This window comes from Tyto alba, unplaced genomic scaffold (genome assembly GCF_018691265.1).
Source record: "Tyto alba isolate M040663 unplaced genomic scaffold, T.alba_DEE_v4.0 Super-Scaffold_39, whole genome shotgun sequence".
Taxonomy (NCBI): domain Eukaryota; kingdom Metazoa; phylum Chordata; class Aves; order Strigiformes; family Tytonidae; genus Tyto; species Tyto alba.
In genome coordinates this window covers 6,716,702-6,860,880 of record NW_024881314.1, presented here as the reverse complement: position 1 = coordinate 6,860,880, position 144,179 = coordinate 6,716,702, and the positions used below count along the sequence as shown (strand labels likewise).

Below are 144,179 nucleotides of genomic sequence, written 5' to 3'. Positions count from 1 at the left end.
TAAAAGCAAAGACTTTCTTTTAAATGGCTTTAACACTACATGAGAAGCATTAGGAACTGAATTAAATATACAGAGCTAATACATGTATAGTCAAGGCAGCTGTGGGATCCTTTAAAGCTGTGAAAATGGTGATGTACTTTTCTGTGGCTTATGTAAAGGAAGCTTCTAATGCAGTCAAAGCTAAAATTGCATGTTATTGAACAAATCCAATGTTAAATGTTAAAGACAGGTGATTGCCCTAAGAATAACCACTTCAGGTCTGCAAGAACCAAGCCTGCTTGTAGTTGTCCAATGAAAGTTTCAATTTATCCTTGTTTGTCTGAAAAAAAATTCTGACTTTTAAGCTGCAATGATCATTATGTCATCCACATGCAACACATCAGAAGTAGGTGGCCAAACCGTAGTAACGTTACATTATTAGCACTTAAAAACAGAGTCTAATCCAGGATCACTTGTATTCTTAAAACCTCAGCTGGCTTTTTGATCCACAAAGAGGTCAGAATAGGGCCTGCAGTATTTTTCAGTTCTTTTGATTAATACACAGCAATAACAAAATGTCTACCTCTCCCTGCAAGAAAAATCTTTAAAAATGCAATCAATACAAAAATAACAACCCCACAGCAAAATTTTACTCATGTTGCCAATTCTATTCAACTGATAGATTAATCTTAAAAGAAACAAAAAGAAAAATATATATTCTTATCGTTCCTGACAAACCTTGACAATTTTTCTCCCCAGCAGAACAAATCAACAGAAGTATTTCAGAGCACGGAAAGGAGGCAGGAGTGAGATTAGAAGTAAGAAGACTTTCTTAATCTATGTTAAAGGAGAAAGGTTTTGATCTCATCCCCTGTTCACAGCCATATCCTGCGATGCTGGCCAGCAAGACAGCCATCACCAGCAACTGAGCTACGATTTCTACAGTCTGGGTCTCTGCAGTCTAATCTCTAGAGTCAAGGTGTCTGCATTGTCAAAGACCTACATTTCTACAAAACCTTGTAGAGACTACATGATCTCTACAAAGAGATCTTATTTTCTCTACTAATGCACTCTAAATTTGGTTCCTAAAATAATTACTAGCCGTCTTTAAAAAATCTAAATCAGTATTATTTATTGATCAATACAATATCTAAAACCAAAATACAGTTTATTAATCTTAAAAGTCGTTCATAGGAATTAAAAATATCTAAGAAAATTTTTACTAATCTATGCCAACATGGCCAAGAATTTAAGAGCAGTAGAAAGCAAGGCTCGGAATTTCCACCACCAATCTTTGTCCTTTTCATCATCTCTGCTAAATGAATATTGCTGTTCCTTACAGACTATATAAGATTTATCCTGGCAGTGGACATAAAGCTTTGTAACATACATTCCCAAATATAGTGCAGTCTCTTTTTTAACATTTTTCTATTTGAGAACACAAGTCTCCATTTAACGTGGGAGCCTGGGCTTTGATTTTGAAGAAATGGAAAGCTTTTCCCATTGTATTCATCCCTCTCTAGCCCAAATTTATCCATTCGCTGATTTTAATGTGTGTTCCTTTTCCCCATCATCTATCACTGTGAGCAACCAAGCCAGGCTTCTCTCCAGCATATACCTTAACAATGATTTTGAAACGTAGTGCAGATTCTCTTACATTTCGCTTTACCAGCTTAAGCAGTGATTTTTCCCATAAATGCAGATTATAGAGGGTGTATATACCTAGCAGATGTTGCCCAGCTTCAGGAGCTCACTGACTACAAAGATTTTTTTAGATGGGAACCACAAAATTAGCTTGTATGTAACGTTGTTTTGATGGACTGAAGAATAACCAAGACCAGAATTCAGCCAAAACGGAGAAGTTCATGGGGCACTGTCCCAGCCAAGTCATCTTCTAGGGGAGCCCCCAGCTCATCTCTAATTATGTGAAGGGGGCAAATGGTTCGTTACCTCCAGTGAAGAGCAGCTGACTGGCAGGGGCTGCTGCGTGCAGCTTCATGTGCCAAGTTAAATGCACACATGGCAGGATGTGTGTGTGCTAACTCCTGTTTGCAGACTCTTACCCCCTGGGCAAACAGCCACAGTCAGCGACTTGCTGCAAACTGCTGTGGCTCCACAGCAACCCAGGCTGTGCCTGGGCTTGTTCTTCGGTAACGCGGGGGGCTGAGGAATTCAGAGGAATGGGATTAGTGTCCTGGGGATGTGGGAGCACGCAGGGAAGGGATGGGGGGGAGGAGGACCTGGCAGTTAGATAAATGGCTATCGGTCTTGGCGGAGGTACAGTTAATCTTGCTACAGAACGGGGAGAAACAGCCTTTGAAGTGGAAGGAGGCTTTATTATTTATTGTGGTAAAAGGAGGAGAATGGAGGACTGAGGGTACAGTAGTGAGGGGCTGTGGTTGTGAGAACAGCATCGTGCATCCTATCCTGGAAGCCCTGAAAGCCCGGGTACCGATTCTCATGAGATGTGCTGGGGCTGGCCTGCCCCCCACAGCTCAGTTAGGTGGGCAAAGCCACGCTCCAGCAACAGAAGGTCCTCTGCTATTATAGCATATGATGTTAGTGTCTCCGGTGATGCCAAGATTTTAGAAACTTGGCTATCAAGAGCTGGAGCTTGTATGCCAAGAATTGAGAAGCAGTTTCCAGATCTGGGTATCTACAGCTTTGTGCAGCCAGTACACTCTGAAAAAAAACCCTTCTAAGGTGGTACTTCCTTAGCTATTAGTGACCCTTCTTTAAAAAAGAAAAAAGAAAAGGGCCAATATCAGTAAAGAGGACTGATCTGCAGGAGCTTAGAGCTTACAAGGACATCATTCTCTCCTAAGTGGCATGCTACTAATGTTATAGCTTACGTGGCAAAAGTTACTGACTCCTGAGGAAGACACAGAAGGCAGCTGCTGGGTAAGACAGAAAAATAAAAACAAGAGAAACCTGACACACTTTAATAAAGACATTTTGCCAAAGCTTTGCTCTTCCCAAAGTTTCATCCACCTTCAAGGATGAAGTAAAAAGGATTTTTTATCCTGAAGCCGGTGTGAGGCAGGATCTATTCTTGCAGAGGATCCTGATAAGTGACATTTTGAGAGTGGGGTACAGATCCCAAGAAGTCCAGGTAAAAAGACTGAAGTGAGGATTAAGGAATCTAAGTAAAAATACTGAGAAAAATAATGGTCATAGTTAGATAGTTGCTGTAATAAGAGGAGGGGGGAAGAAAATGGAAAATATATAATGAGTGTCAGCATTTTTTATACCTATGAATAAGTGGTCTGAAGAAGCAGCAAGGAAGAAGGATTGATTTTTTACCTTAGAGAGGTTGACCTTTGAGGAAAGTTCTATTAAAATCCAATACATTTTTTTCCTCGAGTTCACCTTTGTGCTGCCAGTTTAATGTCAGTTAGTTCTGCAGTATCTGCTAATAGATAAAATTATGAGGTTAAGACTGTCCTAGCTGGTAGCCATGTAACTTCTTATTTAATCAGCTTCAAATGCTTTACTACGCTCATTCCAAACAATGATTCATAAACAATTTTAAAGAGACAGCTGCTTTTTAAACTGTAAGGACTGCTCACCTTAAGTATTTTAAGGGGATCAAAAATGAACACTGAAGATAACGGTCTGATCTTTTGCCCTTTCAATTTATGATAAATGAAGGTCGCTTAAAAATTTAATTAAGAACTTATTTAAGAATTTTGTGTATTTAGCATTTTCCAGGAAGACAGAGGGGACAGACATCTTCCTCCTGAGAGGGGAAATACAGGAAAACTGTTCAATCTTTTTCCTGAGAGATACTGAATGTGAAAAAAGAGCTACTATATGGGAAAAAACTGAGTATGAGGAAATAACTTTCATTCAGTCTGCTTAAATGGAAAGAAGGAGCAATGGAGGGGCATGTGTTTACCTAAAATGCCTGATAAACACAGAATTTCTGCTAATTTTTTGGCATTCTGATTATCTTCAGTTAGGGTGAAAAACATCTAAGAATTACCAGAGGGTTACCTTTGAAATAAATTGAAACTCAACTTGATATAGGCAAAGATCCAACCAATACTACTTTTTCTTGCTAGCCCTGATGTCCTCTAAAGCACTGCTCTGAATCTGCACCCTTTGGCTCTCCTAGCAATATTTTTTTTTGACTTAGTAAAGATCAGATGAACCCCCTACTGTTCTCTAGTCTTTCAAGAAAACAAGATGGAGATGTCTTGAATGAGAAGAGGAGGAAGAATGTTTCCCACACTGTCAATTTATCATAAAGATGCAGTTGAAAGATGCCTCAATTCTTGCAATAAAATCCAGGAAAAAAAATAATTTTAACATCCCTAGAAGATCTCACCTGGTTCTTGACTAAGAATTTAGAGCAACCAAAAACAATACAGATCAGTAAGAAACCATCCATATTTTAATCTTTCAAGTGATAAGCAATCTTTTTTTCTAGAGCGTGTGGCCATTGACTGGGTTTCTTATTCCTTTCTGCAATACTATTCCTACCAGTAACAGTGTTTTAAGCAGAGCCAACTACTTGCTCAGGACTTTGAGAGTTTATTTAATGACTACTAGATGACATGCAGAATAGCACATTTAGGAAAGCCAAAGGTTACGGGTATTGATACTGGGTCTGAGAGCATTAATTTGAGAAGCATCAAGTTAACCTGCTGTGCTGTCAAGCTGTGACAATTTGAATGATGGTGACTTCAAAGTAAACTGAGTTCAGATGTCAGTGTCTTGATGAAAACAGTCTGAAAATAATTCTCATAAGATCATGGAAAGCTATCTTCATATTAATAAAAAAAAAAAATTAGGGTGTTTCTTTTCAGATGAAGAGAAGCCTAGTGACTCTGTATTTGTGCAGACATGAAGAGCTAGTTGAGTGGAAGGATGCCAGCTTATGACAGCTGAAGGTTTGACCCTGAATCTTTAAGGGTATTATCCACGGGAAAAAAAAGCCAATGGAAATTTCTCTTCGAGTTCGCTGTGCTCCAGATCTGGCCCTTATTCAACTCTTATTAATGTCCTTCGAGTCATGGCTACAGGAATGATGGAGAGGAATGAAGATTCAAGCTGTGTGTTTGATCTGGAGACGTACAAAGTGGATTTTAATACAGTTTGTGCATCCTGTTTTTAACACAATTCATGTACCCTGTTCATGTAACAAGTAGTTCACGGAAGACTGAATCTACCACTGGCATTGAAATGATCATTCAGCTTAAATTGTTGATTCAAAGCATGGTAAATCACTCATTTCCTCTTTAACTTCTGTTTCCTAAAAGTGTAATTGCTCCAAAATAATATAATACGTGCCTTAAAAGATTGAGCAAAAGGTCAGATTAGCATAACATCTTTCCTGAACTAGTGGCAAATGCTGTGTAAACCTGGAGTCACACCTTGAAATCTCCCAGGACAGTACTCTTGGGACTTGCCAATAAAGCAGCAGCAGAGAGAGAACACAGATTCTTCTACTTCACAGGTCACAGGTCTTTACCATGTGGTGGACAGGCTGAGAAATTCTCACGTACCTACATATATATAACCCACGTCGTTACAATAGGAGGTTTTCTCTTGAATACACAAACTAGTAAGAGCTATTACCTCATATGCTATTATTAATGTGCGAGACTTCAGACAGTATCTGCACACAGCGGTGGATGTGTCTAGTCTCAAGGGTAGCCGTAACTAACAACTTCAGAAGAGGGGATAAAACAGCCATGTTGCACAATTACATCGGGTTTGACAATGGGAAGAAGAGATTTCTTCTTGATCCCACATGATGATTATCTTATATGATGGAAAAGGAGCACTCAAAGTGACATACTTTTTATTGTAGCTAATGTAACTCAGATTTGTAAAGAAGGTGATTCTGCTATATGACCATATTATCTAAATTGCTTTGTTGCCAACGCATAGAAAACTGAATATAAAATTGCCTGAACATAAGTAAGTGCTGACTCACCCTCCGATTAGGGTAAATGGTGCAGCGTTCCAGGGCGTCTTGGAGCTTTATATCGTCTCACAATCCTATGTGAAATCTTCTGATTGATTTTTCTCCCCTCCAAGCAAACTTGTGTTTCATGCTTCTATTTGAGGCTAGATGCTACAAATCCAGCTGCTGTCACAAGACATCTTCCCCCTGCTTCGTTATCTTGATCAATTTTCTGCTGAAACTCTCATCTTTCATCCTGGCTGGTGCAGTTGCCTCCCTTGTGATTATTCCAACTCCTGGCTCTCCATATTCATAGCCAGTCTCCGAGCTCCAACTCTAACTTTCTAGTTTCTAAGGCTACGTAGCTGCTAATGTTTTATCACAAAATGCTTTTCCATAAATTTGCACAATTTTAGTCAAGTCTGAGGCTGCACACATACATGACACTACTCATAGACTTTTAATAAAAGCACCTGCAGACACAAGCAAGAAAACACAGACCCATGTATTTTAAATGGAAATCTTTTTTCTTGAAAATGGCCTCATATCACAGAACTCCATTTGGAGGTGTAACAGTGTGACTAGCCTTAAAACCAGAACCATTTTCAGGTTTTGAAGTGTAAGTGGAAGAAGGGCAATTTTAAGAAGCAGTGCCAGAGACCTGAGATGAACTGAGCCATGGATACCAGGCAGAGAGCTCAAATTTAGCTGACAGTGGCAATAAAACAAACCAGCACTTGTGCCTTTGGGTAATCTCTGTTCTGACTCTGTCACTCAGGTAGTGAAAAGAAGGACTGGAAGAAGAGCCATGACCTAAATAATTGGGAGAACAGCAATTACTAACCAGCAATCCCACCCACAGGGATTTGCAGAAGACGCCAGCCCTGAGCTGGAGGATCTGGGAGTGAAACCAGTCATGGAAGTGGCAGAACTTGGTTTAGTTTCCAGCTAGCTATGAACATCTCCGTTCTTGCTGACTGAAGTATTGCATTGGTGTCTGCTGAAAATCTGGTAGGGAAGAGGCTGAAATTTGTTTCTTTTATATGTGGGACTGATTTCATAACAGGTAATAACTCAGATATTAAGAGTAGCGTCAGCACACGTCAGGCTTAGGTTCTCCAGAAACACTTGTCGCTGCCCAACCCAACCTTGTTCCTTCACAGGAATTTAAACTTTTATTGTCTGATAATAAATCACACCTGCCTTGCCCCAAAGAGGATAAATCTCATTTATCTTCAACTACAGAGAGATAATAATGCAATTGTTCCTTCATGCCAGCAGATTGGGCATCTGTTACCTAGTTGTCGTCTTCCAAGTTGGATCAGCTTTTCTCCAAGTAATTCCTTCCACAGAGTAAAGAGGAACTCAGTTGGAATGTATTTCCAGAGACAAATGAACGCCTAAGAGAAAAGAATGAAATTGATTATAAAAAAATACCATAAATATGGTGTGGAGGGGTGAATGTGAAATTCAGAGCTGATCTATTGCTGGGTCAGAATCCAGCCAGAATGAAGGATCTGATCTCCTCTGGTTGATCCGTACCTTTGCAAAATGCTGGCACATTTAAAAGATGTAATGAAAAAAAAAAAAAAAATAGAAGAAGAATCTCCAATGGTGAAGAAAGCAACACATTCTGAGAGAAAAAAAAGTCTGTCTGACTTCAAAGTTAGCAGCAAAATACATAAAAATATCCATGGCTTTCCCAGAGGGGTTAGGGTTGGTTGTTACTCCCAGCCTGGGCTGCATTTGACAGATCTCTCTCGCTTATATTACAAGAAGTGTGTTTTCAAAGGGGGAAAACCCCAGACGTTCAAACTCAGTGTTGCTATCCACATTGCTCTTGCTAAATGTTTGACACCAGCCTGTCCAAGTGACATCCAACTGGGGACAGCGGAAGTATTAATGTCCTCGATTCAGCTGAATCAGGGAAGTGCCTAGATGACAGGGAAGAACATCACCGGGAAGACGCGAAAGAGGCACCGGGGGATTTGCAGCACGGAGCGCTGAATGCTGACATCTGCATCGCAGCAGTCGTGCTAGCAACTCGGGTGTTTAAACTTTTCATCTACAGCAACTGGGGGGGTCTCTCGGCTGCAATTTACTGTTCGGCTGCCGGGAGGAGCGTGGGCAGAGCAGGGAGTCAAGGGACCCTTGACTGAAAGCCTGAGCTAATTCTGCAGTGAAGATAAGTCCTCAGATAGAAATTCTTCAAAGGGATGTGACCAGGCAGACTGTCACCACAGGGGTCTTGAAGCAGGCAATCAGTCTTCCCTTTAATAAATAGAAGAAGATACAAGGTGGTCAGGGAAGAGTGTACTTCTTAAACATGCTGGAGAAACAAGGCTGAGACTTCTCTCATTACTGATCCACAAGGTGATGGGGAGGTTTTTGAAGAAGCAGTAGTGCCTGTGTAATCAAACAGGAGCAACTGTGCTGGTCCTGCCCTGAGGCTTGTGCTTTATAACTAATGAGTGTAATGTCACTGACAAAAAAAAAGGTTCCACAGAATCCCTTTTCTAAGGCCTTTGATTTTACTGGAACATGCACAGCAGTAAAATTCACATAGCGAACGGGAAAGCCATGTCCTGGCCTGGCCCTGCCACAGAAAACAGCAAAACAAAGGGGCAGGGATTTGGGGGTCACGTTTGGGGAGGATCCATGATTCAGCATGTCAGTTTACTAATTCTCCTCTAATATATCATGTAATGAGGGAATGGGGCAAACACCTGCAGGTCCAGGCTGCTGCTTCATTGCAAAAAGGTATGGCCCAGACAGTGACGAGCGTCTAAAGAATAAATTACTCTCAATTAGGACAGTAGGTCAGAAAGAGCAAGATGATTCATATCCAGGACATACTCCAACCATCCACAATAACACTCAGCAATTCTATACAGCTTTACGTCTTCAAAGTGACCGCAAACATCCTGTCCCTTCAGTGATGCTGGCAGGTAACAGGCGGTGGGCCTTGAAATGTACACTTGAGTCCTGCTAATTCTTGGAGTAATTGAGCTAAGCTGGGAAGAAACGGCTTCCATTGTCCCTCCAGCAATAGGAAGGAATGAGACAGCTCTGTCCTGATCACAGCATGCCAGCGTTGGTCTAGAAACCAGGGGACATGAAGATTCACATCCCAAAATTAATAAATAAGGTACTCAGAATTAGTAGCCTCTTTCAGAGAACTGGCTGTATGCAGTTTTCCCAGGAGTAAGCAACAGGTTGTGACAGATGGGGTTTAGGAGTGCTTGGCTCCTAGGTTAGCACCCTGACAATGCCTCCACTCAGCTGTGCAAATCGTATTTTACTTGCTTGACTGTGAGTTGCTGGGCGGTGGGATGTAATTTTCCATGCTTGCAGTTGGCACTGGGTTTTACCTTGACTTGCATGTGACAGTGCAAGCTCTGTCAGCATTGTTTCATCTCTTAGAAAATAATAATTAAGGAGCTTGGACAATAGGTATGTATTAGTACCCAAGAATTCAATGGCCAGCTCTAGCCTAGTCACCACAATTTACTACTCTGCAACAAAATGTCTTTTCCAGATTTACCTGAAGACTAGGATATCAGAAAAACTCAGGGATGCTAGACACACACTTGGTTGACTTTGATCTCTCTGAAGACAAATCTTTTAAAGTTTAGATCAAGGAATCTTTTAATGAAACAAAGAAATCGTGCCACTTGTATCAGTTCCAGATATAAATAAATCAGCTAGAAATAAACAGGAGCAAGGCAAACATAAAGGAGACAGCCACGCTCTGCAATGTCAGTCCAAAGTGACTGCCTGATGGATGATAATATGGCTGGCTCGGAAAAAAGTCGGAGTTTAAAAGTCTTGCTGCCAGCCATCTGGCAAATCTTCCAAAATATATTGCAGTAAAACTTCACTGAATTGCTACCTTTTTTGCATCTCCTGCTATCAAGACAGTCTATTTACTTTTTAAGTGTAGTGAGGATTTTGAAATCTCTACTAGGACTCTCTCCTTAGGGACTCATTATAGCCTTCCCCATAACCAATTCATTGTTCCTTCCCTCCACCAGTCTGCCATATATGCATAATCTTTCCAAAGTAAAGATGCTCTTATACATTTAGGGGGTCACTAAAATACTGAGCACATCTAACTGTTCAGGCTGCTGCAGACGTACTGTCTGTTCACAATTCACAGGTGCCGTTCCCTTGTGCTGCAAGGGAGGCAGAAGTTCACAGCAGCAGGATTTATAGTGCATCCATCCTCTTGCTCCAGAAGCATCATTACTTCACACTTGGAACTGAAAGGCAACATTTCATACTTCTAAACAGTATAAGGTTTATTTTCATAACTGAGTAATTTGGACTCTGCACCCCAGAAGGCAACAGTAAATATTACCACTAGCCATTTCCTAATAATCAGTAGCAACGCAGAGCAATAAGAATTTATGTTCACTTTAAAAAAAAAAAATCCTTTTCCATTCCATGAAAATTAAAAATCTCTTTACAGAACAGGCTGACCTGCTGAATATTAATGAATTTTTCCCCCCTGTTTCATCAGCTCCTCCTGCCTGTTCCATAATCAGCTGTAATCAAGTCCACAAATCTCCTGTATTGTGATGAAGCAAAATGGCTTGTGGCCATAGTAGTGAGAGTACTGGAACGCAGATAACCCACCGACACAAGAGGCAGCTGGAGATCCTGTCTAGTGACCAGACACTCCTGGGTTGTAACATGGACTCAGTAAAAGCTATTTGCAGTTTAGATGATCTTTGATACTGAAACTAGGATTAACCTGGGTGGTGAGTGGAGGACATCATCTGCTCTGAGAAATAAACAAAGGGAAAAGGGGGAGGGAGAAAAGTAGGAAGATAACAAAGGAGAGGGACTCTTTAGGGAGTTGAATTAAATTGGAAAACGTGCACCGATGGAAAAAGGAACACAGGAAAAAATATGCTGTTGCATCTCTTCATCACTACTGATCAGGTCTCTGTACCCTCTCAGCTGCCAGCCATGCTCATCATTTGTAATTCTCAACCTTCTTAGATAGATGGGGCTAAGCAACAAAAGCTGTCTCTTAGCAGCCCTCAAGCTTGGCTCACCTTTGTTACAGCTAGTTTTAGTAATTTTTAGTAAAATTGGTTTGGTTGTTAATATGGGCTTGATTTTAATTTCACCATGTACAGCAGTAACTTGTTAACAAGCTGCTCCAGGAGATCTTTATAGGACAGTGGAAGGCAGGGAAAGGAAATAATTACAACATTTCCACCTACAGTAGTCTGCTTCAGGGCAGGTATAAATAGATCCGTAAGTGTTTGTTCACTTAAAAGAGAGTTCAGCCTAACTGCTTTTTCAATTGCCAGCAGCAGAATTGATGGTTTAGGTTTTTTTCTTAAAAATGAGGGCAAAGATCATCTACTAAATATCACCCTCCTTTTCTCCAGACCACAAGTAGCATTTACAAAGTTTCAGAATTTTTACCAAATCCAGATGTTGGGTGTATAAAAGTGCGGGCAGTTCTTCAAAGCCACTGTATTTGTTTGGGAAAGGAGGGCTAATTAGATCAGAAAACTCAATTCAGCTTCAGAACCGAGGAAATTAATGAAAAAAATAATAATTCACATTTTGTTCACTTGGTTCATCCAGAAAGCTCTGGACAGATTCATGCAAACAGTAACTCCTTTTGGGATCCCACCACAAGTTTTGAGAAAGCACTGGCTGAAGTGTCTGAAAACGCCCCGTTTCTTGTCCGCAGGGAGCTGAGGAGCAGAGCGGGCACAGCACAAGGCCCGGCTGGGATGGGACTGGGGTCCCGGCAGGTCAGGGGGGCATCGATCTGCGAGCAGGGCAGCAGGGTCCTTGCTTCCAACTTGAGCATCCCAGAAATAACTCATCTGACTCAAAAAAGATTAGGAAACCTCTCCTCGGGGCCCGGCGTGTCTTGGTGTGGGAGGAAGACGAGCCCAGCACGGGTGGCCCACCCGGGGTGCCCTGGACCTCTCTCGTGGAGCAGCACTCCCACAGCTCCATTTACACGGCTCCAGAGCCCAAAGCCCTGCCAGCATCCACCTTTCCCTGCACGAAATTGTTTAAATAAACCTCCCCACTGTGGGCTCGCAGAAATGCAATAAACATCATTTGCGTAGTCTCCTCGGTAGCTCTGCTAATGGGCCAGTTACAATGGCACTACAAGGGCTTTCTAGGCAAATTTGCTGTACTCTGCCTCTGGCCTCGTGTGTTAAAGCCTCATCTCAGTGCTCAGTAACAGCCCGTAAGCGCACAAAGCACGTACTCTGCCACTGCCTATTGTTCAAGCTACAGGTACTATATTTAACTGAACAATAGCTAATAAACAAAAGACATTTTAAGTGGTTTGTGGTGTCTGCTGAGCACCAGCTGCCCTTTTTGTGTTGCACTGTACCTTCAGTCTGATGCTCAGGTCTCCTGGGTCCCATTCAGCTGCAAAAGCCCAAAGCTACAGTGAGAGGAACAAACTAATCTGATAGGGAAATGAAACAATTGATGGCTCATAAAAGCAAAAGGGACAGATTATTTGAAAAGGAAAAAAGCAGAACAGATTCAAATCTAATTGTGAGTCCTACCACAGAAGTACCGTAGAAGCAGCGAGTTCCTCCATGTTTTTCCACTCATGCCCCAAGCCAGCCAACTTCACAGGTGCCAAGGCTCAAACCTGTGATTCCAGGTAGCATTAATAAGGTTTAGATCTGAATTAAACCACTGTTCTACACGCCTAGGGATGTGATTCAGACCTCTGGTCTTGTGGCACGCGGCAGCCGTGGCTGCTTCAGGCTGTGCTGAAGCATCTGGAGGTTCACGTTTGTGGGTCACAGCCCAAAGCAGTGGGACAGGAGCTGCGTGCCACCAAAGGAGGTGAGGTCTGCTGGAGCCTACAGACAGCCGGAGGGAGGGAAGGAGCTGCTCCCTGGTTTCCCATGGGGAGCTGACTCCAAAGTCAACTGTTTTGAAGGTAACAACAGCAGAAGCCCTGGGACAGCGTAGGGATCTGTACCTGGCTCTAGGAGAGGAGGACAGGAGGCTGAACCTGCTCACCCAAACCCTGATCTTCCCTGGGGAGGGCAGTGGGAAGTCAGCTGCTTCTCTTCAGGGGAAAGAAGACCCCAGGACTGGCCGAGACACCCCTGGGGTGGGGGGGTGGCAGGGACCCCCTCTGTGCCCCATCCGGCTCAGCTGTGGGGCTGGGGGCTGTCACCTCCCGAGTCCCTCCCTTCTCCCCAAGGCAGCAGAACGAGGCCAGCGGAAATCTGAAAAAGAGAGATTTACTTTACTCAAGATTTCCTATTCAAAGCTACAGCTATTGACAGATTTTTTCTATTCCTACACTTGGTGGGAGGAAGCTGATAGTATTTATTAAGCTGATCTCAGGCACCGAAGCTCGATCCTAACTCCAGATACACAGGCATTCATCAGAGCCTGTTGTGTCTGCATGAATATACTAATCCTGACTCTGCTTTCTGAATACATAAAGCGATGTATAGGACCATTCATCTATGATAGAGTCTTCTAGATGGCTGCAGAGGGCAAGATGGTATTTTTAATATGGAGAACTCTATGGCAAGCTATTTTAGTACCTTAGGATCATTAACATTTTTGAATGTCTGAGAAGCTGCTAACATTTATAAGATTTTACAACCAAGATCCATTCTCCCAAATTGAGAACTCGTATTTTTCACATACATTTTAGATATTGATAATTTTCTCATTTTCTGATATGACAGGGCTTGGGGATTTTTTTCCCCGCTGAGACAAGATGACTGACAGAAGGAGATGAGAATTTCTCATAAAGAGAAGCAATGCATTTTTACACAGCCGAGACTGGAAGAAAGCAATAATTGTCCTAGTACACAGGCAGGGTTCTCCAGAACGGCTGATGATTTATTTCAGGAGACACCGCTGACAAAAATGCCAGGCATGTCATCCCAAGCCAAGATGCGAGCCGAGATCGGTTTGAGCAAACCCTTGCCCCCCTGCCTGCCTGCCAGGCGGCTGTCTGGGGGCGAAGGTGCGGGGGCTGGTTTGGGGTGGGGGCGGTGCCAGCCTAGGAGACCCCGTCCCCGACAGATGTGGATCGACAGAGCTTCACCGACACCTCTGCCGCGGCGAGGCCGACCCGCTGTCACAGCGGTGGCACTCGGCACACGCTTAGTTCAGTTTTAGGGTCATTCTCAGCAGATGCGGGGGTGCTCGGAGGCCCCAGTAGAAGTTAGAGCTGCCATGATGAATCCATCTGGGCTCTGCTTAAAAAAAAACCCAAACCACCCCCCCAAAAAACCAAAACAAATACCAAACAAAACCAACAAAGCAAAACAAAAAAAAACCCAACCAAGCAAAAAACAAACAAACAAACAAACAAACAAAACATAAAAACCCCAAAACCCAGAAAAGCTGCCTCCAACACTTGGGCCAGCACAGAGCCTGGGAGCAGCAGGGATGCCCATCCTCAAGGGTCACCACCACTTCTGTTCCCCTTTTTTCCTTTTTCCCCTTTGCTTTCTGCATGTCTCCTCTGTAACTGTCAGAGTTTTCCCAGTGCTTGTCCAGGCCTTGCAGCAGCTGTAGCTGTTTCACTAGTGTACACAAGCCAAAATTTATCCCCCTCTACCTGCTTTCCTCCCAGCCTTGTCTTCCAGCTGTTCTCTGTGTTCTCTCACTATCTGCATCTCATGTTCTAATCTGCTGTTCCTAATAACTTTTATCTATGCCAAGTCCCATCATACTCATCGCTCATTAAATCCCAGACCTTTCACAGAGCTTTTCTGCATTGATCTCCTAGCCAGCTTTTCTCTCTTTGACATCTAGGTTCTCTTGGTTTGTACTTTTCTCTCTGGATCTGGGAATAATTCTGCTTCTATTGATGTTACCCTATTCAGGCCCTTATATTTTATTCAACTCCTTGGGCAAGGACCATGCCTTTCAAGGGATAGATGCGTATCTTCTGCTTTGCAGATACGATGGTGGGTATGACCGCTCCCTGCACCACCAACGGCCGGGGTGTCGCGAAAGCCTCAAGAGGCTGATGTCTATCACAAATAGTAGGAATCTTATCCTGTGCTAGATACTGGCCCAAGAGAGACGTTATCCTTGGCAGATACCAGCTCCAGAGAGACATTTTCCATGGCAGCCCTACCCAGGAATAGATCCTGACTTCATCTAAAAGAGGAGCAGGAGCTGGCGGTGCCACTTGCTGGAGGACGGCACAGCCAGAGAAAATGGGACAGAGATGGCCTCTGCCATACCTGTGGCATATCTACCTTCTCCTGCTCATTTTCTGATGGCATGTGTTGCTCTCCTGCAGCCTCAGATCAGCATCTCGATAGAAAGCTGCAGATATGAGCAGCCCCTGCCGGCAACAAGTGCTGCCCAGAGCACGAGGGGTCCAGCAACATGCGCTCTAAGCAGAGCTCTTATTTGGAAAACTAGATTATTGACTATTTATAAACCTAAGCTTGGAGCAAGGCAAGGCCAGCTGGAAAATATGCCACCATGGGTGAGTGATGGTGCTTAGTTAGGAACAGAGCTTTGGAGGTTTTCAGCCCCGAATTACAGGGCAGCAGTGAGCAAGTGGCTTTGCTTTTTCTTTTTCCCCTCCTACTGATTTAGTTTGGAAGCGTTTCAGAGGGCACTTTCTTCTGTTATATGGTGATAAAACCCTGGGCTCAATAACTGAGATCTGCTATCTGGCATCAGAGCAGTACAAATAACAATAAAAGAATCAAAACAGTAGTGAGTCAGGCTGGTTTTGACTTGGAAAAACATCAGTTATCCTTATTACTCACCAGCTCTGTCATCTCCTCTGGGGGACTCTGCCGGCCACCAGCGAGTCTGCAGTCTAAGAGAGGCTGTATTTAGCTCAGGCCCTCCTAGAAATGGTTTTCCCTGGGGTTTCAGTGGGCCAGTGGTTGCATACCCACATCATCGGGACCATGAGTGCAAGCAGGCTTTATGCAGAGCAAGAAGTATTTTGCAGCTGAGCCCAGTGAGACCATGGGGCCATAGACCCGGCGTGGCATGGAGGGCCACAGCCCAAGGTGGGGTGGACAATCCTTGAGGCCTGTATCTTCATCTGGGTGGAAAAAACAGGGGAGGGAGCCTGGAGAGGAGCCACTTCTGTCCCCAGCGCTGGCTGTGGGTGCCCAGGGGCTCCTGAGCGACATGCAAGCCACGGCTCTGCCGTGTCCCGCAGGGCATCATCACAACGTCCCAACACGTCTGAAACATGCACAAGGCGCCAGGTCCAGCTGGAAGTTGATTTTTTCTATTGAGATTTTTATTTATTAATTTCTAGCCCATTTGCTTGCTTTTGGCACCATTTTTCTCTGCAAGTGAAAAATTTACCCTGAATCACAGCGTGTTATTTCCACTTGTCAAGATAAAGGTTAATGAAATACCAGTAACTGCATCACAAATCTAGCTCTGTATCTACCAGAGATTTTATATGGCATGTTATATTGCACAGTCTATGCTTAGACAAGGCTGTGATTAAAAAAAAACCAATATTGTCAGGGGTCGAGAAATTCACAGTTAGAGCAGCTGAACCTCTGCCCTTCACTCCTCACCTCTTGCCTGAACGAGGAAAAAGCTCTCTCACAATTGTCACCAGTGAGGATGGGCCGAGATTTAATCCAACACATAAGATTCTGCAGGACTGCTGTATTTAAACAGCATTTTCCTTTGCAAACATTGCCTGCCTCTGGGTAATGGTTACTTGGATATTTATACACTATGTAAATAATATATAGATTACATATATCATAGAATATCTTGAGTTGGAAGGGACCCATAAAGATCATTGAGTCCTATAAATATATGTAGGATTTAGAAGCAACGTAATGCTATATTTGACATATAGCTATCTTTAAAGAGATTTGCACCAGAGGTGCAAAGAGAATTTTACATACTTGCTACAAAGAGTTTCTCATGCCCTGGATGTGAAATTGGGGCTGGCACAAGGACACACCACGAGCTGCTCTATGCCCTGAGACTTGGGAGTGAAGAGGAATTATACAGTGACAAGCTCCCCTTCAAAAGCTGCAGGAACAAGATCAGACCCCGAATTAAATAATTAGAAATACAGAAGATTCACACATTCAGCAGGAGTTTGAGCACATGAGCTTTCAGGAAGGAAGGGAGGAGCTGCTTTGTTTTCTTCCTAGGGAAGGCCAGCAACGGATGGGATGAGTGTCAGAAGCTGCCGTTTGGGATGAGTCAGGAGATTGGCATGGGGTGGTTTGCATTAATACTGGCTTGAACACATGCCAAAGAGGATTTCCAAAATTCACAGCCAGTTATTTCTTGTCATAGGGTTAAAAAATTCTATAGCCTGTTCTTCCACTCCAAGGCATGCAATCAAAAGCCTGCGGAGATTATTCTGAGAAGGTTGGTTTGTTCTGTAAATATGTTTTTAAAATCTTGAATACAGATGACTATTTTTTTTTAAAAAAAAAAAAAACAACCCAAATACTTTTAACAGAGCAAACCCTCTGAGAGAGAATCTTTTCCCACCTCCAAGGTGGATTAAAAAGCACTGTTATGAAATCTCAGTGCAGAGTGCAGATTTTATTATGGGCTAAATCAAAATGCTTTGGAGTTTTTGGAATTCAGATCTGAAGTTCATTGTTTCAGCCCATATGCTCCATATAAAAGTAAGATGAAGAAAGGGATGTACTTTTTCTTTCTTTTGATATGCAAAGATTTAGATGAAATACTTTCCAATTTGCCTTTTCAGTAGAAATTCACTAGAGATCCTATTGAACATGAAATACCCTGTGAAGCCTGAGGAGCTCCTGAAATGATGGATGACATCAAGAGCCAAAAGAATATGTACAAAACATCTGAAGAAAGAGATCCTTAGTCGCTCTGTGAAGCCTGTTGATTTGTTGCCATTGACTTAACTTAAAGCTTGTGTTGTCATATATCTAACTTTAAAATTTAATGAACCATTTTGAGAAAGGATATTGCCTGTTAAAAAAATCGGTTCTGTCCCTTCAGCTAAAGTGTGAGCAATAACACACTTTATCGGATATTCTCAGCAAGTTCCTCGTTAAAACAGTAGCATCAGGCGAGATCTGTTTTTCCTCACATTTGCAGACTACAATGCAAGTAGGAAAATATTTAAGATTTTATGTATTCCTGAAAAACAGTAAAAAAAAAGGTGCAAGCTCCTCCCCCAGGTTATTTGCTAGACTTCTTTCACTTACAAGGTTTTTACTGTTGAATATCAATACTATTTTTATCTAAAAAACAAAACAAAACTTTTGCCCACTAGATGGCTGTAATTGTTATGGCCATGCTTAATTTTTGGTATTCCCATCTTTAATGATGGATTCCCACCCTTAACAAAGTCTGTTCATTCTTTTTGTTATTCTGTAGTATATGCTCTCGATCTCCAGCACAGTGTTTGAAGCGATGGACTCCCCACTTTGCAAATTTCAGCTGTTTATAGAAAATATAAGTGTTCAAAATGGCTACCACACTAGGTTTGTATCACATCTTAGGCACAGAAACCTACCACCATTTTGAAGGATAAAGTGTGAATTCATTTTTCATTATTGAAATAAATACTTTTTTTTTCTGCTGATACAAGGAGTGATCAAAGACTAAGAGCCCTTTGGAAAGGCTTTTCTGGTAGCATGCCATTTAATGCAAGCAGCTTATGATTACTGTTGTATCACAAAAAAATATTGCAAATGTGGTGGACGAGAGCCCAGAAGGCAGGATTGAGCATCTCCTGCGTCCTAGATTCAGTAGAGGAGCTGATGTGAAAAAGAAGCAGGATCTGCTGGAAGGAAAGCTCAAACGATATATCACAGAGAATACAATTTCCCTGCTGTTTGCATAGGCTCTAGTCCAGGAGAAGGAGTGGGTCTGTGTAGTGGATTTGCAGTGTTTGCTGGCTGTGGTTCCCTGTGGCTGCAGTTTTCCAGAAGCTCCACCTAAAGGGAACAACCACGTAGGCTCAGGTGCAGAAAAAGACTTTCCTGATTCAGCTCGCGAGCAGGGTACTAATGCTTCATCTAAACAGAGCTGCCTGAATATAAACATCTAGAATGTGTTTGACAGCTCTTGACTACAAAATACATGGAAAGGGAATCGGCTCTCTTCTCACTTTCTAAGTCAAAAGCAATATTTAAGCAGTATGCAGAAACATTTGTAGCATCTCTCCACTAAGCATGAGCCTGTATGGATTCGCTGAGGCATTGCCGTATCTCCTCACCACGCTGCAGGGTTCTGCTAGCAGCTTTGCAGCCCCTGCTCCCTTCAGCTTGCAGATAAATATGCCCTTAATGGGGATTCTTTGTTATTCGATGATTAATTCGCCTCCTGGTTCAGTACTGCACCAAAGGGGGTGATCAGGGTCCGTCAGGTTTCATAAGACTTAAGTTCAACTTCCCAATTAAGTGTCTGTACAGAGGGTTTGCTCAGCCAGGACCTCGTAAGCAGCTGGAACGGAGCAGGGCCTGTACCTTGGTGAAAAGCACCACAACAATAAAGAGTACACACCCAGCACCGCAGTTCTGCAGATAATCTGGAAGAGAAAGCACTTCTGGCAAAGGAGATGCTGTAATAAGATTTGGTTTAGAAGAAATTCAGGACCGCTGTAGTGCCCCAGTTTAATATCGGTCAAGTAGATAATTTCATTTATTGCTCGCTCTTGCAGAAATACCACATCAAAGTGCTTGGAGGGTAAAACTGCAGTCAAACCAGCGTGTCCCCCTGCTTTAAGTCTATTTCTTCCTAATTCGATGTAATTAAGCAGTCTCTTTTTGTGTGTGTACAAACAGGTCCATGCCAGAACGAGAGTCTCGTGTGCGGTGGGTGGGTGAGCCAGCCGCCGGGCACACCGGGGTCCCCGCTTCCCTGGAGCCCGGCACCAGGCGTCCTCAGCTGCCTTATCGTGGTGGGCGTGTGGGTCAGGTTTGTCTTCTGCCCTTCCTGGTGCATGCAAATCCAGCCTACCTGGGTATTTAAACCCAGTTCATCGCGTGCTAACTGAACACCTCATGAAGTGATGTCAATCAAGAAAGAATAATGAGCCTTCAAATTCACCTGAGTTGTAAGGACAAAGTGCTCAAGTAAAATAGCTCTCATTCTAAACTGGTCCTTACTTCTAAGGGTTCTGCATCTACAAAACAGGATAAAGTATTTTTTATTCTTTAGCAAAACACTTTGAGACTAATGAATTAAAAGAGCTAGGTACTGCTCAGGAAGGTGGAGATCTTTTTTACACTTTCTCCCTATTCCTTTGAAAGTAATTCCTGCCATCATCCTTTGAAACAATCTGAATAAGCCCCTAAACCCCGAGACACTTCTTTGAGATCCTCTGACTTGCTGACTTTTCTGTCTTTCTGCATCCATAGCAAATCTTGCTGAACAGGTTTCACCAAAATAATCTCCATGCAAACATTCTGCAAATAGATCAATTCCATATCCTGTATCAAATGTCCTACCTGGAGCACACTGAATAAACGGACGCCTCTGCTATAAAATTATAAACCAGAACTTCATGTAGCATCATAATCATATAGATTTGAAAGAATTTAACTTTCAGCATGGAGTTTTCAGTATTTGAAGTAACAGCAGTATAAATAGCCGCATTTAAAATTTCACATTGCAAAGAACAAGAGGTTAAGGTCAGCATCCACACAAGAGTAATTTGCCTTTGGTGGCTAATTGAAAACTATCTGGAGCAGACTACGAAAGGTGCCAGAATACCTGAGGCTCCCGTTAAACTGTGATGGAGTTGTGGATGCTTTGTATTTTCTGGTAACCCCTCTGGAGAGATTTTAAGTTGTGCACACAAAAACCAGGAGTATGCAAAATTGCAAGATACTTCCGACTAGCAGAAGCTCGCTTGCAGAGAAGATAAGGCTGATTCAGGACCACAGCACCCACTCCTGCAGGTAGCAACGCTCCCTCCGAGCTCCGCGTTGTCCTGGTGGAGCTCACCCTCCCGCCAGCTCGCATTCACAAAGCAAATCACATACCACAGGGATTTGCTGGGCAAACGACGAGTCACCCCTGCGATATCAGCGCTGGAGAGAAATAGAGGCAGAGCTGTAACAGGCGCTCCTCACCTCGTGTAACTCGCGACGGGAAGATGCTCGAGTATTTGGGAGGGTGACGCGCATAAGACCCTAACTGAGATGTATTAGACCGCACCGGAGTTGTCAGATGTGTGACAGAGATATCCAGCTCGGAGTCAGAGCCGGAGGAAGCCGTGAAGGCTGAGAGCAACCAGGTTGGGTCAGATGGCTGCTCCCTCTTTCAGGCTGAGGCACGTTAGCTCCCGGGTCCGGAGCCAAAGCCCCCGCAGCCGGTGGAAAGGCTCCAGCCGATGTCCCCAGGCATCGGACGGGGCCTCGGGGTGGGTCACACACTTTCCGAGAAGGGACGTCTGTCACCTTCATTAATCTTATCTGGGGATTGCTCCGAAACAAAGCGTTTTGTGAGCCTGGACAAAAACACTGGGGAGCGCTCGGCAGTGAATTCTTTTGCACGCTCCCTTTTTGTTTTGTATGATTTCCAACATTTCTGGCAAAAACATTTCCTCTGACTGTTTTCCTTCTAGAAACAGCCTCTTCCAGACAGGGCTGCTCTGCCACTATTTAGCTGGGTAGACGCGAGGCTATTTAAAACACAGAGCTGGAACATTAGCAAAACACTTGTCTCATTCCAAGACAAGCAGGGAAGGGGAGGGTGCGCATCGCCGGGGTGCAACCTTGCTCGTCCACAGGAGGTTTATGCCTGCGTCATGCTGAATTGTGCCGAATTTGAGGCTTCTGGGGATGGGGTCTGTGACAAAATCTGACAAGATTATTTAGAAGCCGCTAGTTCACAGCCTTGAGTATTTATGATTTTTGGCTGTTGGCTCTCGCACACGCTGTGGTCAGCAGTTTAATTATTTACCAGGCTATATACAGCGCCGTTCAAGCGGCAACCATCAAATCCGACATTTTGATAATGTGAGGGTAATTGGGTTATTTTATTTTCTCTCTCACCAGCTCAAACCCCCTATTCTGCTGGGAGATGCAGAGTCATAGCTCTGCTGGATTGGCTTCCCGCCACCTCGCTGCTCCTTTAAAACCCCATACCTCCCATTGAAGGAACTCGGTGTCCTGTTCGCCAGGAGGACGTCAATGTTTCTATGGAAACTCTTCCCAAAGATTCTCGCTCCACGCTGCCGCCGCTGCGTATTGTATGACCGGCTTTGTACACTGCAATTCATTATCGAGGCTGTGACGAAAAGGGAGCAGCTTTCTGCCCAAAGGGAAAAAGCATTAAAAAAACCCAAAAACTTAAAAAACCCCCCAACACCTTAATATTAATAAAATAAGCCACTAAAACCAAAGGTGCTAAAGCTGTTTGGTATTTGAGTTATGAATGGAATCTTCTTGCCTATGTTTCTTGCAATGAAAAATACCCTTTCCTGAATAATTAGCTCAGCTGAAGAAGCTTATAAATTCTGCGTAAGGTCCTTTTTCTTCCAAGTAGCTCAGGGAAAATTTTCCACCTCTCACCATTACAATCATGATGATGGATGAGTGTCACGTAGGTAACAAATGGGCCTGAACAGGAACCCTCTGCATGAACTGCTTTAAGCACAGGGGAGGCCAAACCCAGGCTCAGATTTCTCATTTGAATTAACGTCTGCAAAGGGGGTGCAGAATTAATAGACTGAGGAAGATTTACATTAATTTCCCATTTTTCTCAATAACAGGAAATCGCTGGAACCAGCAGAGAATGTGTTGATGGTGTCTACGTACATCTCACTAATTATGTCCAAAGGTGGCCGGACCTCTAACCCTTCTGCAAACAAGCACCAGGTATTACATACTAGGAAGGCAAAAGGTCTGGATTTTGTTCCTACTTCTATCTAGATCTGCTGTTATTTTATATTCAGAGGTAAATGTTTACTTTGAAAATCTGAAAGTTCTAGGTGGTGGTATGAAGGAGCCTGGGACCTGATTTTCAGTGGGGCTGGGAAACCTTGACTCCGGCTGGAAGCAGAGTGGGCTCTCGGCATCTCAGGAAATTAGATTGCAGGTGTCCCAGAGGAGATGCCTCAAAACCAAGGTACTCAACTACTGACACCTGCAGAAGGGCAACCCCTTAACCCAGCAGAAGTTTGATATCTCCTGAAGAAAAAACATTACATTCATCTACACTGCTGGGAAACAGCACTGAGTAAAAACCTGAGTAAAGACAAGGATGAGAGGAGACAGGTATTTTATTTGTAAGCCTTACGAATTTCTGAGTAGTTCTGCTTTGTTGCTTTCCTAGGGAGGAAGGCAGGGTTGGGAAAATAGGAATTTCAAACTCTGCTAGCTCCCTGATACTGTGCTAAAGACTTGTATTACCTTTAATTGATGTTTCTGAGTGCATCCTCATTGATTTACTCCAGCCGTGCTCTTTATGCAGAGAACGTTCTATTCTCGGAGCGTAATCTAGACCCATGCAAACAATATAGATGTTTCCTGATAACATAATTTAGAAAGAGGAGATGTAATTACTGCCTATGCTGAATACACAGCATCTCTATGCTTGCCAGTGCACTGCGAACCCATGACCCCTTTCAGAATCCGTACAAGGAGAAACTCCCAAATCCTTCAATGTGGTTCTCATTTTGCTGAAAGCCTTTTCCATCTTATTAAATATGCTGGTCCTTGTGCCTTTGATTTTTAGCTTCCTAACGATAGCTCATGCTGAAATTATTTAGAAGGCTCTCAAAGGCCCTTACAGATGAAATTTAGGGATCATTCCTGAGAAAATGTCTATTCATGGAAGAGAGGACAGCAACAACGTGGGCATCTGCTGAGGAGGAGCAGGAAAGGGACCAGGCAAGTTCTCCCCGGGGCAGCTTCTTTCAAGAAGTGTAGTGAAACAGGTTCTTGCTTTTAAGGACTTCTCTTAAATACTTGAAGAGGGGATTGGAACTCATCTGACCAGCTCCAGAAAAAGTCTGCTTGCCTATACATAGTCCAATTGTTGTGATTTAAGATGAGCAGTTGGAGTGCTTTGGTCTTATAAATCATCCCGTAAGCACTGCATTTCATTGTCTTCTCACTGATGGAAGGATATACAGGGTGAGACATTACAATCCAAATTTTCATCTCTAGGGTCAAATCTGTCTCGGTTCAGTAGTGGGTAGAAAGCATTGCCCTGTAGCAGGGTTTTATGTGAAATAAACGCACATCCCTCCACTGCATGGTCAATTGAGATCCATATCACAGAAAAATCACCACTGTAATTGCTCCCTGTATCAGCTGCCTCAGGAAAAAATAAAATAATAAATAAAAAAATAAAAAAAATCAATGACTGAATTGGCCCTGGAGACTCAATAACTCTCCTCTCATTTACCGAGTGGTCCCTCCTGAACACTTTTCCACATGGCAGAGCCACCACATAATGGAACAATTCAGCTCCACTGACAGCCTCGGCTAAAACAGCCCGAGCTGCACGGGGAGAAAGGAGAGGTGGTGTAGGTTAGCACCGAGGTGCTTGGCAGGATTGTCAGCAGGAACCATGCCCACACTGAAAGGGTTTTTAAAATGACTTCAGCAAGACCAGAATTAGCTCGTAAGACTGATGCAACGATTCAGTGCAAAGCCCTTTTGCGTTTTGGGTTCCTCTCCTCGTCAGATATCGGCTTCTCCCATAATCTGCAGCAGTGGTGGCAGCTTTCCTGCTGGCACCGATGGTTAATGAACAGGTACACGTTGGGAATGGGACCTCCTGTCAGAGGAGAAGACCCAGCTCTGCAGTCTGTTTCCTTGCTGGGATCTGATGGAGCCTACATTTAATATGCCCTATGACCCTAGGTAAAGTCCAGCTATAGATAAAATTCATTTATTGCTTAAAACTCTTTAAACATGGTCCTAAATAGGTCTTAAGAATCAAACATTAATATTGTAATTGCATCTAATTATGTGAATTGCACACAAAGGGATCAAGAGTTGAATTCAGCGACCATTGGGATTCTGAGAAAGCAAGGAGACCATGTTCAAGGACAATAGCAGCAACCAAATATGTTGTAAGCCAGCAGAAAACACAATAAAAGAGGAACCAGTTTACACAAATGAAGGTAAATACCACTGGCAGCGTTAATCTTTTTGTCTTTATACTGCTACACATCCTCTCAAATCCCAAGTCTGGTGGGACTGGACAACCCAGAGGGTTTGATTTTTAAAAAGTTCAGGTTAATTCTGCAGAATTATCATGGGTAAGACTAAACCGTATAGCTCAGGACATAACAATTTTACCTGGTTCATGATAAAAAAACAAACTGAAGTTTAATCTGTTTAAAAAAAAAAAAGGTATTTTCTAATAAGGCAGAAGATCTGATAAATCAATGACAGGAACTAGAGGTGAAAATTGAGAAAAATATGTATAAATACATTTATTTTAAAATGTTTTAATTCAAAGTCACAGGAAAACCATTCAATGTGTAGAGATCTGGGGTTTCTTTAAACAGGGATAGAAGATTAAAGCACTAATATCCACCAATTTCCCTGTGCAGCAGCAAAAACGAGCATAGCTAGGAAGACTGACCTATGAGAAAAGATTAAGAGCAGCTAAATTTGTATAGCTTGGCTAAGCAACAACAGCGATCAAGGGGCATGCTGGCAGGGTGCAAGAACAGAGAAAATGGAGTATTATTTGGAAAGACAACAGAGTTAGGGGTTGAAAATTAAAGAAAGGTCAGGCAGAATGCTATAAAAATGTCCTTTAAGACTCTGGCATGTATTTTAGGTAATGACAGCCATGGTACTCCGAGCATATAAACACGGGGCTGATCTAAACGCTGGTGTGAGGATTGTTGGATGCGACCAGTGAATTTAAGCATTCCTATTCTTGAGTTGCCAAGCAAATCACCTTTAGAAAAGTGACAGCTCAGCTCATACTATAAATCATTTCTTCTCAAGCTAGGCATCCAGCAGCCACTGATCAGTTCTTAAAATCCTGAGCAAAAAATAAACCACAAGGAACAATCCTGCACTCTGAGGGAATGGACAAGCTAATCTAATACATCTTTGTCATCTCTGGTTTCCATGACAGTTGCATAATCAGATATTTATGTAAGTAGAGGTTTCCTCCTTAAATAGCAACCTATGATCTCATGTGCACCTACGGTATAACCCATTTGAATGGAAATGACTTGCCAGTCATGTGTAAAACTAATTTTTGAATGTTTCTGTCTTATTTTTATTTATTTATTGTGGCTAATCAGCTTGGAGAGTACCACTCACACATGACTAACTCTTCTTGTTGTGGTCTTCTTGTGGTCCAAAAATAACCACGGTGCCCAGGTCGAACGAACAGCCGGGCTTCACGCTCACTCAACAATTCAGTATGAAAAGTGACCACATGTTCCCAAATCCTGAGCCCAGTGCAGCGCCTAAACCAGCAGCCTTCAAGCAGTTCTAATCTGCAAAGGTTACCGCTTGCCCTCAGATGCTGTTCCAGGTCTGCCAGGTCGGGATTTCCTCGCCATATCCCTCCCACAAAGGGCCGGAGCGAGGGCTGTGCTGGGAGAGCTCCAAGGGTTTGTCTTGGCCAATTTGGGATTTCTCCGGGAGGGAGGAAAACACCTAAGACAACCCTGCTCCCACTGCAGAGACTTCCTCAAGGCTCCTCTGAACTCGTGCCTATATGGAGTATCAGAAAGCAATGCCAAAAATACAGATGTCTTCCCATATGTGATATTAATTGAACTGAGGAAAAGCAGAACCGGTCTGTGAAATCTCAGTCGTACTCCCATCTAAATTCACGTAATAAGAGTGAAATGCAAACAAAAGTAACTGCAATTAAATCTGCTTGAAAAGCAAAACAAAACAAAATAACACAACAAAAGCAACCAAAAAAGAAACCCACAAAAAAAAAGCTACCTGGAAGATGTGGCTTTTATCTAAAGGCTGCATACATCAGCAGTCTAGGAAGTTGATCCCAGTAGGCAAATAGTTTTTTAATATGGATGTTGTGGGGTATCAGAAACTCTTCAAAACTTGTTCAGAAGCCATTTCCAGTTAGTTGATCCTGAAATGTAAGTGGTCCTATTTAGACCATCCTCTTAGTACTTTTTTGCATCACTCAGCATCAGCCGCTGTATGCAAAAATATCCCTCGAGAAGAGGAAAACAGGCAAGAACAGAAATCTAGTCCATTCTGCCAGCCTTTGCAGCCTCAGATTTGTGGGGCTCTTGCCAGCCTCTAAATGTTGCAGTGCCGTCTCTCGGAGATCCTACTATTAGAATAACAAAAAGTATATTATGGACTATTGCTCCCAGTGTCAAATAATCAGCAAAAATATCTCCGCTTGCTCCTCAGACTAATCTCCCTTCTCCCACTGAAGCTGATTTAGTAACAAAGATAGAGAAAATAGGGTGGATTGGGCTTTGCAAGTGATTGTCAATTGGATTTTGTAAACCCAGCAGTATCTCAGAGCAGGCTTCAATTTTCCCTGAACCCCCTGCAGCTCCTATTAGCCTCGATAACTGGTTCTAATTTTGGCCAGGACATTTGCCCAGATTTTTGAAGGGGGGGGGGTTCATTTGCTTGTGCAAAGCAACTCCTAGCTCCATGCAGCAAACATAGGCTGTGTAATGGCTTAATTACACCGAGCATTCCTGCTCCGTATAGCTGGGCTCTGACGCACATTACGTAACTGGATTGTTAATGCTTTTTGTTGGCGGAACTGAAATTAAAAGAGGAAATTATTCTCCTGATGCTCAACTCTAATCCCCATCTGTCTGTGTTTTTACTTTTCTGCACTTGCAAAGCTCCCTGATCAAAAGGTCTTGAATAGATTCCAGATTTCCAATTTAGTTTGCTTATGCAACCCAAAATATTATGGCAGTCTTTCCTGGGGGCGATTAAGCATATATTTTCAGTTCCTCCAATTCTCTCTGTTCCAAGAGTGCTAAAAATGGCATAAAGCTTTAGCTCATTCCATACCGTTAGCACCACAAACAACTTTTTTTTTTTTTTTAAAGGCTTTTTAAAAAGATAGGAATAGCCAAGAGCTTTGCAGAGAAAGAATATATTCTGAAAAAAATGTGATTTTTTAAATGTCCCCCATGCCTTGGCAAAAAAAAAGCAGGGTGTCTGTACTGATAGAGCTGCGCAGCCAAGACAAACAATGGGTCACTAGACAGGCGAGGAGGGAGCTGCATCTTCAACAACAAAGTTGGATTTCTGAATCCAAAAAACTTGAGAGCTCTAAACTTTTGCTTTGTCCCAAACTAAGGATGAGCTTTGGCTGGACAGCTGGGAATAGATCTGATCTTTCTTGTGGTACGTGGATCATCCCCATCTGAAAAATGGCACTAATATTTTTTATCCATTTACTCTTCTTTCCCAGACCCCAGCCCTTCTCCTGGTGCTAGAACTACATGATCAGCAGCTGGTTTTATTTGAGGGAGTGAAGAGACTCCTTACACTGAAAAATATAGCTTTTTACCTAAAGTTCCAGCAAATGACCCCAAAGCACCACGGCAAAAGCTATGTTTCATTTTCCCTTCAGTTTCTAAGCGCAGGACAGGAGCCAGCACCCACGATGTTCATCTGTGGCCTCGCACAGCCTCGACGCTGCGGCACAGGAGCAGAGGGCAGGGAGGATGATGGTGTCATCTGTGTTGGGTGCACTGTTATTAAAGGGATTTTTTTATTTTAAATGTAGAAGGAAAGTCTGTATTTACCCATGGCTGATGATTGCCTGCTCGCATGGGTGGCGGTGCCTGATGCACCAGATAACAACACACGGGATGGTGTCACCCCTTCTGGCCACTGGTACTGTGTTTGTGGTGGCTATTAAATGACTGCATCGTAGTGCAACTCTGGATCAAAAATTTGAAGGGCACTTTTTTCCAAATTTGGATTACGGAAGCTGTGATTTAAGGCTGCTGCTGAATCCCAGAAAATACCAGTTTCTGGCTCAGCCAGGGCTTTGAGCCCTTCTGCTTTCCAGGATAATTTGATTTGAGAGTCCCAGTGCTGCCAATCTCACGGGTTTCAGAGAAACTCAGCACAGGAGATGCCCAGGAATTGAATAGGTGCTCTCAGGGGAAGCCCCGCCGATCCCTACCTGCCTGGTTTTGCTGGACTCAGCTGCAGACCATCTCTGCTGACTATTTTGACAAATCGCCAAACTCTACCCAGAACGTATCCAGTCTGAGCTTTGCCTCCAGCGAGGTCTAGTCTTAAACACACTGACATGCTTGAAGCCTTAAAACAGAAAGGGTATTGTAGAAATGACCACTACAACAGACACATCCAGTAAAGGGAACAGGGCTCAGACATACTCAGCAAAGCAGCTCCGGTCGAATCACACGAGCCATTTATTATCTGTATTTCAGCAACACCCACAGGCTTCAGGCAGAGACCTGCACTCTGCATGTTCAACAACATCCAAATATAGAGCAAGACGACAGTCAGCGCAACCACAAAGCTTCACTCACTCGAAAAGCATCCCTCCCTTCCCTGCCCTGGCAACAGTCCCTCCTGCCCCAAACCGGGGGGGACAGTGTGGGACAGCCTGTGCCACTGGGGAGTAGCTGCTCTTGCTTTTACCAGAAATAGGATATTTTAAGGAATTTTTAAAACCTCTTTAGCAGTGTGGCAGATCCACCCATTCTAGAAAGGCAAGAGGGTAATCATCTGCTAGAGCTGCTCAGGTTCCAGGTTTGGGCAGTATTAAGCATGTGCTAAAAATGCCTTGTCTTTGCTTAAACCAAAGCACGTGTTTAAATGCTTTGCTGAGCAGAGGTGGACTTAAGGACATACCTAGCTTTAGGCATGTGCTTAACTACTTTGTAAAATTAAACTGAAGATAATCAAGTGCTTTTGCTGAAACAGGCCTAAGTACTCTTCAAACCCCCATCCTCTTAAGCAAGGCATCTTTCATCAACATTTAATTTGAAAACATGCTCAGAAAATACCATTTAAAAATACGTTAAAGAGCCAGGAGCCTTTAGAGAATGGAACTAAATAACTAAAAAAATATCTGAGGAAATCATTAAACTGCACAAACCAGCAGCGGGCTTTAAAAAAAAAAAGAAACCTTGGCTTGTGCTAGTTCAGCATTTGCACATAGATGGATTTCCCCCCCCCCAGCTCACGCCACAAATGCTGCCACCGGGTTGGGTAGGTTCAGCCTCACGCATTTGCCCTTCAGTCCGGCCCAGAAGCAGGTTATTTTGCAAACCAGAGTGGGAGGAAACCCGCCGGTAGCAGCTGTGCCCCAGGGCGGGCTGCGTGTGAGCCCCTGGGCGTGCAGGGCTTCCCCCCGGGAGAGGTCCCCGATTGAATGTTGCTGCTCTCAGCGGCGGGCGCCCCGCGTATAAATAACCCCAGATCCCCTTACTTCCTGACCTTCATGCCTGAGCCCTGCCAAACCAGCTCCGTGCAAATCCACACTCATCATATTCACACCTCCAGCCCAGACAAGCATCCCTGGGGTTTTTGGGCTCCCGTCCCAGCATGGGGTGATACTGGTGCCCCCCCCCCCCAATAGGGAACCAGCCCCCGCAAAGTGGCCGCCTGGCAGCATCGTCCCCAGATGAGCACAGCTCGTTTGGATTCAGCTTCACTACCGTTGGGTGGTTTGCCAGGAGATGGGGTGGTCGGGAGGGCTTTAACCAGTGTGGAAAGGGTTTGATAATTGAAAAGGTTTGATAAAAGGCGTTTGCACGTTCTCAGATGTCTTAATACAAAATAGTAAAATATATATAGAGTTGACATGAAATGGAGCTGTGCTTTGCAAACTTTTACTTTTTTTTTTTTTTTTTTTGTATGAGTCTTTTGAATGCTAAACTCGTGGCCGATAAAGTCACTGAAGTGCACATAACACACCGATTGCACCCTCTCCCCCTCCCCAGACTTTCATCAAGAGGAGATTTCCTGGTTAGACTCAGACTTTCAAATCTTAGGCCAGGCTGGCAGCGTTTCAAGTCAACTTGGGCTGATTTGGAGCTTGAATGCATAAACTCAGTGACCCAAACCAGAAGGAAACGTGGCCGTTCCTGCATTGGTCTGAACCTCAGACACGCTGGTGACCCGGGTGCTGAGCTGGCTGGGAGCGGGCCGGGTGCCCAGGGGGAAAGGGCATCCCAAAAAACAAGCCCCTGGCCAAATACCCACCCGAGCATGCACACAGCCTTATTAACATTTACGGTCCACGCAGCATTCCTCAACAGCTCAAAAAGAAAATACTATTTCTTTAGGAGACTTGCATTTCCTGTTAACTATAATTGCGCTAATAAATCTCAAGTGCTAGCACAGCTGATCTGAGGTTTTTTTGCTTGACATAAAGTGTCTACAACCAGGTGTTTTCCTCAAAATCTGATTATGAAATTTTATCAGAACAACGATGAAAATGAATAACGTATAATTCCTTCCTGAGCAATTTGCTGTAAATATTTAAAGGCTTTACCAAAAAAAAAAAAAAAAAAATCAGAGTTACCATATGAGGAGCAGAACATTTGAATGCATCTTTGCATTTACCACTGCAGGAAAATCCTGTTTTGAAGTTTTATTGGTGTCTCATAAAAAAGCTTTTGAGAAATGTACTGGCTGAGGAGAGCCCTGCTTATTTTGGGATCCAAGACCCATCCTTCAGTGACCCTTTCCACACAGGACATGGGCTTAAACATCAGGTCTCTGGTAAAGCCACCAGCCCTCATCCCTTCAGCATCAAAACCCCATAAAAAGTGCTAGATAACAAACTTCTGAGTACATGAAAAAGTGAAATATCCAAAAAAACAGCCCTGAAAAGCTCTTGGACTTCTGGGTCTGTGTGTTTAGACCCAGGCTGAGGCGCAGACGGGGGTAACGTGCGCTGCGCGGCGCGGATCCGAGGGCAGGGAATGGCTGCGGGGGGCACACACGTGCCCTGTGGCAGGGCTGGAGTTACAATTCTCCCCTGAAGACAGGAGTAAGAGCAGATGGCAGCATTTTCTCCCTGCCAGCAGTTCTTGAAGGCTTAAAAGCTTTGCTTTGGTTTTAAAAATGCTTCTTTCAGCACTGTCAATGCCGAGGAAATTCTTTAAATTAAAAAAAAAAAAAAATCTTTTAAAAGTTGAAAGAAAAAAGGCAGAAATTCTCTTCCTTCATTTGAATTACTCATTCAAGCAACAATTCCTCACTGAAGGACTAATAGACACAATTTTAAATTATTAATATTTTTTAAATTAACTGCTCTAAGCACACTGTACTTTTCACACTATGTTTGTTCACAGCCAGGGCTTTAGGGCTGTGCCTATTTAAGAAACCAGAGCATTCAGGTGAAGCCTGGGTTACTCAGTATTTATTTGGACAAGTAGGTTTCAAAAACGTGTATTTTGCAACACTCTCACCATCAGTTTGAGACTGAAGCTGTGCTGTGTTTTGGCCGTGCTTGCTTCTGGCAAAAAGCATCAGCTGGATCTGGGCGAATTCCAGTTGTGTTTTAAGCACAAACTCTTCTTCAAGGGGCTCTGAATTTCTCAATAATTGACAACCTTCAATCTTGGGAACACAGAGCTGCTGTTGGATAACGAACAGCCATCGGGGTCTGAATGGGCCAGTGTTGTGCTCTGCAACTTCAAAGTCATTTTAAATAGTGAGATGGCTTGTGCTATTTGGGATCTCAGAGGGAATCCCAGCTCATCCCAAAAATATTTCCATCACTTGCTTGTCCTGACCACCCTGTGAACCCGGGAGGTCTGGCAGGTCCAGCAGGGTTTTTGTGCTAGTGCCAAAGTGGAGGTCAGCAGAGCGATACCTGCCCAGAGATTTGGTATCATGCAGGGTTATTTAGGAAAATATTTTCACAGTCCCCCTCCCCAGATAAATAATGAAGGATCTACTAAATTGGAGGCTGTGACCACACTCACTGGCTCAACTGTGACATTTTTAAAACAGCACCATAACATGAAAAAAAAAAACCAAAACCAAACCCCAAACCAAAAACTGAAGCCCCAACACTATTCAGTGTAAGCTTCTCTTTGAAGATTTTTAATTCTTATTAAAAACTACAAAATATTGATATCCCAGATCAGACTGTGACTGCTGGAAATACTGTGCAACTATTTCAGGTAATTTAAAAATGCCTCTGAAAAGCAATATATAAGATACTGAAGCAAGCTATGAAACTTCCTATCAAAGAACTTCCTTTATTTTCCCTTTTGCCCTCAGTACCACCACTTTTAACCTACCCTAAACCAGCAGTGAGGAGAAGCCCAGCAGCCAGTGCAGCGCGGGCAGCCCTGCATTTCCCGGGAGGGGTAACCACACTGCACCCCCCAGGGACCTGCCTTGGAAATGCTAAATTTGAAATAGAGCCCTGAAGTAGTGCAATCCCTTGGATAAATATAGTTGTGTAAAGACAGTTTATTCCGCAAGAGCAAGTGAAGTTGCAGCTGCCCCAGGGACTTTTCACAGGTTTCAGCTCGAGATAAGTCCTTCGTAACCAGGTCTGATGGGAGCAGCATTTTAGTGCTTGGGTAGAATCAGTTATTTCCCATAGGAAAAGCACTGATCCCTCCAAAGGACCATGATCTGCTTCATACACACCTTTTATATCAGTACAAACCATCGCAGCTGGACATGCAGTATTTGTCACTGCCAGTTATAATGTAGATCCTCTCATCTAGAGGCAGTTTTAAAAAAAATAAAAATCCATGCTCTCCTTTCCTGCTGCAAAATAAATATGTTGCTACAAGCATCTCTCTTTTTCCTATCCCCACTGCCATTTGCACACAAATGTTAGCAAGAATAGCTAAAGTGGAAGAACAACAATCTTTTCCTTTCCTTTTTTTTTCTGGAATTAATTTCCAATGCATTGGGGTTTTAAATTGCTTGATAGCAAAGTCTAAAAGAAGTATGTTTTCAGGATGGTCTGGGTGTAATCTAACAGTATTGTAAATCAATCAAAACCAACATAAACTGTCATTTGTATTTTTCTGTGTTCACAGGAAACAAAAAATTATATACTAAGATAAAGTGAACCATTCTCTTTGAACTTTCTCTTTGTTTGAGTTAAATACTCTGGAAGTCTGCAAGTTAATCATACTGCAAAATGCATCAGGTTTGCAAGCTTAGATTTTTTTTTTTTTAATGAGCAAATGTTGCTTGTGATAACTTGGGGAATTATACTCTTTGAATGGTGGGAAAATACACAATTATGTCACATCCCCCCAAACTAAACACACTATTCAGGAAATACAATTAAAAAAAATTTTTTTTTCTTTGCTTTTATACTGGAGAACTTCAGTTGGGGATTACAATTCATTTTAAAATAAATGTTCTTTCTTAATGATGTTTCTCCTATTCATGTTTCTTTTAAAGCATTTTCTGAATTGTTTTAGGTATTTGTATCTGATTTCTTAACTTTAAAAATGTAGTTTTCCCCTTACGGAGTAACACTGTATCCTAAAACCCTTTCTGTTTTGATGTTATGAAGTAGGTACTCCTCACATGACTATTAATGCCTGGTGGTGCAATTATTCATCTTGCTGCATTTCCAAGGATAATTGCTATTTCTCATATAATAAATCACTCGTTTCCATTGATCAGTGAGTCTTGGGCGGGCTGGAGGTCGGCTGCTCTCCGTTCCTGTCTGCACAATCCGAGCCCCAGCGCTGCAAAACTTCCCTCCGAGCCTTGCAAGAGGAGACCAGAACAGCGAGTCCAACCTCTTCCAGTGCCTTCAGACCTCTGCCTTTATTTTGTGCCCCTCAGGCAACCCCCTACTCTTCTCTTGCCACGCTGACAGCATAACTTTTTCCCCACAAGAGCCTCAGCTAGGATGGAACGTACACACAAACCGATAGCTGGCAACTGGGCTTGATTAGAGCTGTGGGAAAAAGCTGAACATCTTTCTGCAGAGCTTTCCACGCAGCAGCCAGCATTGTTTAGCTTTGAACCTCTCGGATTAAACTTTTCTGCAAAATTTATTTTGATGGGGATTTTTCTTGTTGCAACAAAAAGCCATGCCAGCTTCAGGAAAAGCCAACCCATTCCAATCAGAGGAGAAAAATGTGCAAATTGCAAAACATGGTAAGTTTTTCTGGATGGAACGAGCCCAGATGGATTCTCCTGTTTCCTTTGCCAGAAGGAGGAGTGACTCAGAGCTCGTGCATTTTATGGTGAAGGCTCGGCACTGTGCCACGGCCATGGGGCCCAGGGACAGGACTGGGACAAGAGAGTGATGGCAGGGTTTGACATCAGACCCTTTTCAATTGCAGGAGACCAAAGAACAGACCCCATCACATCAAAGTTGAAGGACAAGTGTAGCTTTTGTATAGCCCATTAGAAACGTCTGCTTTTTTCCAGAAATTGGCTCCTCGTTTCCTTAGTAACCCCTCTTGGTAGAGTAAATGCACCTGAGCATAGCTCAGCAATGGGAAATTTCTACATACGTTGCTGCATCCATTTCCACCCACTCGCCGTGTCTCCATAAGCTTCCATGTCAGCCCTGCCATTACACGGTGTACGGGCTGATCACTAGAGGAGTAGGTACAGTTAGAGACTGAGAAGCCTGTTAACCAAAGTCTTAGCAAAGAACAAAAATAAACCCTCACCAGTCACCGTTGCAAATGTTGCTCCCAAGGGATGGGAGAAATTGTACGCTGAGATGTATGCGCATACGCCTGCCTACGCCTCTGTGTGGGAAGGGGTTTAATAGAGAGCCGAGAAAGAGCCTGCATGTAGGAGGAGAAAAGAGCAGATGTTAGCAGTGCCTTTTTGTTTTCCTGGATGGCATGGCAGGGAGGGAAGATGGAAAGGAAAGCTCCCCTTCTGCAGAAATAGAAGCTGAAGACACTAGTTGCAGGAGATGGATAAGGCTTTTTCCACTTGTCCAGGTTGGACTCAGGGGCGTTTACAACAGCAGTATCCATGAGATGAGGACTTGGGGCTCACTGGCAGGACCACGCATTGATCGTCCTGGAGCACCAAACATGGCACAAGCCTTGCTCTGAGGTGTCAGGCTTGGAAATTACTTCCCACTGTGTTTATGGAGACTGGAGCACATCCCCTTCACCCTCCCCCAGGGACTCTGGAGCTGGAGACAGTCACAGACTACCGGACTCAGTGTTTCAAACCCGTGGTTAGGGGGCATCTCCCATCAGGAACCCATTATCAGGTTTATGAATATACCGATAGTTCCAGTTCCACTACAAAAACTTTGGTGACATTCCAAAGAATCATCTCTCCCCCCAAAAATTGCCATGTGGGATGCAAGTACATGTAATTCAACATATAACGCTTGAAGCAGGAGAGGGCTGCATAATTCACTGCATCAGATGTGCACATTATGCTGCAGGGACGTATTATTGCATGTAATACGTTGAATTTTATGCCAGGCTGTTTGTCAATCTACAATGCAAATTCCAGGTGGATGGCAGTGCCTGGTGAGCCGCCGGGCACAAAGCCCACTTCTCCTAACAAAGAGGTTCCTTCTCGGGAGAAAGGACTTGCAGGTCACATACAATGTGAAAAATTAAGTCAGAAAAGGAGCAAGATGTGTTGGTGTGGAGCACAGGACTGGAAGTTAGGAGGGCCAAATGATGTCTGGACTTGCCACAAATATCCTGTTAGTTTGCACTGTAGTAGCTTTTAGAAGCCCTGAAGCTAACCCCCAGCGCTGTACTGCACAGAAAATCCCTACTCGGAAGATTTTTGACTCTAAATATTTCACAGAGTTTGTTTCTCTGTGCCTCAAACTCTGAGAAGGGCTGGGACTGCATAAATACTGCAGGAGTGCCTAGACTCTACACGCAGAGGCCATTTGGGTGTCAAACTAATTACCCTAGCCATGTTTTTATATATACTTTTGTCAACTGGTAAAGGCTGAGCAGGCTGCTCGCCCCATCATTCAGCCCAGTGGCTTTGCAAGGCAGAGGTACAGGGGCCCTTTAAAACTTGCATGAATGAGGCTCTCATAAATTCCATATTTGAGAAACTCTGGCTGTATCCTTTGGTCATAAAACGAAATTAAAACTGCATATAACATTCAGTACCCTGTAATCCTGCTGCACAGCCTTGTGCCTGCATAAATCAGAGCCTCTCATGAATATTGCACTGTACCTGCAGCTGCCTGACCCACATGTTTAAAAAAGATAAATAAAAAGAAAACAAAGTGGCAGTCACGTAAAGGCTTCGCAAACAGCACCTGCTTTCTGAAAGCCTGAAAGGTCACCAAAAGCAACCTGAGAAGTACACAGATTTCAGGGACCTGATCAAAGCCTTAAAAGGAGGAGAAAGCTGTGGGTTTTTTCTTCCTCTCTTGCAACAGTGAGGAAAACCCCATAATACACAGCAAATCCTCTGGCCGAAGTTTTGTGGTCATGAAGAGGGACAAGCTGTAGAACACCCTGAGGGTGGTGAGGAGCAAGGAAGAAAAGCTATTTTATAAGCCTAGGAGGGGGAATAAGACCTGATCTTCAACAGTAAAGTGCTTTGCCACCAGAAATAGCTCACAAAAGTTTAGGATTTAAAATTTTGTCTTGTTTAAAGATAAGAATCTGCTCTGTTTTTTTTTATTTTATTTTGTTTTGGTTTTGTTGTGTTGTTTTGTTTTTTTTTTTAATCCCTAAATTTTAAAGAATAAAAATCTAGCTTCTTGTCCAGCTCCAAAACAGACACCAGGGATGGCTGCTATTAGCAATTTCACTAGAGACCTAGAAAACATATCACTGTGCTTAGGTGGAGTTTTTGTTGCGGAATCTTTAGTAACAGGCAACAAAAAATTCAGCCAAGACATGCCCCCCTCTATCCCCTTCTCAGTCTTGTTTGCTGCCCAGCAGGTCTCACTCCCAGAATTTGTGCATGACAAAGGCAGGAAAGAGACAGTGAAAAGCACAGTGTAAATCCACCTTCTCCAGGTGGATCACAGACCACAGGCCAAGATTCTCTGGCCATTTACTTGCTTTGCAACCTTTGCCACGTTAGTTTCCTTCTGCCTCAGTTTCCCAACTTGTGAATAGTAAAGTTTTAGCTACTTCAAACTCCTTGGTGTCCACCAAGCACCCTAGAAGATACCTGAGCTTTGACTTGTACTATTTTTACCTGGTGTTTTGTACAGACTTACTGCATGCTGCCTTCCCACCAAATAGTGGATTTTTATTCTTTAATAACAACAGGCCCCTTTCAGCTCCTCATATTGCAGATTCTCCTACATCACCTAGAAACACAACACAGCATTGTGCCCTCCAACACTGTATTGCAAAACCCTGCATCTTAAAACATTAAGCAAAGGTTGGTATAGCCAGCGAATACTGTTAAAAGGTATCGAATGCTTTTTCCTTTGCCATTAATTGAGTGAAGAGAAAACAGACTCCACTGCTGTCATATCACATCAAAATAATTAGCTCAACTATAAATAACTCAGATTACTTACTTTTTTTTTTTCTTTTTTATTTTTTAAGGTCAAGACCACAGCCAAAATGAGTAGCAGCATATCCCAGGAGAACATCACTCTCTTCTGCTTGGATTCAGACAAAACAGTGAGACAAGGAAGTGCATCTGTAATCAATGATCCCCAGGCCACAAAATTACATCATAATTAGGGAAATAATTAGTCCCATTTAGGTAAGAAGAGGGGGAAAATAGTATTAGCAAGCCCACATCTATGCAAATTCACATTAGCTTAATTAATGAGCATTTTCAAACCAATTTTAGCTAAATTGCCTTTGTTTTTGTTGGATGATGCTTCTGTATCAAGTTAGCTTATTCTTTAATCACTTCAACATTAAATAGAGCTGCTACATGAATAAAATGAGTAGAACAAGCTGTGGCACCAAGGACTTTTCTTCACCTTAATTAAGGGTTTCAAACCCCAAACTGGTGGGAGCCCTGCCCTTGCATTTGCTGCAGCTGACCCTTGTCCCCTCTGTCACTAGTTAGCTCTTGTATCCTGAATATCCAGGTACCTCTGGATGATACCATCTCAAGATACTATAAAGAGCAATAAGAATAAACAGCTGTAGCAACACTGAGCACAGTGCAGGCTCTTTTACTCTGCTCCTGGATGTATAAAATAGACACTGCGGTAGGAAAGCTATTTATTGCTTAACCCCACCAGCAGCCACACCGTGTTCCCACACCTTTCCTGCTGTATTAGCTTTGCCTTCGTTTCAGAAATGTCACCCTGTTACAGCAATTAATATAATCAGTAGCCAACAGATTGTAATTCATGCTAGGTGCATATAATTTATAGTTACATTAATTACAAGAGGCCCCTGAAGTCTGTGTAAGGGTGCTCTCTAACAGACTTGTTTGTATGAGGTTATTGTTATCCCCTGGGAAGCCCTGATGCTTATGGCTGCACTTAGGTATTAAACTCCTTTTGAGTGATGTTTATCTTGTGCAATACGCAGTCTCAGTTCCAGTCCAAAGGTTGCACAATGGTGTATTTAGATCCATCTCTAGCCATTGTATGAAACCTGAAATACTCCTTTTCTTCCTTCGAAACTTCCCAACTCCTTGTAACATCATAAATCACACAAGCCTCACCATGCTCGCTCAGGGCCTTACCACAGCAGTGTGCAAGGGGGAACTGAAGTTTCTCTCTGCTGTTCAAAGCAAAGAAGATTTTCTGCAATCACTGAGTTTTCACAGGAGCCAGTGGGAGTTAAATATCCAGCTTGAAAAATATATTTGCGGTCAGGCAGGTCTGGCAGGTCTTCAAGTGGATCCTGACCTAGTCGCAGCTATTTTTTCCTGCCTAGTCTCACACACAACCATATTTTCCAGATACACTTATCTACCTGCCATATGTAATGATGTATAACCCTGAAGAAATCAAAGTAGGTGATTACCTTTCCCCAGTCAAGTGCAGTAGAAAGGTCAGATTTAATATGAAGCTGAGGGGGGATGAAACGACACAGAAAATGTACAAAAATAGAGCATAGCCATGCTGAAAAGCAAGCGTGTCTGCTCGTCCGGGTGAAACACCCCGCAGCACAAACGCACCATTCATCTCCACAGAGACTCTTTATTGCTCCCTGGTCGTAGAGTTAGGACACGGCTCCACTTCCACGGGAGATACATTTGTGGGAGGATCCTGTGAATTCAGCAGGTGAATTGTTTTCATCTGCATGGCCTTCAGCCCCCCCGAGAGTCCCCCCCAGCCCTGCCAGGCTGTGCCGGGCTCCGCGCACAGCCAGTGACATCCAGCGGCCGCCCGGCTCCCTTGCCTTTCCCTGAAGGACCTGGATTCCACTTGGATTGTCCCAGGCTTTTACAATGGAAAAGATATTTTTCCTCAGTCCCACCCTTCCAATGGCTGGGGAGCTGCCACACACCATGTACACAGTCCTACGGTTATTTATTTTAATCTTGGTAGTGTCTTTGTCTGAGCATTGCTGGCTTCTTACAAAATAGGCAGATTGTTCACGTAAATGGAAATAAATGCACAATGCAGCAGCTCCCTGCATTCGAAGGAATACAGTGGCAGTCCCTGTCCATGCCCTAAATGCAATCGGATGTTTCACAACCTCTATATCTAAATTAGATTTTGCTATGCAAATTTTTTTCTCCAAGTCCCCCCTAAAGCCTGCAGCAAATTTCAAGGGGAAATTCTGACCACTCACTAGGGTTTGAGCCCCAGATCCAAAGCGCTTATGTTAAAGATTCAAGATTAGCCACAGAACATCAGAGCACCTTTTCAAATAATTTCACAGTTGAAAAGTAGCTCCTGCTTTTACTCTCCTGCCTCATTTTTGAGCCTAGGATTCAAAGTGCCTTTCCAAACTCAGCTGCAGGCAGGCCTACTTGCATGGAGAGATGCCCTGAAGGTTATGGGTAAGACATCAAACTTGGAAGTGGTTATTGTTAAAGTTAAGAAAGGAAAGTTTCTGAAGCTATCTATGGCAGGTCGATAAGAAATAATGGAGAATTGTTTCTTTTAAATACAAAGAACAATTCAGTCATACTATGACTCGTGATAGAGACATTATGAAAGTTATCAGATGAAAGTCTGCATGCTAAATCTTTTTAATATTGAAGAGAAATGTAACAATTTACTGTCTGTACTAAAGCCTGGGCTTCCTGGAAGCATACCCTGCCTTGCTTCTGCTCCTCTACATTCCCTGTATCTGCCTCTGTCTTTTAAATAAGTGTCATGAATCACAGTCTAATAATAAATTTGTAAAGAATTGCTTCTTTCCTAGGAAGTCAGATCAATCCCAGCTAAAAGTGAACTCTGTGAATGTGCCAAATATTTACAGTAGTGATCTGCTTCCTTTATCTATAGATACAGGGTGTGATCCAGGTACTAGCACTCCCATCATCTCCTGTGGGCCCACAGTGTGCAGCTTATCAGGGGAGTTTTCAAGAAAAAATAAAAATCACATGTAGAACCAAAAACATATTCCAAAAAAACACTAAGCTAATTCTGGCCAGCTATAAAATCAATATATGATCTAAACCAGTCATCTAGACCTTCCCTATTGAAAGTGTGCTTTCTAGCAGGGCCCCTTTGTGCACGCCCCCCCTTCATCTGAAATGTAGCACTGCTAATCAAAGAGCTGGTTTCAAACCTCTTTAAGACACATATGAAGAGTCTATGCCCTGCAGCGAGTTTGGCAGTCAGCACTTTAAAAAATAAACTGAGTTACAGAATGATGATTTGCATAGTGCATGGTGACTAAAATTAGCCTGCCTCGACTCCATCTCAAGAGGAAGTCTGACTTGCCACTGCAGTTTCAGATTTCTTGGCTTTAAGAGAAATTCATAGCATCCGAGGAACACAGACGTGTCTTCTGTGCAGTCCTGCTCCTCTTGGCTGGCACTATGCTCCAACCCGAGGCAATGCCTACATCTCAAAGCTGTCCTACAGCACCAGTAAAAGCCTCCTTCCTGACATGAAAAAACAGAGTATGCTGAAACCTGTGAAAAACGATGTGAAAAAAAAAATATATTTTCAATATGAAAATGTTCAGAAGATCATTTATTAAGGAAGAACATGTTGCAGGTCACAAGTTGGTCTGTCCTGGATGTAGGAAGGATAAAACCTCTCTGACAGTTAATCACCACATGAAAAAGAGATTTCTTAAAGCAGAGGTGTGCTCAAAGGTGCTCTGCAGAAGACATACACAATGTAAAGTTGTTTTAGGATTATAGGTTAGCCTTCATTAGCTACTGGATTAACGTGAGATACCCCAACTTGATTCTCAGTCATTGCCCCACATCATCCTTGCGTAACAGGTCATGTCTTCTGTCATAGTTTAATATTTTGATTTAGCTAGCCAAACAGCTCACATGCTCACTCTGTCTCATTTAATTCTGCAGATGAATGGATGTCCATAGGAGGTCATGCTAGTCCACCATGGATGTCTCTGATGAATTTAAATTATTCAAAAAGTCAGTCATCAGCTAAGTGCTAAGCTGTTTTTTTTCTTTTCAGCGTGAGATGTGGCTGTAGCTTCTCTCCCTGAGATGCATAAATAATTCATTTAGCTATGTAGTGGGATCGCTCAGGACCTGTGCTGCAGAGTGCTGCTCGCTCAGATCCCCTTCTCAGCTACTGCATGTACTCAGCTCATCTCAACCATACTTCATCCATCCTCCGCAGCTGATGTTTGGGGTCAGGGCCTGGGCCCTTGGACCATGTTTCTCAGGGGTTTGGGTCCTCTATCCCCATGAGGTTCCAGATGCCTTTAAAGCTGAGATCATAGCTACCAGAGTTTCAAAGCTTAATGCTTGTATTAAATTTGTGCAAAATAAACTTGCTGTAGGGACGATGAGGTTAAGTATTGGGTTTTATATGAACATAAGCCAGCATCTAATTTCATTTTCTGCTGTGTTGTAGAATTGAAAGGTAATGATTCACTCTTAAAAATACATTTAAAATTATTTAGTTATTGCTTTGACTACAATATGTATCTTATGGAAGAAACCCAGAGTGAAAGCTTACTGATGTGCAGAGTCCTGGCTGGTTGCAATTAGGAACAGAACAGCCCCATGACATGAAATCTGATGATACATTGAACTTCTGACCCATAGGAGAAATCTGATCATCACAATCCAGCTTCTTCTTCATTTCAGCTCTGTTCAGGAAAACAAAAGTCTTCATTCAACATTCAATTTTCTCCACCCTTCACCACTGGAATTTTTATATGATCTGAGTTAAATATGCCAGACTTTGAAGGTAAAGGTTATAAGTGGCTAAGCGAAATCCATGGTGTCTTTCTGTTTCTTTAGCTATTGTCATTAAGCCTTGTACTGATCTGATGAGGCCCTACAGGAAAATGAGGTGCTACTGCATCCAACTTCACTGTGATTTAAGCAGAATAAAATACTGACTCTAATATTACTGGATTATTTTTTTTCTGGGCTGGAGGCAATCACTGCTTTTTGCCAACCTTAGCCACATTCTCCGCTCCTAAATTTAAGAATTAATCCTGAAGTCCTTATTCGGGATTCCTGATACCCGAGGCAAAGTTTGAGCAAAGCACAGACTACCCAAAGTCTAATTACACTGCAGCGGTGGTGAGTTGAGGTAGAAGTACCCAATAACCTGCGTCGTGTCACAGCCATGAAGCTGACACCTCTGCACTGCTGTGTGAACATAACTGGGTCTTAAAAGACAAGCCACCATGCTGGATGGAGTCCAGTTCAGCAGTCCTCCTTATCTGAGTTTCTGCCCAATTTTATGCACATACACTCTTTGCTCATCAACAGCCAACCTCCATGGGAGCCAGGAGTGCGTAAGAGGACGGCGGCTATACCCACCCATGCTTCTGATAAGCTAAAAACAGATTGAAGGTCTAAGTCAATTACACTTAAACATGTGATAAAATTCTTTGCTAAACTGGGGCCTAAGTCAGTCTGATCTTAGGGTGGAACTCAAATAACTGCTCTAGGAGGAGGAAGAACAGGCACAAGAATGGAGCCAAAGGTTCTCCTGGGGTGACGGGCTGGGGTGAGCAGCAAGAGCCTGAGCAAATGGGAAAATGGCGTGATCTGAGAGAAGGAAGGATTGTGTGACTGGCTCCGTGACTACGGCTTGGGAGGAGGAATTTCCTCGTGGGAACATTGCCAGGAGGGTGAGGAAATTGCTTGCTTTTCTAAGCAGAAGTAACTAATAAAGAAGGGGTGAGAACAAAGGTTCTCGCCTGTGTTGTAGGCAGTGTCACTAAGACATAGTACTAGTGGTGCTTTGAGTTGTGTTGCCTAAAATAGCATGCTTGCTTTAGACTTTTAAAAGTAGGGCAAAGTAATAGAGTTCATCTCTCACAGGCATCTGCGATCGCCATTCAGGTGGTCTATGGCAATGGCTTGTGTAGTCGAGAATAAAAATAGCCCAGGTCTAAGGTATGGGTCCCAGATTTCTTCTTAAGTTCTGGAGACCGAGTGTTAGCTAAGTTCCTGGAGCTCCTCACCACACCAAGCTGCTTTGGCTGGGCTGCCTGCTCCCTGTTTCTGCACTTACCTTGGGGCATTTGGGCCACTTCTCAGTTCCTTGTTTTAAACATGATAAAACCTCTTCATCATGAAATAAGGGAGAGTTTCTGTCCCTCTGAAAGAATTTGTGGGAAAGGCATGGAAGGATTAGAAAATATTATCAACACTTACATGTTTCAGGCTTTTGTACCTCTGGAAAATGAATGAATTGCAGTCTGGATAGAGGGGACATTAGCTTCCCTGGAGAACATTTTAACACATCAGGAATAAATGCTGAAATTGGTAGAGCTGTGTGTGCAAGAAACCAACTTCACCACACACAAAGACACATTAGATAAAGCCAAAAAAATATGAGAAAGACGGAACCAAACAACTTCCCAAAAATGACCCACTTCCCCCAAGGGGGCTTCTGGGCACTGTGCTGGCCAAAAAGGGACTTGGAGCTGTGCAGAAAAGCTGTTTCTGGAGATATTCCTACTACACAGAGGGAAAGAAGACTCTATGCCTGAAGGATCTCTGTGATTACATCTCCATTTCGTAGGCGCCATCTACAACTGGTTAGGACCTAAAAATGGTAACTACTTCTGCTCAGAACAGACAGCAGCTTCTTTTCTCCCCTTATACCAGAAAAAATTGTTTTGAACTGACTCTTCTAGATAAATAGCACTTAGAAGTAAGTGTAGTGCTCATGATGAGTCTAGTGTAGGGGTTCACAGTCACTTTTCATGCCAAGGATCACAAATTAATTAAGAAAATCTTGTCTCTTGGAAACTCTTCTATTCACAGTCTCATCAAATCACTGTAGCAGTAACTTACATGGAAAAATAACATTAGGGATATTTTTATTTTTAGCTGTCTTAATGAAATATAGCAGATGGAAATAAAAAGGAGAAGCCCGTCCTATGTGACTAGCCATCTGTCTGGGGATCAGCAACAAGTATTTCATGGATCACAGCTAGAAAATTACTGGGTAATTAATGTCAGTCTTCAAGCTACCTTACAATTCTTCACTCTCATTATTCTACTCTATGGAGTGGCATTCAAATGCCACTCATAACTTACCTGGCCCTGAGAGTCATCCTCATAGCACCACCCTTAGCTTTAGAGTACTAAACCCTGGGTTGAGCACCACTGGTTCCCTGCAATCCCTCCCTCCCTCCTGCACAGATCTGCAAAGCTGTCAGCGATCATGTAGCCATCCGCTCCCCATGAGCTAAACTACCAGGATCCTAAGGACTATTCCAGCTGATCTAAATTTGCCTTAAAGACATTTGTATCCTGCTCTTGGTTCTGTAGCACACCAAGCGCTGGGACCACTGGGACTGGCACAGGACTGTCCCCTGTACTTGGTATGTCATGGAAACCAGTTTACTAACTTGAACATGGAGGAAAGAGCTACTATCCAAAACTAATTTTTTGTGTTGGGTTTCTTACTGACATGTAGCTTTTCCAAGTTTGTTAACTAGCTAGTCTGGAATCTCTCTCTTCAAAACCGCTCCAATTACTTCTACACACTGTTCAGTTGGAGGAAGCCCGTCTTGTTTAATGACATCCTAAACAGACACACAATCCTGAACACTGCTAAAGGTCATGCAGCCCGAGCTTTTGGAGATGAGATACTTATTCAGTGCTGTCATCATTATACCCTCTCAGTGCTCACACATGCTGCATTACAGCTGCAGTTTGTTCTCCCTTTCCTTTTTGGGAAAATCAATGCCCTGTCACAAGAAAGTTTTTATATTTCACCATTACAGAGTATTGCTTATTCTTCTCCGGTAACAGGATATTGTTATCAGGTTGTTTTAACTTTGTTTATTACCTTCATTCTGCCAGCTCCTACAATTCACTTGATACTGTTTTGGTTATTTTTATGCTTTGATTTAAGAACAGTGTGCTCCAGGACTGCACTTTAAGAAATGCCCCAAGGAGCAGAGTGATGGGAGTCATCAGCTTATTTACCGGCCTGTACTGAGCCGTACATGATGCCTTAGGAAATAACCTCTTTTCCTGGAAATCCACAGCTAGCTGGTAAAACTCTACTGTATGGCATAAACATAATTAATCTTCACAAAACCCTAGACACACAATATCTGAACCTGATATAGCAGGTGAAAATTGTGTTATTTCTCGTACGAGGAAAGTGGCTCCACCGACAGGACTTAAATCTAGGGAATCCTATTTGTAGTCCTACTAAGTTTTTGCCTGTGTCTTCTATTACTTTTGTGGTGCTTTTTTTTTTTTTTTTTTTTTCCCCTTCTAAATGGGTAAGCAATCTCAGTTTGCTGACAAATACCAAATATTTGCAAAAAACATGTTTCAGTCTACCTTTTACAAGCTTGCAGTCACATTTACAAGCCGTGGAAATGTCCCCTTGACGCCGCAGCGACAGCTTCACCACCTCACCCCTCTTCCTTTCGGCTCACGTTAGGCCAGCCTAAGGCACCGCTGGTGCCTGCGCTTGGAAGCTGGGTCCTTCTCAGCACCGCACCCCCCACGGGCGGCGGGGCCAGGGCAGGACTGTGATGCCAGTTAGAGGGAGGCCATCCATCAGCCCCTCCCATCCTGTATGCCTCTGAAAACGCCTGTAAGGAAATTATTAAAATGCATCCCCGCTGATCCCCCCCCCCCGGCTTCATCCACCGAGGTGTAAATGAGAGGAGCAGATGTGTGAGGGAGGGGCGTGCTGCTTTCTCAGACGAGCCCCTGCGCCGGCACCGCGGCCATCGGACGGCCAGGCTGAGCCTCATGTGCTCTTGGCAGGGGGCACACGTGTGTGAGCGAGCGGGGTTTAGCTTTGATAGAGTTTATCTGCCTAAAAAATGGGGGTTGTGTAGCTTACCCACTTTATAAAGAAATCATGAAGATCGTCTAATTAACACTCAGAAGGGTTGCTAGAGAACTGCAAAGCATGAGCTTATGAGACATAAAATGCTGTTTGCTTTTTAGTGATGAAAGGATGAAGAGATGTTCTTAAAAACAAACATATATGCAGTGTCATGTGCCTTCCACATACCCTCTGCTGTAGCCCAGTTTCTGTTTTGGTTGCATGTGCACATGTGGGCATGCACACACTGGCTGGAGGGGACGGATTGAGCATCTTCTGCTTTTTGCTTCCTGGAGGCTGGACAGACATCGAAGGGAACGTGCAGAGATGCTTGCTGCCCAGAGAAGAGCGAGCCCTGCTCTACTCTTTTGCCACACTGTTGGCTGCACGTTGAGAATATGTACAGCCAGAAGACTGACTTCCCTGATATTTTATATCCAAATCAAGGCAGTAAGATAGCAGGGTGGCTCCAGATCTCTCTCTCCTTTCCTCTCCTCCCAAAATTTCAAGCAGCCAGAAGGCCATACAGAGAGCAAGACACAGAGAATTTCTTCTTTACTTTACTTAAGCCAAATCCCCCAACAGTTAACTCTAAAGTAGTTTTGGAAGAGCTGTTAGCTCTTCAGTGTGGTTTCTGGTTTAAACCCAGGAACAAAGCTGAGCCTTTTACAACGCAGGCAGCACCTCGTTGCCCAGAGGGCTCCGACAAGGCACAGCCAAACACAGGCTCCTTGAGCCCGGGGGGTGGCTATCCCACCCAGCTGCCCCGTGGCTGCTGGATGAAGTGGCTGCTTCGGCTCTCCTTTGGGGTTTTTGGCACACACCTGGGGCCCTGCAGTGCACACATCCCCAGTTTGCCTCCCAAGGACCACGAGGATCCTTTGCCAGGTCTTATGTTACCTTCTTTTTTCCACCCTTCTCAGCCTGTACTCACAGCAGCAGTCAGCCAGCACAGAGCTCATTTCAAAATCCACCTCTGCTTTCGTGGCTAAATTAACCTCCCAGCTATCCAGGAACCGGTAACAAAACCTCATGGCTTTATGGGCTCGATGGTCTGTTAATGACGCACAACATATCTATCCTCCCTCTCTACGCTGCCATCCCACACAAAGAAATCCAAGCCTTTTTATGGTGTATTTAACCTGAAGCTCTACCTCCCTATAGGGATAGGGCTGAGATTTTTCAAATGAGACCACTGGGAATTTGTTGCTCAATTCCAGTTGTGTTTCAGGGGATTTGGCAAATAACTCGCAGCCTCTTTAAAAAACTTACAGAATGGCAATGGAGATAATTTGCAGGTTATCCACAGAGGCAGACTGCTCAAGGTTCATTACAATACCAGTTAAATGTTGTTTATCTCATTCATTGTCTCATTCTAGTTATTCATTTCCCCTGGAAAGCCAAAGTGTTGGACACATGAGTTGGCTGGACAAGGTTCTTTCAACTGTCCTTCTCCATTTAGAAATAATACTTAGAAATATATTTTTCTACAGAGTCTTAAGCCACTAGCCAGGGCAAACAACTGCTTATTACAGGAGCTCAGATCCAAAGTTTACCACCATTCATGGGGAGCTGGATCCAAGGTTTTGGTTTGGCTGATGCTAAAGAGAGGCAAGCAAAGCCGAGTAAACCCAGATGAAAACTCCTCCTGGTGTCAGTGGCCAGAGACTGGTCTGCTTCCAGCTTATCTTCACAGAAGCCCATGGTCTGAGCTGCAAAATCAATTCCAAAGCAGCAGAACAGAAGCATTTGGGTAAAAGTGGATTGCTGTTACTAACAGTAAATAAATATGTGAAGTAAGACCTGCTGCGGTAAAGAAAACTGCACCCGAGTGGTGATATTTTGAACATTGAGCTGTGTGCCCAGGATTTGCACCCTGGGTTTGACAGGTAGCTGCCATCCCAGGGAGGCAGCTAGCACCCATCCCAGGCTTTTCTGAAAGCTGCAAGTGTTTCCTGGGCTGTATTCCAGTGCAAAGAGCTTTGCTCACTGGTTTAGGTGACATTCAGCGCAGCTGCTCAGGGCACTGGAGAGAGGCAAGAGAAATGCGGACGGCGCGTATCGTGCTATTTGATCCAAGGAATCCCAGCTGACCCACCGGCAAGCCCCGACAAGCATCAGGCTGCTGTCTGTAAAAGGGCAGGGAAAGGCACTCTGCAGGGGAGAAGATTACCCTGCACATCGGCTGGCTGCTACTCCAGGGACAGAGCAGCCGACCTCCGCCACAGACCAAATTCTCTCCCTGATCCTTCATTTCACCGCATGGATACAAATACAAACTGGCCTTTGCAGCTGAAGGAAAAGGGCAACTGAGTTTCTTTTCTCTGTCAACCCTGTCCTGACCATTCAGATGTTGTAAGTTAGAAATCCCCAGTATTTTTTGAAGCCTGAAGGCTACTGAAATGCAGCTAGTTTCCTGCCATTGACCTTTTACTGTTAATGTTTGAGGACTGTTTTCATTACAGTAATGGTAAGAAATTATAAAAGAAAAAAAAAAAAAAACAACAAAAACAAAAAAACAAACCCCAGATTTTCTTTTAGTCACACAAAGCCAAGAGGTAGATACAGAAAAATGACTGCAAGCCTTCTCACAGATATAATTACATTGCAGAATACTCCATCCTACTCTTCAGCACTTAAATTCCCTTTTCCAGTAAAATGTGCCTACTGAGCTGGGGTGTTTCCCAAATGAAAGCAAGATTCTGGGCTGTGTTTTCGGATGCCATTCCAATGGGCACGCGCCTGAACGCTCGGCAGAACCTCCATCTCCCAAAGTACCTCTCAGCTAAATACCTGGTAGCTGCTGGAGCTTATAGCATTGAGGATCCTTACAGGACAGATCCTTTATAACCCACTTAAAAACAAAATATAAGCAAGCCAGTTCCTGCTGGTATTGGTTTTACCTGCCTTTGCCAAAGCATCACCTTCAGTTTCCAAGCCTGCTGCTGTCTTTCTTAGGGCCAGGATGATAATTAGGCTCATTAGGCTGGAGGATCGGTGAGTCCAGCCTCTCGTTCCTCTTCCCCGGAACTCAGAAATTTTACTCCATGGTCTGTTTTAGCCATATCCTAAAATAAAAGAAGTAATACATGAAAAAGGCAATAAAAGCAATATCCTTATCCAAATTCCCTGTGCCTAGTGAAGCACAAGGGCCCCTGTGTACACACCACTGTGCCAGCTATTAGGGAGTTTGGTTGCTGTTTCTCTGGAGATGGTGCTACCACAGGTCCCCTCGGTCACCCTCTCTGTCCTGGGTGACAGCCTCACACAGCAGAACCTGTTTCCTTTCAGGACATGTGCATTTTGATTTTACTCATTGACCAAAAATTGCCAACTTGCTTTATTTTCACATCCGCTTCAGTAGCGCAGGGTCAGGTGGGTTTTGTGTCCAACTCAAATTGTTGGAGACCAGCCCAAGTCTGGAAGGTTTTATGAATGTTTTGTGCAATGGAAAAAAGTATGTGGGGTGAGAGGAGGAGGGACCAAGCCAGGAGAAACTTGCTGCTGCTTCCAGCCACAGCTCAGGCAAGGCCCATCATGAACATAACCCTTACTGACCGCTTTTCTCCTTATTTTTTTTTTTTTCAGCCCATGAGCAAAAGTTGAAGTTGTGTTTCCAATCTAAAAGAGCAACACCGAGTCAGTGCTCTCTGCAGCATAGCTCCAGGTTGTCTGAATCTGATTTTCTTATCCAGTTTGCATATTCAGAGATACAGGGACATTCTTACTGACAATCCTCATAGAGTGCCTTGCCCTGGGGGTCTGGTGAACCGAATACACATGGGCCTTGCCACTGCCACCCAAATTAATGGATGGGAAGACACAGTGCATGCATTAAACCATAATTAGCAGTCCAAAGCATTAATCGCCCTGTTCACATAGGGGCCAGTGGAGAAAAAGAAGCTTTCAAAGGACTTCAGTTTTGGCCCCATCATTTCACTGTGCATCTGGCCCTCCCACACCGTCTGGTTTGATGTAAATATCTCACGCAGGGACTCTGTGTGCTCAGAGCCCTCCTCTTCCACTCGCTACCCGCAGGCAGATATGTGTGTGTGTAAGTGCTATACATCACCAGCCTGCGCTTCCCAACAAATTAGCAGAAATACTGTGGTATTACATTTGCTGTGATCTGCCTGTCAATCAAGGAGACTCCCTTAGTCCTTTCTGATATTCATTCCAGGATCGCAGCCATCCGCTATTTGCTACCAAAACTTGAGTCTCTGTCCATGAAGGCTGATGGAAGGATCCAGCTGGTAACGTCTCACACAGAAACCCTGGGCTTGGTCTCCCCCCTGCCTGGAGTGGCTGTGACAGCAGCCAGCAGCCAGCAGCAGGGGAGATAGATCATAAAAAGTGCACTAAATAAACCCAATCTTAGCACCAGGGTTGATACAAAAAGCTGTAAAAATCAGGGACAATAAAAAAGAAAAATGCACGGCAACAACAAATCCTAAATGCTGACATGAAGGGATTTCGTTTGGAAAAGACTTGTCTGAGATTCCCTCTCCTGAAGGTGATCAGCATGTCCTGTCCTAGCAGGATTACTGCTTGCACATACATGCATACGTCAGCTTGTATTCATAGCCCTAAAATGTTCCTGTCAATTATACACTCCACAAATACCAGCAAGATTTGAGATTCTGTTTCCCTCCCGCCCCAACCCACCCCTGTTGTTGTTGCATCTGCTTGTTTCATCTATCATTGGTCCCGTCCTCATCTTCGCCTGAGCATATGTTGCAGGAGGAGCAATATAATTAAGTTCGGAAAATTCATTTCAAGGTAACCAGATGTCTTGCACCACCTTGAACGTATTTCCCACACCTTAATTAGTGGAGAGAAAGTCGGTGCCTGTGGCGGAGCAGCCCTGACCGCAGCGGGGGCCGCGGGCAGCCCCTGCCTCGCCACGGAGCAGCCGGGCTTTGCTCTCCCCTGCGGGGAAGCATCCTCTACAGGAACACGTCCTGCAAAGGCTGTTGGAGTGCTGTCGTGGATTTGGACTCAATTTCTGGTGCTCATCACCTGTACACATCCTGATCGCCTATATACATGCTTAAGCTGTGACTTCCCTTTGTTTTGCTTGAGGGCCGCATCCTTGATGTATTACAGTCAGACGAGTGTGGTTATGTGTTCATACACTGAATCCACGTCGCTAATTTGTGTAGTTACTTCTGGATGCTTGCTGGGTAACTTGGTGGTGGATGGGCAGTGATACATCTGTACTTGGGCAATGCAGTCGCAGGAGCTGCAGGCACTAAATCAGAATTAGCTCTGTGCCTACAACACAGACGTCCACTGACAACCTGTGAAAATGGCATTTCTAGATTGCTGTTTTACAAGAAATGCCTTGTTATTCTGTAAAATGTTGCAGGACACTCCAGGCTGCCAGTCAGGGCCACGTATTTACAGACCAGCAGTTTGCACGGAGCAGCAGCGCTGGTTTAGCCCTCTGCAAACACCTTTCATTCCTCTGCCAAAGCCTTAAATCCCTTTGACGGCCTTCAGATGAACTCCTGGCCTGCAGAGAGGGAAGGGATTCTGTAGAAGGGATGAGGAAATGCTGGGAAGCCCAGAGATGGCGAGGAGCATCTGGGAGAAGTGGCACCGCTGGGAGGAAGCCAGACGCTGCCCTGGTCACCCTCCTGCTAGCCCAGAGAGATGCTCACTCCAGGGGAGAGTTTTCCTGCCCATGTCCATGATGTGTGCTGTCTCTCTAGGGAACTGGGCACGGGCTATTTCCGTACCCTCGTCAGCAGCCAGGAGCGATGGGGTATTCCTTTCCCAGCCTTGCTCTCGCTCCCAGGGCCAGGTTTCCTCCTCCTATCGCAGCCAGCTCGCTGGGTCTCTGCCAGAGGCCCCGGTGCCAAGGGACAGGTGACGCAGCACTGGTCTCCCCGGGCAGAGCAGGGAGGGACTCAGAGCTCTGACTTCTGCTCTTGTCAACCCCCTGCTCCCTCGTCTCTGCATCATCCTGCTGCGTTCGTGCCGGGAGGGTCCCGCCGGTGTTGCATTTGCAGCAGGGATGCGTCTTCCCTTGCTGAGGGTTCTCCGAGCTCACACTTCAGCTGGGCAAACCACAAAACAACACCCCAAAACTGGCATGGCACCCCATTTCTATATCCTCAGCCACGTTTGGAAACAGCCAAGACCGACCCACCGCTGCCTCAGTTCCCAGCAGGAGAGGCTGTGCCCTTCCCTCAGTGGCTGCAGCAAAGCCGTGCCGGGGCAGCTGGAGGGGTGTGGGTGCTGCCCCGGGACGGGGCTCAGGTCTGGGGTTCAGCTGCCAAATCCCAGCTGGGTTTCAGCTGCTGGCTGAGCAGAGCAGTACCCGTCCCCCTGCACCCTCGGAACCATCTCATTGTGCCACATGGAGACAAAAATACTTCCCCAGCTGCTGCCCACCTGGTGCCTGAGATGAGTTTAGGAAACAGCAATAAGAAACTGAAAATAAAAGGCCAAAAAGAGATAGATACAGGGCTCACACCAGAAGTGAGAGAGCTAAAAATAGCAGTGATATGATCCAGCAGAGCTATATGTCATAATTAAACACTCAAGTGTCTTTGGGCATCAAGCAAGTGCCTCTCCAGCAATAGCAAACTCACACGGGTTTAACAGACGAGACAGCAGGTCCTGGGCTCCCAGTGTGCCACTGCCAAAAATAGATGTATGGATGGCTCCCTGGCCAGCTGATGCCAGGCACCGCTGGGGCATTACCCGCCTCCACCCCACACTGGGGAGCACCACACTCCTTTCACCCCCTGCCATGGAAGTGCAGAATTTTGGAGGGGATGAGCCAACCCCTCTTCAGGGGGAGTAAAGGCCAGGGAGCAGCAGGCAGGCATCAGTCCGGGGGCACCCCCTCACCCCTTTGGGCACAACCCCGCTGCCGTATTGCTGGTAGCTCTCAGGAGCTGCAGGGAGATGGATGCACGGACAAGCTGCAGGAGCGGCTCGCAGGGAGCCTTCATAAGCTCCAGGTATACCAGCATTTCTCTCGTAGTGGTTTGGAAAGGAGAAACCACAACTCTGGGTCATCTTCAAGCCTGGAGACAACATGATCAGTGCTTTCTCGCCTGCCCCACGCCAGGCAGCAGCACCTTCCATGGAAACTTCCCAGTGCTCCCCTACAGCCGTCTGCCTCTCGCTGGGACCAGCACTGGGTGGTTGGTTTGGTTGCAATCCAAGCTTTGTCCAAACCCTACTTGGTGCTCCAGTGATCGAAATGATCACAGCAAGAGGCCTGGATGTGTCCTGTCCCCCCTCAGTGAAGCCCCTCAGGCTATGCCCAGTCTCCACCTCCAGCCCTCCCAAAATGCTCATGTCGTGCAGAGCACAGCAACGTCCCCCCAGGCCCAGAGGGACCGTCTGTTCCTCGGGGTGCCCCATTTCACCAGGGAAAAGTGATTTTTATACCAACGAGCTTCCCCAAGGGATGTGCAGGAGGAGCTTGTGAGAAGCAAGTGCGATAACACTGCTGCAGAGGGAGGGTTCGGCGCTCGGCCCCGCTGCTGTGCTCACCCCAAAGCCCTGCGGGCCCAGGGTTCCGCCGACTGCCTGTACCTGGGGACGTGTTGTAGTAGTCACAGGGGTGGATCTAGCAGATCGAAATATCACTGCCAGTTAAAAGGCACCTCTCAAGACAATTTATGCGTGATCTTTAGTTTCTGTAAATATAGGCTATTGTGCATGAGATCAAGTGGAAAGTTTCTTCTTTAATTCCTCTGGAAACAGAATTATTTAACTGAGCTGCTATTCTCTGAAAACATTTGACTCAAACATTAGAGCATTGTGATAGAGGAGAAATTCAACACCACAACAGCCCTCAGCTAATCCTTTTCCTTTCTGGGACTGGGAAAGCTCAGACTGGGAGAAGGATATTTAAATCCAGTTGAGCTCTAAGAGTGAGCAGTAGTTAAAACCAGAATGAAATAGGTAAGGATTTTAAAAGCAAATACGTGATTTCATCCATCATGATCCTAGGCAAAGTTAAGCAGCTACAAACCATAAAGAATGTGGTGGGCTTTGGTGTTCCCTATTACCTGTAAAGAAGTCTGATGTAAGCCGTGTGCTGGGAACAGCCTCTGCCCAGTACAGCCGAAGCTGAGCTCTATGGAAACAGCCCAAGATCCAGCTGTACAAAAACTGCCCATGACCGCTGAGGTCGGCAGGAGAGGCGAGCACTGACACCTTTGCAAAAGCAGATTTCAGCTCATTTGGGTACCCACTCAGATGCCGGTTCTTCCATCCCCCCCCCACCCCCCCACCCCTGCTTTAAATCCTGTGCGGAGCCTCCCTTACCTCGCGCGTGGCTGGCCCAGCAGATGCACATATCCCATACGTTCCTTGGGGTAACGTTACACGGAAGAGACCAGACAGAGCCGGGTGCCTTGCGGGAAGGGCTGGCTGCAGGGACGAGCCGTCAGCCCGGGAGAAGAGGGTGGGCAGCTGGGCTCGAGCAGCCGCAGCTACGCAGGGCGCCGCGGGACGGACACGCAACAGATTTACCCTGGGTGTGAACAACCCAACACTTTCTGATCAGTAAGTACTCATCGTGCTCTCACGACTCCTTCTCCCTGCTCCCAGGTCCCCGTGTTGCTTCTTCGTGGCGCCTATAAGGGATATAAGCAAGCTGAAGGGCACCGTGGCCATCTGGGGCCGAGATTTAGGAGAATTTCAGATTTCACGGCACAGCCAGCACAGTCCTGACCAGCACGAGCCCAGCACTGGGACTGGGAAGAGGAGACTGAGGTCGGCTGCGTGGTCATGGCTAAGGGTGCATCCCCCAAAGGTGCATCCCCCAGGGGTGCATCCCGCTGGGTGCCCTGCTGCGGCTGCAGAGCTAGACTGGTTTGAGTCAGAAGAGCTTGAAAGTCATAATTTTATTTTCTCTCATTCTCCCTATTTTTGGCTTCAGATTCTTGGATGTCTCCTGCCTACTCCCCAAATATGTGACAAGGAGTAGGTTTGAGATAGAAACAATATTAAAATGAGTCAAAGTGCAGCATGAGCTGAAAGTTAGCACAAAAGCAGAATAAAACCTCTCAGCAAAAATAACAGCCAAGGAGCAGTCAGGCAGGCAGGAGATCCTCAGGAAAAGACCAGGGAGCGGGGAAGGGTTGCAGGCTCAGCAGGGTCCCCTATGCTGCACGGTTTAGGAAACCTTGTGGGGACTGTCACAGGTTAGATGTGATCTGCTCAGGCTGAACAACCAAGGAGGCAAAGCCCAGAGAGAGATGGAAATTATCAGAAAACATGGGCTGTGAGGAGAGAGAAAGGCATCTGTAGGCTGTGGAAGACCAAGGGAGATACAGTAACAGTCCCCAGAAGTTACTACAAATACAAAAGGAATAAAAATGGTTTCCATATACACTAACCGTGAAAAGGGTAAGACTGTCCTGATTTGCTTTGCATGACCTCCTGGAAAGCCCCAGATGAAGGGAAGCTTTGTCTGTGACATTTAAATCTACTCCCAAGTCAGTGGTGAAAAAAGGTGAACTGCCTCAGGCGTAACACGGCTCCCTCCAGAGCCTCTGTACGTCCCTCTTCCAGCTCAATTCTCCTCCAGCAAAGACATGGAGGCCTTTCAGCCATCTATTGCTGCTTTTAATGTGTCATCTGGTACTCGGGTGAACTGACCCAAATAAAGCCCAGCTGTGGTACCCAGGGAGAACAATCCAGGACCTGATTTCTGGGGAGAGCAACCAGAGGAAGAAAGGAACCAACAAGCTGAGAAACTCTCATTTGCTTTGTGCTGATCCCTCAGCAGGAATGGGTCTGAGGAGGAGGTGAACCATTTTCAGCCTCCAAATAAAAGTGGTCTGTGTTAACAATCAATCACAGTTATTCATCATCTTCTTTAGGGCACAGAGCCTTAGCTATAGAAATATATGTTCATGCTGAGTGATCTGTTTAAAAGCTCTGTTCTTGAGCCAGGCACTTGAGCATGGAGTACTGTAACTGGGCTTAATGGCAGGAGCTATGGGGCAGCACAGGATACTGCACTGGCCTGAGGGAATACAAAAACTTCATGAACAAAGTGGAGAACACAGGAAATAAAAATGAGCCAAATGTTAGAGGGATTGATCAGCCCATCGAACAGGCTAAAATGAAGCAGCAGATGTCTCATGGTTTGTACAGATGCCAGTCGAGTGGAGAAGATGGCAAACCAGGATTTTAATAAACTTGGCAGCAGACACAGGAGAAAAATGGCTTAGAAACCTTGTGGACCACCTTGGCATTTGCTGAGAGGTGTATCATGCCAGGTAATGCCCCCTCACTCCTGCACAGGACAGTAACCCAGCATGCTCAGACATAGCAAGAAAAAGCAAATCTAATGTTCATCTGCTGGGAAATGAGAAAGCACTGGCTTGTGAATAAGTCATTTCATTGAAGAGGAGGAAACGAAGACGTTTCCCCCATTTGCCAAAGTTCCTGACGTCTAAAGTCGTCATTGCCGCCCTTGTCCTTCCTCCATGGTAGTAAAGGAACTAAAAGTATTGTTTAGGCAAATCTGATTTCTCTCCTCCCTTCTCATGCCCTCATTTTAAGGCTTGCAGCATTCTTAATCCCACAAGAAGTGAAACGGATGCTTCCCGTGGGGCACATGAATAGCTCCATTGAAATCATGTGCTGCAACTTCATGTGCGTGCTTAGAAGTTTGCAGGATTGAGGCAGTCGAGCCCAGGGGTCATTTTTTGGGAGGAGGGTCCCTGATGCCCCAAGAACCCCACAGAAACCAAACGTACACAGACCTTGGTTTCAAAGCCACTCATCTAGCAGGTACATTGAATTTGAGGCCTGCTCCAGGAGGCTCGATGCCTGGCCCAGTATGGGTGCTCATCCTTGGGCCACCAGCTCAGCTCTTGGCTTTTTGCTCAGCTCCAGCGCTCGTCACAGCTCCAAATGGACCGGGGCGATCCCCGATTTGCAGTTACCAACAGAAAATGTTTACTGTTCCCCAAGTGGGTAAGTTTGATAAAAACGTTTAATTACTATACTTTCGAAAGCATCCCAGAAAGCACTGTGCTTTTGGGCAAATAAAATTTCTAAACACTTCCAAGCTATTAAAAGCCAACAAGTTCTTGCACCCTCCACAGCCATAAAACTTGCAGAAATAAAGGTGCCGGATGCTGACACTATTTAAAGGGAGGGCACGACATCATGTCACCATATGGTGATGTGGCGCTGGCCAAGTCCCTCGATTACAGTGTATACAGACAGGGCAGTGCCTCATTGCTCGCTTGCGTCCCAATTTCCTCTGGGGCCATCCCCGAGCTTCCCACAGAGTGCACCCACTGGTTTACGGGATGAGGAGCTTTTCCCAGCACAGTATTTGTGTTAAGAGACGATCAACTGGCTTTTTCCAATCACATAGTATTTTTTATATTTTTAACCAGAAGCTATAAAATCCAGGAAATGTGGATTTATGGCCTATAAAAGGCTGAGAGCTATGACCTACCGGCTTATGTAACTTTATTTACTACTAGCCTTGGATGGGGCTCCTATTCCAGTGCCCTACTAAGCTCATTTTGTAGCGTTTCTTTATTTGGGCTCTGTTAAAAATGCAGTGATGTTGGGCAGTTGGAGGGTTCAGAGATGGGTGCTTGCTGGGCGTCTACTCCAAGGTGCAAGAGAGCTGGGCAGCACCGACATTCAGCTTCTCGCGAGGAGCACGGCTGCAAAAAAACCCCACCTCAGTCTTTGCCCTTGGTGTTTGCCCTGGACACGAGGTGTTTGCCAGGAGGGATAGTGAGAGTATTATTTCTTAGCCCTCATCCAGCCTTTTAAGTGACAGCGAGTCAAAACCTTTGAAGAGGTAGATTCAACAAGGGGGGCTGCATCTGTCTCTTTGCTTGCAGGAGGAGTTGGTCCTGGAGAGGGGGAGGCCCTGAGCTTTGCAGCTTCTCTGCTGCAACGCTGAAGCTGCAGGGATGACCCCAGAGCATCTCTCCATCACAACCTGCTGCGAGGCAACATCACCTCAGAGGTCCCTGTGGATTCGCTCCTTGCCCGCTGCCGACAAGTCCCTCCATTAAGGAGCAACGTCACCTCATTACAGGCAGTGCTGGTGGCTTCGACCCATGGCGTGTTGCTCCATCTGCCTGGAATTTGCCCGGGTTTACCACCGCCCTTCCCCGCCCTGTGCGGGAGCTCTGAGCAGAACCGCCGCACCAGGGCAGGCAGCCGGTCGGACCGTACCCATGACACAAATCAGCGCCCTCCTCTCAGGGCTGTGCCACTACGCTGCAAATCTGAAAGTCCCAAAGCTTATCAACCCTCCAGGCTGGTTTGGCTCCAACTTCTGAAAGCCTGAAGGCAGCACGCGTGCAGGCAAACGTCAGCACCCACACCAGGACCTGGCTGCATCCACACAGCAGCTCCCACCTCTGGGCCAAAGCAGCCCAAGTTTGAATAATCCCAAACTACATCTGAACCAGCTGCAGGCCGGGACATCTTCAGCCCAATTGCTGGGTGAGTAACTTTAGTACCCTTGAGAAAGTCACTGCCATTGTGTAGTGTGATTCATGACTGGAAGGGAAGGCAGGATTTGCAGCATCAGTGATTTATTTAGTTTTTGATTAGAAGTGACAAGAGCTGCCCAAGTTCAGCACTTGCAGGGTGTGAGATACTTAAAAAATGGAATTTCTACAAACAAAAGAGGAAACTACAGCAGCTGCAGAGATTAACAAAAACTCCCATGTCTATTGTTCAAACACCAAAGCTTCCCTGGAGGAAGGCATGCTGTGCACTGCGCTCTAAGGCCAATATTTGGGTATAGAGCAGCTGGAGGACCAGAAAGACCACCAGCACTGAAAAACCTCCGAACTGTGCCTATCTGATCTGCAGTTCTTGTGAACCATGACCATTTCAACCAGCTCTTTAGCTCCAGTTTTCTCTTTTGGGGACCACCGTGAGAACAGAACTATAATTTATGGTGTGTAGATACCAGCCTGAAGCAGCACTGTCCAAGCAAGCAGTAAGAAGCAGGGTCCGGCTTCAGATCATGCTCAAGGCACAAGGAGCCCAGTGAAATCTGCTTTAACCATGGGACGAATAGGGAAACAGATTACCGCTTCATCGGCAGGGTGAGCCCAGCCAGTGCTGCTGGCCTTCCTTCTTCACAAGCTGAAAACACTCCTTAGGATCTACTCTGATTGACTTGTCCTTTGTCTTGTTTAAGATCACACCTTACAGTGCTTGCAAAACCCAGCTCACAAAACAGGAACACTTTCAACACCCAAGTGCTGCTGTCAGCCCGAAACACTGCCACTGGCTCAGGCAAAGCTTTGTTAAAGTCTCTTCACTCCTCCGTGAAAAAAAAAAAGTTTCCTCCATGCTTCTTTTCACAGTGTTTCTGACCCATTTGTACGATTCCCAGACTGAGCAACTAGCAAGGGCACGTCCAGGCCAAGGCTGGCTGGCCCCATCGCTTCTGGGGGCCCGGTGTGGTGAGGAACCACCTCTCCTGCCATCATGCGAGAGCGGCTTGGGTGCCTCCAGCCCCCCTGATAAGCCCACAGCAGGTAGAACTACTCCTTTTCATGAGAATGGGCCAGTTGCAGGTATTTTGCTTTCCCAGCGCCAAATAAACTGCTTTTGACCGTCAGAGCCCTGAGGCTCTTGCAAACCAGGACCATAACAGAGCCCAGAGCGGCAGGGTTTGAAGAGCCGTGACTTTTCCCAGGATGACGAGCCCCACAGGGACTGTGGCACAGGCTCCACCTTGCCTTGCACCTGAGCATGAGCTACACACCCACCTCTCCATCCACAGCTCACTGTAGCAGTTCAACCCTGGCTTTGGCCCAAAGTTGACATTTTGGGCTTTATTGCAGATACAGGTTGCTCCAGTGAAAGACTTTCGAACACCCCAAAAAGTTCAGAGATTTGGCTGAGAAACGACTCCTAAAGGCACTTGCAAAAGCCGGTCATGGGACTTGCTGTGTCAAGCTGATGGCAGCTTGGTTTAACAGCACGTCGTCACCCAAAAGGCAGCAAAACTCTTTTAAACAAAGTTTACCCTCATTGCATGAAGTCTTTATTCTCTGTCCTGGTGTTTTATAGCGATGGTACTGCTGGCTGGACATTGCCGGGGATGTTCTTGGTGCCACATCCACCTCTTGAGATGTCCTTTCTAATCTTCTCCTCCCACACATGGAAAACCACAGCCCCGTGCAGCAAGGCAAGGATAGGCACCTCGTGTCTGGTGCTCCAAGTCTGCAATGCTGCTGCGGGGAGCTGATCCTGCTCCCCCTGCACCTCCGAGGTCTGGCTGGGCACAGGGACCCCGGCTGCAGCATCCTTCCTTCCCAGAAGGAATGACATACAGGAACATCTGCAAAGGGCAGAAGATTTTTTTTTTTTTTTGCTAGTGAGCACCCACACAGTGTTTATTTGCAAATGAGTCAACCGGACTCTAATGGTTTTGTGGATGCTGCACAATTCACCTCTCTCTTATCTCAGGGAGTTTCATTACCTTTTGGGCAATTTTGACAAGAATTCAATTTCCCTGCCCACGCACACATCCTGCTGTTCTGTCACTGAAAGCACCAATTAGCAGCCAAAAGAGTCCTCAGCACCTTTTCTCTCCTGGATTCAGCCTCCCCCATCAGCCTTTAACATCATTTCCCCATGCAATTATCCACCCCAAACTGCTGCCAGGTCTGGCTTGAAAGACTGAAACTCTTCACACCTGATCCACATGCCTTTCATCCCTTCAGACATCTCTCTGCCACCACTGGGAGCAGAAACCAAATGTCCCAAGCAAGCAGGGACAGAGCCATGCATGGCACCTGCATCCCTGCGACAGCATCTGCCAGGAGCGCCTGTGCAGTGGCTGAAGAAACGCAAATGGTGGAAGAAGTGTAAAGCTTTATCTTATTCTCAGTAGTTACCACATTCAGAGGAGTATCCAGAAGTATTCCAGCTGCCTTTGCAAATCAATGAGCTCTCCAATTTCCTGCTTTTTATTCCTGTTGGGATGCAGACAGCTGCATCATTTTCCAGCAGTCCGTTGTTTCCACAAGGTAGAAACGGAGACTTCCAGCCTGAAGGCATGGCAGGCTGCAGGGTGACCTGCGGGTCTGCCTCATCCTTGCTCTCTCCTCCAGGCATTTGCTTTCAGCCACTGTCAGACAGGACACCAAGATCTGTGGTCGGACCCCCTGCAGCACCTATCAGCCTTTTGGTTTTTTTCCCCCTCCTTAAACTCAGTGCAAGCGTCAGCCTAATTCTATTTTAAAGGGAGATGCCAAGAACCAGGTCTGCAAACCAGGCTCTGAGGTAGCATAATGATGACACCGTAACAAAGCGCTGCTACCGCCGCCGCACCGGTCGGGGAGCAGCTCTGCCCCTGCTGCCGGGACACTGTGCTCCCCATCTCGGCCCCACACACATGTTTTGGGGGTTTGGTTTTGTTTCTATTTCCCTCCCCCCCCCCCCGCTTCCTCATTCAAGCTCCAGACCCAAGAGCCTACAGAGCAGGAGCCCCTGGGCACAGTGACACGGCGTGCCGAGGTGGCGGCAGCAGGAGGTGATGGCAGCAGCCCTCCCTTCCGCTGCAGAAAGCCCCTGCGTGTCCCACAGCCCTCGGCCTCAGGGGGGAAGGTCCGTGGCCAGCCGAGAGGAGCACCAGTCCCCTCACCCCTGCAACCAGAGCTACGTCTGAGCGTGCAGCTTTTAAACGGCTGTTCTGCAGGCAGGGTATGATTTAAGGGGGTTGTTAATGTTCCACCTGGAAACTGGAGCAGGACTTGCCTGGAGCTGGGGAAGGGGCAGGCAGGGGGATGCTGCAAAGCAGCTGCTGGACCCCAGTGCCAATTGCTTACCCTGCCCTACTCCTTCCCGCAGGCTGGGGCCCAGGGGCAGCTCTGCCTCATCTTTTTTAAAGAAGGAAACCTTTTGCCTTTCCTTTTTCCAAGCATTAGGCACAATGGGATGAAGAGGTCCCAGCTCCGGAGCAGGCGCCTTGGCTGGGGCCCTACTGGAGGCAGATAAATCCCCACAGTGCGGCCTCAGCCCGGCAGAGAGGCGAAGGCAAGGAAGAGCCAACTTCTGAACCTTCTGATGACTACAGCCCCGGCTTCTCCCTTCTTCCTTTGACCCCTGACAAAACAGCTTCACCTTGAAGGGCTGTTAGAGGAAACCTGAAACGTGGAAGCTGAAGGGCAGGGAGAAGAGAATGCTCCAGCGTGTTTTCCCTCGAGGTCTCGGTGTTGTCGCCGCATTGTAAGAGCACCATCTTGTGTTTAAACACAACAGACTGTGCCAGCCCTTCCCATCCTGTTCACAATCACAAGCAGACAAGAACAAGCAACAACCCACATCACTTCTCATCAACTCCCTTCCCACCATCACTTTACAGTGTTTTGAAAAGCAGGAAAACAATTTGCATACTTGGATTTGTCATCTCAAAATAGCTTTTTAAGTAGTTAACCATAATGATGCAAAACTGCAACAAGTCCTGAAGGCCGTGCCATGAATTGGAGTCTGGGCCAAGGCCAAAAGGCCCCCTCAAAGCTTGTTTCACAGTGGAACTAAGGGCACTTGCACAGAGATCATCACAATGTTAAATGACACTTACAAACTACATTGCTCAAGCAGCTTTCCAACAGATTACAGGATGCTGAAAAAGAATGGTAGGGTATCAAAAAGAATTCCTCATTTTGGTTTACTATTCTAGTGCAGAAAAAGGGAAATTCTCAGTCTCTCAATAAGTTTTAGGTTTAATTTCCAGCAAAAAAAGTATTTTCAAATAAAGAGCATTCACACTGAAACATTTTCACTTCCTGTGAGGTTATTAACATTTTAGGTATTCTTATTTGAATACTTTTTATAGGAGACTGATATAACTGAGATAACTTTTTTAGAACCTGCTACAGAAACTGAGTGCTTTTCCTATTATCACCATGTCCAGTGGAGAAGGGCTTGGGTATTTATAATGGCTTCAAACTTCAGTCTCCAAATATCATTTGTAACACCTTAACCTAGATCATAATTCTATTAGCATTTCTCTCTCAATACAGGATCTGAAAAATTAAATTACTTACCCACAGACCCAAGGTGTTGCCAGAAAAGCTTAAACATTTCCAGATTAAAGATTTATGAAGTTTCTTCCTATTCAATACAGACACGCACTGTCTTAGCACAGTGCAATGATGTGACATGCATGTGAATGGACACAGCCTGAGAACACTGTTGAGGTGAGCGAAGTTTGCCAGTACATCTGTTCTGGAGAAACAAAAATCTTGCAAGAAAACTCCAGTAAATGAGTAAGAAGATACCCCCTTTTTTTTTTTTTTTAAGCGCCAGGATGATACAATTTCAAGTTGGAATAACATTGTTAACAGTACACTTCACATTTTCTAAGCGATGAATGATTCCTATGTTTGCATGTGCAAGTATGAAGTATTCGCATCCTAGAGGTATTCAAAAGCAACAACTTTATGTGGGCCCTTCACAACTGCCAGCGAGAAGCAAGAGTAACTTCCACTTGCACACTGGCCCAGGCAAGGTGAGTGACCCGCCGGCCCGGAGCCCCAGGCACACGGGACCGAGGGCTGCCCTGCACAGAGGGGACCACCCCGACCCCTTGAACAAAGGTTAACCAAATACTTTGTGAGGCACAGCCACTTCTTACATACTAATCAAGATAAATTGCTGGGACAAAGGTGGTAGAAAGCGGCAGATGAGCCAGGAAAAAGTGAAAACTTGACTCTAGACAAGTGTTCTGTTTCTGAGTAGAAATTAATTTCTTGTCGCCCAGTTTCTCTGCCCTATAAATACACGATTTCCTTTGCTGCGCGGTAAGCAAGCATTGTGCAGTCAAGGTTGATGAATCTTTGGTAAGATGTGAAGAAAACTTGAAAAGTAAATTCCAGTGCCAGCACCTATTTCACCTGAGCTGCAGTTAAGCGGATCCCCTCTAGATGGCTAACCGCTGAATCGGTGGGTTGGTGGGCCACGTAAGAGGCGAAGACGGCGTGGCATCATTTGGGAGCCAGTCAGCGAGCAAGGCTGGTCTTCGGAGTTTTTGCTTAAGCCCAGCACGAGACAGAAGGATTACAGCAGTTGTGGGTTGACTCAAATATATTACTACCTGTCTTTATGATGTCAATATTTAGCGGCTAGTGTAAAATACCCAATTGTCATGCCTTTTGGTAGCATCAAAACCCTTTGAATTTAACATGAGACTATAAAGAACACACCGATCCAATGCATGTTTCATATACATATTTATATATATTTCATGTACAAAGTTACATTCTGAACCCCATGGATTCAATAATAGAAATAAATACTGAAATAACTACACTGCTATATGAGCTTTTCTGCTCACAGAAAAGAAGCCTCAAGTTTTAACAGACAGCAAGTTTAACGCTGTAGTATCCACCTTGGATTACAGAGGCAAGTAAAATTCAGCGTAAAGTGTCCAACAGACAAAACTTTCAAAAATTACAGACCATAAAATGTTTAAAATATATGCTTAAAAGATTAAGAAATGTGCATCAACAAAATTAATAAAGGAAACTTAATCTTGTTAGAAGGCGGGAGAGACATTTAGTGTATAGAAAAATGCTTTGAGGTGCAACATAGGTTGTTACAATATGGCATAACCCTGTTAGAAAAAACATTTAATTTCCCTAAAGAACCATATTCGAGTTTACCGTGTCTTGTTTTACAGAGCAGGGCCTTCACAAGACCCTGTCTCAACAGGGCCACTTACAAGAGTGCTAAATCAGGTTTAATCCTTTGGTAACTTTTATAATACTCACATGGAAATAAATATTCAGTTACACAGCATTTTAAAAGACACACGTTCTTTAGAACAGTTAGTATAATAAAACAGATTTAACATTTGTTTGTTACTAAGGCAGCCTATGATAAAGTGTCTACGCTCTGCCAGTTCTATCTGATCCAACGCAGGAAGACCTTTACAAGAAATGGACAATGCAGCAGCTTATACAACGCATTTCACCTTTACCATGCAAACACCCTTACCCAGGCAAGTAATGCGCTGCATATCTTGTGCTCGAAATGTTTCCAAACTATTAACAAGCTGTAGCTATCAAGAGATTAGCTCCTATTTATATGATGCTTTAATCACATGAGTGTATGCATAAACACATTCTTGAGACGGATTTGTAGAAGTGTATTGTCATCTTGATGCCTGGGGTCTTACGTGCTTTATTCACCAAAGCGACCTTAAATAGAGTTTATAAATCCCAGTGCACTGTGATAACAATAGGGACCTATTTAATCTACTGCACCTTAGGAGAGGGGATAAAGTTTTTAAATGAGAAATACAGAGAAGTGCACATGCCTTTTATCTACACCCACAGTGGTACATAGTTAACCTACTGTTTTCTTTAAAATCCTTCCACTTTAGGACAGAAACAATCATTCTCTGAAAAATTTGCAAGAGTTGGCCCACTGAGGTGACTAAAATGGCACGGTGGACCAGATACATTTGGCAAAAGACCAGGTACACACTTGCCAGATTGAACTGCTCTATTTGATAGCAATAAAGCCACTCAGAGAAAACAGCTCATCACTAATGACAAATAAAATGCTATACAAGAACCAAGGAACAGAATTGTGCGCTTTTTTTCTGAGAACATGAAAATGTGACAATCAACCAGCAAGTAAAAGCTTTGGAGACTGTGTTTTCCAAAGAGAAAAAAATAAATTTAAGAAAATGGCAGGAGAAGCAATGAAACTGCACCACTCACAGTGAAGATTCTGCACAACAGTGAAAATTTAGACAGCATTTTTCTGAGACATCCAATTTCATAAGTTAATTCAGATGTGCTTCAGGTTCAGCATACATATCTAAGTTTTAAACAGGTCTTTCTATGAGTGTTTACTCAGTTTACTTTCTGTATTTGTATAATTTTTAAAAAGCTCCCAGACATTGTATTTAAGCTGAAGTACTTTAAGAGTGACGTTAAAGATGAATTTGGAAAGCAAATTATGAACAACATGCTCTCATCACTTTTGGCATTCTAAAGAGAAAATACTACCAAGATATTAGACATCTTTAATAAGGATTTTTACTACATAGTTCATGTCCTAAATACATATTTACGAGAGGAACAGCTGTGTACAAAATATGTCGCTTAAAAAGGTATTTATACATATAAATCTAACCAATAGACCTGAATGGAGTTTTTCTGGTTTATCAGCTATGATATGCATTTGAAAAAGCTGCCTAAATATATATTTACACAATAGACCTCAGCTAAATGTGTTCATTTAAAAAATTAAGAAAATATATAAACACATGTTTGCCTGATAGACCAGAACTGCTCCTATTGCATAAAAATGTTTAGGCAGTTTTAAAAAAGTGTTTCTATATTTACTCCTCTGAAACTGTTCAGTTCTCTCACATAATCAAGTCACTAAATTTCTCCACTAATCTGAACAGAACAGTGCCAGCCTTTTGGGGGCAAATGCTGAATGTTTATTTAAACCCCTCAAAACTTTTACTTTCCAGAGACAAAATGAATGAGCAAATCTGGGTTTTAAAATATTCTGAAGTACAGAAATCATGAAGTGTTTAACTTAGATCTGACACTAATGTAGGAAATTCAATGTAAAAGGAAGACAGTCTTCAACTCACACTTATGGTTAAAAAAATAGATGGTGAGTAGACAGAATGTCAGCCTAATATTAGAGTCTCCCGACTTTCATCAATTTACTCAATCTTAGTGTTACCTGCTAACATTGTTGCTAATTTTTTTTTTTTTTTTTTTTTAGTTACTGAATTGGGGTATGCAACTACAAAAAAAATACATTTTGTACCTAATTATCCGGCACTAAAGTTCCTTTACAATCTCACTTGGGCAGAATGCATTTTTCCTGTACACTCTCAGTCTTTTCTCGTGCTCTAATCGAGGTCTCTAACCTTCACACATGTAGTGCCTCATGAGTTTGACCAGCTAGGCAGAGAAGATCATTCTAGTGCTTAGGACATATGGAGTTAAGACAAGAAAAGAACAAAACATATCCCCCCGTTCAAGAATTTTACAGCTATTTTCAAATTTAAATCATCCTAACAATACCCTTTGGATACAGAGTTGTTCCATGTCAGGGAAATGGAAAACCACTATGCTCAAAATTGCTCATTATTGAGGGCAGCACTTCTCAAACTTTAAGATTCAATAGTGAAAACATGTGATTTTATTTAAATATTGTCATCTTAATTCCTATACAATCCCCTCTTCCCTTCCCCCCCCCCCCCCAAATTCTGATGAATGTAACAAATTAAACTGTATACAATATGTAAGCAAGATTTTCCAGGTTTGAAAACAAAAGCTGAAATTTACCATTTGCTTTAGCCCTCACTGAATATTTGGATGAGTCTTAATAATCCATCTTATAATTTGTCAATTCTTTAATACTCTGGGAATAACTTTGCTGTTTTACTCAATGCATTATACAGTGAAAAGAAGCTCAGTTGTAATAAAGCTGAACTCAAGCGAGACTATCAAAGAAGTGAACTACACTAGATTGCTGTGGTACAGTAAAACTCATGTCTCTGTTGCTTACTATGGTGTGCACACCAGTTTTGAGAAAGATCTGATTTCATTATACTGTTCCATGTAACACGGGTGCAGTAAAACAGCACAAGCTAATTCCTGTATAGTTAAAGGTATGACAGATTTGCAATATAAAGTTAAACAGCAAAGAAATGCTTCAACATCATGTAGTGAAACAGGTTTCACAAAATAAAAAAACATGCAGAAGCTTTTTTTTTCCCCTTTTTTTTTTTTTTTTTTTCCTTTTTTTTTTTTTTTCTTTCGAGATCTCCAGCTGCATCCTACAGGCTCACTCACTGCCACACATTACTTGCCACACTATCAAGTGACTCCTCTCAGCTTTGGCTACAGAAGGTTCAAGTTGCAGAGCTTCTCCAAGGAGTTCAGATTCTCCACCTTCATCACCTGGAAAACAGCAGTTTTGATTCAGGCAGACAACAGAAAACAGCATTAACACCAAAAGAAACAAGACAAATGACATGTAGGTTTACAGGAAAAACACTATAAAAAACAGTAGTTGCCATATGCTCATATCAAAGCATATTCAAGATTGTAAACATACATATTACAAACTGAAAGTTTGTTGCATAATTATTTCAGAGTCTAGTATTTTGATGGTCATATTTTTCACTTCTCACCCCCCAAATTAACTGCAGTTTCGTATGTATCCGTATTTTACACATTTCATCACTTATAACTCTTTAAGAGAGAGAAACAACAACTTCATTTGCAAACCTGCAGTGCCTCTGAGGCATACGTGGAGATAACCTGTTCTCCATTATTGCTCTTGAAAAGAGAACAGTTTTGTAACTGCATCTAAACTCTTGGTGACATGAGCTGACTTGGATCAAAGGTGACAGACTAACCACTAACAAAACTGCACGTAGACAGTAATAAACATCAATACAGAGACAGTCTTGTGGTACAGAAGAACGTCAGTTTGATCAGATGAAATGGGAACTGACCTACAACTTCAGAAAGGTTTCAAGTCACAGTTTGGCTGGTTTTTTGGTTAGACTACTTTAGAGGTCTGAGGAATCTAAACACAGAATAACCCAAACTTGCTTTTGAGCCAGTCTGCTGCACTAATGTGGTAATGGCTGACCTAATGCAGATATAGTACTGACGCTTAAGTTTATGGCTTTGCATTATGCCACAAGGACAGCAAAAAGCACGTTTGGTATGTGGCTACACCAGCTTGCTTGGAACAAGTGCAGAGATTTTAGTACTCACTACATTGTGGCACAAAATTGCCTCAAGTCCTGCCTCTCGTGTAACTCCACCGGCATTACCAGCAGGAACTTGTTTTTCATTGGCTAGTGGGATGACAGAATTTGGGCTGGCCTTCATGGGTTTTTCTTTGTAGTGGTTTTTGTGGTAGTTTTTTTTTTGTTTTGTTGTTGTTGTTTGTTTTTGAAAAACACTACAGGCAGATTTAGGCAAAGGGTCAAAACCAGGTCTAGGAGTTGTGACTCCTTTTTAGGCACTTTTTGTCAAGGTCTTCAGCTACAGATTCTAAGCAGAGAACACAACCACTGTCATTTTATTTCCCCAACACCTTCAATTAAGAAAAAAAAAAAAAGTCTACACAAGAAATCTTTTATGGACTAGATCATGCAAAAGTGCTGTCCAAAAAAAAAAAAGCAGTGATCAAAATAAGGAGGGCATGCAAAGATAACAGTGAACTACTATTTCCCTCTTCACTCAAAAATGTGTAAATTTTAGTTTGAGCGTTCTTCACGTAATACATGACTTTTTTGTAGTCAGTCTGCATATATAAGTAACTAAGGACATAATTTCCAACAGTTTGAGATAGAAGACTAACCTGTTAGAGTATGACTGAAAGCATAAATAGTAAGGCAGTACATGACTCCAAAGTAGAATTTCAAATAAACCTTTTTACACAGTCAACTCAGAGGTCATGGTTTATCGGGAGGAAAAGAGTAAGCTGAAGGTGTATGTTGGGGAGAACAGAGATACTTCATCCTCACACCTGCTTAGTAAAGACTATACACTGACTGACCACACAAATGCACTCTGCAAGCACAATGGAAGTTATTACATGGTTAATGACCTTTCAGTATGAAGAGGTTACAACTGATTTTAAGCTCAGTATTTCTTACCCATTCTGAAGTCAATATATCCTTCTCCACCACTTATCACCAACATTGACTTTAAGGGACTCTGGTTGAAGGACTCTTGGGGCGGTTTATCAGCTGCTAGCTCTGTTCCACCACTACTCTGTGGGCAAACAACCTGACCTGGATTAAAAACAGAATACATTTTTATAACACAACTTGCAGAATAATACCACCTGTATTTGGTCATTGGATGACATACTTAATGCCTAATGATACACTTAACTTTGGATTCTAGTATCTCTTCAGCAAGGGACAGAAAGCTAGCTTTGCTCCAATTTCATCTCTCTAAAGAGACGAAGAATCTGTTCAGGTCAGTTCAATGGAAATCAGAGAATTAAATGCCTCTTGATAGATTTCACAGCACAGGCATGCAGATCTAGAGAATGACATTGAAACAGACTTAAAGACTTTCAGACACACAACTGAAACGATTCAGCGTATGTCAGCCCATTAAGCAAACTTCTGCCATTTACTTCCAGCACAGGGGGTGCACAGAAGCACTGAGAGGGTATTCAACAGGCACTGCAACTCCTTAGTTTTTCCAACTGAGACTCTTTCCTCTGCGGGCTTCTCCCTTAGTAGCTCATCCTTCCTGCAGTATGTCAGACTCTTAAATTGGACCTTACATCAATTACCAGTTGGCTGCCTGCTTAATAGGCAACCTTACCTCATTACCTCTTGCCCAGATGGAAGCTGAACACATCTTTTCCTCGTGACCAAACCCTTTTCGTCCCATTGAACAATACTGCACTTAGGAATCAGACAAGTCTTGTAAATAAAATATAATAAATTGTTTCTGAAGGTATGATTTCATATATTTGCTATCTTTGCCTAAACATTCTGTTTAACTAAGCAAATGAGGGCAAAAAAGAAACTTTATTTGAGGAATGGTAATAAAACCTCACCAGGTACTGCAACAAAGAATTTAACAGCATCACGGTGCCCATGGAAGCAAAGCTGTGCATGTGCCATTGAACAATATGGTATGAATGTTCCTGGAGTCACTTTGTCACTGTTTTCATCGCCATATACACGTATTACACTCCCCGGACGGTTTCCAGAGCCTGCTGCTGCTTTATTAGCTGTAAAAGAAGATAATTGTTTTCTACTTGAAAATACAAATTACAGAAATGGTTATTTGTTAAGAAACTTTATGGTACCATCTAAAAGCTAAAGCCAACTTAGATAAAAATGAAACGGGAGGGCAGCAATGCCAATTCAAGACAGAGCTGGAAAGAAAAAAGATTGCATGCTTCGTTATTTTAAGTACATCAGAAAATGGAGCAGGATTCTTATTAGTCTAGCATAAACACCAGATTTTAATAACCTACTTTTGGAAAAAATAATTTGTGAAAGGACTGTATCTTTCATAGAAAATAAGTACCTCTAGTGTGTTTCACTATGAGAAAATTCAATGTACTTAAACATATAATTAAAGACAGTTTCATTCCAACTAATCATAGGGTATCCCCTTGCCAGCAAAAATTCTCCAGAAATAGCCACCTGTGGGCATGAAGGAGCTACCCTATTATAATTCTACATCTAGTTTTTACTGAGAAGTTTTAAAATCCATTGAAACAGTGAAGTACTCATGCTAGACATAAAAGCCATCTCCATTCCAAAGACTATCAAAGTAGTGAAAGAAACAGTGATTTGTAACAAGACAGTAAATGATGTGGATTAATGACAAAGTTATAAGATATGGTATCACATTGGCTGGAAGAAAAACAAAGTCTGTATGAAAGTTCAGCTGCAACACAGGATGATATACTAAACTGCTGAGCAGATTGGTGGCCATTTAGCAAACATAAAACTGCTGCAATGCAGTAACTGCAAGTGGAAAAACATTTAGGAACATACAAAGGGTAAATCTATAAGGAGTGGAAAACAGCCTCAAAGTGGCTATTAGAAGCCTGAAAATAGATTTTTGTTCAGGATCTGCACTTACCCCTCAGCCCCAGTAAACGTCCCTGGTGGAGGATTACAGCTAAAGTGAGAAAGGAGGAAAGGGGAAATGGATAGGTACGACAGTAGAGGAGAAGGATTAATGAGAACCCACCACTCATATTTTGGTTTTTGATAAGGTAGAGCTTAAAATTTTAGCTCCTAAAACCAGTAAATATCTAATTACAGAAGATTCAGTAAAAAGTCACAAAGAACAGCATCTTGTTATAACAAGTTTCAGTACAAAATGGACAATGAAAGCACTGCCACTTTCACATGCTTTAGTGCTATAAAGTTTATTATTGATCAGTAATGTTTCCCCTTTCTCTCTTTCCTTGGCAGGAGGCTACCGAAATGTATATATAACTCATTTTTCAAGCGCCCTTTTGAAATATCATCTGCAGATCTGGAAGATGCCCTGCTATTGAGACCCAGGGAATTGAGATATGCAATTGCTTATACAAGGATGAGACTGTTTTTGAAGACCATAAATATTTGTAAAAAGGGTTCTCAAACCCACTATCAAGCTACCCACAAACAGTTGTTCTGATTCATGAACAACAAACAAAATTGAAATTAAACTGAATAGATTTAACAAGTATTTTTTCACGTTCACTACTGTTTTAAAACAAACTCCTCTGGAAACATTAAGCTTGATGCAAATTAAGAGCTATAATTTTTGAAAGCATGATTTAAACTATTACAAAATAATGATAGGAAGTCTGTCCTTCCTTAATACATTCATGCAATGCAAAAAAAAAGACATTTACTGAATGGAGGGACGATGTAATGGAACAGTATGAGAAACAATGTATGTATGTGCTGTTCAACAAAGCAGATATAACATGAATAGATTTTACTATTAAATTACCCTACAATTTCACCTGTCAGACTGCACTACTTTCTATATAACACCAGCACAATTAGGACTGTCAAAGTTCTGTATTCTGTTTTCTGAAACTTCTGACCATGTGTTTTAACATTAGTCTCTGGCACAAGAATTGAAGGTATTTTTCTGTTGCTTTAAACTCAATCAATTTACACACAGATTCTTCACCTTTTTAAGATTTGTTTTGCCCTTGAACTGGACTGCTCCCTTCTCCCGAGATTCAGCTGCCCATGTCTGAATGCCTCCTCTCCCACCCCCAAGTAGTTTCAGCCTATGACAAGAGCTTCAGTTCTGTTATTAAGCAGATATCTGGATTTGTATTATTGGAATTTTACCTAGAAGTTAGTGCCTGATGTGTAGAATACGTTTACAACTCCTATAACTTTATAACTTCGAACATGTCCTTTAAAGCAGTTGGCACTACTGCTGTTCCAGTCTTTTATACCAGCTTTGTGATGAATTCTCAAGAGTTAAAGCCAATCAAATTGTATTAGAAACAATACCAACTCGCTCATATCAAACAAAAATCTACTTTGGTGATCATACTGCAAATCAAAAATAACATTAAATAGAAAACTAAAGACATCTCCTACAAGCAATGAACCTCTACAAATACTGCTGATGCTCATAACACCTTTAAGGCTTCAAAGCGTCTCTCTCATTCAAGCTGCACCAACTCCGCTCAAATTGAAGTACAGGAGATTTTGGAGATATGCTTTTTTGCTCAGAGTAGTGGTAACCGTGTACACAGATTAGGTGCTAAACATCACACAGGCCCGATCTGTTACAAACCTGAAAGATTCAGACCTGGCAGTAAAGCTTTCTATCCATTAGCAAGCATCTGAATGGCGTTTAGTATTCTCTTTTTGTGTCTACAGCATATTGCACAGTGCTATTCATTTATATTTTACTTACTTTCTGTTAATGGAATGGAGATGATGACACCATTTCCTGTTCCTACCCATAAACGATTACAAGACACCATAAGAGCTGTGATTCTCACAAATGAGAATCCCAATTTACCAGTACCTAAAAACAAAAGATGCTTTTCATCAAAAATTATGAGCAAGAATAATTTTAGTTCCATAACAGAGAATGTTAACTCCAACACCCAAACCACGCAGACAAGTAATTCCCTCCCACTTCAAACAGAAACAAGGTAGAGGAGTACATTTAAGTTGTAAAGGTAACCTAAAAAGGCTGAAACACTCCAAGTTGTGAACCTATACAGAAAGAGACTAGCATTAACTGTGAGAAAGCACAAAAGGTATAAAGGCTACATAGTGCTGCACAATAAAATCCTTCGAGGCTTACAGCACCAGGGCACCTTTTCAAACAAAGTAGTGAGTTTACAGATGTAAGATAATGGTTTCTCATTCACTAAAATTAATTTCTCATCTATTTGCGCTATCGGGAAGCGGGAGAAGGCTGATCAGCTCAGCACAATTGTACCATAGTTACATGTGAAGGATTTCCCATGGTCCAATTACCAGTATTTGTTGTGTTATGTAGGTCGTCAAACTGCTCTTATATAAACATCAATGAAAAAAAAAATCAGAAAGCTTATTAGCTTCAATAGCAATAAAAATGTGCTATTTTGCAGTTCTATTATCCTGAAAGAGGCAATTTTTCCAGGCAAGTAATGGATTCTTCCCACTCTTAGATTTAAAAAAAGCACCAGTACAGTAAAAAAAGAGAAAGATTTTAGTGTCTTCATTGATGCTTGCCCAACCCAACCATCATTTTCCTCATTATTCTGAGTTTAAGGACACCTTAGACATCAGGTAGGATCAGACTGTATCAGAAGACTTATAATCCTCATCGTGCTTTACAGACTGATTTAGGCATCAACTTTCAGATTCAAGTTTTCATAAACAGGATTTGACTAGACTTCCATCCACCCTTCCCCCTAGTTTGCAGTGAGAATTGCCTGATCCGTAAGAGGAAAAGAAAGCTCCAGACAGCAAAAGGTGTAATCATACAACAGTTTTTTCTCATCAACTTACCTAGCATTTTGCTTACATAAGGTTCTATGTCCACATCTTGTAGATGCTGATACGTGTGCGCATGATAGAGACGCAGGGTGGAGTCCAAACGAATAGACACCCATACCCCATCACCCACCCATGCCAGCTGTCTCACTTGGCTTTCTCTCCTTGGATGTGCATCAAATGACTTCTACGAAAGATTGGATTTTAAATTAAGATGAAACACCAGAAAGAGGAAGACAGACTTCTCTGTTACTCTCACACTACCAATACCGGCGATTTTCTTAAGTCATCTGTGACCCTCCGATTTGCAAGATCAGCAGCAGATACAGCATTTAGCTTAGTTACAATTACCATATGATGCTGGTAAAGTAATAGTAAAAATGCTGATTCCCTTCCACAGGGTGTGATCTCAGAGCCATAGTTTCCTACCATGTCTTCATTTACATCTCACATCCCAGCCTACTCTGGTTTCCGTCTCCATTTAACCTGGAGCCTTTTTGGTATGAGGTCTTCCTGTCACAGCACAAGATACAGATGCCCCAAAACTGTCTTTCTTCCTAGTTCTGTCAAGCCTTGCCCTTGCATACAAACCCACCTGTGCAAAATACACGCTACCCACCAGCAAAACAATTATAATTTCACTGTTGTATTGATTCCTCCATTTATGAAGACTGTGTATAGTCATCTGTACAAGAACAGATTATTAATGGGGTGCTTGATATTTTCAGAAGACCTGAGCAGTCACCCTCAAAAGGTCTGGGCCATGTCTCAGACCAATCAGCAGAAGCTGAAGTATTAATACTGCTAATGGCTTTCAGAAACCTTAGCCCCTTTCTGTACTCAAGGTGGCCCTGGAGTGATCGTGTACCATGTACACGTACAACACTGCAGAAACAACAGCTTGCACACCTTATATAAACAAACTATAACTGGAGGGAGAGTACACTCAAGATTAACACTTCCAAACCTCTGACGTATGCAAAGACAGATTATAGAGAAAGTTACAGGTGGGTGGAGAAAATACTGAGGGGCATGCACGTAGAGAATAAGCTGGGAGCTAGCCTTACAAGCTCTGCACAAGGACACTTTCAAGTTCCTGGCTAGCTAAAAGTAAAAACTAAACCCCCCAAAATTGGTTTTCAATCAATGAGAACTGTCTTATCAGGGCTTAAAATCTCCCAAAACAATAAAAACATCTTAAGAAAATGTAGTACTTCCCAAGACAAGTTTGTTTGGTTGCTTGGTTCCGTACTGGTGAGTAAGTAACTGTTCTCTGGAGTTACTCTGGAGTTTGAGCTATAGCATGAGAAGTCAATAAAACATAACATTTATTTATTTTAAACGCCATTTTAACTTGCCTCTATTTTCATGGCCTTTGGTTGAACAACATAAATTTTGTTCCTGTAGCCACACCAGACTTTGTCATGTACCACTGTCATACATCTTATCGAATGATGCGGTCGGCCCAGGTCTAAGAGGTGATAGTTGGTCAAATCCCACTGACCATCTTTAAAAACAGAAGGAAAAGAAAAAACAAAAAGTTCCTATGAGTTTAGAAATCAGCTTGAAGTACAGGCACATATCTTAACAGTCTTATTTTTTAAAAGCACAGTAATAATCTGGATAACTCAATACAAATTTATGGCTCAGCTTCTCATGAAAAACACCCAACTAGTTATACAAACTACCAACATCCCAAATGCTACTTGGTTTATAATATAAAAAGGTTATACAGTGACTCATGTTCAGAACACATAAAACATTTTTAAAAACAGCAAGTTACCTAGTGCTAAATGCTTTACTTGGATAGGCATCAGTATACACTACAACAAGCAACTACCCACACAGCACTAGGCACTTGCTGCTTGACTGAACAGAAATGTTGGTCAGTGCATCAACATTTTTTTAAATATGCTGTAAGATCTTAAGAAAGGCACCTGAAATATACTAAAAACATACTAAATTTGGTCATTCAACACTAAGTAAAATTTTTCTGTCAACCAACCTAAGCCACAGATCACTGACATCTATGCGAGATCCTTAAGAGTTTGAGTTTAAAAAAAACCCCACCAAAACACTAAAGACATCACAACTTCATCCCAGAGGCATCTTTCCCAATATTTGCACTGGTGCTAAACAACCTCTAATTTTTCTAAATGCTGAACATGGGAATTTAAACTCCGCAAGAAAAAGAACAAATAATAGGGAATCTGGAAACAAGCCAACAGATAAGTTCCAGTTACTCATAGTAAGACCTTCCCCTCCAGTTCTCATACTGGAGGCTGAAGAATGGAACTTGTACAGGAGTAGTTTGGGCAGAAATTCTGAAGGGATGCTTCAAAATTCTCATTGAAGGACTTGGCCACATACAATTATCAACACTAATAACAAAACAGAAGACATGAGTATGGAGCATAATGAAAAAAGCAAAAGAAATGGTGATCAAAGCAGCTTTTTATCAACTGTTTTTCTCTATTTAGCTCAGATACATCCCATTCTTCTCCTTCTCAGAGTAAGAAAAAATTCCCGGGATGCATCACGACAGTGCAAATAGGGTACTTGAAACTGCAACTGAAATACTAGAAAGATTTCTCAAGAAAACCTGTAGAAAGGCTATTGCGGAATACATTTTGAAAACACTACTTAAAATGGCACATTTCTTTCCTAAATACTGTTGCAACTTCATTGGTTTCAAGACCCAAGAACACTTACCAACTCCTCGGTGAAATATTGCTAATGTTCCATCAGCTAGTGCAACTAATACTATTCCTTTTACATGTCTGGGGAAAAAATGAGGCACAAAAATATACATCATTAGAGTGCATTTCTCAATCTGCAAGTTTAAAGTAAGGTATAAACATTACATATTTCAGCATACTTTTTATATTCACATCAGCCCTACTGTTTTGATTTCTACAATATAGCTCAAGGGAAGGGACAGTAACAAGGTATAAAAATCCAGCTCAGAAAGCTTAAAATATATCTAGCTCCAATGCCTGAAGAAAAGATCAAGGATGATAAGCTATAACTGTTTGGAGTCTACAGCTACAACTCAGCATTTGAGCAACAGTATTTCCAACAGATAGGAGATTCCTTCTATTTTCCTTACTCCACAAGTGTTATCCACTGCCCCTCAAAGAATATGCATGCATTTATGGCAACTGACATTCCCAATATCCGAGGAGGAAATATAAAACTACTTTGCAAGTGTTTTAACAGTTCATTATGATTTATATTACATTCTTTCAGGACTTACACAATACTGAGAATAGAATCTTTAAGTTTAATGGCATGAACACATTTCCTCCACTGGGCCACTGACGAATGAACATACAGGCTGCAAAGACAAATCAGGAGGGATTAAAAGTACTGTCTACCAGACAGGAGAAAAAAACAAGCAAACCCCCTATAATTGAAATCCATAAGTAAAGGGAAAATACGTTTTCTTCTTCCACTGAAAACTATATAGACTGGAAGAAAGAACTACATGAGGAGCAGAACGTTGTTTCAGAGGCCTAAAACTTTACCAACTCCTTTGCAGATACATCTGCAGTAAAAAGGGCAATACATTTTTCTAGCATAAAATATTGGAAGTTATGGAATTAGAATATAACAACTTCTTTGACTACAAAAAAGCCAACCAAAACTTTTCTGCATATAAAAGCATTATCTGCCAAAAAGAGCTTGCTAATCACCTATACTTTCTTTGAATTCTATAATGCCTAAATGTAGCAAAGCATACAAAGCCTAGGCTCTCTCGAGGCCTTCCTGCACTTAATCTTGGCTCGAGACAGTTACCAGGCCTGCAGGCAGAGGAAACAAGTTTAAAATATTTTTTCCAAATAAATTTAACAAGATTAATATTTTCTTACCATCCATTCTGTGCTCCAAGCCACATTGTCGGTAAAAGGCTACTCATTTTCTGTGCTTCTTCTCTCACTAGATCTTGCTCATTTGGCAAAACTGCAACGTCTTTATATAACTCTGACTCAGTACTAAAAAAACAACAGTTAAAATACATTGAATAAAGTGCACAGACTACTCAGATTATAAGCTTGATATCTACTTCATAGCTACTAGTTTCTACACTGGCTTTTGAAGTACATAAAGGTATTTAAAAAAAAAAAAAAAACCAAACCAACAGTGACTGTGCATGAAAGTATAATGATACAGATGAAAACCTCAATAACAATCAATTTCTTCAAGTGGACATTTACTTATACAAGGAAATTTAAATTCCATTCAAGCCTATCAGCATTACTGGTATCTCTGGGAAATGGCAGAAGACAGTCACAACAGCAGAGGCAGATGTTATGAGAAACACTTATAAAAAAAGCCATGATACTTTTGTGCCTGTATGTGAAGAGTGAAAATTCATGAAGATTTGAAATACTGATCGCTTTCAAGCTTCTTCTCCACTCCTGTAACTACTCACAGGTTAACTATTCTGAGAAAAGAAACATGCATTTGAACAACCAGTTGACTGGAAGAAAGGAGTGTAATTCTTATTTATTTTTATATCAGAACAGGGAATTTAAACGTGCATCTCTAAACCAGTATCTTTCAGATTAAGTCTGTGAAAGGACTCAGTAACAAACTGGTAGACACTCACTACTCCATTCTGGAGGTTTTCGTACTCAAGGAATACAAGTGCACAGACAAAAGAATCTGTACACAGGTGATCCTACTATGCAAGCAAAGTACAGAGCGTCTTATACCAAGACTACTTATATAAGCCTTAATATACTTAAGAAAAAAAGTAGCTGTTTCCTCCCCATGTTGTGTTCCTATGCATTATATTTTTCTTTTTAAATACATTTTAAGTGGTATGAGGATTGAGACTCTGTACCTAGGCTGGTACACTGGAGATGCCTCTGTTGTATTTTGCACTCCCAGAGGATCTGTAAAGACATGCTCTGTGTAGACTCCAGTTTGTGCAATATCAGCTGTGTCTTCTCCTGTCCCTGCATTGACTTCTGTTGCTTCTGTTGCCTCCTCTGCTGTTGGAATGTTCTCGTCTACAGAATTACTTTCAGTTGCAATATCTATGGAACAAAAAATTTGAAAAACTTAACTGTGAGATAATTCTCAACTATTTTAAACAGCCAGAGCTTGATACTTAAAACTGAAGTGAATAGCTGTGATAACCAGCCACAACCCAGATTTTATATTTAATCCAAAAAAAAAAAAAAAATCAGATCAGAAACACCCAAACTCTAGTAGGTTGCACTGTATCAACAAGTGTCAAATGCACTTTAACTATCAACCCAGGGACTGATGGCAGATTGCCCTTTAAGTGATCAACTAGTATAGCAATGAACAAGTCCAACAACCACAAACCCATTAACAATCATATTACCATACAGCTCTCAATGGCCTATGACAGAAAATATTAAGCATGCCTATAAAGTAGCTTCACTTTAATCTCTATTAAGACTTTACAAAATTTAAGGCATATATGCACATTCTCTCCGTTCACTAGAAAGATCTGCATTTTGAATACTTGAATAACTTAAAAACTCTCTTCAGACCATGCATAAGATAAAAGTTCACCCAAAAGTATTTGAAAGAAGCAACTGTCTATACCCATTTAATATCACAACCACAAAGTTTTCAGCGATGATTATACAGTGCAAGCATGTCAGACTTAAGGCCATTTCCCACTGAGTACTCATTCCATGTTATCACTGCTTACAAACAAGCTATTGCATTAAATACTTATTCATTTTTCAGTTACACCTAATGGTGTTTGGCTATCCTTGGCATACTTGTAAGATTTTCTTACCTGACTGTTTATCTGTCATTGGTGAGCCACCATTTGCATCATGAGCTACAGGTGCTCCTGTGATTCCCTCTGCAGTACAGCCGACCACTGTTATACCTCCCAGCAAGCTATCAGTTTCTGCAGAGCTGTTGCTAGTCATACTTCCACACAGAGAGGACTTGTCCACTTGACTGGGGTCTGCTTCTTGAGACCCTTCTTCTCCCACAGGATAGTCTGTTTCCCTTGCCCCTGAAAGAGATTAAACTCACATGCCTCTTGTGGGGATAAAGGTGAATCACTCTTACCTAGTTACAAACAAAGCTTCAAACTGAATGAACTCTCCAGCAACTGTGATTTAACATGCACATACCTATCCTACCAGCTTTTTGACATGATCAGTAGACATTAAAGATGCTGTCACAGAGTTCAAAAAGCAGAAGCAGCATCTACACATGCTGCACTTGAGTATCATATGCCATATTTCGATCTGCAGATTTTTCCAACTATCTTATTTCTATTTCAGATAAATTCTCCATTAAAATTAGATTTCATAAAAGTGCATATATGTACAGATACTTATCTACATCTTTATGAAGAAATTAACTGCAATAGATTCTTTGTTCCAGAAGTAAAGCTGTTTTTCTCTCATCTAACCCTCTCATACTGTTAAGACTTAAAATATTTTTCTTGGTTTCTTGAAATTTTTATCATGTTTTACTATATTTTATGATGTTTTGATTTTACAAGTTACACATAGTTTTAATGGAGCAAAACCTCAAACTTCACTGGAAAGATTTCTTCTGTGCTTATTAAACAAAACTACTTCACTGAAACTAGTGCTACAGACTTTTGTAAGTGTAAGCCAAGAAACAAGAAACTCAAAAGCACAACTAGTTTTTCTCCAGAATAAAAATACCCTCCTATTATGCCTCCCTCAGTACACTATCCACATACACTCCCAAAGTAACAAGGATTCCCTCTACAGGAAGCTCCAAGACTTGCTATTTATCTTCAAGAGGCTGAAGAGGTCTACAAAGCCAACATATTTTCCTTTCGTGATGTTCACGGTGCCATAAAACACTGGCACTATAGCACAATTTAGAATACAGCAGACAAAATACTTACTCTTGGTTGCTGAAATCTCTCTACCTTTGAGTTAACTGAGGTCAGGAGCCAACTGAAGAATGGAAAAGTAGAGTAGAAATCTAACAGTTTTCCCTACAACTAAACACTTTTTTTGCTGTATTACAGTAACATTTTATCACACTAATGAACAAATCTTTGATCTTTCATTGCATAGGACAATCTGAGTAAGATAGTTAAAAAAGCAGGAGCTAAAACATCCCAAGTCTTTACCTGGTACACTAGCAATACAAAGCACGTGCGAATTGCAAACAATGAAACTGTCCAGAATATTTCCTGGTTGATTAGCATCAATAATGATAACTTTCGTAGCAGAATGTGTGCTAGTACAGATCCAAACTAGACTGGATAATTCTTCCTGATGTTTCAGCTCCTTCTGCTGGTCCTGAAGGAGAATAAAGGCAAAACAGAAGTGAAAAACAACAGGAAGGGGGACAAGAATAGAACTATTACCTTTGATCTTATATGTTTTCACATTATCAGCTACAGGAATATACATACATATGTGGTAAGTTAAATATCTTTAATACCGTTGTAAAATTACATGTAGTTATTTGTTCTCTATGTATTTGGAATGTAAAACCCCTTCAGATTTCATACTTGTGCAGAAAACTATAGAAAATAATTATGCTGCATAATTATACAGTTAGACAAACACAAAGCAACATAAGAAAACTATTTATATGCCAGTTACCATGTTCAGTATCACTACAGATTAATTTGAAAACGTGAATACTAACATATGTTTAAACAATGGCACAGACACCTAAAAACCCTTTTTTTAAGTGGCAGTCAGAACATGAACAATTCTGCCACGAATGTTTTTAAAGCAGGCAGCATTGGCATAAGCAGTGCATCATTTTGATGTAAAATTGATTTGCTCCTCAGATTTGCCAACAAGCTGGCACACAGGAAAGAACCACAGTATTTTTGTTGTTGGATTCAATAACCAAAGTATCTTGGGTTGGTGACTATCCAAGAAAAATCTATTTGTTACCAATAAACCTGAGTACAAAATATTTTATTTATCTACAGATATATAGTGAAGATGTTTAACTTTATAAACTATTCAACATGCCTTACAGTGACCTTACCTTGAGCTCTTGGTCTAGTCTGTCTAAGCTACTTTGAGATCCTGTTTGCTGCTTGTTGCCATCTGCATCCATACCAGTCACATCATTGTAGAATACACTAGCACCAACCACAGACCCGCCATCTCGCGTTTTCCCTCCTGACAGGTTTACCCCTACAGCACACCACAGCTTGAAAGAAAAATAAATACTTCACTTCAAATATTAAAAAAAAAAAAAAACCAAAACACAACAAAACAAAACCACACACCACAAAACAAAACACACCACCCCAAACCAAAACCCACGCCCACTGTTAAAAACGCCAAGTAATATAAAAATTATTACATATCTGCAGTCCATTAAGGAATTCATTAAGATTACTGTACATTTTTCCTGAAGCTTAAATTCTGATTCACCTATGCTTTTAAAAGACACAACTTCATTTCAGGAAGAAAATAACTGAGTCAAAAATATTTGAGCTATAGGTTGTCCAAGTCTCCATCATGACTGTAAATAACCTACCTTCATAGAGGTATCTTTCTCATCTAAAGGTCTCAGGTAAACAGGTACAGGTAAATTCTTCATCTTATTTTCACCCTGGCCACCATTTGCCACCTAAGGAAAAAAAAAAACCAAAAAACAAACCAAAACAAAACAAACAAAAACCAAACTAGACCAAAACCCCAAAAAGCTTTCTCCTTTAAGAGGTTCACAGTCTTTGAAATCAGTTGATCAGGCTTTGTTAAAACACAGTTAAGAGCTTGGCATTGTGGTTTTCCTTAGAAAGACTCTTTAAGCTGCAAGTTCAACAAAAAAAAAAGCTGGAACCACTCGAACATAAGCTGGTAAATTATACTCTGTTCAAATTTCACAAACCATGAAGTCGTTACCACTACATTTAAAAACATGAGCATAATACCTGTTTGTACTTCTGAGGTAGACTCCAGCCAAAGGCTTGCACTCTACCATCCTCTTTCTGAACATGTGCTTTTACTTGGCGATACTGCTCTCTCTTCTGCTCTCTGCGTGAGGCTAAACTGGCTTCAGTTCTAGGGAAGAACCATTATTAAAGAATCTGTTATTTATGCTCTTTAGAATTCTTTGTGTAATGGGAGTTGCTCATAAACTCATTAGACAAGTTATCTGTGGAAGCATCAGGTTACCAAACAGATCACTAGTTTTTCACACATCACCTCTAGAACATCAGATTTCCTGTTGGCTATTTCTAAGGGAAAGGTGAAAGACAGGCAAAACCAGAAAGTCTATTGTCAGTACCCTTGACTTGGGTTATGTACCTTTACTAGAAGCTTTAGAAGTTGTAAACCAAGAGAATATATTGCCATAAAGAAGCACAGAAGAAAAATTAAAATTGCACATTCTTGTTAGCCTGACTCATGTTGTTCAAATTTTTCAGTGAACTTAGAAGTAAAAGTATCTGTACAGTTACTGCTTAGCTACAACACTCGCATATAAAAGTATACCAGGTGCTGCCTCCTGTGACCAAATGCAACGTTACAAAAGGCAGTGGTATTTACCAAGTAGAATACTACTGCCAGGTACCCAGATTACTCATCCACTGCTGCACATTTCAGTCTGCACTGTGTTGATTTTTTTATGTATCAACATTCACTTCAGGAGAACACTATACTTCACTTAGCAGCATGCTATTTATCTCTGAAGGATTAAAAGAGTAAACAGTTGATAGAGCATATCTAGTATTATAAAACCAAAATATCTTACTCTTCACTGAGGAATTCAAAAGCTTTAGATTTGTCACTTGGTAATTGAGATAAGGTACTGCTTCTTTTCTTGACTGATGGAGTAATATGCGAGGTTGGAGCATTATATTTAACATTGACAGGAGGTTCTGGTTTCTTAGCTGTATTGCTAGATGAACTGAAGAGCCTGCTGAAACTATAAAAAGAAGAAAAACCACAAAACACATGAGAGTTAAGATTTGTAAGATACATCCAGATTTGATTATGCAGGCAAAACACTGCATGTGCTAGCCTGCTCAGGCCAGTTCGACTACCAAACCGGAGCCCAACAGCAGTCACCACACACACAGCAAGACTCCCACAGCACAGAAACTGATGTCAGTAAGAAAAGTTCTTAAGAATTATTATCCCATTTGTTTATCAAATCTAATGGGATCTTCACCTGGAAGATCTACAGGGAACCAACAAAATTAGGATGTGAACATTACACCTGGAATAGTTTTATGAAGCATATTAGTTCATGCACAGAGCACTTTAAAACCCCCACCCATCTTCTAGGCTAAAAGATGGAATAGATATCAGCAAATCACGATAGTAAAAGGATTATTTGACAAATATCTTGTTGTTAATAACACTGTTTTAGATTTAAAGAGCTTCAAGTTAGAAAGGAATATTTAACAATCAGTAAGCCGTACTTCATACAGGAAAAGGAAGCTGAAATAAATGCAATCCACACGAGCTATTCAGGTTTCTGTTTTTCGTCATAAAAAAGAATCCAGAAAAATGTTCAGAACCAGAGTCCTGGTGCATATTCAGCTAGAAAAAAATTACAGCACTTTGGCATTTAACTTTACAAAGTGCACAGCCATTCACTACGCAATGCAGCTTACGATACATTTTGTCTTCAAGAACAGTCTTACCGAGCTGGCATGCTAGGTAACAAGAGGAGAACAGTTAAGACATCTTCATCTGCCAAAAGATAATTAGCTAACATACAAAAATGTGCCAGCTAATTGTTTGGGGTCTTTTATTTATTTTTTGCCAGTGAGTTGTGTTTTAATACTTACAACTGCCAAATGCTTGATCTCTTCTTTTCTTGCATGGCTGGATTTTCTCTTGATGCTCTACAAGAAATGAATTCCAAATCTACTGAGTAAGCATTAATTAAAAAAAAGGAACGGAACAGTGCATAACTCTTATTTACCACCAGGATAACATATCAAAAGTATCAAAGCCTGTTTCTTCACATTGCCACTTCTTTTCTGATCAGAGCACTGTACTGAAATTCGCACTAGATGAACTGAAGTTACATAATAAACATCCACATTTATTTGCATCACAAACACAACTGGTGAGTGTTTTTCAGACAGAAGAGACAAACCTGTGTAATACTTAGCAATGAAAACAGCTAGAAGAAAGCAGCAAACCATTTTAAATTCTCCTGCCTCCTATTTTTTAATATTTTAACCATTGCTTTTTATTTTAAAACTTCTTATTCTTCAACACATCAGTAAATAAATGATACGGTGATTGTTCCTTAAGCCATAAATGCATTAACAGAGATAGGAGAGGACTGATACAGGAGACAATAGCTATAGGAAAACATGCCACAGCTACTTGGCAATATGTATTTTTCCTCTCAGACTCACGTGTCGAAATGGCTCACAGGGGTTGAGGACAACAAAAAAAATTACACGTCATTGTTATACCTGACCGGCAGGCGGCACCAAATGACGCCATTACCTCTGGACACAGCCACGGCTCGGGATGCGACAGTGAGCTGGGCTGAGCTCTGAGGTGGAAGACTTTTGTTTTTAAAACCATACCTGCCAGATAACTCAGTATTCAGGATGCAAATAGACCAGATCTCCATCTTTACTGCTTATATGTAACAAACCCTGCACAATTTTAAAACAGTGTTTTCTCCTGAACAACCCAAGCCCTCACACATGGATTGCACACAATCTGAAGACTGTATGTTACTCCTGTTTCGACATCTCAGCCAACAATTGGGCCCACTGCTTTAGGGTATGTATACACACACATACTGGAAATTTTCCTGCCCACTAAATCAATGTTATTTACAGTTACCAAACTTTGTAACTGTTCCAAAATACACACATTTCTTCAAGGGATGCTTATTTCACATTATACAAAGTAACACATCTTCACTGAGGTCTCACTGAGGTCTCAGGGGGAACCCATTTTGAGAACGTAACTTATATGCCCATAATTTAAAAACAAAGTTATTCATGGGCATGTAGTGAAGACAAGTAAAATGGTAATTAAAGCTTGATCCCCTAACCTATTGACCATATCAATCTGCAGCTAAAAATCAAGCTTGTAAAATCCAAGGAGCTCTATCAAAGATTTTAAGAGCCTTTTACCTTATCATCTCAGTCCATCGGACAGCTTCCTGAAGCTCCATCAACCTCTCTTTATACTGATTTCTTTCCATCAGAACACGGGCCATTTCAACACGAGTAAAACGCTTCCGCTGAGCGGTGGGGACATCACTCTGAACACACAAAAAGGCAAACATAGGACGAACAAAGGAGCACAGTAGGGCCTTGCAGAATCAGCCTCTGCCTTCTGGTAAGAGTCACTTCACAGCACAACTCCAGATTCCAAATAATATGGGGCTTTGTAAAACTAACTCAGTTTTACCTTCCTCTACTCCTATCCTTTGTATGTAGTATATTCCAAATAAAAAATCCAGTTCTTCATTAAAAACGTGACATACAATAATGAGCAGAGAGGAAAAAGAAAACTAGACAAGGTCAGTTTAAGTTTACTTGTGCTCTTTAGATCTCTCATTTTTTCTATACATGGAAGAAGTTTACCACTACTTATTAAAGAGTAAAGATTAGTAGGACTCACTAAACACACATGAACTTCTAATGTGTCATTGTGAGTTACACATACAAAAACACACATACACCTACATCATCATCCTCTTTAGCTTTCTGTCTTGCTTCCTCTGCTTCTGCACGAGCTCTAGATACAAAATAAAAAATAGCTGCGTTAGATACTACATTGAGTTTTTTACTTTCTTTTTCACAGCCATGGAATTAAACTTACCTTTTCAGCTCTTCTTCCAGTTCCTTATTCTTCTCCTCAAGCTTTTGTTTTGCTTGTTTTACAGCCTCCAATTCACCTTGTAGTACATCCTTCTCACAGGTCAACTCATCCACCTTTGCTATCAAATCATTCTTCACTACATTCAGTGCATTTCTACACAAATATTTAAAATACACCATTACACGGATGACTATGGTCTCATAGTTCAGCTTCAGCCTCATTTCATTCTTGAATTTCAACATATACAAATTTCTTATATAGAGCTGCTGTAAAAACGTACAGCTTTCTGAAACAGGTTAAACCCTCTTCCCCCAAAACTCAAATCCTCAAACCCATTCACACCTCTGTATTAGAGAAAAGTACTAGTAACTCAGAACAGCTTGTTTAGAGGTTGAACTCAACAGTGCTCCAGTGGATTAGCTTTGGCAGTTACAGTTGTGTTCTTAACAGAAAAGGCAGCGAGTTGATCTCATTAGAACATAGCACTGCATTTCTTGGAGCCCTACAAGGATGAAAGCAGCTTTTGCTTCTTAGGTCCTTAATTTCTAGAAGAATACCAGCTAAGCTATATATTTAGCCAAATATACCTCCAAATTCAAAATACTTATATCACCCACTACTCTTAGAACTGGAAGCATATTTGTATAATTTCAACTTTCTGTGTATGAAGATATAGAAGATACAACAATATAATAGAGAAAATCAGTATTTTTCACAAACATTCTCACTTACTTTGTCTCCAACAGCTGAGTGTTCTCCAAAATAAGGTTTTCAACCTCACGACCCATTCCTTTCCAAAAGAAACACACATATGAAATTAGCAGATAAAATGGATGTTTTTACAAAGCCTATGCTTTGCCAGCTGTATTTTAAGTATGACAAACTTGTCAGAACAACTGCGAGCTATCTGAAGTATCAGGACTGACCTACCTTCTACAATAAACTTTCCCCTCCACCTTCTTCCCAACCTGACTTCACTTAAAGCCTAAAGGCAACCCTGGCTAACCACAGGCTACTAGCTAGTGCTACCTCAAACTCTGTATATTTTGAAGAGGCTACAGTACTACTAATTCAAAAAACAAACACAACATTACTGGGGAAGTGTTAGTCCACCAAAGTTAAAATGCTCGACTGTCTTTTATACCATGTTAGATACAAAAGTATATCAGTTATAGACAGAAGACATGCTGAATTATAAAGCTCAGATTGTGAAAGCCCTGCAGATTTCCCCAGAGCAAATGATACCTTACCAAAGAAATTATGGTCTTTAAAGCCCATGCATTCCATGTAGAGCAAAAACAAGAACAAGAGACATTTCATGTAAGGTGTAGTATGAGCGAAGAGCAATAAAAGATTTAGACTTATGAAGTAAGAATGAATTAAAACAAAGCCACCACCAAACATTTGAAGTGGAATGCGATGTGATTAGAAGCAGGATTTATACATAAGACAGATGTTAAAAACAAAGTTTGTCACAACCATTTCTATTGGTTAGACCTCTTATAAAGATCAGTAACTTAATAAGAATTTATCTCATTTTCTGTGAAATAATTTAGAAGCACAGTACTTGGAAGAAATGCTAAGCCATTCAGTAACAGTTTCAAATGAATAAGTTACTGTGGAAAAAAGTGAACTTAACTCTTCATATAACTACTTCAGTGTTAATTAAATTTCTGGAAATTAATTTCTCACCCTATTGTTTGCATACCTAAAATAATATAATTTGCAGGATTTTAAAAGGATAAACTTTCAGGCAGAAAATAATTATTTTACAGCTTGCACAGCAAAGTGATTACCATGCTGATAATAGCAGAAATTATGCTAATTTAAAATTAACACAACAAATGAAAGAGGTATCTTAATGGTGGAGGCCTTTTAAAATACTTTATGAACACAGTCCTCTAAGCAACTTTGGTAACAGAAGACTTAAGATGTTTGGATAACATTAAAAAAGGTATCTAAAAATAGACATGCAGGTCTAAGTTCTCTCTTTTGGAATTTATCTCTCTGGGTTTTGGATAAAATAAATGACATTTAGTAGCAAAGGAACTTAGGTCAACTACTGTTACTTTATCAATATCTGGAGAAATCTCCTATATTACAGACATCACGAGGTTTTATTCAAGTGGCTATTGTTTTTAAATGTTTTCAGTATTCACAGATAAAAGTACCTAGGATCACTTCTAACTGGTTTCAGGATCCTTTATAATGCAGGAACAAAAACTAGAAAGCCATAGTGCAAAGGCAAAAAAAAAAGTTACCAAGCAGGGAAAAAATGCAGAGAATGTATTTTATGAGAGCAGCAGCCAAGAATGCCTAACTGTAGAAGCAACAGATTTCAAATAATTTTTTTTTAAAAAAGAAGCATACACACCAGAATATTCCCCTGGGTATGCAGCCCAAGAGAAAACAGATTAGAAAATCCCAATTAACTACTGTTACAAAACTCCAAACTAAAGTTTAATGCTCACTTAGAACAGATCCAAATGCTTGAAACACGTCAACCATCCAGAATGTAGATGTGGCTTTTAAGTAACACAGAGTAATTTGGAATATGGTTGTGTGCAAAGTGAAATGATGACTATACAGTAAAACTTTTAGACCAACACATTCTGCATAACAAAGGCAGTTATAACAGTGTGTTCATTTTGCACACACTAATGTTTCTAGCAGTAGTTTTATGGAAAATGGTAATGGTATCAGTGAGAAATTTTTGATATGTTATACAAAAAAGTATATTATTTTTGCCCATGGAAAACAAAGCATCTATAATCAGGAAGTCCTGACAGTAATTTGATTTCTTTAAATAATTTATCACATAGCTAAGGGATGGAAGTTGCTATATGTTAATACTTCTTCTCCAGTATCTACGTTTTTGCATGCAGAATGTGTCATTAGTTGTCCCTGTGACAACAAAGTGCAAGAGTTCTGGATGAAGTATGTTCCAGTAAGGATGTTGTGGTCCTCACTGCTCAGGATTCAACACAGCAGAGAGTGACAAAGACTGGAGATAGGCCCATCACTCCCAGTGAATAATACTTTGCAGAAATGTCACCTACTTGATGTAAAGTAAGTTTCTGGTGGAACACTGAACAATCAGAAATCCAGATTGCACACACAACAGTTCTAAATATTACTACTAACAATCTCTATTTCTGCCAAGTCGGACAACAGAAGCAAACAAACTGATGATTTTCTATATACAACACATTCCTAAAACACTCAGGAGTTGCATCTGCATTTTATACATTCCATAGTACCAGCTTTCATTATTTCAAAATGAGGCCTGAACACTGGTATGTCAAAAAATATCTTGTTATAATACAAGACACTCGTTTATAGAAAGATACTTCTTTTAATGACCTTTTTGCACCTGATCAACTCATATTCCCCAAACCTACATTTTGTTCAGTCAGCACATAAGCAGCAGCAAGCTGCCTCGGGAGAAGAGAAATGTGGGTTTCCTCCCCTTGACTTTCAATTAATGGCTTGATTCTCAAATTACCACCACTGCATTCTGCTGCAATTCTCTCTTACATGTTAAATTCCATAGAGAGGTGATAAAGCCAGGCCATTACAGGTTGGGCACAATCTGAATTAAGCTACCTAAAACTAGTTCAAGATAAAAATCTTCCCTCAAGATAAAAATCCTTGTGTCAGAGAACATACAGGGAAACTGAAATAGAGAATAGCGTAAGAAGTGCCCCAAAAGATTAAAGCTGATATCTTTATACGAAAAGAAAGAACAAACATTTTCTCCTGTTTTTTGCATTCCAATAACCACCTTAGGATGATGCTCAAAAGATTTTAATGCAAATGAATCCTAACAGTAAATCCAGCAAGGATAATTAAGCACTCTACTAATGAGGAAAATTCCTCTTTAAATAACCTCTCTTACCCAGTAAATCTGCACCTTCATCCACATCTCCAATTAAGCCAGAACCAGCAGATGACAGCTCTTCAAAGAGTGATTCTGTATTACGGTCAAATGCTTTGTTCTCTATGCCTTTGGTAGGAGTGCTATTCAAAGAATTAAAACAAGACAAAAAAGAAGAAAGAAATGTTATCACATTGAAGAGAAGTTTTCTCCATGTTTTTACCAGTACTTCATTTACTACTTGCCGCCCCCGCCCCCCCCACCCCCACCCCCCAAACAAAAACCAAACCAAACCAAAAAAAACAGAAGTAAAATTTTCAGAATCTTTCAGTTGGCTTAGAGTTCTAGATTCTGTTTTCAAATACTACTTTGGCATCAAGATCCCAAACCTGAGGTAGCTGCTGATATTGAGCTGCTCAGGATTTTAATAAATTAAAGCATATCAAGTTTTGGCATATAAAAATTCAGCCCTGTCAGGACTTAGTCAGCCCAAACGTCTAAAGAACAGACAGGTCAGCCAAACTGGAAGTCATTTAATATAACAAGAATCAAGAGAACCAAATAGTCAGATATCAAAATATTCCTCTAGCCAGAAAAGGGGCTCCTTTCACACAAAGATCTTTTTCCATTAACATGCACTACACAAGGTAATTTTTTCCATCTCATCACAAGAATGAAACACACAGACAAGGACTTATGGCTAGACCCCCTACCTAAATTGTTCAGGGCTTGCCTAAAATATCAGGCACTCTCCCTGCCACTAAAACAGCACTTCTGGTTTTTTTTTAATGGGGCTTTAGAACTTTTGAAAGAAATGTTATCCTTCACAAACAAAAGCCTGCAAGGAAGCAGACTCAGGCAAAAGCATTCTGCCAACACTGGGATTCCATGAGAATCTAATAGATAAATGAGGTAACACTTGCAAAGTCACTCATAAGTCCAGATTTTAAAGATATGGGTGAAAACACAAGAGTCCAGCTTGGAAAATGCTAGTACCTTGAAACCCAGCCCTAGGGAGAAAAGGTCTCAGTATAACCTTTTGCTTGAAATGGGAAAAGAATATTTAAGCATTAAGTCTGCTGTAATATGAAATACCCTGAACATTCTTCAGTTGTAGCAGAAGAATGAAGAACTGATGTTGCATTTCAAACCTCCTGAGGAATTTGGGGAAGTAAGATCACAGAAGAGAAGAGATTTATTATATAACGCATGATCTCAGTCTGATACAATTTCTAAACACATTGTGAGCTCCAAACTGAAATCTGGTACCTTCCAAATCTAGTCTTCTTACTCAAACCACAGCACACAACTTACCTGGAACCCTTATATCCACTAAGATCTTTATCCATATCCAACTCTGGAGTTGACTCGATGATTGCTTGAACTTCAGATTTTTCTTCATTTTCATTTCCACCTAGGGAAAAGCAAGTGGTACATCTCCATACACAAAATCACTGTGACATATGACATTACCTACATGTAGTTGTTACTAATCAATCAACTTAGTAGACTTCTGTTCAAAGACTTACCAAGACAATTCAATGAGAAAATCTATGGATTTTGAAGTGCAGACACCAGAATTTCTAAGCAAGTCTCTCCTGAATTTAACTTCAGTCACCTAACAGTAGTTATTCCCCATTAATTCCACTTGTCCGAGTGGATGGTCTATCTCATCTTGTAACTTTTTGCATCTAGATGCATGCCATTTTTTCTGTTTACAAGGAAATGTCATAAATAATTCTGATTCTAGAAAAATAAGAACTAAAGCCACTTACAAACAACAGACATATCTCTTACCAATATTCTGTATTCATAAAAATAATGAGTCAAAAACATTTCTCATTTATGTCACAACGATTAAAGAAATGACATAACAGATTAAACACGAAGTCCATAGTAAGCATATACTAAAAAGTTAAAGCAGCTCACCAGTAGACACATTTCTTGTCTCTTGAGCTACCTGTACTTCAATATTCTTGCTTATGTCCACATTCTCATTTGGCATATCTGTGTCCTTTGCAATCCCTTCAACATCTTCCTTCTGAGGAGTTTCAGCAGGCAGTACAGGTACATCTGAAGCAGCCGTGGATGCTGGAGTAGTAGATTTTGAGCCTGCTTGGCTGACATCAGAGAGCTCATCCTAAAATTGAACATTACCATTGAAAAAAATGAACATAAATTAAAGTATTATTAATAGCATTAGGCATATAAACTAAGGAACAAACACCAAAATTACCGTATTTTACTGAAGAATACGTAAATAAGCAGAAACAGAAAGAACGCTTCAAGCTAATACTGCTAAATTCATCTTTAGACTATAGCTATAGTTCCACTTCTGTTAAGGAGGTTATGGCTAGATAAAACATGCTCTTATTTTTAATACTAATATTTGATCTCAGTTGATAAGGTATAGTCACAACTTTAGGATGCTTTTCTGTTAAGTCTTTGAAACAACAGGCAACATTCCCATATTAATAATAATTCTAGCTGCACAATGAATTGCTGAGTCTTCCCAAACCTATTCTAAAATTTGTAGTTGTTCAAAATGTGCACGATTATCTAAATCCTCTTGAAAAGTAGACATTGAAGCACTGATGCAGAACATGGATTTAACTAGCCTAAACCCACACTATTTGCAAGCATTTCACTCAAACTATTTTTACACATTTTCCAGTCTCAACTGGAAGACCTGGAGAACCTCAGGAATGAGACACTGAACAGCAGGGACTACTTGTCTGGTTAGATTTCAGATCAACTATAGAACATCAGTAAATTAAGCTAAACCCTGGCAGCAGTTTACATTAGAGCGACCAGTAGTGTGGCTACTAATCCAGCTGCCTGACTCAAGATTATGATCATTACTCGGACAAGGCTGCATCAGGCACTGTGTTCAAGGGCAGGCTAGACTGTTTGATATAACTGGAGGCTACTACCCAATAATACGAACAAGCCCTTTCCTGGACCTTGTCTCCTTTCATTCACATTTCAATCCTCATTCATGACCAGAGCCGTACCAGCATCCAGATGTCTTTACTGACTTAAATAGCAATGTAACACTGAAGAAGATCTCACAGCAGACTTGAAAACAAATTGGTCTGTGTAGGCAAATATTTTCTAGCATACAGTGTTAGAGGGATCTCCTTGGGAAAAATCAAGATGAAACATTGAAACTGGTATGTATAAAATAAAAGCAGCATGGTAAGTTTTGATAAAAAGTTCTTTTAGGGTTTTGTCCGGGAATCAAAGGTGAAGGTAAGTCTCCTAGTCAAGTTTGTGACATTTAAAGAGAACATACCTCTTAGCTCAGGAAACCAAAACTTGTCAAGAACGAAACAAGTTTAGATTTTGTGAAGCATCAGTTCATTGTACTTTTAGCAACCCTTTTTGAGAAGGAAGCAAAACTGCATTTTAAGGTTATTTAAAAAAACAGAACAAAGACTTGCATAAAGACACACATTTTCTCATTTGTACTTAGTGTAAAATTATCAAGAACTGTAATTTCTCAATTTTTACTTTTGGAACTTCCTGGCAAGGTGAGATTTTAATTTCTGGAGTCAGGGAGGAAAACACACATTTTATTCTATTATGTGTATCAGTTTAAATGAAAAGCTTGCATCCCATCGTTACACCCCACATGGAATTTGCAAGCCTTAGAAATAAAATTCAGCCCTTTCAAGTGCTGCCTATCAATTACTTCTAGTTTCCATCCTTTTTAGTAAATTGCAAATTGACCAATTATTAGTGTTTGATATTCTGACAAAATTATTTAGAAATGTAGTCAACTAACAGACATCTTTAAAGGAATAAAGCATGTGTGATTACCCACACAGCAAACACAACAAATTAATGTGTTCTATGATATACATTGTGTCCATTAAAAAAAAAAGTGAGAAAAAGCTACACAATATTTAACTAATTGTTTTTTGAATTGGTGAGGTTCAGCTGCTGGATAATGATTCATACTTCAGCAAGCAGAAGGGAGGCAATAGTAGCTCTTACCAAGGGAATCCGGAGTTCACACAAAGAGGGAATAAAACCTCAGAGCCATTGGCTCTGTTCAAACATTTCTACATCTTTGTATTCAAAAAGCATCCATTAACTGATGCAGCACAGACTGATCACTCACTCTCACACACAAAGCTCAAGAAAAGCAGCTTGACAGTGCAAAAGAAAACAGTGAAGTGAATGGTCCTTTTCTTAAAGGCATTTCAAATAATAAATTCAGAAATGTAAAATAGATGGGATTATCTACTGTATTTTTTTTAGCCAGCTCTTGGAAACCAAACTGATTAAACTATCATGAATGTTTGTTCTAGAAATAATGAAAATAAACACAATTCCATTAAGTGACAATGAATTAATCAAAATATCTCAAAGCCTAAGCATAGCAACATTGCCAAAAGACTTTTTCTGAAAAAAAGAAAAATTAGTTTAAAAATTAGATAATTAAACCTGAAGAAGCAGTAGCTCATCTGCAATGCTCTGCAGAAAAAAAAAGCAATAGAGTATAGTATTCAATTGTATGTTGTGTTACAATGATATCCAGCAATGTCACCTACGGTACAAGCTACAGGATACCCAGCCTTTTCAGTCTGAGTTTCTTCCTGACACCTACTCTTTGTGATCCTTTTAGACAAAACACTGACCATTAATGAAATGCTCGAGCATGAATGTAAAACAGATGCCTGAAAACAGCCAAATCTTGCTTGTACCTTGTACTTGATGTTAAAAGTATTTAGCGGAAATAAAAGTATTAAGAAAAAAAAAAAGTTTCAATTTCTGGTTATGACTTCAATATATCATGTTATTCAACAGGTTCACTTCAGAAGTACTCTACATTCACAGCTATAAAGGAATTATGTTGCTTTGGACCTAAGGAACTTATTCTGACTAATTTTGAAAAATTACAGTCTGTGCTGTTTTGTAAATTCTCTTATAGTAGTTATTTAGAAGAACTATACCAAGAAGCCTATTTTGACAATATATAGTAGCCAATGATTTTCTGAAAGAACAGGATGGGATCAGAGACTTCCCCTCACACCTCATCTCCACCTACTCTTAGTTATAACTAAGTTTTATTTCAGACAGCTCTCCTCAAGTCTGTCAATTTATTGATGTTAACTGGCATAGGACAATAGGAATAGGACAAATTTAAGATCCAAAAATGGCCTTAGCCAAGAGTTAAGTATCAAATTTTTAGATCCAGACTCCTGTTGTCACTTTGATATGTTTATAATTAACCATTACTTGCACTTCCCATTATCTCCATATGACCTCTAGGCAAAAAAACAAATCTGGGTTCCAATTATTTCTGGACAGCTTTTTAATTCTTATCAGTTTAATACTCCCCTGCTAGGTATTAAGTTCACTTAAGGGGAAATTTTCCTCAGCTGCATGCCTTTCCAGAAGGAACAGTACACCCATAGTCTTCCAAAAAACCTCATCAACATAAATATATCGAGAAGCTTTACACATTCTGGAGTTGTTCACCCTGCAGATCCCTCCTTCCACTGTGTTTTAAGTGTACCCTAGTCCCGACTGCCAGATTCATCACACTCCAACACCACTCCCCCATTTTTCCATTTCTGCAGCTTGTTCTATGCCACCCTCTCACTGTTGGAACACAGAACAATTGCAGGAATTATAGCCAAGCTACATGTAAGGGAAATCATAGTAACAGGCTAATTTAGGAAAGCTAGGTCATTCTCAACTCTGCAGTATACCTACACTGTATGCCTGATCGTAGGCAGAGGCTGCAGTAAGAGTACTGCCAGTATAGTAATCAAAGGTTTCCTTCTAAAACAGTATTAAACCAGCAGACCCATTTACACTATCTAGTTACATATCTAGGGTTCAAAGAACAAGTGACTGACCTTTGGAAAGGGTTCTTTAGTCAGAAAGAAAAAACCCACTCCTGTGAGTAAGAGGAGAACTAGCCTGTACTACCACTCATTTGGAAAACGCAACGCAAACTCCATTTCTTCCAATAAGTTCCCTCGAAGCTCATTTGGATAAGCAACATACTTGGCTTACACAAAGATGATTTAGGGTTTTCCCTCCTCCCCTTCAATTTCCTTTTTCTCCCCACCAAGGAGCTAAAATCTGATGATGGAAGTTTCTCCTAACACAAGGCAGTCAAACCGAGTGCTCACCTTTAGGCTTGTGTGGGACCGTGGCTGGCTTAGCTCGTGGAATTTCCAGTGCTCTGACCCAGGCGTTTCCCCTGCTTCTCTCTGAGTTTCAGGCGTAAGTAGTGCATCTCCTGGAGGTAATGGGAAGATGCCCAGTGATATTGGACGCTCCTTTCTGTTTGAAAAAGACACAGGTTTCATCAGCCATTTCAGATGGTCACATGGTTTGTTTTCCTGTACGCCTCTGAAATCAGCAAGGAAATGGTAAAATTATAGGTTCAAACACCCATGCACTGTACTCTATTAAAGATACAATGTTCCATACAGTTTGTATTAACAGCACCTAATAATTCCTCATTTCACATTATCTGACTGCAAGTAGACCATTCCATGGCTTTAAATAGCAGCTATTGACTACACTATAACTAATCTATAGTAAACAAAAGTTTTACAGAAATGGAACACCAACAGGAGTGTAAGATTAAAATGTTTCCTTATCTCAGACTAAATTACAGTTTTCAGCAGCCACTCTTAAAAATATCATCCTGCACCTTTTTTTAAAAAAAAACCCAACCTTTTTTTAAAAACTTCTACAACAACCAACAGCTAAATCATTAACTGAAGAATTTGCAAAAACTGTCAACAATCAGCTTAAAGTCCAACTCTTCTCAAAACGTATGGTATTTTTCTTCTGAAGATCACAGGAATTACATGGATTTGTGTAACTGAAGAAAACTGGGTCAAGGAATTACTGATGTTAAAACTAGCCCAGCCAGAATTTGCGTAGTTTTAATCACGATCATTTCAACACTACTTCACCCTAAAGCGGCACAAAAGCTTGTGCCAGTAAAGCAAATTACTTCATCTCCACTCTTCACCATCTCTGCTATCTTTACCACTCCCCTATGGCAAATGTTTAGAAATTCCAAGGCTTTGTATATTGCCCCTCAAAAAAAAAAAAAAAAAAAAAAAAAATCACCAAGTCAATCTTGCTGTCAGTAGTGTGACTGGTGAACAAAAAGATTAATTCTTCCTGCTAGCAAGAGACAAAAACATTGTGTAGAATGCAACTCAGGATGCTACAGCCAGCCCTGAAAAGGAAAAATAGCCAGGCATAGAATTGAGATAAAGCAAAGTATTTGTTCAGTCAGAACAATGAAATACAGAAAAAAGGACTGTAATCAACTAGCACAGCTTCAAGTATACTGAAGACAGAAGATAAAAGTGTGCACAAGTGATGGCGGAAAATTATGCTTCTTGAAAGAAAGCACTGCCTGTAAGAGCCCTGCAGAGATAATCTAGACAAAATATTGAGATTTGAGAGATCTCACATTTTAGCGTTATAAATAGTAAAATCACAACCACATATACTTTCTTTTGCAAGGCTTTTCACAAATCACATATAACCTAAACAAAATTCTGTGCAGCATTAGTATTTGCATAAGCTAGATGCAAAAATATGAAAGGGAATTTTGAAAAGCAAAAGGAAAAGCTAAGCATTTCCATACTTTTGCTTTGTTTTGGGAGATTTTTTTGTTTACCTAGAAGAAAAGGTTGTCAAGAAGGGACTGTATTCAACAATTAAGCAGTAGACTCCTTTTGGTAAATTTTACATCACCAAAAACCTATGTTCAAATAGCAAACTAGTTTAATTGGCATGAACCTTTCTGGTACAGGTGTACAAAGAGGCTCCTTGCAGCAAAAATCTTTGCAACGAATTCTCACATTGCATGTTTCTTGGTCTTTCAAAAATACTATTCCAAGTTACATTGTTAATTCAGAAGTAGTTTAGCAGAGCAAAGTAAACAACAAAGTGAGTAAAACAGAATCAGGCAGGGTTACAAAATAAAAAGCAGACACAGTTCCAGCATCTGCAAACTAACTGTGCTGAAAAGTCCTCATGAAAAACAGCCACAGAACTAAACAGAATTTGATTCCAACGATTCCCGCTATTGTAACAGGTTCTGCCTTTCTTTAGATTTCCCACAACTCCAATGTGTGTGGGGAACAAAAGACACACCACATAAGCTTAGATTATGTCAAAAGACAGACTGAAACCATTTCATTGGCTAAGTCCAGCAACAAAAAAAAAGGAAAAAAGCAGCCCTTCAGTGGAAAAGAAAGCCGGCGATAAAGCATGCATTGTGAAGGGCCCTTCGCTTTGGAAAACGCCTCCTGCAGCAGTGGTTCACAGCGGACAGATTTGCTTACTTGCAGGATATGCCACAAAGCTTATCATCTTTGCAGTCTTCAGAAGAATTTAAACAAAATGGGTACCAAAAAAGTTCACTACTGACATTGGCTTTTTTACAGAGTAGTTTTAAATAAATTCCGTAACAAATATATTTTGATGTGCTAAAACACAGTTCAGGTACATTGCCAGACTACACAGTAAATTAAGTTTGAAAAGTGCGCTTATTTTGGAAATGAAGGTTACTACGTGCATGTCTGCATTAGAAGAAATTATCTGATTAGAATGAAGCAATTTCAACTTACTTTACTAGTTGTCGCCCAGTAAGCAAAGAACCCCTTCTACTCCCCCAATATCCAAGAAATATCTGAAAATATGACAGGGAGCAGAAGGCAGGCACGTGTTTTAAAAGCCTAAACTAGTATTCTGAAGTGATGGATTGAAGTATTTACAGGAACCTTTAGGATAAATAACCGGATGTTTCATTCTAAAATCTGACTAGTGTTTAAAAAATAGAAACAATTCTTCTACAATTAGAGTCCTTCATCCTATGTTTTTATCTTTTTTTAAATGATTAAAAGACTAAGGGACAGAGTTCCAATTCCTGTAATTCTTAAAGCAAATTACCAGGATGGTAAAAAGTATAGCCTCCCAGCACCCCTCCAATCCATCAAATATTCTCCAGGGGAGCAAAAACACATTTTAAACCCCCTGTTTCTTAAATATAAAATATCTAATAGAAGTTATTGAACATGAAGTTCAATATTTTGCTTTGTTTTTTTAGAGCTGTGGGTTATTTCTTTTGTGTTTGGTTCCCCCCCACACACACTTTTCAAACAAGCACAGCTTTACTAACTAGATCAGTCCATACAGAGTTATGTTTTAAATTTATTTTATTTCTTTGTATTTAAATATTCATACACATTTATTATCAGCTATTAATAATTGGTATTTCTTTTATCTATTGCCTTCTTTAAATCTTTGGAACAAGCCTTTTGTGCTCAGAGACCCAAGTTAAAGCGTACTACCATAGAAAGTCTACATGCACCATGTATTGAGAAGAAAAAGTCACATAGCTCTCTCAGAGAATACTATTTTCCAGTATTTTTCCCTTTTAAAATAAAATTTACTAATAAATTTACAACCACAGTTAATTATGTCAAGTTTTCAGGTCATAAAGCTACATTTTAAAACTTCTCCAGCTGTTTTCCACTTTTAATTATAGTACCAAAAAAAAAAAAAAAAAAAAAAAAAAAAATCAAGATTACTATTGGTCACAATATTCTCATGCATCTCTGCTACTGCTCCAGGCAACTAGGACAAACAGAACATAACTTGACGGGGGACGGACAGAGTTGGCAGCTTGCCATACAAGTACAGAAAAAGAGGAGAGGATAACATTTGGCTGAACAATAGTGAATAGGCTTTAAGAGCTCTAATGCTTAAATAATGAAGGATTTTTTTTTCCCACCAACCAATAATCAGATTTGTTTAAAAATAACATGATCAACTAATTATTGTAGTTTTGAGATCATCAATTAACTGATCTTACATAATTCTTTTCATTAAAAAAGTGAAATTTAATAGTACAAGGCCTCATACTGTATACATTTATGGCTACACAAGAGCAGCCAAGTACCTGACGATATACTGAACGTGAGCTTTATCCATGACATTTTCATGGCAGCTTTTTCTGTAGGTTACAATAAACCAATGTAACAGTTTTCTAAAAAAAAAAGAGATACATAAACTGACCTTGTACTTTCTTAGATAAAAGGCAGTGAAATTTGAGTGTATTTAAAATATATTGCCATATCCCAGTCCATAATTATTATGTTTATGAAAGAATCTGAAATTTATACATAATTTATATCTCTAATTTATCCTTGGTCTTTCTGTTTGAAAGGAAAATGAAAAGCAGAGAAAAAGAAAGAGCACATGAAGCCAAGGTTCAGTAGGTCAGAGTACCTGAGTATCCTTGGTAGGTTCTGCGTCAGAGCTGGCACACCAGTAGAAATAGAAAAGTGCACAAGCAGCAAAACAGAGAGAGACACCAAGATAGCCGAATTAATGACCACCGCCCCGCCAACGAAGCCAAACACAAATAGCAGCATGCATCCAGGATTCATGGCGCTGTGCTGGCATGGTGAAACGCCGGGACCAAGGCGGCTACACAGGGGCCGAGGGGGTATCTTTGTAGGCAAAGTCTGTCATTCAGCCGCTGCCACAAAAACAATGCCATCAGCAGCAGCTTTCCACTCTTCTGCAGCAGCTCCAGAGCAATGACATCACCGCTCTCCTCCCCCTCGCGCCGGGAGCCGCCGGGCTCCTCGCAGCATCTATGCAGCAGCGCAGAGACACAGCCAGCCCTGGAGTTATTCTCCCCTCCTTCCACGCGGAGTTCATAGGCTAGAAAGCTTCAAAATCTGCATAATATATTCACATCGAGCCCTTAGAACAAACGGGTACCACGATACACACCTTCATCAGCCCGTACACAAAGCCATGGCAAGATATCAATTATTTTGGAACAACTGCTGACATTTTCCCTGCCTATCCAAAGGCAAACACTCAAAAAAGCTGAAATTGTTTAAGGCTAATGTACAAAGTGTATCTCAACATTTAGCAGTACAACAGCAAAAGCCTCTTTCTACTGATTTCTACACTATTCTCTGACTGCATTCCAATCATACAACAAATCTTTCCGATTCAGCCAAACCGTTGTTGTAGGATTAAAGAACAAAGTCTTGCAAACACAAATGAATGGATTTTTTTTCTTTCATTTCAGGGTGAGAGTGTAATAAATAGCTTACCTAATTCTACTGTGTGTTGTGGATTCTAGCTGATCACCCCCTGTTAGCTGATGAAGTTTGGTTCTTTCCAAGTGCTCCATATAATTGTGAATCATCTGTTTAAAATAACAGAGAAACAGCAAGCAATATTTAATAACATTTACTTTTACTACAACTGCATAATTCTTGGCCAATACAATGCAATCTTCCCCTGTAATGCTAAAATACTAAAAGCATTCAGAAACATTAAAGAAATAGGTAAGGAAAGAAGCAAAATTATACAGTGTGTAAAACCACAAACCAGAAGAGAAGCCCATAATAAATTAAAAAATTGGAGACCTTACTTGTGTATTCATGCACAGGAAACATCCTAAGGGCACACAAAGTACACGTGATAGTATAGACAAGAGGTTTGAACAGAAGTACCATGTTCAAATCCATTTTGGAGGCTGTTTAAGACCTCTATGTCCAACAGATATTAGAATTTATTCTGTGACACAATACATTCCAATATGGCCTATTTGCAAAGGTCAGACAATATGCACCTCACATATTAAACATAATGAATCCATAAACTAAGAATCCGGTTATATCCGTAGGCAGAAATATTAAGTCAGTATCTTTTTTCTTCTAACATTCAAATAAATTTAAGCTTTCTGTATTTTCTATAAGTGAAATGTGATTTTCAATTATCTAGACTGACATCTCAAAAAGGACCAAGAACCTGTGGATTTTTAGCACTCAAGAGCAGCTTTGCTTGCTTGCTCTTGTTCTTTTAAGAAAGACAGCCATGGGCCAACAGGCTGACTCCTGCAGTCATGATTTATTTAATGAACCCCAACTCCAGTCAGTCAAAGGGTGATGCTACTCAGCATGTAACTGATCTGGGACATCCATGGGTATTGGACACGTAACAGGTATTGCTGCATCACTCTAAATGGTTAATTTGGACATTTGTCTTCTAAATGAAAACTGGGAAAGCCTGAAGAGAAGCCTACGTGGCATTTGTTATTTTCAGCATTTCTGTGCTCACATTCACAGATGAAGAGGGCACTCAGAACAAAACAAAACACACACCCCACCTCCCCCACCCCCCCAAAAAAAGAAAGAAGTCATAGGTGTACTGCAGAAGAATTTAGTGTACTTTTTTCTCCAAGACATATTCAGGTCACATCTCAAAGGCTTCCTCTAGAAAAAAAACAAAACCTGTTCTATAAAACTGTAATTTTTTTCTGCTATTCTAGAAGGAGTATACACACACTTTTAGAATAGTGTTATTAACAGACGTGTACAATCAATATCACATAACCTCTTATTTCGGGGGCAGTTGCATACATTAGGACTGAATTTACCAGGACCTGGAAACCTACATCTACACAGGTTACTTGCAAGTCAGGGTTGATGTGTCCAAGGCAGGTAAGCTTGACCTTCAGATGCTACTAACCTCAGTTAGTATCAGCTTCTCCACAAACACTGCTTGCCAGCATTAGCTATATAGGAGTATATATTCCTAGTCTCAGATTTTTCTAGTAGTGAACTGTCTTAAGATACCCTGATTGATGGATATTCTGTATGTCAGTAAGTTGTATGACAAGTACTGGTTATGTACAGATCCTGGTTTTCCCAGCATTCACCTGAACTAATTAATATAATTCAGACAAAAAAAAAATCTTGCTATTTTTAGAGAAACATTATATAATATACTTTTAACTGCTGTCAAAAGCTTACAAAATTTATCCTTCAACTAAATGATGTAAACCCAGCATTTTATTAGGACCATCTCATTTGCTTTCTGAGTTTTTTTTAATGCTTGCTCATAGAAAGAAGCAATCAAAAGAATTGAAAGCGCCACATGCAACTATCCACGTTTCCTGTTTTTTCTGTTTCCACCAAGCAACCAAAATTAGGTGTCCCAATGGTTCCTGTGCATAGTTTTATACAAGTTTATTATAATACAAATTAATTTAGAAATTCCAGGAAAAAAACAACGCCTAACTTCGAAATGCACATTAGACCATTCCGTATCCTATTCATGTATTCCCTCATCATAGGAGGGAGATATTACTGAACAGAAGCTGACACTTCAATTTGCAGCACACCAATTGGTTTCTTGAAGTAAAATTTTAAACAGAACATCTGTGGTGATTTTTAGCTAGTGAACAGAAGCTGAGTAACTAGTACCTTTCCAAGAAACAACTAACATGTGGTGAAAAAAGGGGAGAGTCAGTAAAACCCACACAATTTCCATGTTTTGTTAAGTACATGGTTTAACCTACTTTCTTCCCTCCTCTCAGTCTAATTTTTGTTTTGTTTACTGAAATGTCTCATCATATTTATTACTCTCAAACAGAGGCTAGAGGGAAGGTCAATTTAAAGGACTATGTAGTTTAGTATTGTCCTGCAGATGGAAATGATGCTGATGGTAAAATAAGCAAATTTGTAGGTCACATATTCGGCATAAAGTACGTAAGCTATAGGAACACAAAAGTAAGATGAAAAACCAAACGTATGCATCGTGTGCATGTGCAGTGCAGCATGGCAGTTTAGAATCACAGAATCATACGATTCTATGGTTTTATATGCATGTGCAGTGCAACACGGCAATTTCTCCACAGATCCATACTATGTATGCCTGTGGTCTCCCAAAAATCAGAAAAACAGTGGTACTGCCATGTGAAGTCCACACACTGCCTCACTCCTGGGTCCCAACGACAGAAGTTGACAATACTGGAATATTGTCCACAAGGAGCAAAGGTCCTCACCCTCCCGCCCTACTCACGGGACAGGGGACTATACAGCTGGTGCTGTGCAGTCATGAGACATCGTGCATGGATTCTCAACTTCTAGAAATCAGTTAATCAAAAGGTTGAAGTAATAAATTAAATACTGTAGCTTATTGGGAAGTTAGCTCACTGTAACTGCTCATCTACAATAAAATTTTGAAGACTCCCTCCAAACCACTGGGATTTGAACCAGATGACCTCCAGAGATCTTTTCAATCTAAATTACTCTGAGTTCCAGCATATCCTTGAAGTGCCATCCTGATCCAAAAAACCAACCGAACAAAAAGTCTAATGACTTAATACACTAGAATTCTAAGTGCTCAAAATCTGATCAAAAGTTTTTGTGTTTTGAGATTACACAGCTACCCAGAGAAAAAAGTTTTAATATTACTGACAAATTAAAAATAGACTTAAATGGATTCAATTGCTCTCTACTCAGCCCAATTCTTACTAAATTTACCCTAGAGGACAGATGATAAATAAAGGACTATATCTACTACCCTTCTCTTCAACAAAAGTTGCAGTCAATATTTAATCATCCGTAACACCGTGAACTGACAGCTCACCTTACTGCTCCTGAGGTCCACAAGTATTCTGAATATGACCAACTGTTCCAATTAAATACATTGTTCAATTACCATTAGCTGAGGGGATTAAAGATAAACTCAGAACTTGGAAGAATTACCTTATTTAGTCAACAGCATTTCACAGTTCATGTGTTAGCTCATTTTAGGGCACAACATGTACAAACTGACTACAATGAGCTTTTGAAGACATTACAGCATGGATATGAACGTCATTCCCTTCAAATGTAAGTGACAGCCATGCAATGTCTTTCCATCTCAAAAAAATACTCAGATTGGTTTCCTCATATGGCACGTGATAAGTTCTACAACTGCAGAAAGTGTTACAGGTTTTTCTATATCTTAAACTTCAGCATTCAGTGAAAGACAATTAACATGCCATCACTAGTTTCTATTCCTGACCTTACAAATACGACCACTCCCAATGTACACACACCTGATACTTTCTTTGTCACAAACAAATGTGCATATACCATGTTGTGGCTATTGTTACCTGCACCTTTTCTTTAACCAGGTTGAGAGCATCTCCTCTATACCTTCCTTTCTCTTTCACTCCTCCTTCCTTTTTGTGTCAATGCTTTAACTCCCCCAGGACAGGTTTTAGTAATTCTTTCGCTGTCAGACCAGGCTCAGTGTTACAGCCCTCTCTGTTCATCCTGCAGATCCAATCAGTTTTGGCACAAACGGCTCCTCCCTTTGGGAATGTGCAACCAACTGTGTATATATAGATCTTTCTGTGTCCCACATAATTTAGATTTAATAAGGTAACAGACATTTCTAGAATCTCCTTGATGCAATACGAAAATCCTAAATATACGTCCATGTAATTACCTTTTACCTTTAAGGATTCATGGTGAGCTTGTCATCTAACTAAAAATCAGCATCCCCACTGGTGAGCTTGATGCATCTTTATCCACATATAAGATGATGTTGCTTGCACGTAAAAGAGTATGTAAAGGTATTAACTCCAGACTTTGTACATCAAGGTGTCAATGCTTAGCAAAAAGCTTTAGAAAAACTGTTTGTCGCACAGATATCTAAAATCTAATCTCAAAACCACTATGACTAGTACCCATACTTAGCCACAATTGTAACTAGACATCTCCACTTAGCCTTCTCTTCCTGTTGCCTGTGTACAGGGGCTTGCTGGGGAAATCTGTTTATCCAAATGAACCTGACAAAGTACATTCCCAATGCCAGAGACAGGCTCACTGTTCTGTCACATTGTATCAGCGCAACACAAAGAAACTTCCATGGCCCAATTATGCTTCATTAAACTAAGCCCATATTCTGTGTGTCAGGGAAAGAGATATCGAACCATCTTAGCCTTGTGTTTCCCAAACAATAAAAAGAATCACTTCCTTAAGCAGGGGAAAAAAAAAAAAAGTTTTGTTTTGGAAATCTGTGCACAGAAGTGCCACAGGTGTTAGAGAACTCTCGAGTAAATGCTGAAGTGCTACTGCTTTGCCTCAGTTTCCCAACTGGATAATAAATGTAAACCAGCCTTCAGCCAAGCCTCTAAAAAGCCATGCCATAGTTATGAAATGTGCTACATTAACTACACAGAAAAAGAAAGTAAGACCCTTTGCTTCCTACTCAGGGTCTTTGCTCTGAAAGAGTCACTAACAGCAGCGCATCATCTCTTTGCAGCAAAGGCAAAAAAGCACAAACAGGTATGTATAGAAGACAGGACTGCTTTCATGCAGACAAGATAACAAGCCAGTTTGCTATTAAACAGAACAGTATTTGAGATAAAAACTATAACTGAGTAACAAAATTCCTTTCAAAGTCTATTGAGCAAAGGTCCAAATATTTTTGGATTAGATCACTGTCAATCATTCAACTTTCTAGCATACTGCCCTTGGGGCTATATGATCACTTCCTGCACGTGGTCCTTCACAGCCAGAGAACAATGGAAACGAGACTTTGCACAGTAAGATTTCAGAAGTTCAAATTCAAGAACTCCAGCATGCTGTTTTATTGCTCATCTGCTCTGAGCATTAGAGCAGAGGAAGATCAGCACAAAAAAATCAAAATAGGCTGCAAGCAGAGGAAAGACAAAGGAGCAGAGCACATTAACCAAGAAGGAATCACAACATGGATGTAAGAACATGTTCAGGCTGCATTCATACATTCTCTTATGACTGAACAGTTTATCCTCTTCACTATCTGCTACAAATGCTCAGCTACAATCCACCTTCCAGTCTGCCAACTCAACTGCTCAGGTTCTCATACCTTAATCCACTTAAAATCAAGCCAGTTAGCTCAAGCACAGACTTACTGTGGGATGAAGCTTAAGGGGATATATTCGACTCACACCCATTAGTTCATCTCCCACTCTATACAAGAGAGCAGCAAGCCAGATGGGGCTAGTTTAACAGAAGGGTGAAGGCGGCTAAAGCCTCTTCCCAGAGCTTTAACAAGTCAAGGCAGCCCTGATGCCTCTGCAGCTGCAAAGACACCTTGTTGCTAGGGCAGGCTGGTGCCCTGGAGCTGCAATGCAGAGCCCTGTCTCTGGCAGGCTCAGCTCCAAGGAGTGCTCCCAGCACTCATCTCAATGCACACTGTGCGTGAGGGATTCAGTTCTCTGGTTCGCATCACTGGTGTAACTTCCCATGGCTTAATCAGTTTAAGGTGGTCTTGGTCCATTTTGACTGAAACTAGGCAAGATTCCCATGAGCTGATGAGCCAGTGAGCTTGCTGAGCAGTGATCTCAGGTAGCCCCAGGCAGGTAGGGTTGGTGCTGAAAGAAGTCATGGTTAAAGAGCCTCAGTGAAGTCAAGAGTTGGAAAAGAAAGACATCCAAGTCTGAAATATTAACATGTAAATTAAAGAATTAGGGGGGGAAGGGGGGCAGCGAATGGAGGGAAACAAATACTGAATACAGGCAGAATACAAAAAAAAAAAAATGCTAGAAATTAAGATTGCAGAAAATGTAGTCAAGTCACATCTTTAACATGACATCTGTCAAAGTAATCACTGCCAACATCTTAGAGCTAAAAAAAAAAAAAAATAAAATCTTTCCTTTTAATGCTGTGTTCATTATTTGGTCAATTGAAAGAAAAACAATTGCCATTTCAGTAAGTGCCAAAGATGGATCACTTGCAAAGACAATGATGAAGCTAATCCAGAAGGAAGGAAGTGTTCTCCCCTACAGAAAAGCATGAAAGTAAAAAAGGTTTCAAAAACAAGTATTGTGATCAAAATACTTAAGCCAATAACCTTGAAAACTAACTGCTTAAAGTGGGTCAGATGTTTGCCAAAATACCTTGCATTAAAAGCAAAAATTACTACACAGACCTAAACCACTAGAATTTGTTAGAAAAAAGGGAAACAGGAAATCAAAGGGGATGGGGGAAGATGGGCATTATTATCAGACAGTCCCTAGGGATTTCAGTCCCTGATACCAGCATTAAAATGCTGACCTGAGACAGTCTACAACTAAAGCTAGGCACATCAGGAAGTTTATACTTTACAAGATTCACAATGGTCTCTAATGTTGCTCAAGAATGTCTTTGCAAATGAAGATAAGGAGTATTTAGTTAACTTCCCGAGGTTAGTCACACAGTTGTTAAAAAGTCTCCCAACCTTTTATAAACAATCACACTCTTGGTAGCTACTGTTTGCCCTTAGTCCCCAGCCCAAAGCTGAGCTTTGCCACCCACAAACCCATGACCCCATCAACTCTTCATATCCTATCCTGAACATACTGTTGTATTTCAGCAGCTGCCAGCTGGTGGTCTGAGAATTCTGGGTACTTCTATTAATGTGTACACACACTTGTCACCTAAAGACAGAGACCAAACTCTTCATAAACAAAACCAGAAATAACCTAAGGTAAAGGTTTTGGGGTTTAGAAGCTATGTAACATAAAGGGAGAGAGGTGAAACACTCAAAAGGGAAAAAAAACCACTAAGACTGGGAAACAAAGAAAGAAGTAAACATGCTGAAAGGAAGGGGCACAGGAAACACAAGACCTGATTTTAAGAGCACATAGGTATGAATATACCATGTTGCACTAAAATGTATTTCTTTATGAAGAAAGGACAGTGTCACCTCAGCAATAATAAAGCCCAAGGAAACACCTCTCCCTGCACCAAAGAAAGTGAATTTAAGATGTAAAAGCATTTAATAAATTGGATTCAAACCAGCAGAGGCTGTTGTCCATTTTGGAGCAAAACCTACGTAAAAAGATATTCAGAACATTTCATTAGCATTTTATTGAATTAATGGTGCCCAATACATTTAGTTATCTTGCACTCTGCAAAACAGGACTCAGTAAAACCCCATGCTATTTCTATTGTGATAGTTCCCACAGGTTGTACCTAACATAAACCAAAACTTTGCAAGCACACAGTACTCTGAAGTACTTCCAATTCAAAAGGACTTAAAACTTAAGTGGGCAACATTAAGCTTTATCACTTCTTATTTTACTTAAATTTCCAGTTTTTAACAGATGCAGCATTCCAAAGCAACTATTTAGTAACAAACATGATCTTAAATACATTAGGATTTCAGTAAATATATTCCTATTTTTATTTAAGAGCTGCAGAAGCCTTGTCACTCAATACTCAAGCTACAAGTTGGTTGTGGTTCCAAGCCACTTTCATCTATTGTCAGAACAACACACTTAAGATTGCTAAAGTACTATTAAAGGTAACTAAATCAGACATCTGCATTTGCTTTCCCCACTTGTGGTCTTTCGAACAAAGAATAGTCAGTATTGCATTCCCCTTTTTCTCTGTGATGATCTAAAACCAGCTATCTGACCTCTCAAAGGTAAAGCAACCAGAGCAAGAACTGTGCTCAATATTGGGACTTCAGGTTAAACAGAATTAATCAGAGGACCTAGCAATTTTCTCACTAAAATAAATATACTAGTTAGGCAGTAAGCATCCCTGCATGGGAAAGACAACCTGCCTCTAAAAACCAAAGCACTGCAAGCCCCTTTATGCTCTAGAACCAACATAAAAAGCGTGTCTCTTATTTAATTTAACAAAGTCAAACTTGTTCCATATTCATTAGCAAATACTATTCTCAAGTATGGCAGGGACTTGTTTTAATCGTGAATCTCAGTCGGAGGCCAATTTTTAATGGTATTTGTTCCTTCAATGGTACAAGTAAAACTGCTAACAAGAGTACCGAGATTGCAATTTCATTTCTATTTCTTTGAAGTTTGTTAGTGTGCTTTGAAGAATTACCTTTGAAATATGAAAAATCAAATTCCAGTTTTTTAAAACTTTTGAATATCTGACAAAGCTTTAAAATTAACAAACATGTAATCCAGCTAACATGGATAAATACACATTTAGATCTGAGAAAAACTACATAGCCAAATGAAGCCTTGTTACAACTAACATTAGCAATACAAACACCCAAACATCAGTGATTAAACCAAAATATCCAATCATTTTCTCAACTGTTCACAATACAAAGTTTTCCATAGATCTACATTTTTACAGATACCCTGAATTCATTTTGGCATAACGACCTACCTCTGTATGTCTTGAATGAAGTGCATTGTATTCTTTCTTGAGTTCTGCCTCCCTCTCCTCAAGTCTGCTAACTGGAAAAATAAAATTAAAAAAAAAAAAAAATTAGAGTTCTAGTAAATGAGACTGACTTAGGACTAGGCAACCAGTTCAGAGATGAGAGTATTCTTCATTGTGAATAGCAAAGAGCAGGATAAAAAGTATGTCAGTTCCTGTGTTTTTAAACTCTCATCACTTGAGCTTCCCAAGTGCACCAACAGCCGCACAATCTTATGATTTGCGGTCCTTGTAAAAAGCCCAAGTACTATTTTCTCTAGCTGATTGCTAGCCCAATGAGAGGGGATTTTTATGTACAATGACAGCTTGCTGCTTACACCAACACAGATTGTTTCACACATGGACATGGAAAGCATAGGAAGAGGCAGCAGCCATGTCACATAGCTAGACTCTGTCTTGGATGAGCTGTGAGCTACAGTTAAGGCTCTACATAGGTTTCCTGTAACATAACCACGTGTAATCTCCAAAGATGTTTAACTAGGACAAACATATACAAGGTGCTTTTTAAATAGCTTCAAGTCATATGTTGTGGTACAGAAATTAAGACTTCTGCTGGCATTCACTCCATATTCCACTGAGTATTGAGATAATATATAATAGATTCAGGGAAAGAAAAACATTTGAATATTTCTGTAGGCATTCCAAGAAATTAAAAGATATCTAGCAGATTTAGTAGAAATTATAAGTAGACAGTAAGTTTGTATTAAGAGGAGATGAGCTGGAACAAACTCTGATATCCTTATGCAATTAATATGCAGAAAAATTAAGAATTCAGAACTTTCTTCACATAGTTAATTCTTTCCATTCAAACAGAAAATGTTTTTTTGCTGCTTAAATGTGAATTCCAACCTTTTTAACTGTATTTTTGAACAGGATATTTACACGATACAAGACAAGCATGTGTTTCAATTTGTGTAACCAAGCTTCTCTTATTCCACTTGCCATGTTTAAATGCCCCTGGGAAACTTCAAATTTATGGTTACCCATCTCCAGAGACTCGTTGCCAAAGACACATTATCTGATGACAAACGCCAGCATCTTCTCTGCCATTTGCACATTTTCATATTGCCAACTGGGTCTTCAGAAAATTAATTCTCAATATACTATTTCTTTTTGCTCCATATATTTGTATTGTGGCACAGCATTTTATTGTAAGTACATTTCAATCAAAAAAAATCTTTGCCAGAGTCAAATGCTGAAACCAAATCACGTAACTGTCCACTTGCTCAAATCTGTATAAACATTCTAAGCTCCTAATCTAATCTTGCTCTTTTAAGAACATTAAGTTCCTTGACACAACCTTTTGCACTCCACCTATGTGTCCAAAAGTATTAAATCAAATTTTATTTATACTAACAAAAGATTGAACACTTTCACTTCTGCACTGTTATCGGACTGAACAAGAGTTCTGTGGGTTGAATAGCAATAAGTGGTGTGCAAGTGTTTACAGTACAACACATAGAAGAAAATATTTTACAGCACAAAACATATATAGATATGTATTTTTGAGAGGCAATTCAGGGCACAAAAATGGTATTTAATGATGAACTTATTATTTTTATTTTAGGCAACAGATGTTGTAAGCCTCCTTATACATTTAAAGGGAAGTTACAAGGAAAACTGTTGTGCCTACAGAGACAAGTGTCAGAATTTATAGTTACAAAGTGTGACATGACAAACCAAGTTTTACCCACTATCTCATGCTGACAGGTATTCTGGTCAGAAGTAATTAGATTTTACAACAGTTGACCATCAGAGACATCCTAGCAGCAACCTGTCGATAGCTACAAAGCAGGGCTCAGCAGGTTTAGCTGCCCACATGCTGCCTGGCCATGGCTGTGCTCACTTCTGAAACCACCACCTCCCGGCTTTGCCTTCCCGTTCCCAACAGCTCTCCCTTCCTGGCAGACCAAGGGCCTGGTAACCTTTCTGCTGTGCTCGACCTGCTTTAGGACAGGCAAGCAGCCTGGAAATCAGAAAGTGCAAACTGCACGATGAATTGGCTTTGTATTTTGTGAAACTCGCTCCCTTCCCCAGAAGCACTGTCCAAGCGCCCGGTGAGAGCAGGCAGCCCTGCCGCAGCCCCGCGCCCGCGCTGCCTCCCTGCAAAGCGCCGCTGCTTCCCGCTGGGCGGTGAAGTCGTGGTTCAATACGGCCTCACCACGAACTTGCCAAGAAATCACGGTGATGCACCCCGACGTTGTTCCGTATGCTCACGTCTAGACAGGGCAGCCCACGCTGGCTCCTAGAGATTCATTTTATCAGATGGATTCTGCGAAAAGTACTCGACACAGTGTATTTCATGAAGATTAACACTACATTGGGTGTTGCAAACATCCTTCCTCACAGCTGTCCCTAACCCACCTTCATGAAATCCCCAAAAGCATTTCCACTGTTATAGATATAACAAATACTCTCACAACAGCTGAGGCTCCATAATGAAGCACACCCTTCCTCCTTCTCTGCTGCAATTTTAAATAGTTCCTTAAAACAAGTCATAGAAGACACATGTATATAGATATAGGTACTGCACACTCAAGGAGGATATCTCCATTAATTCTGGTAACTACTTTTGTTACATACAAGCGTTTAGAATAAATGAAGGCCCTAGAAGATGATGTAATTGACATTCAGCATTTCTGGACATCACTTCCAGCTGTGTAACATCTTACAGTCCTACAGCTGAAAGTTTCAGTTATGAGCAGATGCACACCAAGTTTATACCCCCTCAGTCACCGCATTAAGTCTTCAACACAGGCTTCTCCAATACCAGCAGGATGATACATAACACTGGAAATCTATTCTACCCAAAACACACCTCCCATCAAAGATAAGTTCTTGACAAAACAACCAACAGAACACACTTTCCAGTTAAACACTGTGGAAGAGATCAGATATTCCCCAAGTACCAGAGATCACCATGGACTTAAAGAAGATACCTGAACTTTGTTAAGAACTGCCATAAGGATTTTGAGAAAGATCACGAGACTCTAGCCTAAAAACCCTGGAGAAACTTATTAAGTCACAATTACATTCCCATCAGGAGCAACAGGAAACTAACTGCAATGAAATAAGAGACAGAAAAAAATGCCTTCTACTGGCACCCAGAAGTACATTTAAAGCCAAATTGTCACCAGTTCCATTTTACTTGGCCAGCACACTGAAGATTGGAAGTCTGGCACCACCCTGATAACATCCCCCCAAGGGGAATGGAGCTGGGCGCTGGCACTGCCTGACACACACTGGGTCCACAAAGTGGCAACCACAGTTCCCATCAACCTGACTTTTAAGTAACAATACAAAAAGCTCCTCTGATATTTCAGTCCAAGACACTCTTTTCCACTAAAAAGTCAGACTTTTCATAGGTCCAGGATAAAATCAGTTCGACAATATACATCCTAAAAGCAAAATACCCACTGTCTCTATTGTAATGTCCTTATAAAGTCATTATATCTTTGTTACATGATGGAAGATTTTACAGTACAAGATTATATTGTGTAAGATATTACATGCGCAAAATATAATACACATCAAAAAAGTTTCACTGTTCATGGTTGCAAGTCTACATGGACATGTTTTAAAGGTCTTCCAGTATCATAAGTATGAGCATAAAATGCAAATATTCTAGTATTTTTAGGCCGATGAGAAAGCATCCCACTGGAACAACACAACAAACTCATGTTCAACATCTACTTGAAACCTTCTCCAGCACTGTCAATATCCTGACACAATGACCTGAAGTACCAATCCTAATCAAAGTTCTCTCAAATCAAACCAACCAAGCCTAAAAATGGGAGATGAAATATTATGGCAAACCAGAGAGAAGCCTCTGGAGTTTCTGCCTCCTGACAGAATTAGACAGCAAAGCTGCCCACCCTGCCTGTTCAAAAATCAGAGCTTACCTCCCAAGTCTGATGGCTTTTACCAAGTTTGGAACACCCTCCATCTGTATGTTGTCCTCTGCCTCAAACTGCTGATAAGCCTGAGGGGGAGAAAGAGAAACAGACCTGCTAGAATGCCAAATCCAACCAGTAATGCCTTCAAGAGGAGTTACAAGTTCCTGCTACGCAAGCCAGGACAGAAATCCAGCTCATTAACAAGACTTTCCTAGCGCTAAGACTATCTGAAGACTCTCCTTGGACAGCTTTTATCCAGCTCCATTCTCAGAACCAGGTCCCATACCAAAGTTAAGACAGAGATCAAGCATAATCAATCCCATGATCCAGGAGGTCCTTATGACCTATTAAGTAGCTGCTAAAGGCCACACACATCAACCATGGAAACATCAAACATTGAAACAGGGACAGAAGCTATCAAACAAGTATTTAACCTGAAAGTAGTAAGACCTGGAAATAAGCAGCACAGAAAACTGATTTGTAAAACAAGTGATAAATTCAATCTTCTGGCAAGACCGACATCTTCAAGTAGCTCTTACCACTGCGAACTACAGATCTAGTTCTCAGTTTAAAAAGTAGGACACTTGCAATTAGGAAGATAATTTATCATTCAGGAATGCTCTGTTGATAGCAAATATCTACACATACAGCTGCATGGTCTTATCCCTGATACTTCTGGATTGTTCGAGTATCCACTATGTCGCAGACCCACAAAAGTCACTGTAATTTACCACCGAAACTTCAAGAATATCTCCTGAAGTGTTCTTCTACAACCATTTCATATAAAGACAACCATATGCCACAAGATCCCTCACAAAGGTTGAAATTCAAACAAAGAAGGAGATATACAAGCCAACTTCTACCCAAAATGAAGTTAAAAAAATCATTTGACCTAGTATCAACTTCTCACCTAGTCTCTGGCCAAAATATTGTTTTACTGAGAAGTTTTGATTGACTGTTTTGAAAACAGTGGGATGCTTCATTTATACATTTGGCTATTTCAGTAAGTAACTTTGAGAAAATCCAACAGGAATTCAGCATGAACACTGAAGCTAGAGCAGACTGGATCTGTTTTTAAAGCCAGATAACCAGTGACAACTCAGGAATGTAAGATTCTAAAAGACATTTAAAGCCATTTTCTTCTTTGCTGCCACATTTATACCAACAGAAGAATTATAACAATCAAACGCCAGCATCTATACCACAAGCACAATACTCCCTTAATTTCAAAAAGTTCACGAGCGGTTAATTACATGCCAGTGGATTTCAACCTCCTCTCCCCACTTTTGTTCAGGTATATTAATAGACAAGTTTAAAGCAGGCCAGCCACTGCTCTCATTTCCTACTCCATTCGGCTCCAGGCTGGCAGCCGGCCTGGGCGCAGCCCCCGGAGCCGCCTGCACCCCCCTCTGATCTCCTGGGCTGCTCCTGCTCGCTCCCACAGCACCGCCCAGAACAGCAGGTTCTCTTCTAACTTCACAGCTTAGGGCTGCCAGGAAAGTAACTGAGAAATGCTTTAGTCAGAAACAAAGCCTTCCCTCCCGGTACACTCTGATACTCACACTTCTCCTTATAAAAAGATTCTTCAAGTTTAGTAAATGATACTTGAGGCACAGCAAGGGGATCTGCCTTGTAAACAAACCAATGTAGATGAGGAACAGCTGCACTGAGAAAAGTGGCAAACAGTAAACTCCAAATTTGTTAATCAAGAACTACTGGAAGTCATGCTGATCTGTTCCTTCTTTGCTGGAAATCAGATTAGTTCTGCTGTCCTCAGTCTTTGAAAAATATGTAGGAACAATCCAGACCCCTGTTGAACAAAACTCAACTTCTTTCAAGTAGCTACTGAAAAGCTTTCTTGTATTCCTTAGAATAAACATTACAGTTGAGCCATCTCTAGAAATAGCATTATTGACATGTATTTCATGCCAGTTTAGTTATTCACATCATCATGTGCATAGATATGCAACTGAAGTCAAATCTGAAAACCAAGTTCAGCTTCACAGCTGGAAGTTCATATTAGAGTCTCCCTGTTAACTAGACATGTCTGTGCTAAACTGCTGCTGCAGCTCCATGCAGGTACACCGCAAAGTATCAGATGTCTTCAGATGATACATCGAGAGGTTGTCTACATGGGTACATTACAGTAATGCTGGTATCTGGAGAGCTCAGACAAAAATAAAATACCAAATAACATCTGCAGAAGATTCACAACAGAACCTGGTCTTGCATTTTCTCTTGAAGCCAGTGAAAGCACTAGTTCTGTTTAGCTTCCACGGAAATAAAATCTGCATGTTTTTAGGTCAGCTGCCAAAACATTTGTCTCATATCCCAAATAAAACCTACAGCAAGTAATAGCAATTGCTGCATGATGTCACTTGATCTGGGAAATACAATCAGCCCAACAGTTGCACCACAACATTTGCAGCTCTGAAGACCACGAGTTGTTTGTTTTTTGGTGGGTTTTTTGTTTGTTTGTTTTGGGGTTGTTTTGTTTTGGTTTTTGTGGTGTTGTGTGTTTGTTTTTACATACATAGTTTTCCCCAAATATAATCTGAGCTTAAATTACAAAATTAAAATTTGGTAAACTGAGGTATGGAAATACATCTGTGCCTTGGCTGCCCTGTCAAATGCAGTATGTTACCTTGGTTGTACTTCAGCACTAGGCAGATCCAGGAAAGGAACCAACTCTTTCAACAACCACAGCCCACCACCTCCATCAGAAAGTACTTCAACCATGCAGACATCATGTCTTTCAGATTCTCTTGTACATAAATTATTCTGAGAATGATTCCTTCAGAAAACATATTCCAAAGTGTTCCATTCCTGTAGTAAGTCAAAATACACTACAGTTGTATTTTACTCCAAAAAAATTAATTAACTTGCAGCCTTTAATACATAAAAAGAACTGACATACCCAAAAATGAAAGCAAGGAAGCTAAATAAATTAAACCTCTGTAGCCCCCACAGAATTCAGTGGCACATCATATGAGCACTGAAAAGCACTTAGCCCTTTTGGTAACTGTACACCAAACAGTGTCCAAAGCAGTATCATGTGTTCTCCTTGAGCGCTGCTGGACAAGCAAGCTCTGTATTGCTACTGCGATTTTTTAACAGCTTTAAGTGCCTAGTTTTCCAGATTCGAGGTTGAAAATTGAAATGTTCTAATGCTGCAAACTAATTACAAGCAGAGCTGGGGGTCTCACCACAGCACAGACTTGAAATAACATTAAAGTCAGATGTTTTCAAGCTCTTGTAAGAAATGTCTAAAATAATATCAAAGACTGGTGTCTGCCTCAGACACATCATTGAAGAGAAACGGAATGAGAAGACTTTCAATGCTAAACTTTTATTTTTTTAAAACCTGGCATTTCTGTGCTTGGTGCACCTCCACGATATACAGAGGTGCCCTCTGCTGTTGAGAAAAAAAATAATCCATGAAAATCTAGTTGAGTCACAAATCCAAAAAAGACAGACATTTGCTCACATTCAGTAGAAGTTTGCTAGAGACCAACAACAACAACATCTTCTAAAAACTCTGCCTAGACAAATTTCCAGGAACTCTGTGATGTTTAACTTGCTTTTACTTCCACAAGCCACAGGCCCCTGAGAGCACAAGCACTGTCTTTCCTCCATTCCTTGCACAGGTAATGCTGACATCCACCACACACCAACTCGAGGACAAAGGCAAATCACAGAAAGTTACAGAGAAGAGCAGAGGAGGCTGCAAAATGAGATGAGGTGATGGATCATGGGCCAAAGAGCCACACCACTGCAGCACATTCCTGCACTCAAACAGAAGACACAAATCCTTACGCCTCTGCTCTCCTTTAAGAAGTTGTAAAGTTTACCAAAATATTCCAGGATGCAACACAACACACCATTTTCTGGCAGTAAACTTGACTTTGGCAACCACCACAGCCCACTGAATACCAGGACCGAGTGGTATACATGATGCAAGAATGGTAAATCCATATGCATCTGCCCCCACCATTCAGGATTTCATCATCTACTATGGCTCACAACCCTCCCAAGCAGTGCCACCAAGTCACACTGTCAACTCTCCCTCTTTCCATTTCTTCCTATGAAAGAGCAGAGGACAGTAATTCACTCATTTAGGAGGTAGCTGACAGCAACTGTCTAAGTTTGTAATGCAGGGGAAAAATTCAGTGAACCACAGAAACTTCGTAACTGGTTGACATGAAATCAGCTTCCTTCTTCACTTCTTTAATTTCAAACAGCAGATTGATTTCATCCTATCTGGTTGACTATGTGGCTATGAATGTAAACCCACATGATACGTTTAAGTGCAAAGAAATACTTCTTATTTTCTTTAGTGTGACAGTCACGAAGACAGCAAAACCAAACACAACTCAGAACACAACAAAACTATGGGTTCTCGAGTAATTTTAACTGGCATGCATGTTTAAACACATACAATCATACTGAACCCTACCGTGTAACTTAAGAGCTGCCCTCTCCCAGGACTAACTTTTAGAATATTAGTCTTCACTAAATGCTCAAAAGAGACAAGTGTTCAAAAGAATGAGTCAAAACTTTTTAATGGATAAAATTTATTTTCATAGTCCTTGTTTGTTTGAGGAAAAACACATACAACACAAGAAGTAGTCTACAAAAGGCAAAAAGTCTTGTAGTTGAAGTACTACATGGGACCACATGTCTCAATTATTTTCTATTCTAAACTATTAAATCGTGTCATAAATTGATGTTGCTATCTCATACTCTGTACTAACACAGAAAAGCAAAGCCAGGTTTTATTTGCTTACTTGCTCTGTGCCAGGCATTTGCAATTCCCATTATTAATGATAACACTACCACTGTTTTGAATGCTGATGTGGTAACAGTTGGCAATGCCACAGACTAATTTAGATGCACAGGCAGTAGTATAGGAAGTAGAACAGAAAAAGAAATATAGCTACAAGACTTGTAGCTGTATCCAGCACACATTGATATATTTGATATCATAGGACATACAAATGGCCTTGCCTATAATACAGAGAACAAGGTAATGCAGTAGAGATAATACTACTTCAAAAATATGTACAGTTTTCATACCCTAGAAATTTAGAACACAAAAAACCCCCAGTTCACTTGCATAATATTCATTAGGTGTTCAACAGTTGTACTTATGTTCCCTTTGATCTTGCTCTGCATCAGCATGGAAAATATTTATAACAGTCTTTCATGTTGTCCCAGACAACTTATCAACCCAAATCATAAGCAAAACCCAGTGTTCAACACAGCCTTATTGTCTCTCCGAAGTTACATTTTCACCATCACAAAACGTTTTTCTCCAAAAAAAAAGATTTTGGAACTGTCTAAAAGTCAATGCTCTAACACCAGAACTTCATGTTGTTACAATAACTGTTTTAAAAACCACTATTTCTTACAAAAAACATAGTTCTAGCCAACACAACATAATTAGAAGTTTAAAATTATATATTTGAAGGCTTAATATTCAAGGCAAAAAAAAAGAACTTCACACAAACAGATTCATAAAAGAACATAAAATAGTGTTATATACATCAGTATATGATAAGTGCAACTTCTGTAAGAGAAACTCCAGGTATGCTGCCACATACATTGCCAGGAATACAAGTGATTTTTCTTTTTTGTGCAACTAATTTGCACTTTTTATTGTATTAACAGACAAAGTAATGGCATATATCACATGATGCAATCTTTACACCATAATCCTGTTGTCAGAGTACAGGGTCTCCCATTAACAAATTGTTTGGGCTGTGGGCTTAGAGAACAGGTGTGCTGGAAACAGTATCCTTTGTTACCAAAACAGACCACTCAACTCTTGTTCCAATGTTTTCTTTTCCCCTCTTCTGCTGCTTTTAAACACATGCACATTTCCATTCACAAGAACCATAGCATTTCTGATACAAGTCTCTACAATACGCTTTATTATTATCCATCTTAGCTTGACTTCATCTATAAAGATACACTCCTGGAAATCAATTATCCTGGTTTTCACCATCTATACAGAATCTGAGAATAGTTTAACTGCAATAGACCTGAAGCAGTACATGCCTCTAAGATTTGCCAACAGCATTCTAAACCATTCAAATTTCAGAAAGATTCATCTCTCTCTGCATGCCACCTACATTTATCTTAACACTAGTGCACTAACAGTTCTATCCTGCTATAGACTCATGCCACTGAAAATTACATTTTGCAGGATGAATATTAAAGCTTATATTGAAGAAAAGAGCTATAACTTCTTGCATTATGGGCAGGAAAGGTGGCAGAGTAGAAATAAAGGAAGAAAGAATAGTGTAAAGGGGCTAGTTTGACAACTGGCACTCTGTTTTTAGCAACTGATCTTATCTCAACCTTATCAGGCTTGATACAGCCTTATTTTGCACTTCTGCATGGCCCAGCAATAAAAGCTGCATATTAATTGATAGGCATGATAGCCTTATGTCAATAGAAGTTAGCTTAGAAGCTTGACAAACTGTTCACATTGATTCATATTGATCATTTTTTCTACACTGTGCTAAAAGGCTTAAAGGAAAACAAAACTTAAAACTTTCATTCCATGTTTAACAGACTAAGAGCAAAAAAAAAAATTAATCCATCGTTAGCAGCATAGATCTTCCATCTTCAATTCAAGCCTGTGGGGTGGGGGAGATGAAATGAGAAGACTTCTGTGGGTTTGAGTATTTTTTTCCTCTACCTTTTACTCAACTACATGTAGAAAAACTGGTGATTGACTTTCATTCAATGGCTATGTACCTGGATAAGCAGCAGCCCAGCAGAACGTCTAAGCTACAATATATTCACATTATAACTTTCAGTATTTCAGGAAAACTGATCATTGTTGCCTTTTTCCAAGACTTAAACAAGTTTTCTTTAGTTACACAGAACAGCTCTAAAAGTGGAAGTGTTCTTCCTTAGCTCTTTTCCTGTAAAAACTAAATGGCTCATAGAAATCAGCAGAAATTATACAAAAGCAAATGAGAATCAGCATCAATGGTATTCTCATCCCAGTAGTGCTTCTAAACCTGAAGATTATGTTTATTGCTAGCATAAGTAAGAGTTTTTAGGGAAGCAAATAAGCTTATTTTATGATCACTAACAAGAGAGTAATTTCTAAATATCTCCATGAAAATAACATGGTCTAAAAGGAAAACAAAACAGGCAGGATTACAGAAGAATCAGATTACAAATCACAAGCTTATACCTAATTTGTTTGTGTTAATTCTAAGGAAAACAAACTTGCACAAGAGTTAAACCTATTTATCTGTCAAAATTCCTGAATCAGAGAGCACAGATATTTAGCCAATGTATTATCATTTTACAGAACAAAATTTAAAACACGCCAACATCACTTAAAGGGAGCGAAATACATTTTACTTACTTTGATCAGCATAGTTTTTTGCTTTCAGTTCAAGCTGTCGAGTTTGTGATTCTAATGCTTCCACTCTGGTCTGTAAGTCCTTTTTCTCTTGTTCCTGAGAATCTTCAAATTCGATGAATTTCTAAACAAAAAAAGTGAAGTTACACTCAACAATTAATTACTTTTTTTAAAAACACCTGAGCAAAGTTCATTCTCCACAGAGAAATAAGAGATATACAGTCATTCCTACATTTGTTTTTAAAAAGACTTCCACTTCCAACAGCACACAGGAAACAACACAGCAGCCCTTCACAGCAAGGAAAGGGTACTAGCAAGTTTCCAAAACAACCGATCTACAGCCCACATTTAAACAGGAAGAACGCTATTTTAGTCCAGTGTCCGTCGGTGAAGCATCCCATCTAGGTTGCTCTGTGCAATCGCTATCAACTAAATGCCAACTACTTCAGAGAAGGCTGCTTGGGACTACCATAAACCTAAATTATTTCATTCTTTCCTAAGTTCACACACTTGCCTGCCAACACTGCATGTGAATACAGAACCTTGGTATCCTTCGATTTGACTGAACATCGGTGAAGCCAGCTGTAAGCCACAAAGGTACAGACACTGCAGCAGGGATGCACCAGCAACAGTGCCAACCAAAATTACATACTAACTTTTAACTCCCACCCAGTTTGTTTTGTCATTTGATAGTTTATAAAATGCTCACAGTCTTCATCAAATACTTAATAACGACTTCACACAATCTGTCAACTCCATAGAAAACTATTTATGGGCACTCTGCAATTGTGCTGATCACCATCTTCTGCTACTTTGGTTTACAACTGTGTCTCACAATATTCTGGAGTTTACTGATGAATATATCACTGTTTATATTTTATAACATAAAACTTACCAGTTCACCATTATAGCAGTTTTAAAAGTGTATTTTTTGCTGTTTATCCTAACCATAAACTTAAGAAATGCAGTGTCTACTGGTAGCACAAATAATACTTCTAATAGCCAAAGATGTCTTAAGTCATGTATTACTCTCTATTCTGCACTGCAAAGAGAAGGCAAGGCCCCAAACACAAATTACACAGACAGCTCATCATACAGGAAAGAAAAGTCAACCAGAAGCCTTTGCAGAAAAAAATCCCCAAACATCCAAGACAGCTAAAAGGTCAGAAAGCAAGCTGCAGGTGGGTACCACACAGAAGTAAAGACACAGAGAAGGCAAGTTAAAAATAGTAATATTATAGGTGATTTGTATATCACTTTTTCTTACGTATTGCTAGGAAAACTTAGTAGGAAAATACTTCAAATGCTCACACATCAACTTTTAATAAGCTACTACTAAGTTTTAGCCAATGTGTTTTGAAGCTTTTATAAAAGCAGAAACTCATCAGAAATATTGCTTAAAAATTACTTCATATGTAGAAACGCATCAAAATCTATGGAGTAGAACAAGAGCTCCTTTCAGACAAGCTCTCCACAGCTATCACAGGAATAGGCATGCCATTCATATGACTGTGCTTGGAGCTAAATCATGAAACAATTGAGAAAGAGCTGACACTAGCCCAGGTAGCACTGCTTTGGGTTCTGCAATATAAAATGAGTTCTCCTGCCTAAAAAAGACAGATGTGCAAAAGTCTGTCTACCCCCTCAACACAAAGTTTGGGAATATTAATTTCTCAATTTAATACAGAAAACCCCAAGCTTGTTTCATGTCTCTTTTGTAGTAGAGGATACAAGAGTTTTGCCCCTTTCATATTAAAGATTCAAGTCATGTCTGGCTTATTCTTAGCAGACTCCGTTTTTAAAAAGGGCTTCAAAGTTTGACACAAATTTGGCACTGGGGCTAAAAAACAACATGGTTTGTTACACTAAACATGGGAAAACATGAAAGAAGAATTATAAAACTGTAACATCTTTGTTTGGTTGCTTCTCTGATGATTTCTCCAAGTCAGATGTGTCTCAACTTGCAGAAGGCCAGTGACAATTATACTTGTGAATAAACAGTTGTTCGAAGCAATCAATGCCATCGTTACTCACAAAACCAAAGACAGATATAATTTTGTATTTCCTCTGAAGTTCTTAAACTGCAAGTATTAGAACCGGTTTTGTATTAAATAGATTTGTTATCTCCTACTATTTTACCTTAATTTTGTTAAAGTTAGAATTTCTATCTCTTCAAAGCATTTTTATAATGAGAGCTGGGTAAATGTTTTTCCTCTGCTGAAAACTATACCTGATGAAATCATCGACTGAGTACTTTAGACTTTGAATGTTTCTATTTGGTTTCACCTCTCCTTCCGGTGATAGTATTAACACAGGCAGAGCCCCAGGAGGATTGATCATCTCATCCTGACTAAGCCTGTATGACTATGCTGGAAGGACTAGTCAGATAAACCACCACAGCAGCCAAGGATAGGCTGAGCACCCATATTAAAAGACTTTTTTTTTTTAATTTACATTGACAATCCACTCAAATATTGCACACCTTCTGCACTGTTTAATGTAAATGCAGCAGCATATGTAGGAACATGTTAGCCATTTAATATATGGACACTAGACATTCTCTTATTTCAACCCAACCTACTGGTTACATAAAATACTGAGGCAGACAAAAAACTAGCTTTCCTCATTTTATGTGACGTGCCGTCTAGGCCACAAAGCCATATCTTACAACTCCAAGAAGAGAGTTGTTTTTTTTTGTTTTGTTTTGTTTTTTTAATTTTTTTTTCTTTTAAGAAGCTGAAGGACACCAACACATCTTTAAAACAATCAGACCAAATACCACAAGATTATAGAAATTACAGCTAGAATGGTCCTTAAAAGGTCATCTTGTTTCAAGGTTCTGATGCTCTGTGCTGATGTGTGGATCCTAATTTTGATCAGGACATAATGAGGTGTGAGCACAGGATATGATGCACGCCTCCTTCTGCATGTGCTTACTGCTGAAATCCAAGCCTGTGATACCTTCATAAACTATGTTTGGCAACACCCATTTAATCCTTCCCATTTTTTCCATGCAGTATCAACTATGTCATTTCAGACAGACATTTGCCTAACCTGTTCTTAAAGGCCTCCAATAAAAAGTATGGAAAAGTACTTCACAAATAAGATTTTGAAGTCTTTACGTAATTTATTTTAAATCTACTTAAAAGTTTACAATAATCATTACAATAAACATGAACTCAGACTACACAATGGAACAACAGAGCATACACATCTGAAGCCCTCTCTCTCATGCATATAACCATTTAATCACTTAATACTACACCACTAGCCAAATTAAACATTTTTTACTATACTTATGTCATCCTCTGTTTCTTTACATTTTAACTTGTTTTCCCATCACACGATCCAGGTGCAATACTAAGCATATCTGATGTCAGGGTTCCACCTACTTGGCAGCCTTTATCTCCCTATGACATGTCCTTCAGTAACTTTTATTGCAGTGATGCCAGCTTTTCAGCCAATGGCATGTTCTTCCTGCAGTAGGTAGAGAAAATTAACTACCAAGCCAGCTCAGCTGGATTTGGGATAGAGAAAAATATATGTAACTGAAAACAACCTCGTAATGCTTACACTATTTCAGCAAGCTTTCTTATAATGGATCTCAATTTTGTTCTCTCATAAATTAAAAATACTTAAACTCCCACTGCAGTGTTTAGTTAAAGTACAATCCTAAGGAAGAAAGTTAACTTTGGGAATAGTAAGAAAAGGCAGCCATCAAGCTCACAGTGTTACTTAAACTAATTTTCATGGTGCTAAATCCTTTTTCACGGTTGCAAAAGTACCAACCATGTATTCAGTGTCAGATTTCAAGAACAGCTTAATCCCACCAACAGCATTAAAACTAAAAGATGTATTAGACAGCTTGACATGGCTAAAAGGAGTACATTTTATCCTGCTCCCAAGTCCACACAAAACACCTTCTCCTAGACACACCCAGCCAAGTATGGAGCAGTATACTTCTAGAGAAGTAAAACTTAGCGTATAAAATAGCAGAACCCCAAATTCTTCTTCCTCTCCCACTTCTTTGTGGCAGGGCATGCTGCCTAATGTTCACTAAGTGGGAAGATAAATTATGCAGAACTGTAAGCAGAACAGCAGAATAACTGGTTCCCCTATTTCTTTAGCTATATCACAAAATGTACCATGTTAAAAGTCGGAAAAGTTAGTTCACAGCAACTAGAAAGACCATGACCGTTACCTGGAGGACTGAGAAATAGGCCCAGGACTCCTGAATTAATTTTTTTTTTTTTCTTTTTTGGTCACCTTAACAGAAGTCCATAGACAACAACTTTTCAAGACGTTTCTTTAGTAACACTTTTCATGTACAGGAAATAAAGGAGGCAAATTAGGACAATGGTGTAAGGAGATTCCCATTCAAAGAGTGAATTATTAATATCCATCAAGATACTACTGGAAATAAAAATTCTTACAATAGCAAGCAGCAAGTAAAAAAACGTATGTTAATTCTTCAGGACAGTCAGAACAGATGATACAGAATATTGAACTTAGTAGCTCAAAGTTCTCCATTTTGCTATCAGATTACACAAGCAACTTCCACAATGAAAAGAAAGAAATGCACTAAATCAGTAACTTCTTGTTCATGAAAGTGTTATATTAATTTTCTCTCATTTCAACCATACTGCACCCATCAGTTTATCTCAACATTCAAAAATATAGTTGCCACAATCAAGTCTGAAAAAAGCACATACCTCTCACGAACATCCCATGTTTTATCTATGATAGACATTTTTACATATGTACAACATACCTTACGTCAGCACGTAACAAAATGATGAACTTTGTGTTTACAAGTGAAAATATGATCTTTGGTCTAATTGCACTTTGGAAAGCGTCAGTAAGATGTCTTGCAGCATGAGTACTAGTTTTCAGACTGCACAATGCTTGTCCCCTCAAGTTAATTTATCATGACACAAAGAAATGGAGATCACAGTGAAGTACACTACCAATGTAAGTATGTGCAGCTCCTGAAGAGCCACAGCAACACAATTAACAGTGTATTCTAATGCATCATATTGTTATGGTTTCTGTTCTGCTGCCCAAGGCCTGCTTTTTTCAACCTGCCAAATGCTGCCTGTATGTCAAGCCTGATTGATTTTCTCATGAATTAGTTCAGAAAATATTTATCAGTCCCTTCCCTTACTCAATAAAAATAAAATATGTTTTCTAAAAAAGCCTTTTACATGCAGCTTGTGCCAAAACTCGTGATTAAGTCTTTACAGCAATAGTCCCCAGCCTGAAGTCCGTAAGGCACTATAAAACAACTACATGTTTGGCAAGGAGGATGAATAGTCTATGGGTCCAAGAGCTGGGGGGACACCATTCAATCATTACTTTATAACAAACTAAGAGTCCTGGAACAATGTACAGACAATATTTTACACTCAGTTATAAGCATTACGTATAGAAATATTTGTACAGGGATAATGTTTTTCAAAATAAGTTTTCGTTGTCAATAGTGTCTTCATCTTCAGTGTCATTATTCTTCTGATTTTTGGAAAATTTAGAAGGTAGGCACAACCACAGAGATAAGCACGAGACATGAAGTCTGAAAACAGACTTACAAGATGGCTTGTTCTGTTACAGATAATGCCGTCAATCCCATTTCCTACAGGATTTTGGTGAGACGACGAGTTGAAGGAAGTTATCCTGCACAGACACCTTCTAATGTATTACTTTATACTCTCACAGAAAATAATGCTTCGCAAGCTTACTTATGCTCCTGTAATTCTTAGATAATTTTATTTCAATGTTTGTAGTAACATCCCAAGTCAGAGTTTATGTCACTGAACAGTCTGCACCACCTGTTGCTGACAGCAGCTCGTATGTACTGACTCTGAAGAACTTCAGTCTAGACAGCACGTATTTACATATTTTTCTGCAATGAATTCTCACTATTTTTTGTGAATACCCTCTAAAACTAAGCTGAAAGACGCAATCCACCTCCTGCCACAGAGAAAGTCCAGAGGGAAAGTGAAAGAGCAGAAAAATCAGTACATGGCTCCATGTTTGCTCTACAAAGCACTGCTGTTTTCCTTCCATGGACCTGGTGACTGGAAGACCAGCGTTTCCGAGCGCTCCCACAGTTATTTAAGAGCCCTCCGGGCAGAGCCGGGCCGAGCAGAGGACTCAGGGACACACACCACATCGTTCTGCCATCAGCTGCGCTCACCCACCACACGACCCTGCCCAGCGCAGGTAACCGGCCTCTCGCAGCGCCGGAGGCCAAGCCGGCGGAGCAGGCAGGGTCGGGGCTCCCTGCCCTCCCTCCTTCCCTCCTTCCCGAACGGCGGAGCGACCCGAGCTCCTCAGCCGGTGGCTCCCGGCCCCTCAGACAGGACCCGCCGCCCCGGGGTCTCCCTGCGTGGGAGCCGGCGGGAGCCCCCGCCGCGCCGCGGGGCAGCCCGGGCCCAGGCACCGCAGGCACCCCGGCCTCGGCGGCCCCGAGAAAGGCGGCGAGAACGGGAAGTCGTCGTGTCCCCCCCCGCCTCCGCGGCTCCACGGAGGAAGCCCGGAGCCGCCGCCCGCCTCGGGAACGGGCCCCCGCCCTCCACCGGCTCCGCTCCCGCCTCAGGGCCCGGCGCCCGCCCTCACCTCCTCGGCCTGCTTGCGCAGCGCCTTCTCCCGCTCGTACTGCGTGAGGAGCTGCTCGTTGTCGTCCCGCAGCAACTCCAGCTCCACGCTGGTCTCCTGGCTGTGGGCGCACACCGAGTCCAGGTTCTCCAGGACGGCCACCACCAGCGGCATCAGCTCGGCCACCACCTCCTCATCGTAGCGCCCGATGAGCCGCTCGAACTCGCGGTAGATGGAGCCCGCCAGCCCGGACACCCGCTCCGACATCATGGCGGGGCCGGGGCCGCCGGGGTCCTCCTGGTACACTACGCCGTCCGCCAGCTCCATGGCTGCGCGGCGAGCGCCTTCCCTCCCGGGGCCCGGCGGGGCGGCGGCAGCTCGGGGCGCTCCCGGCGCCTCCTCCCTCTGCGGCGGGGCCGCGCCTGCAGCCGGGCGGGGGGGGGGCGGCGAGCGGCCCTGGCGCGCGGCACTGACCTCACCCGCCGCGCCGGGGCGGGGCCGCCGCGTCACACGGGCGGGGCGGGGCGAGCCAGCCGCCCGCAGCGGCGCGGAGCGGGGAAGAGGGGGCGGGGCTTGGCGGTGAGGTCAGCGTGGGCGGGGCCTCGGCTGTGTGGGGCGGGGGGAGGGAGAGATGGCGGGCGGGCGCTTCCCTCAGGAGGGGCCTGAGGCGGTGGTGGGTGCTCGGGAGGGGCAGCGGCGCCGAGGGCCCCGGCCCCCCAGGGAGCCGGGCACCCGTGGGGCCGGAGAAGCGGGGAGGCGGGCCGCGAGCCCGAGGGGTCGCACAATTAATGCTCATCTCTTGGTCTGGAAGGCGTAAGGAAATGCTCTGTGGTAATTTCCATGAGAGCGTTCGTATTTATTGGCTGCACCTATAGAGGCATAGATAGGTCAGGGGATTCTTTTAGGGGAGACGGGCAGAGCTAAAACTGGATTTTAGGAGCAGCTCCCGGAGCACCCTTGGGTCACCGTATTGGCTAATCTCTGACAGGGAAAAGACCTTTGATTTCGAATAAGGTCTCCAGATAATAACTAAAATCCTGCTTTGTTAGCAATAACGCAACTTAGCGTCTTGCACTTGCTCAGAGAGGTTGGTTTTCCCAGGATTAGGACAGTGAATTCCATTCTGGATAATGTGTTTTGTCTTGGGAATACTGTGAGCTATTATAGACATTTACTGTAAATTTGAAAACATCTACGGGCATTGAAAAGTTCCAGAGTTGCTTCACATCGCTCGTTTTTATCATATAATTCATATTTGGGGAAATCGCTATTTTTCATGATTTGATGTACAGGGGAGCTAAGGAACCCAGTGGCCCAGCGGCAGTATGGGAACAAAGAAATGAGTGTTTTAAAAAATGCAAAAGCTTGAGAAGTGGTGGCACCCTAACTGTGGTGATTGCATTCATTTCCACTGGAGAGCGGTAGAGGTTTGCACTGTTTTTTCTCTCATTTGGACTGATTCTAAGACAGTAGCTGTGTTTTAAATGCATATGCTGCCCTGTCTTTCTGTGTGCTAAGCTAGTGAGTCTGTGCAGCAGGAATGATGAAGAAGAAAAGACTTCAGCCCTGTATACTGGATTTCTTGTGAGTTCTGTATAGACATCATTCTCCTAAGCTAGTATTAACATAGTGCGTCAAGGGCATAGGCAGTTAAAGTACAAATTTATTTATAAACATGGCAAAAGGAAAGCAAAGGTGTTTGCCTTTTAATTATGACAAAAAAATTTACACCATTTTAGCTAAAAAATAATTTTAAAAAAAGACCCAATGTGTATAGTTTCCTACTCACATCTCCTCTAGTGAAATTTTCATTTAAATTCTTGGAAATAATCCTTATGAAATAATTATTTCTTTCATATTTTTCTTTAGCAGTAGTCCACTGAGAAAAACTGCAACTTCTCTGTGTTTGCCTGCTGTCTACTGCAGATTAAAATCTTTACTTGATCCAGGAGTGTTGAGGGAAACTGTCTTGCAGAATTTCTCTCTCCCTTGAGGCCATAGTTTCCCACTTGCCTCAGTTGTTTGTATTGTGAAAGACCCTGAGAGCCTTTGGGGTGGGGTTTACTGATTTGTGGGGTTTTTTGTTTTTGTTTTTTTTTCACTGAGCCTGAATAAATCTTGTAGAAAGATTGCAAACAGCCAAAGCTGAGAGGTAACTCTATTCTGCTCTCAGGACAAGGCTGGCAGGCCATATCTAATTGCAGTGGGCTTTGAACCTGGACCTCACCTGATTATTCGTGTGTAATACTGCCTAATGTGAGGACAGCTCTAAACAATTGCAGATTATTGTGAGGCTAAAAATACCAATCACCTCGAATTGTAGCAGAGCTTCTTTTCTCTATGTAGAGTTTCATAGTTATTGCCATCATACTTGGTAAAGTGCGTAAGTACATAAGCTCAAAAGACACACATTCTGGCAGACAGCAAAAACGGGTCAAGGTGTCTGCTGACAGCCTTTAAGGGAATAAAGAGTCTCTGAAGATATGCTATTTTTATCCTGTTTCTATTAGCAAAATGGATAGATGTGGTTTTCTTTCACAGCTGGAGCGAGCTCATCACTGATCAGGCAGGCTGTTGCCACTAGAGTTGTGGACTGACAAGTACAGGTAGAAGAGAGCTGTTTGTGTTCTTGTTTTGTTTCTGCTCACCTCAGGATTTCTAACATGGATGTACGAAGTATTTAAAAATACAAACAATAGAAAAATTACCTGGGAGACAAGTTCAAGTGGTGCAAAAATATATCGTATTGACAATCTACTACTGTGATTATGCTTTATGATGTGCACCTCGCAGCCAGTGTGAGATCAGAAACTCAGTGATGGATTAAAAATAGAGCAAGTTATGGAATTATATCCTAGTTGCTTGCCAGGAGACTTAGGGGCCTTGATGACCTTTCAATTTAGTAAACTAATCAAGCATGTGAAACAGCACAAAGAAACCTGATAGTATTGTCTTTGTAGCTTGAAAGCAGCGGCTATCTATGGCAACTACTAGAGTAAAATGGAATTCACACGCTTGGGGAAATAACTGACTGAAAAATAAATTAGTTTTCTGGGTAATAAGAGAAGTTATATTCCCTATGCCTAGAAATAACAGTTTATTTGAAAGTAAATTGATTTGCAGTTTACTAGGGGAGAAAATTAGCCCTTGAATCAGTATGGGGTGAGAAGACCTTAACTGGGGCTTTACCCAGAGGAAAAAATTTTTATAAAAGCTTAATTCTGTCTTAAAGCGCAACAGAAATTAAGCTAAAACAAGACGAATGATAGCGATACTTCATTAATTGAAGAGTAGTATAGCCACAAGCAACAAAACATGTCAGACTTAAGAGTCTGGTTATAAAAAGCAAGAGGTGCACAGCACAAAATGTGAGTCCCAGTGGGAACACCCAAAATGTTCTGAGTGGTACAGATGTTGGCTGTTAGCTGAGATCATTATAAAGCTGGGGACAAAACACCAAAGCTAGGAGCTATTTAAATTCTCCTGAAGTTTGGTGACATTCACAGCTAGTCTTTTGCCTCAGCTCTGTTTTAAAAATCTCTATTGATTTTAAATAATGTGTTAAGCTCAGTAATTGTACTTAATTCACTCACTGAAGATTTTGAAGGTCTTTACTTTCTCTTTCCATGATCAGTGTGTTTTCAGGAAATTATTTGTCTAGACTGTCAACTTTTTCACATTTTAGCTAAACAGGTAATTTTCAATGTAATTTAGTAATTTTGGTCATTTAGCATTTTCAACCAGATAAAAGCTGCACATTTATACAGTAGAAATAACAAGGAAGAATACTTCTGTGGTGTTTCATGTACTATATAATGCGTAACATGGTTTGCTAATCATGGATTAATCTCAAAAGTGACAAAATGACCCTTATTTAATGAGGTTGAAATAGTTGGCAAAGATCCCAGAGGAGACCTATGGTTAAGCAGCCACTAGTGCTTGCCCACCTTATGGCAGGTTCTATGCTTTCATTGTTAAATGACATAGTTTTAAGAAGGCTGGAAATAGATGCCCTATTGCAGCTTTTAAGTGAGTATTTTCCTAAACATCCTGTTTCTTGAGACCTTTTTACTATTTTAAAATGTTATTTTGCATTAGTGAGGATTACATCATTAGAGTTTGTTTCAGTAGTATGAAATGTCTTAAATATATATTGAAAAAGCAAAGTATAGTGGATCGACATTATCAGGAGAACACTCAGAAATTCTAAGTCCAAAATAACTTTGGATGGACTTGCTAGAATGTACAATGCTGTGGCGTTTTTTAAACATCTTTCATTAAATCAGAGACCTTGGAAAAAGTAGTACATCATGGTATGATTACACTTGGACCCCTGAATACTAGTAAACAGGTTGTTTCAATAGGTGCTTATGTCAGATCTAGATTCTCCCACCAGAACTAAAAGTAAGACATGGATATGTGACGGGCTGCAGCGAAGCAAAGGGATCCAAGCAAGAAAATCCAGGCCATCAAAAGGCTGAAATTATCCCTGTTCAGCAGCAGCTAAGTCCTGCCCAGAGTGAAGTGAAATCCACATTATTTTGCTTTCAAGAGCCAGGGAGTAGAGCCCAGGAATTCCATCCCAGTTAGAGAAACAAAACCAGGACAAGTAGGGACTTCCTCTCAGCAGGACAGGCTGAGGACAAAGGAACTTGGGCATCCAGATGTTTTATCCTCAGATCTCTTAGGGGGAATAAAATGCTCAAGGCAAAGCATTTCAAAATTGTTGAAGGGTGTTTTGACTCTGAGATCTAGATCAGTAGAACCAGCCAAAAAAATTGCCCTCTTTAAAGAGGAAATGTAAAGGAAACGCAGCAGTATGATAATGGGATTTTTATTTAAATAATTTTGTGTGGATTGTGTTGAATAAAAAAATGAGATTCGGCAGCTAAGACCTAAATGCTTAAAAAAATGCATTTCCCGAGCATCCCCCCCGTAAATCACTTGGATGGCGGTACGCGCTGCGGAGGCCGGGCGGCGGGAGGCGAGAAGGGATCAGGGCAGCAGATCCCGGGAGGGGGCCGGGGTGAAGGTGCGGGGCGGGGGCGGCAGGACGGGGCTGAACCCGGCCCCTGCCAGCGCTTTGCCACCGCAGAGAAGGGGCACCCAGTGCTGCGGCCCAGTGAGGCCCTGCCGCCGCCTCCGCGCGCTCCCTGCCTACACCTGCACAGGCACACAGACACACCTGCCCCAAACCGCCCTGCGAAACCACCCGACCCCTAACAGCGCCGCGCAGGTGAAAACGATGCCTGTGGATTTAGCCAACCGACTTCGCCCTAAATTGCAGACAGCAGCCTCCCACGCAGCACGTGGAGGTGTATCCGTGACAGCCCTCACCTGCCGTGCCACTTAGAGCTTTTCTGATTTTCAAGTTTGCTAATTGCTTGTTTCTATATTTGCCACACTGTTACTGTTTTAAACTTACTTTTCTAGCGCTTGTGTAAACCTGTGTACAGTGATTGATTTACCAAATCGGTGCAGATCATGGGTTAATGACCTTCAGATGTAGCCGCTTTCATTATAATAACAGCTGATATTACACACAATAAAGGGCTGTGATTGCTCTTACCTGCTAGTCCTGGACTAATGACTTTTATTTCCTTCCTGGTTGGGACAATGGCTTCTATCTCTGAGCGCACGTTCATTGCCATCAAGCCTGATGGAGTCCAGCGGGACTTGATGAGAAATCATCAAGTGGTTTAAACAGAAAAGATTTAGACTGTCAGCCACGAAATTAATACCTGTAGGCTTTCCTTCACTTATATGTCTCCTTTTTCATATAAACTGCAGCCTTAAAATAGAGCAGCAGGCTATAATGTCAAATGTAGTCTTCAGAACTGTTAAGCCTGGAATATTGAGAAGCCTTTGAAAGTCTTTGAATATTTTGGATATTTTTGGATAAGTTCCAATTCCCAGCTCTGGTGAAATGCTTTAGACATGCTAAGTATGCTAATCTTAGTAACTTGATGTCCTTAGTCTGAAGAGAATATTCTTTTAGGTGCATCCTATACCTAATAAATACTTCTGAATATCTTCAACAAATACCAGGTCACATAAGCTATCTATATTGGGAAAAGATGCTTTCCTAAGTTCAGCTGTTGTTAAAGCAAACAGTTCAAATTCATGTCAACTAAAAGTAGTTCTAGGAAGATGCTAGAAATGCTGAATTTTCAAGTGCATGCATGTTTTAGGATTAACAGTGCTCTTTAATTAATCTATGTGGTGTCAGTATGCAATTCAGTATTTAGTCCTTACAGTAAGCTTTTTTGGTGTGGTTGGGTGGTTTTTATGCAGGCCTCTGAGGACCTGAGAGAACACTACATTGACCTAAAAGACCCGCTGTTCTACGATGGTCCGGTGCAGTATATGCACTCTGGACCAGTTGCAGCTATGGTGAGTTCTTAAAAATGAAGCTCAGCTAAGAAAAATATACTGTTTACTTGTCTGACCTGCAATAAGATTGCATTACCTATTGAATTCTAGTTTACTTTTAAAAGGACAAAAACCTAGATTCAAATATTGTAATTAGGAAGATGTTCTGTTAGTTCCTTTTTCTTTAATATTTTTCCATAATCTTTCTCTCCTTTGAGTCAGTATGTTGACGAGGACAGGGGTAAAGTAGGAACCAAAACTGGGAACTTGAGAAACAGTAAACCTGCACAAACAACCCACCATGAAATGCCATGTATTAAGCCAGCTGAAAAATGATGGTGGAATATTTTTACTATACTCCTAAAGTATAGTAACTTTGAAAATCTTTCTCCATCTAACTTCACTAGAAGGGATTTTCTCTTATTTTTCCCTTGATAGTGTATTTGTAAAACAGATGAGCTGGAGGTCCGGATCTTCAGTGAGCAGACAGCTTTGTAAGGCTCTTTACCATACTGAGATTTAAAATTGTTCTCTTCCCATCTCTGGTGAGGAGGGGTATTGTGCAGAAGGGGAGAACTTCAGAAGATGCTTCAAGAATCTGACAGAAAAGCTGGAGATAAAATATATTTTGCTATTATTAATATTTGAATGGTGATTTGTGCCATGATGGACAGCACTGTGATTCTGGGAGGTTTGATTAACTCTTGCCACTTAATCTACTGCTAAAATTCAATAATCTCAATAGATTTTTTTTTTTTTTTTAAGGTGTGGGAAGGTCTTAACGTGGTTAAGACTGGAAGAGTGATGCTGGGGGAAACGAATCCATTTGATTCAAAGCCTGGCACTATTCGTGGTGACCTGTGCGTTCAAGTTGGAAGGTATATTTTGAGACTATTGATATGATCTAAAGGCACTAAATGTCCAGTGGTATGTCATGATATCATATACATGGAACTGCTGTTCCCTATGCCCATGTAATGTTACGATCTAAAGATGGAAATCAAGTTGTGGTCTTCCCCTTTGACAAAAATTATGAGCAAAGCTGGGACTGCACACTCCATGCCTATTACTACTTTACAGTTACTTAAAACTTCTCTCCAGAATAGACACCACTTCAAAAAAAGCTAGCTTTGCTTTGAGTTTGAGGATTATATTACTTTTATATCCACCTTTTCTTTTCCTAGGAACATCGTTCATGGAAATGATTCTGTAGAAAATGCTGAGGCAGAGATCAGTTGATGGTTCACACCTGAAGAACTGGTGATCACAGAAGCTGTGCTCATGAATGGATCTATGAGTGAAACTGAGCCTGTACCTTTCCATATCCTTACTGTCTGTAAACAGCTGCTAGTCTCTAGGTATTTCAAAGCCCTTCGTACAAACTGGTGGAAAACTGCATCAGAAACCTGTGAGATTGCTCTGTTGTGAGTATTAAATATAGGCAGTGCTGGCTGCTGTTTTGGTTAAAAAACTGTCAAGTTATAGATGGAACTGTACTTTTAAAAAGCTGCTTCTGGGGGTGAGAAATATGAGATTAAAACACAGAGCATATAACACATATTTTCCTGAACCACTGTCCAGTCAAAGAGGGTATGTTGGTAAATAGAAAAAAATGTGGCAAAAATTTATTTGGTAAATACACAAATGGCTCAGTGTCAAAGGTTAACTTTGTTAGGGCACACCTGGTAGTATGTAAATATATCAATAGTATGCCCAAATGTTGAGGATTGAACTTGATACCAAGTCAAATGGATCCCCATGTCCAATATGGCTGCAGAAAAAAAGCTTATTTATTTCCCTCTCCAGAATGTGCTGTGCCTGTACACAGAGCGTAGCTTTGCTTAAAATGAGAACTTTCCTCTGCATTGACAGGGTTTCAACTTCTAGTTTGCTTATGTTTTGTTTTATTTTTTTTATTTTTCCTACATGGGATTTATTTAGCATTTTAAGGAAGTATTAATGGGCCAGGCTTTCTGAAATGCCCTTTTATATGGAAAGAAGATAAATGTGAGGGTGGATGAGGGAGATCTACCTTCAGCCACTTCACTGTAGTAGTCCTCTGATGCTGCACAGTGCAACAACAGCGTGATGTTTGCTTTCCTGACTGAACAACTGATAATTTAGCTGTGTTCTCGTTTGGTTTTTCTCCTTAATAGTTGGAACTACAAAGCAAGCTGTTCTTGGATAAGGTATTTCAGAATTGACTTCAGCATTTTTTTTTTTAAATTGATTTAATCATGTAAAGAAATACAGTCATAATGTATTGCAGTAGAGGTGTCTGCTTCTGTCAGAGAAAATGTTGAGCCCCTTGCAGACTTTTAACAAATATCCACCAGCTGTACTGGATGAGGAACAAGAAATGTGTTGGGGTCAATCTTACATATTTATTTATTTGCAACATTGTATTCATTAAAAGCAAGAGTTTCATGAAAGAAGTTGTTCCAACTAGATTTTTTTCCTACAGTGAGATCTTGTTTCAAATACTAAATTGTTCAATGAATGTTGAATTCAGTGCTTATGCTGTTTTATGAAGATATCTAACTCCTAAAAGGAGATGGTACAAAATAAAACATGCGCTGTTTCTTAAGTGAGATAAAAGGGAATTTTCACTATATTGTCTTAGATCTAATTAATGAGTATAAGGAGATGGAACAAATTCTGTAACTACCAAACTGTAGGTGAGGTTGTTAGCTTATCTTCTGAAAATATTCAGTGTTATAGATGATAAATAATTAAGTTAAAGGTTGTTAGGGGAAAGGGAACATGTGATAAACCCGTGCACAAGATGAGTAGTCTCCAGGTCCGTTTTTGCTTGAAGGATTTCTTGAGATTTCTTTTTCTTGATTTACTTAACCCAAATTTCTCTATTTTGTAGTATCTGGAGATGTGGGGGTGGTCAGAAAGCTACTGACTAGTATTGCTGATGCATGGAGGCTGAGGTGGTCGGAGGTCAGCCATCTCTCAGGGATGTGCAATTCTCCTGCACAGCTGAGGAGCCTGAGCCAGCACGGCCACTGTCGCTAATGCCAAGGGGCCCGTCAGTAAGAGACTCTGTAAGTACTGCAAAGGGTATTTCATATTTCACTAATATTATAATTGCAGTGATGGTATGCAATTGTAACTAGCTCAATGAGTGAAGAAGTGTTTTGTAAATTAGTAAAGTGGTAAGTAGTAAACGTCATAAAAAGTAACACCACTTCCTAATTCTTGTTATGACACGGGTGCAGGGACTGTCAAGTTTCACACCTGAATTTTGACTGCAGCTTCCTCTCCCCAGATCCCAGCGGAATCACTGAAAACGTCCCTGGCTTACAGACCCTACATCACTTTTCTGTGAGAAACATAATTGCAAGCAGCTCTAAGGCGTGCTGCTTCTGCTAAGCGAGGCGGGCAGTAGCAACCATGAGTTAGCAGATCGCAGGAATATCTCTGAAAACAGCAGAGCGAGTACCTTTTGGTTAAAAATAAAATAAAATTGTTTAGCGCAGTTAAATATCCTTCATCTTTCCGCTGCGGAAAATGCTTACACCCCCGTTGCTGCAACCAAAACCGTCCGAGGCGGCTCCGAGCAGGCGCCAAGGGCCCGGCCCGGCCCGCAGCTGCCCCCAGCCCGGAGAGCGGCCGGGGGAGGGACCGGGGGGGGGGCAGCGCCCGGGGGGGGGGGCAGCGCCCGGGCGGGCGGCGGAGCGAGGCCCCAGCCCCGGCAGAGCCGCCCCCGAGCGCCGCAGGCCGGGCGGCTCCTCCTCTCCGCAGGGCGGGGGATCCGGCGGCCGCCCGCCCTCTCCTCCTCCTCTTTCTCCGGCGGCGGCGGGGCGCGAGGCAGCGGCAGCGGGAGCTGAGGTGAGGCGAGGCGAAGGCCGGGTCGTCTGTCCGCGTGTCCGTGTGTCCCCGTGTCCGTGTGTCCCCCCCCACCCCGCTCCGTGAGGGGAGGCCGCGGGGGTGCGGGCGGCGGGCGGGCCTGGCCTCGGGGGCGGCGGGCGGCAGCGCGGGGGGAGGCCCAGCGCCGCCATGGCGGGGCGGGCCCGGCTCCCTCCGGCCTTGGGGCGGCGGCGGGGCCGAGCCTGAGCCCCGCGCTCCCCGCAGCGCCATGGCCGCCAACTGCGAGCGCACCTTCATCGCCATCAAACCCGATGGGGTCCAGCGCGGGCTGGTGGGGGAGATCATCAAGCGGTTCGAGCAGAAGGGCTTCCGGCTGGTGGCCATGAAGTTCGTCCACGTAAGTCTCCGCGCCCGCGGAACCAACCCCCGGCGCCGGCTCTGGCCTAAGCGCTTCCCCCCACGCTGCGAGAGTAGGTACTTAGAGAGAGCTATATACGTGCCTTCCTCTGCGGCTGTCCCTGCATCAGGAGGGGAATCTGATGCCGAATTGGCCTGACAGCTGGCGGTACGGGACCACGCGTCAGGCCACGCTTTCTGTCAAGTGCAACCATTTCCTCTCTCCCATTTCCTAAGGGAACAAAATTTGTTCGGATGGCTTCATGCAACGTAATTGAGAGGCTGAAATGACCTTGACTGAAACGTTGTATGGGGTAGCATCATCCGGACATCTTGTACTCAGCTTATTGCTGGAGATTGCTGTAAGGTGAAGAAATAATCTTGACTGCTCATTCCGTTGACACTGGTACAAAGAAATACGGTGTGTCATGTACTCCTTTAATTTTACATTAGGAACTTCAGTTGAAACCCCTAATAGCACTGCAGCAACGGTCAATAATGATTGGTAAATCCAGTCACTAATGGTGTAGTCTTACAATAGTAACACCTTTTATGGTATGATGGTTTGAAAGCGACACTTAAAATTATGTCTGCCCTTTTAAAGGCCTCTGAAGACCTTCTCAAACAACATTACATTGACCTCAAAGACCGACCATTCTACCCTGGTTTGGTTAAATACATGAACTCTGGACCTATTGTGGCCATGGTAAGTGCCTTAATTTTACTTAAAGGCTTGAATGTATTTGTCTCTGCCTGTAAACTATTTTAAAATGTTCAGATATACAGTTACAGAAACACTTTTTCAAACTACCCAGTTCTGATAGCTGCAAAAGAAAACTAAAATTAAAATGGAGACAATCAAGTAAGAAGTTACTGTTAGTTAACAAGAAGCGAAGTGTGTATGTATAAAATGCATATTAAAATGCTTAGCATGGATTAAGCAAAATTCCTGAAAGCCAATCTTCTGTACTTCTGCACCAAATAATCTTTCGTCATCTTTTGTTTTGGGCAAAAAAGGGTCAAAGCTGTTGCATAGGAACCCATCTTCCATGTTCTTTTTTGCACTCCCTCCCAAACACTCTAACTGTCCCGTACCACCTCCTCCTGGTTTGATGAGGTACCTAACCTGAGCTCCTGCAGCGACAGGTTGCAGGCTTCTCCTTACCCTGTCACAACAGAAAGACTCTGCAGTTGGCCTTGCACGTGAGCTACCTCTGAGGCTCGCTAAAGCAGCTCTGTTACTGGTGTGATGGTGTTGATAGTCCCTTTTAGAATCACTTTCAGTTCGTATGGTTTTCCCCTAATGTTCTTTACAGACCTAAGTGAAAATCCAGACTAGATTATTTTTTTTTTTGTGGTGGAGCCCTGGTTTCTTTATGTTATTAGCAAAGGTTAATCTTTGGTATTCATAGGATTTGTTTGTCTTCTCTTCCTTAAGGTATGGGAAGGACTCAATGTGGTTAAAACTGGGAGAGTAATGCTAGGTGAAACAAACCCTGCTGACTCTAAGCCTGGTACCATCCGTGGTGACTTCTGCATTCAAGTAGGAAGGTTTGTGCTCACTTTGTTACTTTTCAAGATGAAAAAATTGATGGTGATAGTCTTTTAATTCCGTAAAATAAAAATTGTTGGTAGATACCCTAGTCTGATGATGTTTTATTTGCAGGTCACAATCCGTAACTGCTACTTAAGGAAATGGCTTGGTACAAAACTGACTTTTTTTGAAATACAGCTCCTCATCAGAGCTTCATGTAAGATCAGTCAGTGGCAGTTATAGTGAAGTAGCCGTAGTCACCCTGCTTGGCTTAAGTAGCTCCGGGGTGGGGTCTGAACACTGTACCTGACACTGGTCTCGCAGCTCTAGATGCTTCATCCAAGTTTTTGCGTATGGAGAACTACTAGGTTGCTGAAAGTGGATTTTTATATGCAACACTGTGTTTGTCTCCCTCTACAGAAACATCATTCATGGCAGTGACTCTGTGGAAAGTGCGCAGAAGGAGATCAACCTGTGGTTCAAACCTGCAGAGCTCATTGACTTCAAATCTTGTGCACATGATTGGATCTATGAGTGAGAGGAGGTTCCACAGCGAATTGTGCCTTCTGAACGTGTCATCTCATTCCAGCTACTGACCTGGGAGCAATTAACACCACGGTTATCTTAGTCATTTTCAGCACTGTCAAATAAATGGGTATGAATTAAGGTGTTGTGGTGCATTCACTCTAAAAAGAAACAATTGTGTTCATATAGTCACTGAAGTCCTTTTACTCAGCCATTCAATATTTTCCTCTTGCAGAAGTAGTAGCTAGCCTGAACCTCCTGTCCAGGCATAGCAGAATTAAAATTCAGTGACATTTCTTGAGTGTGAGGGTGGGCTGAAGGCTACTGAAATACAGTACCAGTTGCAAAGCCAGCTTGCAGAGGGAGGGCAGAAGGGATGCTTGAGCTCCTCCCACCACAGCAGAACGGAGCTGGAAGAAAAATGTGATACTACCCTGGGACAAGATTTCTCTCCCTACCCAACTATCAACACTAACTGTGATCTAGGAGACAAGTGTAAGGCTTGCTCTCTGTTAAATGCTTAGCTAATGGCCCTTTTTCACATTAAAAACCTTATTTTGTGCTCAGACCAACTAACAATACCCACTTACTTAAAACATTGGTTACAGAAAGTACAGCAGGTGTTTTTTTTTTTTTTATCCACATTTTCTTGGAAGAGAAACAAGCTGGACTGCATTTATGCATGTGTCAAGAAGGGCTGTTTAAAGAAAGAAATCACTATCAGAAAAAGACTTTTTATCATTTTTATTTTGTGTAAAAAAGGCAAATTTAGTGAATTATTTTCATCTTGTACACAAAGTTATAATTTTAATGCTTTTCACATCCATGCTGAAAATCTGCAGTCTCATAAAAATGAAAGTAACATTAATTTCTCCAAAAGCATTTTTTTTCACTTAGTTATGTACATTGCATGAGAAAGCTTTAAATACTCTCTCATTGACCACACAAATTACCAAGAAAATAAAAGATTAAATTTGTACAGATATTGATCTATATATCAAATACATACAGAAATGATGTAAAAACCCTATTTGTTTAATCTTGATTCCTGCCCCAACGTTTTCCCAGGGGCCAAAGCTGATGCCTTTTTTTGTATAAATGGCTGTGGCTTTCTGTTTTAAATATGAAAATTAAAAGGAAGAAAAACTCAGTTTAAATCACAGTTTTTTAAAATCCCTTCCCAATAAAGGATTGTTACCAAATATATTAGCACCATCGTACAAATATTGACAGGAGAGGGTATTCACATCACATAAAACAATTAAAAAAACAAACAAACACTGAAACCCGTGTTAGTATCCGTAGAACAAGGAATTGATAACTGCTTTAGCTTTCCTCAGATGCAGCAAGGAAAAGGTTAAAGAGTTGTATCTA

The 144,179-nt window shown here is 41.5% G+C and overlaps 2 protein-coding genes and 1 pseudogene across 13 annotated transcripts; 2 read left to right on the top strand and 1 right to left on the bottom strand.

Moving 5' to 3' along the window:
• Positions 1 to 65,308: 65,308 nt before the first annotated feature.
• On the bottom strand, positions 65,309 to 130,614 carry SPAG9 (sperm associated antigen 9). Of its 12 annotated transcripts, XM_042802377.1 has the most exons (33): positions 130,181 to 130,614; positions 123,569 to 123,689; positions 112,229 to 112,299; positions 110,882 to 110,914; positions 103,388 to 103,482; positions 98,405 to 98,558; positions 94,182 to 94,392; positions 93,567 to 93,666; positions 92,274 to 92,395; positions 90,750 to 90,761; positions 89,626 to 89,640; positions 89,108 to 89,165; positions 88,376 to 88,528; positions 88,240 to 88,291; positions 87,682 to 87,812; positions 86,362 to 86,418; positions 85,317 to 85,490; positions 84,496 to 84,625; positions 84,099 to 84,191; positions 83,598 to 83,765; positions 82,717 to 82,888; positions 81,382 to 81,609; positions 80,446 to 80,641; positions 79,469 to 79,591; positions 78,853 to 78,933; positions 78,309 to 78,376; positions 76,955 to 77,103; positions 75,612 to 75,783; positions 74,521 to 74,634; positions 72,721 to 72,759; positions 71,678 to 71,854; positions 70,755 to 70,892; positions 65,309 to 69,036 (listed from the first exon to the last, which is right to left on the bottom strand). In XM_042802377.1, exons 1-33 carry the CDS (start codon positions 130,484 to 130,486, stop codon positions 68,921 to 68,923), a joined length of 4,029 nt encoding a protein of 1,342 aa, XP_042658311.1. In that variant the 5' UTR covers positions 130,487 to 130,614; the 3' UTR covers positions 65,309 to 68,920. The 12 variants fall into 12 exon arrangements, with proteins under 12 accessions (XP_042658311.1, XP_042658313.1, XP_042658312.1 ...); XM_042802379.1 differs by lacking the exon at positions 110,882 to 110,914 and having other exon boundaries at positions 130,181 to 130,613; XM_042802378.1 differs by lacking the exons at positions 89,626 to 89,640; positions 90,750 to 90,761 and having other exon boundaries at positions 130,181 to 130,613.
• Positions 130,615 to 135,693: 5,079 nt separating this feature from the next.
• On the top strand, positions 135,694 to 140,057 carry LOC104356704 (annotated as a pseudogene).
• A 199-nt stretch (positions 140,058 to 140,256) lies between these two features.
• Positions 140,257 to 142,946, top strand: LOC104367287 (nucleoside diphosphate kinase). Its single transcript, XM_042802624.1, has 5 exons — positions 140,257 to 140,371; positions 140,615 to 140,747; positions 141,351 to 141,452; positions 142,185 to 142,297; positions 142,701 to 142,946. The coding sequence occupies exons 2-5, from the start codon at positions 140,619 to 140,621 to the stop codon at positions 142,816 to 142,818; spliced, it is 462 nt and encodes a 153-aa protein (XP_042658558.1). The 5' UTR covers positions 140,257 to 140,371; positions 140,615 to 140,618; the 3' UTR covers positions 142,819 to 142,946.
• Positions 142,947 to 144,179: the final 1,233 nt, after the last annotated feature.

What these genes read in the sequence shown, in the direction of transcription:
- LOC104367287 (XM_042802624.1), top strand. Translation starts at nt 140,619, where the DNA reads ATGGCCGCCAACTGCGAGCGCACCTTCATCGCCATCAAACCCGATGGG. An exon ending in TGGCCATGAAGTTCGTCCAC is followed by an intron (nt 140,748 to 141,350) that starts GTAAGTCTCCGC and finishes GCCCTTTTAAAG; the next exon opens with GCCTCTGAAGACCTTCTCAA. An exon ending in TTCTGCATTCAAGTAGGAAG is followed by an intron (nt 142,298 to 142,700) that starts GTTTGTGCTCAC and finishes CTCCCTCTACAG; the next exon opens with AAACATCATTCATGGCAGTG.
- SPAG9 (XM_042802377.1), bottom strand. Translation starts at nt 130,486, where the DNA reads ATGGAGCTGGCGGACGGCGTAGTGTACCAGGAGGACCCCGGCGGCCCC. An exon ending in ATGGACAACAGCCTCTGCTG is followed by an intron (nt 103,483 to 110,881) that starts GTTTGAATCCAA and finishes TATTTTAAACAG; the next exon opens with ATGATTCACAATTATATGGA. An exon ending in CAAAGGCCATGAAAATAGAG is followed by an intron (nt 75,784 to 76,954) that starts GCAAGTTAAAAT and finishes AATCTTTCGTAG; the next exon opens with AAGTCATTTGATGCACATCC.